Raw genomic sequence first — 143,397 nt, forward strand, 5'->3', positions numbered from 1 at the left:
AAGTTTCAGGGACTTTAACCAGATTCCCTGACACACTGGCTGGCAATTCCATCTGCCATCCTACTTGGATTGACCAGGCACCTCTGATTGCACTGGAGTACAGCAGCTGAGGATATCACTGCAGGAGAGCTGTACATACTGGGACTAGGCTGAGCAGCCTGCTCACACATCCACCGGTGGAGACTGAATGGCAATCTGTGAGGTTTGGGAGTACACTGGTTATTACACTGAAGCCTTGAGGCGATTATAAAAAAAAAAAAATTTTTGTGGTTGAGGTGGATGGACTTTTTGTCTTTTTTCAACCCGACTAACTATGTAGCATAACTACACTTGCGACAGGCTGAAATTACCTGCATGCTGTGGGAATCTTCCTATGGTGATACGCATTGTCACATTTGAGCACGTGGCAACCTCCTCTGCACGGTGCATAGAGATCTGACCTTACAGAAGCTATTTTCCGCTTATATTCACCGACCGACACAGCTCCTCTCTGTAACTAAATGGGTTTGTTAGCCTGCCACTAGGAGAAACTAGGCAAAATTGTAACAATACACAGAATTGTCAATACCGCCCAGGGGGTGGACCCTGTGCTAACAACCCTCCCTTCTGCCCCAGCAGCTTCAGTTTTATTTTGCCTAGTGAAGGAGAATGACCTAGGAACCCTCTGGGCCCTTTGGTCCATTTTTTTGACCCAGGACTTATGCTTTTGCACAAGATGAATGATCCTAAGATCATCCATCAACTGCCGGCTGGGTGACAGGCTGGTTAAGTTATCCTTATAGTCCCCCCCACCCCAGTCCGGCCATCGAGCATGTGCACGTCGCAGCTACGGCTCAGCAGGCCACGACATACCTCAGCTGCAGAGGTGGTCGGTGAGCTTCAATGCTCGGGGGTATACATATGACTGGGCTACTGCTGTCTGGATCACAGTATACCGAGGCCAGCAGCCACCCTGTAACTGCGCAGGAGTGGGTCTGTGATGGAATGTCTCCCAGAGCTTTAGGACTGGTAAGTACGGCTCTCCCTGCCTGGGGGGGGTGGGGGGTTGGGTGCAGGGGTGTATGAGCAGCTGGGCATTCCCTGGGAGGTCGATTCGGGGGCCACCTCACCTCCTTCTCTCCCACATCCCTATCTTCCCTCCTCCCCCCCCCCCCCCTCTGGGGAGGGGGGGGGGGGCAGCTGCATGTGTCTGCTGTGCGGTGTGTGTACAAGGATTTGCTGGGTATCTCACCTGTATGGGGTCTGTGCAGTTAGCGACGGTCCTGGTTCCAGTGTGGGGGGGTCCCAAAAAAGGTGCCTGTGGAGATTTTACTGGGTTTGAGGCAGCACTGTTCCTTTTACCACATGGTGCTGTCCAGCGGCCATTTTGGATAGGGGCAGAATGCCTCAGGGTGGCGAGTCTGGCACTAGGAGCACTTGTCACAGCTGTGCGTGATACCCTGATGATCCAGGAGCCAGCGGATCCCTCTGCTGAGGTATCGGTCCCCTTCGTGTCCCGCAAGACAGCACGTTCACCTAAGGTGTTCCCATATTTGACAAATTCATCTACAGGTAATGGGGTCGGCTGCAAAGGACCTTTTCGGTCCCCAAAAACATGGCAGTGCGTTACCCTTTTGAGCAAAGCCTTCTCAAAAGGTGGTTGGCTCCTCTGGTCGTGGACCCCCCCCCCCCCCAGTATCCAGGTTAAATAAAGTAATCATTCAAGGATCCCATGGACAGGAAGGCCGAGGCGGTGGCTCATTCCTTGTTTTACGGTTGTGGGATCAGCCGTGCAACCTATACTGGCATCCACACTGGTGTTGCAGACACTGACTGAATGGGCAAAACTTTTGCACCATGAATTGGGAGAGCAACAGGCCTCCCCTGTCTGCGTGGAACTAGCAGACCAACTAGTGCAAGGCCTTAAGTATGTCTGTGACGTGGCCCTGGATACTCTTCCTCTGTTATCCAGGGCTTCAGTGTCAGCTGTGGTGCTGAGGCGCCTGATTTGGCTAAAATGCTGGTCTGCTGACCAGGCATCTAAGAAAGCCCTGACAGATCATCCCTTCCTTGGTGATCGACTCTTTGGAACCTTATTGGATGACATAAAAAAAAAAAAAAAGCCACTGGTGGTAAGAGTACCCTACTCCAGCAAGCCAGAAAGTCAAAGAGCCATGCCGTAGGCAAGGGCCCTCTTTTTTTCACTCACAAAGCGGCTTTTTCGTCCGACTGGGGCTTCGGCAAAGCATCCCCAGCCCGACAGGATGGTCAAAAGCGTCCTTAGCATCACAAGCCTACGAAAAAAAGTGCTACCACATGAAGGTTTGCCTCCACCCATGTCTCAGGTGGGGGTGGAAATGGGTCGCCTTCGGGAGTTTGCACCCCGGTAGTCCTCCTGCTTATCCAACCAATGGGTCTGTGATCTGATTTCCAAAGGCTACAAGATAGAGTTTCTCTCATGGCCGCCAAACAGATTCTTCCCCTCCAGCATACCGGAGGCCCTGTTGGGGGCGGTAAGGGACATGCTGAGTCGAGGGGTGGTTGTACAAGTTCCGGAATCAGAAGGCTTCCAGGGATTCTACTCAAATCAGTTTGTGGTTCCCAAGAAGGAATTGGTATGTCCAATCTTGGAATTAAAAGTCCTCAATCACTTTGTAAAAGTGCAGAGGTTCAGGATGGAATCAGTTCGCTCAGTAGTCGCTGCACTCCATCAAGGGGACTCCCTGGCATCCTTGGACATCCAGGATGCATACCTGCACATACCCATGTCTGCGGCATCAAAAGTTTCTGCGCTTTGCAGTTGGGGAAGCCCACTATCAGTTTGTGGCTCTACCATTTAGCCTGGTATCAGCCAATCATACACACACCACACCCCCCCCCCCCCCCCCCCCCCCGAGTCTTTACCAAGGTATTGGCTACGTTTTTGGCGTTGCTGCGACAACACAGGATCGCGATTGTGGGATATCTAGACAATCTCATCCTGAGAGCATCTTCCACCTCAGAGTTGGAGGAGGATGTTGTGATCTCCATGCAGACTTTGCAAGAATTTGGGTGGCTGTTGAACCTAAAGAAGTCAGTGGTTGTACCGACCCAGCGTCTGGGCTTGTTGCTGGACTCCGTGGAAGCTAGAGTCTCTCCCTTCAGACAAGGTGCAGACCCTCAGAGCCACGATAAAACTACTGTGGAATCGCGAGTGGTCATCACTCCGATTTTGCATGCAAGTCCTGGGACTCATGGTGGCCGCCTTCAAGGGTGTGCCGTATGCCCAGTTCCACACCAGGGTCTTGCAGAAAGATTTTGTCGAAGTGGGACAAATCTCCGTTGTCCCTGGATCACTCGATCCAGGTGAGCTAGTCCGTCAGAGACTCCCTGCTATGGTGGCCGAGATCCCCGGTGATTCGGGCAGGAAAGTCATTCCTACCTCTCCAATGGACGGTGATCACAACGGCCTCTGGACGATTGAAGAATCCAAGTTCCCGATCAATCTGCTCGAATTGAAAGCGATCAGGCTGTGCCTCCACACATGGTCATTGAGTCTTCAAGGGCGTCCGATTAGGGTACAGTCGGACAACGCCACGGCTGTGGCATACATAAATCACCAAGGGGGAACAAGGAGCTCAGCCGCTGCTTGGGAGGTTGCTCACATACGTCGGTGGGCAGGCGGACAGATGCTGGACCCAGGAGAATGGGCATTGCATCCGGAGATATTCAGGCTGCTGTGCCTGAAGTGGGGCATGCCAGATGTGGATGTATTGGCCTCCCGTCTCAATCGTAAGGTGCCAAAATTTGTGTCCAGGACAAGAGATACGTGGGCAGACACGTCAGACACACTGGTGGCTCCGTGGGATCAGTACCAGCTGATCTACGCCTTTCCTCCTCTAAAAGTGTTGCCACGTCTGCTTCGCAGAGTGGAAGCCGAGGAGATTCCAGTAATTCTGGTTGCCCCAGATTGGCCTCAGTGGCTCTGGTGCATCTGGTGGCAGACACTCCCTGGCGACTGCCGCTGCAGGAGGACCTCCTATCTCAAGGTCCAATCTTTCACCCTGCTTTACCATCGCTGGCTTTAACGGCATGGCTATTGAGAGCCAGGTGCTGAGGAACCGGGGTCTGTCGGACTCTGTGATTCCAACTATGTTGAGGGCATGAAAATCTTCATGGATATACCATCGTACCTGGAAGGCCTACATCTCCATGTGTGATGAGAAGGAGGACGGATGCCCCCCTTTTCTAAATCCAGGATCCTGCTGTTTCTTCAGCAAGGAGTAGATCAGAAGTTGGCATTAAGCACCATTAAGGGGCAAATGTCAGCCTTGGCCGTCTTTTCAGCGACCCCTGGCGTCTCCCTCATTAGGGAGTACCTTTGTTCCGCAGGTACGACCTGTAGTCCCTCCGATGCGTCCGCCATTACCCCCATGGGATCTGAACCTGGTGTTGTCGGCGCTTCAAAAGCCACCACTTGAAAACATCAGGGAGATTCCCCTGTTGACGCAACAGAAAGTGGTCTTTCTAGTGGCCATCACATCAGCCAGGAGGGTTTCGGAATTGGCGGCCTTGTCATGCAAGTCGCCTTATCTGGTCATCCATAGGGATAAGGTGGTGTTGCGCCTGCAACCGTCCTTTCTACCGAAGGTGGTTTCGGCTTTTCATATGAATGAGGACATTGTATTACCATCGTTGTGTCCTAAGCCGAAGCACCTTAACCACTTCAGGACCGCCGTATTGCCATTGTACGTCAGCACAATGGCACAGGCAGGCACAATCACATACATCTACGTGATTGCCTTCCAGCGGGTGGGGGGTCCGATCGGACCCCCTCCCGCTGTTTACGGCGGTCCGATTCGGTCCAGGAGCGCTCCGTGATGAGGGGATGGCCGTTGGTTTTCGGCCACCCCCTCTGGATCGCTCCTGGCCAATGAGAAGCTTCCTCCCCTGTGTATTGTTTACACAGGAAGGAGGAAGTGATGTCATTCTCCTCGGGGCGGTCTTTTTGACCGGACTACGAGGAGAAGACTAAAAGTAAGTGTGCACCAACACTACACTGACATGTAGGTACACACAGGCACACAAACCCCCCCCCCCCCCCCCGATCCGCCCCCCTCCCCCCCCAGTCACAGTGTCACTGATTGCATTGATCATTTCTTTACTGATCAATGCATTCAGTGTCAGTTGTGACAGTAAAAACTGTCAGGACAGTTAGTGTTAGGTCCAGGGTAGCCCCCTATCACCCCCCAATAAAGATTTAACCCCCTGATTGCCCCTAGAGTTAACCCTTTCACCCCCTTTTGCCAGTGTCACTAAGCGATAATTTTTCTGATCGCTGCATGTGTCGCTAGGTAGCTAGTTATTTTTTTAGGTTCACCGCCAGGTTTTTATATCGCTAGGTACCCCGATATACTACCCAATAATGTTTTTAACCCCCTGATTGCCGCTAGTTAACCCTTTCACCCCCTTTTGCCAGTGTCACTAAGCGATCGTTTTTCTGATCGCTGCATTAGTGTCGCTACTGTCGCTAGGTAGCTAGTTATTTTTTTAGGTTCACCGCCAGGTTTTTATAGCGCTAGGTACCCCGATATACTACCCAATAATGGTTTTAACCCCCTGATTTCCGCTAGTTAACCCTTTCACCCCCTTTTGCCAGTGTCACTAAGCGATAATTTTTCTGAGCGCTGCATCAGTGTCGCTAGGTAGCTAGTTATTTTTTTAGGTTCACCGCCAGGTTTTTATAGCGCTAGGTACCCCGATATACTATCCAATAATGGTTTTAACCCCCTGATTGCTGCTAGTTAACCCTTTCACCCCCTTTCACCAGCGATCACAGTATAAGTGTCACTGGTGACGCTGGTTAGCCAGTTAGTTATTTAGGTTCCCCGTCAGGTTTTTATATAGCGCCAGGGACCCCCATATACTACCTAATAAAAATTTGAACCCCCTGATTGCCCCTAGTTAACCCTTTCACCACTGATCACCGTATAAGTGTTACGGGTGACTCTGGTTAGTTTGTTTTTTATAGCATTTTATATTCAAATCCGGAAGGCAGTGCTTGGTTTTCGGGGTCCCGTACGTGGCTAGGCTCCCAAAAAGTCCCCCACATGTGGTATCCCCGTACTCGGGAGAAGCAGCAGAATTTATTTTGGGGTGTAATTTGACTTCTGCCCATAGCATGTGTGAGCAATATATCATTTAGTGACAACTTTGTGCAAAAAAAAAAAAAAAAAAGTTTGTAATATTCCCGCAACTTTTGGCAAAATATAAAATATTCCATGGACTCAACATGCCTCTCAGTAAATAGCTTGGGGTGTCTACTTTCCAAAATGGGGTCATTTGGGGGGGTTTTGTGCTATTTTGGCATTTTATGGCCTTCGAAACTGTGATAGGTAGTGAGGAGTTAAATCAAAAATTTGCACCCTTAGAAATCCTGAAGGTGGTGATTGGTTTTCGGGGTGCCGTGCGCGACTAGACTCCCAAAAAGTCCCACACATGTGGTATCCCCATACTCGGGAGAAGTAGCGGAATATATTTTGGGGTGCAATTCCACATATAACCATGGCATGTGTGAGCAATATATCATTTAGTGACAACTTTTTGTAAAAAAAAATTTTTTTTTTTGTCATTATTCAATCCCTTAGGACAAAAAAAAAAAAATATTCAATGGGCTCAACATACCCATCAGCAATTTCCTTGGGGTGTCTACTTTCCAAAATGGGGTCATTTGGGGGGGGATTTGTACTGCCCTGCCATTTTAGCACCTCAAGAAATGAGATCGGCAGTCATAAATTAAAAGCTGTGTAAATTCCAGAAAATGTACTCTAGTTTGTAGACGCTATAACTTTTGCGCAAACCAAAAAATATACGCTTATTGACATTTTTTTTACTAAAGACATGTGGCTGAATAAATTTTGCCCTCAATGTATGACTAAAATTTAGTTTATTCGATTTTTCTTATAACAAAAAGAAGAAAATATCTTTTTTTTTCAAAATTTTCGCTCTTTTTCCATTTATATCGCAAAAAAAAAAAAAATCGCAGAGGCAATCAAATACCATCAAAAGAAAGCTCTATTTGTGGGAAGAAAAGGACGCAAATTTCGTTTGGGTGCAATATTGCATGACCGCGCAATTACCAGTTAAAGCAGCGCAGTGCGAAATTGCAAAAAGACCTCTGGTCCTTAAGGTGTTTATTGGTCCGGAGCTGAAGTGGTTAAGGAGGTGGCCCTTCACGCTCAACATGGTTAGGGCTCTGAAGGTGTACTCGTCTGCCACGGCTCCCTTTCGGAAGTCAGACTCACTGTTCGTTTCGGTGGCTGGTCCAAAGAAGGGTATGGCGGTCTCGTCAGCCACCATTTACAGGTGGATCAGAAAGATTGTAATCCAAGCCTACGCCTTGAAGGGGCAGGTTTCCAGTCACGGCCCACTCTACAAGAGCAATCGGAACATCTTGGGCCTTCCAACACCAAGCATCTGTCGCTCAGGTGTGTAAGGCGGCAGCCTGGTCATCTGTCCATACGTTCACCAAGTTCTACAAGGTAGACGTCAGTGCATCGGTTGATGCCTGTTTTGGCCAAAGTTTTGCAGGCGGCCATGTAGTTGCAATTCCATATATGCAATTGAGATTTTTTTCCCTGGTTTTTCAATAAAAACGCAGTACTGTTAATGCACGGTTGCATTACTTCCACAATGTTGCAGTCTTGAGGATCACTCCGGTTGAGGATACCCGGTTATAGGGTAGTGTTTTTTGTGGGTTTAGTTTTACTAGTTCCCACTTGCCATGGTGGATGAAGTTTTTATGCCGTTTTTCCCACCCCTCGTTTGGCACTGCTTGGGGAAGTCCCATTTATTTACAGAGAGGAGCTGTGTTGGTCAGTAAATATAAGAGAAAAATAGGATTTTTTGTACTCAGCGTAAAATCCTTCTCTCTGCGATTCACCGACCAACACAGCACCCACCCCTCCTTTTCTCTACGTTGTACTGCTTGTTGACGTACTGAAGCTGCTGGGGCAGCAGGGAGGGTTGTTAGCACAGGGTACACCCCCTGGGCAGTACTGACAATTCTGTGTATTGTGTTACAATTTTGCCTAGTTTCTCCTAGTGGCAGGCTAACAAACCCATTTAGTTACAGAGAGGAGCTGTGTCGGTCGGTGAATATAAGCGAAAAATAGCTTCTGTAAGGTCAGATCTCTATGCACCGTGCAGAGGAGGTTGCCACGTGCTCAAATGTGACAATGCGTATCACCATAGGAAGATTCCCACAGCATGCAGGTAATTTCAGCCTGTCGCAAGTGTAGTTATGCTACATAGTTAGTCGGGTTGAAAAAAGACAAAAAGTCCATCCACCTCAACCACGGTCGGTGAATCACAGAGAAAAGGATTTCACAGTGAGTACAAAAATTCTATTTTTGTTTCACACATTACCATTTCACAGCTTTCCCTTGTTCAGGTAACAGCAGTCGGGACTGATCATTTACATGACTGAACTCCCTACCTGTTACCAGGGCTAACTACCGGATAGCGATTGGATATCAGTTTTCTGTCCCAGTTTCTGATCACCTAGTCCAAGGATGCCCAACCAGTGGCCCGCGACCTCCTGCTCTGTGATGGAATAGAATACTGTTAACAGTAAGTTTATTACTAATAGTGTATATATGGGCATATCTGTTCTGCAGTGGTTACTGGGCTGCTTTCAAACTGAACTGCAGGCTGCAGAGCAGTGCACCTGGGGGGTTACCTGCACTGAGCCATAAGCTCCTTTCACACGGTCAGTCCGACCCAATTGGACCCTCCATTCACCTCTAAGGAGTAGAAGATGTAAATGGATTTGTGTCAGTTTACAAATTCCTACCTCCGATCCGCAAAAAGAAAATTAGAGTGGGCTGCCATGCACCCGCTGCGTGCATTGTGGCCCCTGCAACCGGTTACCAAGTCGCTTAGGTGGCCCTTGCTCTTCAAAAGGTTGGGCACCCCTGACTTAGTCCATGGATGAATGACTGACCTAGGACTGCAGGTATCCCTATGGGTTTAGTAGGTTGTGGTTTCCTATTGGCTAATGTATCCCAGTTCCATCATGAGGCAGTGTACTAAACGATCATTGTGGCTATAAAGGTGGATCACTGCACTCCTCAGGGAATTGGTTTTAGGGATCTCTAGTAGGTTGGCTTCGAGCCATTTCTTAGGGGGGGGGGGGGGGGGGTGTTTGTCTTGGAGAGGGTGAGCTCAGCTCCCTGCAGGGACTACATCCCCCACCCCTCGCTAGGTTATGAGGAGTGGTTCATTTCTGTCCCATACAGGGTGAGGTATTTTGGTCAATTAGAAACCCCCTCCCGTGGGAGGTTTTGGAGATTGTTGCATCAAATAACTATACAAATGTTGCTAGCACAAACCATAACACCCCCACAAATATGTAGTTAACTCGGTTTTGTGTTTTTGCTCATATTCGATTACACGCCCCTTAGACATGGGGCAAGTACCGCACATAGTAATTAGGTGAGATTCCCATTTTTCTTAGATTTTTGGCCAACAGAGCTTTACTTGCCCGTCACAGATTTCCCCTTTGTCCCTGGGTCCCATAAAGCAGCAGAAAAGGCACAATTTTTCATCATAACAAATAGCTAGGGCTGGTACAGTCTGTACTTTGTCTACATATACAGCCTGAAGTGTATGGTCTAAAAGCCACTCTTTCCATAGGGCACTGGCCACCACCAGCGCCTAATGACAGTTCACCTTATCTCCCCTCTGGAGCTCAATCTAGGCAGCACTGATGTCACAATACCTCCCTCACTAGCTCAAGCAACTCCCAAGAACCAAGACCACACCCTGCATGCAGAGAGTTCTTGGGAGTTGGGCCTATGCATTTCTCTGTACAAAAAAAAAAAAAAAAAAAAAGTTGTGCCATGCTAGACTACAGCACTGACTAGCTGCTGCCACCAAGAAGTGTAATGGGGCAAGCTGAATTACCTCCATATTAAACTATTCTTGTTTTTATTATACGAGAGGGCGGTTGAGAATTTTTCTTAATTACACCGGCTGCATATATTCACCTTTCCGCTGCTCCCCCAGCACACAGCATGTCAAAATGGAGCAAAAAGCAGCAGTTCTATGTATACACCAATGCACAACACAGGGCCAAGAACTTCTGACCCACATCCATGCGACATTGCTCGTTGGCTCAGCAGTCAGTCACAAGGCACCACATGGCATGTTACTGCACTTCCCTAGGCAAATGGGGGAGCAAAAGGAAAATTACTGTATAAGCATTTGCAGGGACTGGCATTAAATGCAGGACAAAGCAATGGGAATGCTTTAACAGCCTGTACATTTTCTGTTTTTTTGGGTTTCTCAACTCTGGGGCCACTAACCAGTCAGGTTTCTATTGTGATGTGTGCTAGATACGATCTCCCATATCAAATACCATGGTCTGTAACCGTAAAGACAAAAACACATTTACCATGTTTTATCTTGTATTTCAGATTTTCTAAAAATGTACATATCAAACGTTTTAAAACATTAAGATGCAAAAAAAGTGATCATAAAAACTGATAAACCTTAAACTGAAAAATAACACGTGTCAGGTGCAAAAACAAAAAAGTGATATAAAAAACATTGTTTTAACAAAAGTGAAAAAAGTGCAGACAGAAAAATGGCTTAAAAAATAAAATAAAATAAAAAGTATGCTTGGTAGGAGGTACTTGTCATTGAGAATACTAAAGTTATAAATCGAAACATTAGTTCAGTTTTTTTTTTGTTTTTTTTTAAAGTACGGTAGTTATGTGCCATTTGTGCTTCAAGTGCAACAGGTCCAATTTTACATACAAGTACATTTTCTGTGATTCAATAGATATTTACGCAACACTAAAAACCATAAAACGATAATATCCAGAACCTGAAAGGGTGACATCACTAGTCATCGACGTACCCTGAAATACAAAAAAACAAACCAAGTAGGAATTGTGCAATTAAAGAAAAGCCCAACTTTTATAAAACCATCATTACATGCATTACCTACAAATGCAATATGTCCCATTTCCATGGCATGGCAGTCAGCCTTTTAAATACAAGGCTCTGTTATATTGTAATGCATGTGTTTTAATCATAGGGTCAGGAAACTGGAAAAGGAGCAACTGTCAGACTTTAAGGCCCCGAGGGCTAGAGGTCAGAGGTCCTCTAGCCCTCAGGGCCTTAAAGTGGTTGTAAACCGGATTTGAACAAAGCACATCCCTCCATTGTGTGTATTTGTCTCAATCCAGAGTACTGTCATTTCTCTCTGCGGTCTCATTCTTCCGTTATCTGCATTAGTCACATCTGACAAGTTTTCCTAACACCAAGAAATAAAGGCAACAGAGGCGCTCCAGCACACAGCATGTGTTTGACAGTCTCAGCTCTGTTCCTTTGTGCAGTGGGGTGTCCCTTGCCTCTCTTCATTGAGCTCTACAAAGATAGTTCAGCTCCCCTCCCCCAGCTTTTTGGAGGCTGTGGAGAAGAGAATACTGCAGATAAACAGGTAAAACTTAAAAGTGGATGCAAACCCTCACATACCCAGGAAAGTGAACAGCCTAATACTCAGATGAAATAAGTCTCCCTACAAATGTTAAAGCGGAGGTCCACCCTAAAGTGGACCTTCCGCTCATTGGAATCCTCCCCCCCTCCGGCGCCACGATCGGCACCTTTCAGGGGGGAGGGGGGTGCAGTTACCTGGATAATCCAGGTAACTGCACCCACTTCCGGGATAGCTCTCTGCGGAAAGGGGCGTAGATCTACGCCCCTTTCCGAAAGTCCCCTGCTGCCTGCTGGGAAACACACAGATCCCAGAGGCAGCGGGTCCATCCTTATTGCGCAGCGCGATTCACGCATGCGCAGTAGGGAACCGGGAAATGAAGCCGAAAGGCTCCACTTCCTGATTCCCATACCCAAGATGACGGTGGCAGCACCCGAGTGACGATCGAGAGATCGGCTTCGGGTGCCAACATCGCGGGCGCGCTGGGCGGGTAAGTGTCCTTATTTTAAAAGTCAGCAGCTGCTGTATTTGTAGCTGCTGGCTTTAAAAATAAATAAAAAAACAGCGGACTCCCGTTTTAACTTGTATATGCAGTCTTCAACTTTCTAGACGCTTATAAAATTCTAGCACAATGGGCATTTTCTCTCTGTTCCACCACTGGGTGTGTGACAACTGATTGGAAAAAGGCACACACCTCCTCTCCACATAGGTAGAGGGGAGGAAGAAATGTGCTGTGACTAGATAAGCTCTCTGCCAATTTCTATGCACCTACCAACACAAATTTCCAGCTTTTAGCTCTGTTTATATCTGGGTTAGAGAACTTGTCAGACGTCATGCGGATAACAAAAAAGCTAAGCAGCAGAAACACAGATCTTAGGGCTTTGGAAAGGGATAAGTAAATACTGCAGACAGATGTGCCCTGGTTAAATTTCATGAATGGGGTTTACTATCCACTTTAACCACTTCTGGACTGGCTAACGGCAATATACAGCAGCACTTTGAAGAGGGATGTCGTTCTGGCAGCAGCTAGTTGCCATAACTTTGGTATCTTCAGTGAGCGGTCCGGTTTCAGATAAGTGGTCTCAATGGCAGATTCGCCGCAAGATCACTTTTATCGGCCCCTCCTGCCGTCACTTACTAGAGCCACTGGATCCCTTTCCTTGTTAGGTATGGAGACAAGTGCAGGGAAGATGGCCCCCACCCATCTCCATACCATTGCAGGGCGGAAGAACCGTCAAAAAACTTAAATTCCACCCATAGCTCAAAAAAAAAAAAAAAAAAAACTTGAATTTCTTCAATTTTTTTATTGCATTTTAGTGTAAGGTTTTTTAGTGAATCTTTACATTCCTTGTAATAGGAATAAAAGTGACACTTTTTTTAAACAGTATAAAAAAAAAATCGTATTTATTTAACATGCCCCGTCGAGCTCACGTGCAGACTCAAAAACGAACATCTTTCACAACATTTAAAAAAAAAAAAAAATTGGGCTAACTTGTCTTTTTATTCCCCAAAAAAGTGCGCTTGTAAGACCACTTCACAAATAGTGTGACAGAACGTTTTGCAACGACTGCCAATTTTATTCTCTAGGGTGTTAAATATATACCATTTTATTATGTTTGGGGGTTCCAATAAATTTTCTGGCAAAAGTGTTCAACTTGTAAACACCAAATCTCAGAAAGAGGTTTGGCCCTTAAAGCGGTTCTTCACCCTAAAGGGGAAGTTCCGCTAGTATTATCCCTCCCCCCTCCAGTGCCACAATCGGCACCTTTCAGGGGGGAGGGGGGTGCAGTTACCTGAATAATCCAGGTAACTGCACCCACTTCCGGCCAGACCGCCGCAGACCCCCGCATCGCTCCGCCCCCCCGTTGTGTTCTGGGAAACACACAGTTCCCAGAGACACAGCGGGGGACCATAAGAGAAGCGCAGTGCGACTCGCGCATCCGCAGTAGGGAACCGGGCAGTGAAGCCCTCATGCTTCACTTCCCGATTCCCTGACAGAGGATGGCGGCGGTGGCTGCAGCGAGACGAGCGATCGCTCGTCATCTGCCGCCGACATCGCTGGAACCTGGGACAGGTAAGTGTGATATTATTAAAAGTCAGCAGCTGCAATATTAGTAGCTGCTGGCTTTTAATATTTTTTTTTTTAGGTGCAGCTCCTCTTTAAGTAGTTAAAGTAGAAGGATTTATCATCTCAGTGTATCACATAAGGCCAGTCACTAGGTATAGGTAAGGGTTTACAACTGCTTTAAGAGTAAATTGTCTCCACTTTTACCCATGTCCATCATATGTATTGTACAAAAAAAAGTTCCACTAAAGAAGTTATACCAGATATAATTCACACTTGTGAGTTATTCTTACATTAGAGGTTTATATTTTGGGAATATCTTGGGTTGTGCCTATAGGTGTGCTCAGCCTATTACATAAAGATATGCACCCCAAAGCTCAGACACGTGTGGAACATGCACAAAAACAAACTTACCAGTGACGGTATTTCTACGAGCCTTTCAGGACAGCACCTTTGAGAGAGCAACCTCTTCACAGGAAACACTGCATGACAACATCCCTTTTAAAAGCAGCTGCTTCCACCATGCCATCAGTTGATACTGGGAAATCCTCCGACATGCTGGAAAACAAGCATTTACCAAGCCCTATAATTATACATAACCTAGGGAGGGAAGTAGGCTGCTGTCCTGAAAGGCTCGTAGAAATACCGTCACTGGCAAGTCTAAGATTTTCTCCCTTTGCCTTTCAGGACAGAACCTTGGAGGGGATAACCGAGAAATTTACTTCAGGGTGGGACTACTGCCTATAAAACCTTCCTACCAAAGGATTGGTCTGAGGCTGAAAGCAGATCTAAGCGGTAGTGCCTTATAAAGGTTGAAAAACTGGACCACGTGGCAGCCTTGAAAATTTGCTCAGGCGATGCCCCGACCCTTTCTGCCCATGATGCTGCTACTGCTCGAGTCGAATGAGGCAAAATCCCTTCTGGAGGTTCCAGACCCAAAGAGGTTTATGCCTCTTTAATGGTTTGTTTTAACCATTTTCCGAGGGTGCTTCTGGAAGCTTTACATCCCTTGTAAGTACCTTCCATTAAAACGCGTTAAATGAAAGCGTGAAGATGATTTTCTAAAGCCCTTTGTTATCTCCAGATATTTAAGATGATAACTCCTGACATCAAGAGTATGGAAGGCTTCTTTCCCTGGCCCCGAAGGTAAAGGGCAAAATGTAGGGAGAATTATCTCCTGTGTATAATGAAAGATTGAAGCCACTTTCGGCAGGAAGGCTGGATCTGTCCTTAAGACTATACTATCTGGTAGACATCTCATGAAGGGTTATTTAATTGATAGATCTTGTAACTCACTGATTCTACAGGCAGAAATTACTGCCACTAACAAAACAGTTTTTAATGTAAAACATTAACGATTATCCTTCTATAGGTTCAAATGTAGTCTTAACCAGTCCCTGAAGAACTAAAGATAAATCCCATTTGGGAAAACTAATAGGTCTAGGTTTTATTTTAGCCATAGCCCAAAAAATAAAAAAAAAGATAAAGACGCTACCTGCATCTTGAGCATACTTGCCGCTAACCCCTTCTCCAATCCTTAAAGAAATTCCAAAACCAAAAAATTGTACTAAGCAAATTAAAGTTTTTTCTGGAACACCAGGTATTATACACCTTCCAGACTTAGGAAAAAAGTGACCAGAGAAATTTCAACTTGCAAGAAGGGTAGTAATAAGTTCTCTGATAAGCCCTTCTGTCTTAAGATTTGTTCTACAGAAACCAGGCTGTTAGATTGAGATGAGCTGTATCTGGATGGAGGATCTGGCCCTGATTCAACAGATCTGCCCTGACTGGCAACTTCTGAGGTTTCAGAGGAGGTTCATCAACATTGAAAACCAGGGTCTTTTTGGCCAATAAGGAGCTACTAAGATTAGTTCTGTGGATTCCAGCCTGAATTTGGCCAACACCCTTGGAATCAGCTGAAAACGGGGGAAGACAGCTGGAAGTCCCACTTGTGGGCCAACGCATCCATTCTTGATCCTGCCTCTGAAGGGAGAAGTCTGGTAATTTTGCATTTTCTTGTTCTGCAAAGAGGTCCTCCTGAGGGAAACCCCAGGTCCTGGAGATGTTCTCAAATAATTCCTGATTTAGAGACCACTCGGCCTCCCTTCTTTCCCTCCTGCTGAGGACATCTGCCAAGGTGTTTGACGTCCCCTTCAAATTGACTGCGGATTGAGAGGCCAACTTGTTCTCTGCCCATCTCAAGATTTTATAAGCTAGCTCCATCAAGATTCTGCTTTTTGTGCCCCCTTGCTTTGTTAAATATAATACTGCCATTATATTGTCAAACAGTATTTGGACATACTGTTTCACTAGAACTTCCTGGAAGGAGAGGAGGCTTAAGTGAATAGCCTTCAACCCTCTCCAATTTGACAACCTTCTTGCCTCTGGTTTGGACCAAACCCCCTGAACAGTTTGTTCTTCTAGGTGGGCTCCCCACCCCCATGCGCTGGCATCTGTGGTCAGTCTTCTGGTCACCAGGGAGGACCAGAGAAGCCCTTTTGAGATGTTTCTTTGGCTTCTCCACCACCAGAGTGATCTTTTTGCTCTTCTCCCTATGAAGAACTTCTTCTCCAGAGGTTCCTGGTATGACCAATTCCTCAAGAAATCCACCGGTAGTGGACTAGCATGGGACCTGGCCCACTGTACAGAGGGAATTGCAGCTGTCAACAGGCCCAAAGCCGACATGGTTTGTCTTACGGAAATCTGAGTTGCATTGAAGTGCTCTCAGAACTGACTGCATCATCTCCTGGGGCAGAAATATTCTCTGTCCTAATGAATCTACTTCGTACCCCAGGAACCTTACCCTTCGTGATGGTATTTGGGTTGGCTTCTCAACCTTCAAAAGTCAAACCTAACTCTTTAGATGTGCTTGAGTTATTTGAAGATTGCCAACTTAAAGGGTCAAATAGAAGTCAAACAGTAGCAGATCGTCCAAATAGGGCACTATTGGAATCCCTTTCATCCTCAGGGGCTCCAAGGCTTCTGCCATCACCTTCGTGAATACTCTGGGAGAGGAGGAAAGGCTGACGGGCAGAGCTCAGAACTGCAGATGCCAAACCTCCCCTTGCCCCAGGATTGACTGAAAGACGCAGGAAAGTTTGTGATGGGGGCGCTATTGGAATATGGAGATAGGAGTCTCAAGTCAATGGAAACCATGCAACACTTGGGGGGTCAGCATGTTCCTCACTGAGAAAATTGTATCCATCCTGAATTTTTTGTATTTTATGGCTCGATTCAGAACCTTCAAATTGAGAATCAGGCAGAATTTACCTGATTTGTGACCAGAAAAATATGGGAGTAAAACCCTTTCCCCTCTTAACCTTTTGGAACCTGGGAGATGACTGTTGCATCAGCTCTTATAGAAGAGATTTCATAGCCAGGGCCTTCTCCTGATCCCTTGGCCGGTTTGTGATGTAAAACCAACTTGGGGGACTGAGAATTCTAGATAACCCCGTTTGATTAACCCCAGAACAAATGGGCTTCTTGTCTCTTCCCAAACTAGCAAGAAATCCTGAAGTCTCCCACCTACTGGGAGCGTCTTTAGGGGATTGCTCGGGGTTTCTAAAAAAAAAAAAAAAAAAAATAAATAAAAAGTACCCGCCTCTGCCTCTTCCTTCCTGAGGATTCCAGGGTCTTTTGCCTGGTCTTTTTCCTTATAGGTTTGTCGAAAAGGACAAAAATTTCTCCTCTGCTGCACCACTTTTTCTGAGGGAAAGCTTTTTTTGTCTGCAGGCCTATCAAGGACAGTCTGCAGTTCTGGCCCAAACATCAGGTCCCCTGAGAAAGGGAATTCCGCAGTTTTACTTTAGAAGCCAAATCTCCTGAACAAATCTTTAGCCAGAGGGCCCTTCTCACTGGGTTAACAAGCAGAGGATCTGGCAGACATCCTGATAAATATATGGCAGATGCCTCTGCAGAATCTGACAGCCTTAAGCAATGTAGGGAAGGACTCCAATATATCTTTTCTGGAGGTACCTGCTACCACATGATTCTTAAGTTGGTCTAGCCAACACTCCAAATTCCTAGCCACAACTGTAGCTGGTTTCAGATTGGCTAAACATTGCAGGTTTCAGATTGGCTAAAGGAGTCCCAGGATTTCTTCAGTAGCCCATCTACCCTCTTGTCCATCGTATCTTTGAGAATCCCCATATCCTCAAAGGCTAAATCAGTCTACCTAGACACTTGTGAAAAGGCGGCATCTATTTTTGTTTTTTTATTCCATACAAATTCCTAATTTTCCTCAAAAGGAAACCTCCTTTTAAGGGCTTTAGAGAACTGCCCTTTTTCTGGATCCTTCCACTCCTTTTTAATAGTGTGTTAAAACTTTATGCACAGGGAAGACTGTTTAATTTCCTTCAGCCCCTGGTACATCTTGTCATGTACTAACAGCTGGGTTTTTTCTTCCTGGATCTCCAGGGTAGTATAAATTGCCTTGAGTAATTCATCCACCTCCGCAAGTGAAAGCTTATATTTAGATGTTCTTACTTTTTTCCTCCTCAGAATCAATGGTTGAGGGAGGAATGCTTTCCCTTTCTTCCTCAGACTCACTTTCCACCTGTATGGAGGTGGACGGAGGGATACTGGACTGAGAGCTCTGTTCTTGGCTGGAATTCTGGCCATGCTTTTTCACAAGGGATCGCACTGTCCCTAGGGCCTTTTAATTCTTTAAGAGAAGAGCTCCTTGCACTCCTGTGAGGATTCTTTTTTTACTAAATCCGCAATGCAGGATCTGCACAGGAGTTTGGCCCAAGAGTCCCTTAAAGGATTTTTGCATGATGGGCATTTTCTCCCTGATGTTCCGACTTGGCAGTAGCTTTCTGAAACAGAAAAAAAAAAAAAAGAACCCCCAGGTCCTTCTTTAACTATAGCCCCTTAAAAGAACAGATAGCACCCACAGCCAACATTTTAAGTGCCCAGAGTCTCTCTATGCTGAACTTCTAATAGAACGTTTTACACCAAAGCAGGTTTTTTTTCTTCAATAAAAAAACCCAGTGATATACAAGGAAAGAGGCACGCTGTACCTTTCCTATCTGGGACTGGCCAGGAACCTGGGCACCTGCATCCGCCATTGCTGCTGACGATTCCTCCATAACAAATATTGCAGCAGCCGCCTGTGTACTTTTGAATGGTGTCCTCCATGTGCCAAACAAAAGGAAGTCCCGTTCAGAGGACCCGCCCCTTCCTCATGCGTTCCAGCAGCCGGAACCAATCGCTGCTATGCCCCGACGAAAGTCTCCGCCCACCGAAACTGGCGTCACTCGCCGTCCAGGTTTCAGTGCCGCCATGCTGAAGCCTGGCATGGAATGCTCATTCTGAGCATGCCTGCAGCCCCCCCCAAACACCATGGGCAGACTACCTCCAGCAGCCCATTACTCCTGTGAGCCGGCAAATTAAGGGACACTGGAATACCCCCCTCTAGTACGGGAAGGTGCTGGGCTGAGCACAAAATTTGAAGGTACTGCCAAAACACTCTCCTTGAAGAGTGCAGCCCCTCTGGTCCCCCAGCAGTGCTTCCATGGCAGAGGAAACACTAAAACTGACAGCATGGTGGAAGCAGCTGCTTTTACAAGGGGTGTTGTCATGCAGCATTTGCTGTGAAGAGGTGGTCTCTCCAAAGTGCTGTCCTGAAAGGCTAGGGGGGGCAGTTTCAGAGCAATTTGGAGCCCTCTTGGGGGCTCTGGTGAAAAACAGCAGGAGAAATCTGTGCAGCACAGGGTGATTAGGGTGTGCCCAGACGCATCCACTACATCCCCTTTGCACACCTATGGTTGTGCCAGTTGCATAAAGAGTGTTAGTTTAAGGATACCTTCTGTTCTAAAACTCCAGTAATTTTACCTAAGGGATTACAGACATCCCAAGTCTCCTGTGTGTGGTGCGGGAGCCTCACGCATTTCGGGGATGGCTCCTGGACACCAAGTGTGGATCGATATCCTGGCTGAAGGGCTGATCCTGGCTTGCCCCCTGGTTCAGTCAGTGAAGAGCGGTGCAGCAGGGAGAGCTGTGAACACCGATCTCCTTGTACAGCCAACATCCGCTTCTCTCCCTCCCGTGGCTGTTGGCTAAAAAGCTATACAGGGAAATTGCCGATCACAGCTGTCCCTCCTGCTGCACCGATCATCCCCGACTGTTCCCTGTATCCTACTCCTCCAGCCCTCCTCCCTGTCCTACTGCTCCCTTTCATGTCCCCCCCCCCCCCCCATTCTCCAGTTACATCCTCCTCCACAGCCAGCTTCCTTCCTCTCCCGCTGGATGTGGGGATCTGTCAGGATGGAGAGCGGTGGAAGGGACTGGTCATTTACCGGCCCCTTCCTTTTCTGAATTGGACACATTGAGCAAGATCGCTCCTCTGCCTGTGAAAACAGAGCAGAGTTACCCGTGTCTCCGTCTCCTGTCCATTCATCTTCAATGCTGAGAAAGGGACAGGGGAATCTGTCCTCAGTCTGTCTCAAAGGGGAGATGTCAGGGGTGGTTTAGACCCTGGGGGATTATACCTTTAGTGGGTAAAGTCATGCAAATCATTCCTTTCACCCATTGGCTAACTGTACATTTAGGAACCACTGGTGTATAGGCCAGACAATCTTAATCTGGATCCATTTTTTCCAACCGGCATCCGCAAATGGTGGCAGGTGACATGGCAATCTGCAAATGGTGGCAGGTGACAATTCACATCTAGTGGCAGGTCATGGTGACAAGTAACAAGCTGCATCTGGTGACAGGCGACGGTGGCAAGTGACATGCTGCATCTGGTGGCAGGAGATGTGGCAAGTGGCATGCCCAGAGCTCCCACTGATTCTGCATTATGAAGAGTTGAACCACTTCATTATACATTACAATAGAAACAATGCGCTTCAATCATCCTGACACCATATCAACCATGGTGCCATGATGATTAAAGCGCCAACACCAGCCATTGCATGCGAAAAATTTCTCACCACCAAAAATTACTCAGAACCCCCAAACATTTTTTTTTTTTTTTTTTTTTAAGTAGACACCCTAGGGCAGGGATATGCAATTAGCAGATCTTCAGCTGTTGTAAAACTACAACTCCCACCATGCCTTTGCGTGTCATGCCTCATGGGACTTGTAGTTCTGCAACAGCTGGAGGTCCGCTAATTGCACATGCCTGCCCTAGGGAATAAAATGGTGGTCATTGCAACTTTGTCACACAGTATTTGCACAGTCATTTTTCAAATGTGATTTTTTTTTGGCACACATGAATAAAAAATAAAGTTAGCCCAATTTTTTTTATAATGTGACAGATGATACCTCACGCCATGCTTTAAAATTGCACACACTTGTGGTATGTCACCAAACATCTCTACTTAAAAATCTCCATAGGCAACACTCGAAACTTTTTTTTTCAGGTTACACATTTTAGTTAGAGGTCTTGGGCTAGAATTATTTCTCTCGCTGTAATGTTAACAGTGACATTGCATGTGTCCTTTGAACATAGTTTACACATGCAGGCGCGACTTGCGTAAGCGTGTTCTACTTGTGAGCTTATGGGGACGCTTTCATTTTTGTTTTTTTATTTTTACATTTTCCCTTTAAAAAATTTTTGATCACTTTTATTCCTATTACAAGGGATCTAAACATCCCTTTTAATAGGAATAGTGTGTGACAGGTCTCTCTTTATGGAGAGATGTGGGGTTTATAAGACACCACATCTCATCCAGACTGGGAAAAACATACATAAACACTGGTTCTCTGCAGCTTTTCCACCATGGTGTAGGAAACGTAAAGAAACTGCAGTGTTTTCTGGGAAAATGGGTGGAGCTGGGCTCTCCAGGTGCTGTCCTGAAAGACTAGGTGAGAAAAACGCCAGCCCACACTTTATAGCTAGTTACAGCAAACAGTTCTTTTGGGATAAGGGTTTTACATATAAAAAACAAACAAATACACAAACTTAAAAAAAAAAAAATGTGTTTTGGGTTTTCACATCCATACACCTGCCACTCACCTAGTTTTGACAGTATCCTTAATGCCACAATTTCCTTTGCTTGCTCATACTTGTCAGTTGGAATGAGTTTGTCGCCAATCAACCAGGCATATCCAGTAAATGGCTCATAATAGTTTGGTATGACTACCTGATACCAAAACCGCAACCATCCACATGAGCCAAGACCGAGGAACTTGATTTGGTAAACTGGCTGACCTTGGCAGAGTTGGTCACAGATGAGGCGAAGGCACTCTACACCACTGGGTGCAGGCTCTACATTCAAGCTCATTTGAGAAACACTGGAATGAGGCTTTAAAAGGGTCCTGAAATACAGTCTTTTCTTTATGGAGTTCTTCATCCAGTTTACCTCTATACAGCAACCAAAGAGTAAATGGGAACCTGAGAAGAAGTTAAAATGAAAAACGGTGAACTGACAAAAAAAATAAAAATAATATGCTACCATTATCTACCAACAGATGAATCAAGATGAAATGGTGTCCAAATTAAAAGGGAATGTATAGTGGCTTTATGTATACGGTATTACTGTCAGAAATTGAAAAATTACTAAACGCAAATAAAAAAAAAGTCAGATTTTTTTTACTTGCATGTAGTCTTATAATAAGGTTTACCTGTAGGTAAAATTAAGATCTCAAAACGTGCACCGTTTAGGAGATATTCACTCTTGGCAGTTTGTGAATTTACCACCAAATGTGCCATTCCTTCCAAACACTGCTGTCACATGCACCGGAGCGACATCGCAGTTAGTGCTTCGTTTTAAGGTAAGCATTCCATAATGTGCTAGTATGTGATGATACTGTATTAGCACATTATGCCATTGCCTTGCAGGGGATAATACAGGATATCGTTCCCAACAGTTTGTGCAGTGCTTTACATGAGGGCAGGCAGTTTAATTGTTTTATGTATAAATTGTATAGTGTGTTGGCAGCTTTAGGAGCCTTGTGGTGTCATTAGTTAGGGGCGTATTTTGGAGTGTTGCAGCAGCGAGCTTTGGCGAGTGATTGGATGTGGGGCCAAAAGGAGTTAGTCCAGGACTACACCTAGCACCATGGCATGTGGGGGATGAGTTAATTGTTGTCCCATTGATCTTGTCAGAGAAGTCAGGGGAAGGCACGCGTGGGGGAGGAAGGACAAACTGACAGGTTGAGTTTGCGGCAGTGGTGCGACAACCAGAATCAGTAAATTAGTGATGCATGAAGTGTCTGATGTGAGCCGAGGGGTAGAGAGATGTGTGTCAGCGTAGAAATATTAAAAACCATAGGAGGCCATCAGAAGAGACTTTTTAAATGCCATGATTTACTACCTCTAAGTCAGGCATCTATCAAATGTTACCTATGTTTTGGTCACCACACAGCAGGTGACGTTCTAGGAAAAATATATATACACCCAAAAAAAAGTATAGTTCTCCTTTAAGTGACATAATGTGCAATTATGCACAGCAAACTTAAAGGTAAACTCACTTGATACTGTGCTATCCTCTAGGATCCTGCATTGTTACCCACAATGCTATATCCAAGCCACTTGACTCCCACCAATGATACAACTCCATGCCACCTATCTGCAGCAATAGATTGTTTAATGTGACGATTGATGGAAGCAAGGGTTAACTACCCTGTGCTAGCGGCATGCTAAACCGCATAATTACAAAAGCCGTAAACCTTTAAAAAAAAAAAATTAAATGAAAAATACTGAGTAGACCATCTCCCCAATTGAAAAAGGTATTTCCAAGAAAGCTAAAAATTCCCTGTTTAATTTGAACTGCCAACACTTGCAGGCGAGCGGTCTTTCCAACCCACTATTGTCATGCTTAGGTGGTTTAAATTCCAATTGTTGTTGCGTCCCATTTGAAGACATTGCCCCATGTTGGAATGAAGTAATTTCCCTAATGATTCCATTAAGTAGAAGGCAATTAAAAAGGATAGGAAGGACAAAATGCTCAAAGTAGAACCAGCAATAATCCCAGAACATCGCCACAAAAAATCAAGACTTAAACACCCACCCCCCCCCCCTTTATTAAAAAGATAAAGTATAAACCTTTACACAAGATTCTTCTTGCCATGGTGGCAGCTCGGTGGGACCTGTATTTCAAGATTGCAAGATTTTTCATCTCCATGTTAGGGCTAGCGAAGAGAGACACTTTTTCCAGGTCAACAGTCACTTCATTCAGGACACTGGCAAGGAAGACTTTGTCGAAGGCACACGGCAGGCCATCCAGCTCCAGATGACATTTTTCAATGCTTTTGCAGACTCCAATCTTGCAGCCAGGTAGAATTTCATAACCATGAAACATGGAGACCGCTAGCTCTGCATGGTACGCGGTGGTATATCGGGCAAATCCAAATCCTCGATTAAGTCCGCTAAATGTCATCATAAGACGGAACTCATACAATGTTCCAGTAGTCTGGAAAAGTGGAATTATTTTATCTTCATAGATTTCTTGAGGGAGATTGTTAATAAAAATTTCTGTCCCAAGTGGAGGAGCTTCTCCAACCCAGCCTGCAAATATAAAAATGTAGCGATATGAAAATTTACAAGACTAGGACCAGATGCATCTTGACCAAACTGATCACCATTTTTTTTCCGGTTGAATGTTGACTGGACCACAGGCAAACATTTTCTAGGGGCCTCCCTCCAACCCCCGCCCCCCACTTTTGCTCTCCACCACAACATCCCAAAAAATCTCCTATTCCCTGTTACTACCCGATTTACTACCACCAAAAGAAAAAACAGTTTGACCAAAATTTTTAAAAAGTGCGACAGCACTGAAAATTGGCCTGGGCAGGAAGGGGGTAAAAGTGTGCAGCACTGAAGTGAACAGAAGAGACCCTAGTGGTGTCTTATGAATGCCCTCCGCCTGTCAGCATGCGATTTGAGCCACACATGCGCAGCTCACATCACATCTAGAGCCCGCTCTGCAGTGACTCCCTTGCCTATGCGCAAGAGTGATGTCACTGCAGCCTGTCCATTCAAGTGCTCAAAAGGTTGAGAACTCAGCAATAAGACTGGAAGAAGAGATATGCTGAGGGCCAAGGGGACCCATTAAAAAAAAAAAAAAAAAAAAAAACTCAGTTTACAGGCAAGTCTGTCATAATGTGCCAATATGCAGTGCATACTAGCACATGACTTAAGCCTGCAGAGGGACCAGGGTTTTTAATATTTATAAAATTACTTTACTACCACTAGGCATGGTTCACATGTATGCGGGTTTGTGCAGGCACAGCAGCCCTATCATTTGAACCAGCTGCCATGCCTGCATTTTCTGCAAAAAAAGTGCATGCAACATTTTAAAAATGCATTGGCCATGAAATCGCATCATTCAACTTCCCTGCACCTGCAAACATGCTGCATTTTTATATGCAGGCAAGTTGCATTGTACATAAGCATTATGATTTAAAGGCCACTGCATTTTTAAAATGCTGCATGCACTTTTTTCTGCAGGAAATGCAGGCATGGCAGCCCATTCAAATGGATGATCTGTTGTGCCTGCACAAACCCACATACATGTGAATCAGGCCTAAATGAAGCCCACCAAGCAGTGCTGCGTTTCATTGTAGAAGATGTCAGCACATTGCCACTGATCTTGTGGGCCATGCTGCTCTCTAAACAGGCAGGTCAGTGTTTTGGAACTAGACTGGTACCTATGGGGAGCCAGGGGAGGAGAAGGACCTACCTGGTCTGCCGAGTTCCAGCTCACACAAGTGCTGCCAGCTTTCACTGGCACTCAGACATCAGCTCCTACCCAAGGCTCGGGTCCCAATGTACAGGCATGGCATGGGGCAGGGTCAGAGCGTCAATTGAGCTCACAGCCCCGGACGCTCTTTGATCAGCGTGCTAATGCTGGCTGTTGCCTGTGTGAAGTGGATCAGTTTTTTGTGGTGCCAATGAAGCTCCCAATTTGCAGGCAGCGCCGGCTTACTGGGCCCTAAAATAATTACATGGCCCTGTGCAGCTGCCCCACATCAAAGACAACCCTGGTTCCAGGTGCCCCAATGTCTTTACAGGGACCTGTAGTGATTTGAGCTGGATGGCTTTACAATGTGCAACCTATGATGCAGGGATCTGACAGCAAGTTCAGCATACTGCTTAGTCATACAAATTAAAAAGATCCCAGGGTAAAAACAGACACATTTTGCAGCAACATGTAGAGATCTACATCTCACAATACCATTAAAAAGTTGCTTGAATCACAGTTCATAAAAAAATAAAAATAAACTGTTCAGAGAAACACGGGAGGTTGATTTACTAAAGGAAAACATACTGTGCACTAGAAGTGCACAGTTGCTGTACATCTGAGGGGAAGCTCTGCTGACTATCATCCAGTCATGTGCAAGAAAAAAAAATGCAATTTTTCTTGCATGTTCCCCTCAGATCTAGAGTAAGTGTACTTGTAGGTGACATTTACCTTTAGTAAATCAACCCATATATTGCAACACCCTGCCACATAAGATTATCAGCGGCAACAGTATAACCTAGACATTGCACATATACTGGCTGGGGGGGATAAAATAAAAAATAAATAAACCCACAGCGGGTAAAATAAGTATTGAATGCGTCACTTTTTCTAGGTAAAACCAAAACAAATAAGTTCTGAAATTAAGTCATATGTAATAAATGGAATGGCAGGGAAAAAAAAAAAAAAAGGTTCTTAACACAATAAAAAAGGATGTTCAAAAACGCATGGAAAGAAAGCCAAGACCAGCTGAAATGTATTAGACCCCTTTCACACTGGGGCATTTTTGCAATAAAAAAGCGCCTGTAAAGCACTTGAAAGAAGCCTCATCTGCAATCCTAATGTAAAAGCCCGAGTGCTTTCACACTGAGGCGCTGTGCTGGCAGGGCGTCAAAAAAAGTCCTGCAAGCAGCTTCCTTGCAGCGCTTTTGGAGCGGTGAATCACCGCTCCTACTACGCCCCTTCCCCCTTCTCACTGAAAAACTTTATAGTTACCTGCTCTGTGCAGGGGTTTTGCACAAAGCAGCCCAGATCCTCTTCTTGGGTCCCTCTTTAGACCTCCTGGCTCCTCCCTCCCATTGAGTGCCCTCACAGCAAGCATCTTGCTATGGGGGCACCCAAGCCGAGCTGCAGCAGGTTGTAACCTGCCTTTACAACCACTTTAGCCCTGAAAAAATTGGCTGCTCAATGACCAGGCCATTTTTTTGCAATACTGCACCGCTTTAACTGCGTGGTCATGCGACACCGTACCCAGAACAGAGCACACACACACACAGACAGACAGAGCGCACACACACACACACAGACAGACAGAGCGCACACACACACACACACAGACAGACAGACAGAGCGCACACACACACACACACAGACAGACAGACAGAGCGCACACACACACACACAGACAGACAGACAGAGCGCACACACACACACACAGACAGACAGAGCGCACACACACACAGACAGAGCGCACACACACACAGACAGAGCGCACACACACACAGACAGAGCGCACACACACACAGACAGAGCGCACACACACACACACAGACAGAGCGCACACACACACACACAGACAGACAGAGCGCACACACACACACAGACAGACAGAGCGCGCACACACACACACACACACACACACACACACACACAGACAGAGCACACACACACACAGACAGAGCACACACACACACAGACAGAGCACGCACACACACACAGACAGAGCACGCACACACACACAGACAGAGCACGCACACACACACAGACAGAGCACGCACACACACACAGACAGAGCACGCACACACACACAGACAGAGCACGCACACACACACAGACAGAGCACGCACACACACACACAGACAGAGCACGCACACACACACACAGACAGAGCACGCACACACACACAGACAGAGCACGCACACACACACAGACAGAGCACGCACACACACACAGACAGAGCACGCACACACACACAGACAGAGCACGCACACACACACAGACAGAGCACGCACACACACAGACAGAGCACGCACACACACAGACAGAGCACGCACACACACAGACAGAGCACGCACACACACAGACAGAGCACGCACACACAGACAGAGCACGCACACACAGACAGAGCACGCACACACAGACAGAGCACGCACACACAGACAGAGCACGCACACACAGACAGAGCACGCACACACAGACAGACAGAGCGCGCACACAGACAGACAGAGCGCGCACACAGACAGACAGAGCGCGCACACAGACAGACAGAGCGCGCACACAGACAGACAGAGCGCGCGCACACACACACACACACACACACACACAGACAGAGCACGCACACACAGACAGAGCACGCACACACAGACAGAGCACGCACACACAGACAGAGCACGCACACACAGACAGAGCACGCACACACAGACAGAGCACGCACACACAGACAGAGCACACACACACAGACAGAGCACACACACACAGACAGAGCACACACAGACAGAGCACACACAGACAGAGCACACACAGACAGAGCACACACAGACAGAGCACACACAGACAGAGCACACACAGACAGAGCACACACAGACAGAGCACACACAGACAGAGCACACACAGACAGAGCACACACAGACAGAGCACACACAGACAGAGCACACACAGACAGAGCACACACAGACAGAGCACACACAGACACTGTTATACCTGAAGGGTTTCACATGTACTGCCACTTTAAGGCTGGCTCCACCCAGGAGTGATGCCAAGGGTCAAGGGGTATTGTAGCCATCTTGGACACATGTAAGAGCCTAATAAGATGTACTGTCCTGAGATGCATGTTGCAGTGTACAGTGAGTACTGAAATAAACTTCCATTGTTCCAGACCAGAGTCTTGTGTCTCTCACAACACAGAGAATATAACAGTGGCGACGAGGATGGGATTTACAAAGTGTCTATCAGTCTGAGAGAGAGACAAAGACATTGTGGATTGTTACCTGGATAAAAGCAATCACAGATCCCAGCAGGAAAATGTCATTGATCGGGACATTAAGTGAATTTGATGGAGAACAGACATCCTGGAGTTCCTGGGTGGAGAGACTGGAACAGTATTTCAGTGCAAATGCCATCCCAGGTGAAAGGCAAGTAGCAGTATTTGTGACAGTGGTCGGTGCTCAGACATATGACACTCTCAGGGATCTCCTTTCCCCTGTAAAACCAGCAACTAAGACATTGGCAGAGCTGCTGACACTGTTAGAGGGTCACTTCCAGCCTAAACCACTAGAGATTGCAGAAAGATTTCGTTTTTATCAGAGGCAGCAGCAGCCAGGTGAAGAAATTAAAGCTTATGTGCTCGCCCTTCGCAGACTATCCTCTACCTGTTCTTTTGGGGAGTACCTACCTACTGCACTGAGAGATAAGTTTGTCATGGGACTGAATTGTGACTCTAGCCAAAAGAGACTGTTAACAGAGAAAGACCTGACCCTTGCAAAGGCAATTGATATAGCTTCAATGATGGAAATGGCTGTGAAAGATACAGAAGAATTGAACTCTCAGGGCAGAAGAGAAGAGGTGAAACAGGAAGTTTTCAGAACAGCAGTCAAGCCCACAGTCACAAACTGGAAATACAGACCTCCACCAAGCCGGGGGTCAGCTTGCTACCGTTGTGGGAATACAGACCATGATCACAAAGTCTGCAGGTTTAAGGATCAGACCTGTCATAATTGTGGTAAAACAGGACATCTGAAACGAGTTTGCCGGAGCAAGAAGGTGCGAGATAAACAACCTCTGAACCCCAAGACAAAGACCTATATGGTGGGAAGATATACATCACCATCTGAGTCAGAGGATGAGGAAGTGCTCCACAGTTTAGACATACATCATATGCATTCAGCACCCTCTGCAATGACTGTAGAGGTAACCATTGAGGGAAAGAAACTAAAGATGGATGTAGACACAGGAGCAGCAGTTTCAGTTATCACTCAGAAACAATGGAGACAACTTCAGACCCGAACAACTGTCCGCCCAACGCCAATCAAACTGCAGACATACTCAAAGCAGATACTCCACCCACTGGGTTATGCAAAAGTGCAGGTATTGTACAAGGGTCAGACAAAGACTGCCATTATATATACTAGAGAATGGGGGACCCCCTCTCTTTGGGAGAGACTGGATTGCTCACTTTGGTATGCCAGACAGCGCCATAAATCCCTGTAACACTGTGACAATTCCATTAGGAGATAATGAGGGATGGGTGGTGTCCCTGAAGCAGCGGTTCCCAAAGATCTTTGATGACCAGTTGGGAAAAATAAAGCATGACTGTGTGAGACTCAAGCTGAAACCCAACGCCCAGCCTAAGTTCTTCAAAGCTCGCACAGTACCTTTCGCACTCCGAGCAGGAGTGGAAGCAGAACTAAGTCGGCTGGAGGAACAAGGGGTCATCTCAAAGGTAGAGCACAGCGAGTGGGCATCACCTGTTGTACCAGTGAAGAAAGCGAATGGGGACTTGCGCATTTGTGGCGATTTCCGCATGGCACTGAACTCCCAACTGGAAATAGACCAGTACCCTCTACCCAGAGTAGATTACATTTTTGCCTCTCTTGCAGGGGGTCAAAAGTTCACCAAGCTTGATCTCAAACAAGCATATTTACAGTTTGAGGTCCATCCTTCTTCCCGCAAGTTTCTGACCATCAACACCCACAAGGGACTGTATGAGTACAATCGGATGGTGTTTGGTGTAGCCTCTGCCCCAGCCATTTGGCAACGGAAGATGGATGAGATTTTGGGGGACATTCCTTTCACTCAGTGCCTGTTAGATGACATGCTCATCACGGGACGGACGGACCAGGAACACAAGCAAAATGTGGAGCTTGTGTTGGAAAGACTCCAAGAGCAGGGTCTGAAAGTGAACTTAGCAAAATGCCAATTCATGGTGCCGAAATTGGAGTTTTGTGGCCACCTTGTGGATGCAGACGGTATACACACCACAGAAGCCAAGGTTGATGCCTTAGTCAAAGCTCCTGCCCCAACCAATGTCCAGCAGCTGCGATCATACCTTGGCTTGCTGAACTATTACCACAAATTTCTGCCCGGATCTGGCACACACCTTGTTTCCGTTGAACAAGCTTTTGGAGAAACACTCCAGATGGGACTGGTCGGCCGCATGCCAACGCGCTTTTGAAGTCTCTAAGCGGAAGCTGTTGGCGTCACGCATGCTTGTTCACTATGACCTCCAGAAGCCTCTGACCTTGGCTTGTGATGCCTCACCCTATGGTCTGGGGGCTGTACTATCTCACATCTTACCTGATGGGTCAGAAAAACCAGTGGCATTTGCCTCCAGGTCTTTGACAAAAGTAGAAAGCAATTACTCACACTATGACAAAGAGGCTCTTGCGCTGATATGGGCAATTAAGAAGTTTCATCTTTACCTGTATGGTAGGGAATTCACCATACTGACAGACCATAAACCACTCCTTCAGATCTTTAGCCCTGACAAAGGCATCTCTCAGACTACTGCGGCCCGCCTCCAACGCTATGCCCTGTTCTTGGGAGCGTACAGTTATAAAATCCAGTATCGCGGTCATGATGCCAATGCTAATGCGGACGCAATGTCCCGACTGACAGGGAGGTCAATGGACTCCTCTCCACCGGTCAAGAGTTGTCGTTACACCAGCCTGTCCTTCTTGTCTTCTGGGGAGATAGCAGCCCATACAGCCAAGGATACCTTTCTGAAAACAATACTCTCCTGGGTACGGTCCGGTTGGCCTGCAACCGTCACACAGGATTATGAACCTTATTTCCGTAGGCGTATGGAATTAACTGTGGCTGGTAACTGTGTTTTATGGGGAGACAGTGATCATTCCACAGACCCTCCAGAGACACATTCTGGACTTGCTACATACTGGTCATCCCGGGGGCACACGTATGAAACAAAAGGCCCGAGGCTATGTGTGGTGGCCAAACAGACTCGGATATCACAACATATGTGAATGCTTGTGCTGGACGTGCACAAACTGCAAGAGACCCTCCTCGAGGGTGCGTCCAGCCCTGGACTTGGCCCACGGTTCCTTGGTTTCGACTACACTTGGACTTTGCAGGTCCGATCAGAGGACACACCACCTTGATCATAGTGGATGCCCATTCAAAGTGGCCTGAGGTCATTCCTGTTACTCAGCCAACAACTAAGGCAACCGTTTCCATACTGTTACATCTCGCTGCTACATTTGGATACCCCAGAGAAATCGTCACAGACAATGGTGCACAATTCACCAGTCAGGAGTTTCAGCGTTTCTTGACTGCCCACAACATCAAGCACAAGTTGACCGCACCTTACCACCCAGCTACAAATGGTCAAGCAGAGCGGTTTGTGCAGACTTTTAAACGCTATTTCAAAGCTACAGTGGCTACAAGTAAACAGCAGTCCCTGTCACCCCAGCAGCTGGACTCCTTCCTTTCTGCTTACAGAAACACACCACATGCAACCACCGGGAAAACTCCAGCAGAACTCCTTCTGGGTCGGCAGCCATGGACTGTTTTGGACATGCTCCGCCCACAAACAGTCCAGGAACATGTACTGCAGTCCCAAGACAAGATGGTCAGACACCATGAGATCCCCCGATTCACAGCCCAACAAAAAGGTATGGGCCCGATCTTATGGGGCTTCCAACACCCGTTGGCTTCCTGCTGTCATTGCAGAGACTTTGGGACCCAAGATGTATAGGGTCTGCCTGGAAGATGGTTCCATTTGCAGAAGGCATGCGGACCAACTGCGCCCTCGTTTTCAGCTGCATGAATCCCTGAGGCCGGCTGAACCACCAGTGTTGCAAGGAACTGCTCCCAGCGGATCAGGATGCATGGGAACTGATGATTGGGGGGACTCTGATCTTTTGAACTCAGCTCCAACAGAGCCCTCCAGCCCTGGTCCGGAGGTTGGTTCACCCACTGAGCTGGGGGATCCCTTCTTGGCACCGCCAGTGCCCATTCCAGTCGACCCCGTTTCCTCCGATCCCGAGTCGACGGGTGCCCGCCCTCAACGACACTGTCGCCCTCCTGACCGGTTTCAGCTTCAAGACCGGTTACGAGACTTTCGACGGGGCCGCCGAAAGTGATCTAATGACATTGTATCCCCGCAACTGTCCCTGGAATCTTCCTCTCACATCTGGATGCAGGAAAAGTCCTGTGCATCTCCTGTGTTTGGAGGACTGTTATTGGACAGTTATTAGTTAATGTTTTGTGCCTTTTCTCGTTTTGTTTTTTTTGTTTTTGTTTTTTTTTGTTTTTTAGGGATGGATGGAAGGTGTTATACCTGAAGGGTTTCACATGTACTGCCACTTTAAGGCTGGCTCCACCCAGGAGTGATGCCAAGGGTCAAGGGGTATAGTAGCCATCTTGGACACATGTAAGAGCCTAATAAGATGTACTGTCCTGAGATGCATGTTGCAGTGTACAGTGAGTACTGGAAATAAACTTCCATTGTTCCAGACCAGAGTCTTGTGTCTCTCACAACACAGAGGATATAACACACACACAGAGCGCACACACACACACACACACACACACACACACACACACAGAGCGCACACACACACACACAGAGCGCACACACACACACACAGAGCGCACACACACACACACAGAGCGCACACACACACACAGAGCGCACACACACACACAGAGCGCACACACACACACAGAGCGCACACACACACACAGAGCGCACACACACACACAGAGCGCACACACACACACAGAGCGCGCACACACACACACACACACACACACACACACACACACACACAGAGCGCACACACACACACAGAGCGCACACACACACACAGAGCGCACACACACACACAGAGCGCACACACACACACAGAGCGCACACACACACACAGAGCGCACACACACACACACACACCACACACACACACACACCACACACAGAGCACACACACAGACAGAGCGCACACACAGACACACAGAGCGCACACACACACACACAGAGCACACACAGAGCGCGCACACACACAGAGCGCGCACACACACAGAGCGCGCGCACACACAGAGCGCGCGCACACACACACACACAGAGCACACACACAGAGCACGCGCACACACACACACACACAGAGCGCGCGCGCACACACACACACAGAGCGCGCGCGCACACACACACAGAGCGCGCGCGCACACACACACAGAGCGCGCACTCACACACACACACACACACACAGAGCGCACACACACACACACACACACACACAGAGCACACACACACACACACACAGAACGCACACACACACACAGAGCGCACACACACACACAGAGCGCACACACACACACAGAGCGCACACACACACACAGAGCGCACACACACACACAGAGCGCACACACACACACAGAGCGCACACACACACACAGAGCGCGCACACACACACAGAGCGCACACACACACACAGAGCGCACACACACACACAGAGCGCGCACACACACACAGAGCGCGCACACACACACAGAGCGCGCACACACACACAGAGCACACACACACACAGAGCACACACACACACAGAACGCGCACACGCACACACACACACAGAGCGCGCGCGCACACACACACACAGAGCGCGCACACACACACAGAGCGCGCACTCACACACACACACACACAGAGCGCGCGCACACACACACACAGAGCGCGCGCACACACACACACAGAGCGCGCGCACACACACACACAGAGCGCGCGCACACACACACACAGAGCGCGCGCACACACACACACAGAGCGCGCGCACACACACACACAGAGCGCGCGCACACACACACACAGAGCGCGCGCACACACACACACACAGAGCGCGCGCACACACACACACACAGAGCGCGCGCACACACACACACACAGAGCGCGCGCACACACACACACACAGAGCGCGCGCACACACACACACACAGAGCGCGCGCACACACACACACACAGAGCGCGCGCACACACACACACACAGAGCGCGCGCACACACACACACACAGAGCGCGCGCACACACACACACACAGAGCGCGCGCACACACACACACACAGAGCGCGCGCACACACACAGAGCACACACGCAACACGCAGAGCACACACGCAACACGCAGCGCGCACACACGCAGCGCGCACACACGCAGCACACACACACGCAGCACACACACACACGCAGCGCACACACACACGCAGCGCACACACACACACGGCACACACACACACACAGCGCACACACACACACACACACACACACACACACACAGAGCACACACACACACAGAGCACACACACACACAGAGCACACACACACACAGAGCACACACACACACAGAGCACACACACACACAGAGCACACACACACACAGAGCACACACACACAGAGCACACACACACACAGAGCACACACACACACAGAGCACACACACACACAGAGCACACACACACACAGAGCACACACACACACAGAGCACACACACACACAGAGCACACACACACACAGAGCACACACACACACAGAGCACACACACACAGAGCACACACACACAGAGCACACACACACAGAGCACACACACCACTCTTTGTGGCATTTGATCATCTGATTATTTTTTGTGATTTAACAAACCCCCGTCGTCGTCCCGACAATATTTTGTACTTTTTACTGTAAAAAATGGCCCCAAAATGTTTTTTTTTTAAAAAAAAGCCAAATTCTTTCCACAGTTTAGGCAGATATGTATTCTACATATTTTTGGTAAAAAAAAGGCAAACAGCTTATACTGATTTGCACAAAAGATATAGCATCTACAAAATAGGGCAAAGATTTAAGGCATTGGTATTTTTTTACTAGTAATGGCGGCAATCTGCGATTTTTAGCGAGACTGCGACATTATGGCAGACACATTGGACACTTGACACATTTTTGGGTCAATTGACAATTACACAGCAATCATTGTTATAAAACTGCACTTATTACTGTATAAATGTCACTGGCAGGGAAGGGGTTAACACTAGGGGGCGATCAAGTTGTTCACTGTGTTCCCTATGTGTGTGTTCTAACTGTGGGAGATGGCAGTGACTATAGGAAATGAGAGATTGTGAGTTCCTACGAGCTGAGAACCACAATCAAAGTCCTCTCAGAACTGGGATGTGTGTTTACACATACACATCCCTATTCGGCCTCTGGTCCCCGTGATGGCTCATGGCCGGTGGTCATCGCGACCGCCGGTCACGAGCATCAGCACCAAAAAGGGACCAACTTATAGCTACGACTGTTCGCGGGATCGAGCCAACCTGCTGCAGTATCAAGGACGGCGACTGGTCAGCAAGTGGTTAAGGCCTCACACACTGGATGGTTTTTACAGCAGTTTTTGGCTTCAGACGTTTTTCTCTGCAGCCAGTAAACGTCAACATGTTAGTCAGTAAATGCCCCTGACAAAACAGCCTGAACCCCCCCAGAACTAGTGGGTTTTAAGGAATTTCTAAACTGACAAATGCTGCTATTCTGCACATCTGTTTTTGAACCATAAGCTTTTGTGGTGGTTTTGCTAAAAAAGCTACAGGTGAAAAACGCTGAAAAATTCTACAGCTAATGCTACTGGCATTTTTAGAACGTCCGGTGTACATGAGGCCTAAAAGGAACAGGTTACATTTTTAATTTTGGGTTACAACTGCTTTAACCACTTGCTTACTGGGCAGCTAAACCGCCTCCCCCCAGAGCAATTTTCAGCTTTTAGCGCTGTCACTCTTTGAACGACAATTGCGCAGTCATACCACACTGTACCCAAATTAAATATTGATAATTTTTTCCCCCCAAATAGAACTTTCTTTTGGTGGTACTTTATCACCTCTGCAGTTTTTATTTTTTGTTAAACAGAAAAAAAAAAAGTTTATTTTGTTAATACATTTTGCAAATAGGTAATTGTTCTTCATTGATATATGCTGATGGGGCTGCACCGACGGGCATTGCTAAGTGGCACCGATTGCTGGCACATATGCACTGATTCGTAGCACTGTGTGGGCACTGGCATGTGGCAATGGAAGGTGATATCGGCACAGATGAGGCGGTGGCTTAGCCTCTTCCTCTCCGGGACCGATGTCCCTTGCACTGAAGCCGGTGATTGGCTTCAGTGCAAAAAATAAAAAAATTACCGATATTCTGTTTACATCACGTGATCAGCTGTCACTGGCTGACAGCTGCTCATGTGGTGGTAAGGGGCCAGGATTGACCACTTACTCCAATCAATTAAGCCTCGGTGACTACAGTGCGTGCCCCTTGCAGGGGAGCGTGCAAAGGGGAGGAGGTCTATTGACAGCCTCCCGGCAAAGTAGATCCGCGCTGTAGCCATCATTCGGATATAGTGCGGATCTGAAGGAGTTGAGCTACCACAGCATAACTGGTCTGGCCTATTATCCATACCTGCAGGAGGGCCGCCATATTTCCTCTGACCATTAACCTGTACAAGATTAATATTACACTTTTCCATCCACTCCTGAAGGGAATCTTTATTTTCTTTATTCAGAGAATGAATCCAAGCCTGTTAAAAATGAAATAAAGAAAATTTTAGTTTCATGTACAGCAATTTAACAAGGAAAAGCATTCTTGCCACAAAATATCAGTGAAAAGATACACTGTACAGCCATTTACAATACACACATAAGAAAATGCAACAAACTGCAATAAATCTTAATGGAGTTGTAAAGTCGGAAGTTGATTTTAATGCATTCTATGTATTAAATGGGATGCAAACACTTGTGGTTTTTCACCTCAATACATTCTATGCATTGAGGTGAAAAACCTCTTTCAGTGCACACAACTATAGCTGGTCCCGACTGGCTAGATTGATAGTGGTGCAGCCATTGGCTACCGCTGCGGTCAATCAAATCCAATGACTCAGGCTGAGTCCTGTCAATAGATGCAGCAGCAGGACAGGGGAGCGTCCCGAGGGAGAGCGCTTTGACAGGGCACTCGAGGAGCTAGGAGTGCTGCTGAGGGATCCCCAGAAGAGGATGGGGGCCATGCTGCAAACCAACAGACGTGGTAAGTCTGATTTTTTTTGCTTTTAAAGCGGTAGTAAACCCGCACATTTTTATTTTTTTTAAACCTGCAAAGCAAAAGGCATAATGAGCTAGTATGCGGTGCATTATGAAATACTTACCTTAGAACGAGGCCCCGTCATCTGGCCCGATCCACGCCGAGGGAGCAGACATGCTCCCTCTACGTTTCTTCTGCCGGAGCCGCGATATCGTCACTCCCGCGCATGTGCGCGGGAGATTTCATTCCGCCCGGCCACTGACGGATTTTCAGGCCGAGAATCCCCTTGTGCGCATGCGCCGCTGCAGTCAGCGGCGCATACCGAGGGGAATATCTCCTAAACCGTACAGGTTTAGAAGATATTTTTTTTTACCTACAGGTAAGCCTTATTATAGGCTTTCCTGTAGGTAAAAGTTAAAAAATTAAGTATACAACCACTTTAAACATGAACCTTTACAATTACTTTAAGATAAAAATTTAAAAAAATTATACACCAACTTTGGGGGTTCCAAGTAAATTTTCTAGCAAAATATAATTAACGTGAAACCAACAAATGTCAGTAAAAAGGTTTAGTCTTTAACCACTTGCCAACCACCCCATGCCAATTTACATTGGCAGAATGGTATGGGTGTGAAAAAGGGAGTACCCGTATGTCCCTTTGCATTTGTAGCCTAGCAGGCATGCTACGGCGGCTTGCCCATGGAATCCATGTTCACTGGCAACCTACGATCGCAAGGAGGAGAGGCAGAACCAGGAGATGCACACTGAGGGAACACATTTAACCCCTTGATCTCACACTGCATTACAGCAGGAGAGGTCGTGTCAACATCAGAAGAAAAGAGGGAAGAAGTCAAAGACTGGGCCTCCGCTAGCAAAAGAGTGGAAGATAGCGGAGGAGCCAGAAAGCACGAAGAGGGAAAAGACACCCCAAAGTCGGAAGGGACCCCCAGAGCTGCCTAATAAATTACTTTAAAAACCTGTGGAGTGTGTTTTGACAAGGTGAATGGGTAGGGGTACAATGTACCCCCATATTAATAGGGTGGGTGGCCAGGATCTGGGACCCCCTCATTAAAGGGGCTCCCAGATTCTGATAAGCCCCCCGCCCACAGACCCAGACAACCAATGATCAGGGTTGTCGGGAAGAGGCCCTTGTCCTCAACATGGGACAAGGTGCTTGGGTGGGGGGGTGGTGCTCGCTTGTCTCCACCCCCTTTTTTGACTGGCCAGGCTGCATGCTCGGATAAGGGTCTGGTATGGATTTTTGGGGGGACCCCATACCGTTTTTTTCACGGAAGAGGGTTCCCCTTAAAATCCATAACAGACCGAAGGGTCTGGTATCATCCAAGGGGGAGGAACCCCACTTTTAAATTTTGGCGGTGGTTCCCCTTCATCCTCAGCACACAAGTTGGATCACGATGATCTGACTTCTGGCGAGACTTCAAATGAATGGGCTCCCATAGGGAACCATTGATTTTAAATAGAGGCAAATGCTGCTAAACGTGCATTAACGGCAATGCAAAACGCTGATAAAGTCACGTTTTTCAACCAGCGTTTTCTGCTAGCAATCTGCCGTCCAGAAAGCTTTTTTGAGCTCCAGTGTACATGGAGCCTTAATTTACTCCCTATTCTCCATTTATTTATTTTCCTGCTTTTTTGTTTACCTCTTTTTTCTAAAACTGTAAACAATTAATTTTTGTTTGCTTTGTTAGTGAATATTTTTATGCATATTTACACATTCCACATTGAAAAAGTGCAAAATTATAAAGCTATTTCATTTGTAAATAACTTTTCAATGCATTGTACCATTGCTGACAGCTGAAGTGAAAACAAAAAACAGTTGTGGTAGGCATTTGTAATTGGTATCAGCGATTACAAAAAACACACACACACAAACACAAACACACACAAACACACACACACAAACACACACAAACACACACACACAAACACACACAAACACACACAAACACACACACAAACACACACAAACACACACACACACACAAACACAAACACACACAAACACACAAACACACAAACACACACAAACACACACAAACACACACAAACACACAAACACACAAACACACAAACACACAAACACACACAAACACACAAACACACAAACACGTTCAGGGGGTGGGGGCTTGTATGTATTATGAGCAGAACATGACCCCATCCAAACTACTTATAGAACCACTATAATCAATGCAATGTACTGAATTGTTTGTATATACATTTTTGTATCTGACTCAAAGCCTACAAAAACCTATAGGGCCAGTTCACACCATAGAAATGGCCGGACGCGCTTCAGATCCTTTTTTGCATGCGCGTTTGAGGCGTTCCAGTGCATCCCCCTTAACCTTAAAGAACATGGGTGTTCGTGTGTTGCCGTGAGTTTTTGATGCTTTTAGCATTCCAGTACAGTCCAGGAAAAATGCAGCATGTTACTTTTCTGGAAAGCACTGGAACTGCAGGGACTGGTGTGAACTATGCCATTGAAAACCATATAACCTACTTTACATGCGTTTTTGATGCAGAAAAAACGCACTGGACTGCATGTAGTGTGAACTAGCCCTAAGAGCAGAAAGCAGTATGGGACATCCAGCAACAAACCTTTGGTGAAAGGGAAGATAAGGTCACAACCCCCAATCAGGCCATGTATCAGTGCGGTAAAGTCTCTAGAAGAGGAAGAACCATCATGGTCCCACATGCACATAGGTCCCATACACCAATGATCCAGAAATTAATAAGATTGCCTCAATGTTCATGGTAGAAAACTCCAAGCTGCACCCATCTCCAATAGGGGTGTGAGAAGAACGCCAACAAAGTATCTTATTAGCCTTTGCCGGGTTACCTCAAGGCTGTGTTCTGAGCAAAGTTATGTCTTGTGCAGTTTTCTGGATTCCAGAGCCGCAGTTTAGTCAAGAAGAAATACTAGAAAAATAGGATTTTTTTTTCATCAGAATTACTTACTAATTTTTTAGTACATCATGGGACAGAGTTAGGCTAATCGCCATTACCTACTGGGTTATACGCCATCTCTAGGTGAATGGACACTGGTAGACAGTAAGTGATCCCCTATATAACCCCCCCCATACAGGAAGTACATCAGTTTTGTAGCAAGATCTGAATCTTCAAAAAAAAAAAAACCCTAGTTAGACTTACCGGTAACTGTATTTCTACGAGTCTCAGGACAGCACCTGGAGCTCCACCCACTTTCCCAGGAAACACTGCAGATCACTTTAAAAGACCGGACACTTCCACCATGGCCTCAGTTGTTCATAGAGTACCTCCGCCATGCTGAAATTAAATAAGCAGAAAACATAGCAATAACACCACATTTATCAAGCACAATATAGGGTGGGTCATCGGTGCTGTCCTGAAAGACTCGTAGAAATACTGTTACCGGTAAGTCTAACTAGGGTTTTTCTCCCTTCGTCTTTCAGGACAGCACCTGGAGATAAGAGAGTACTTACTCTAGGGAGGGACCACCGCCTGCAGAACCTTTCTGCCAAACGCCTGGTCTGAATGCTGAGAGCAGGTCCAACCTGTAGTGGCGTGTGAAGGTGGTGAAGCTTGTCCACGTAGCCGCTTTACAGATTCGATTCGGAGAGGCTCCTGCTCTTTCCGCCCAGGAAGTTGCTACTGCCCGAGTAGAATGGGAGACAACCCCTGCGGGGGGGGTTCAACCCCGGATGCACTATAGGTCTCCCTAATAGCCATTCGTAGCCACCTAGCTATAGTATTTTTGGACGCACTATAGCCCTTCCGTGGTCCTGAGAACGCTATGAAAAGGGAGTTTGACTTCCTAAACTCACTTGTGATCTCTAGATAGTGTAATAGACACCTTCTAACATCTAGGGTATGGAAAGATTTCTCTGTAGCGTTTGCAGGTGAAGGACAAAAGGTGGGTAGAACTATTTCTTGCGTCCTATGGAAGGCTGTTGAGACCTTTGGAAGGAAGCCCAGGTCAGTTTTAAGAACAACCCGGTCCGGGAATATGCAACAGAAAGGCTCCACTATTGATAAGGCCTGTAGTTCGCTTACTCTTCTAGCAGATGTAATGGCCACTAAAAGGACCAACTTAAGCGACCACAACCTGAGAGTCGCTGGGGGTTCAAAAGGTTCCTTTGTCAATGCCCGTACAACCAAGGACAGGTCCCATTTAGGGAAGAACTTAAATGGCACGGGCCTAGCTCTGGCCAGAGCTTTAAAAAAATCTAATAATAAGCTGTTCCTGAGATAATCGTCTCTCAAGGAAAACCGATAAAGCAGCCACCTGTGTCTTTAGGGTACTGGCTGCCAACCCTAGTTCCATGCCCTCATGGAGAAATTCAAGAACTGAAAAAATCTCCTGGGGAGGAAATTCCTTTGATAGGCACCAGGAGTTAAACCGTTTCCATGTTTTAAAATAAATTGCCCTAGTAGTATCTTTTCTACTTCCTAGGAGGGTTGTGACTAACTTATCAGATAACCCTTTTCTCTTCAAAATTTGCTCCTCAGTAACCACCCGGTCAAATTGAGTTGCCCGATGTTCGGATGCTGAAGAGGTCCCTGGGTTAGGAGATCCTTTCGAAGCGGAAGAACCCAGTGGGGTCCCACCGCCATCCTCTGTATGGTAGCAAACCATGACCTTTTGGGCCAGAAGGGGACCACTAGGATTAGACTCGTGGATTCCCCCTGCAATTTCTTTAGAACCAGAGGGATCAATTGAAAGGGGGGAAAAGCGTAGCACAGGTGGAAATCCCACGGGTGTGCTAGGGCATCGAGTCCGCTTGCCTGATCTTGTCTGTTTAAAAAGAAGAAGGCCCTCACCTTGTTGTTGCTTCGTGACGCAAATAGGTCTGAGGTAGGCCCCATCTCACCGTCAGCTCTTGAAAAACTTCGTGGTTCAGACTCCATTCTGACTCCCGAACTTTTTCCCTGCTCAGAAAATCTGCTACCACATTCAGGTCCCCTTTGAGGTGCACTGCTGATATGGACCTCAGGTTGCCCTCTGCCCATGACAGAATAGCAGTACCTTGCTCCTTGTGCCCCCCTGCCTTGTTATATATGATACAGCTGTGGTGTTGTCGGAAAGGATCTGGACATGGAGTCCCTGAACCACTCTTGAAGGCCCATAGCCCGAGCAGAATGGCCCTGAGTTCCCTCCAGTTGGAGGACCTCCTGGACTCCCTGACTGTCCAGTTCCCCTGGGCCATCTGCCCTTCTAGGTGGGCACCCCACCCCCAGGAGCTTGCATCTGTAGTCAGCCTCAGGTCTACGGGAAAACACCAAAGTAGACCTTTGTCCAGATTTGAGTGATCCCTCCACCACCAGAGCTTTCTCTGGACCTGAGGGGGCATCTTGAATTGTTTCTCCAGGGAGTCCCCGTAGGACTTTGTCAGAATTGCCTGTTGGAGCTCCCTTGCATGCAAGCGTGCCCACTGTACCGCGGGAATGGATGATGTGAGGAGGCCCAACACAGACATGGCTGCCCTGACAGAGATAGGCAGGTTTGTCTGGGTCCTCTTCACAGCACTCGACCTTTTCTATCTTCTCTACTGGTAGAAAAATCCTTTCCTGCCTGGAGTAGATGGTGTACCCCAGGAATTTTATCGACTGGGATGCAATCATGCTTGATTTTTCCCTGTTTATTAGCCATCCGAGGCCCTCTAAGTGTCTTACTGTTCTCCCCAGGTCCCTCTCCAATAGCTGTTTTGTATTGGCAAAGATTAGAAGGTCGTCCAAGTATGGAACGATTGATATACCTTCTACCCTGAGGGGGGCTAGGGCCTCTGCTACGATCTTGGTAAATATCCTTGGAGATGAGGATTGACCAAACGGGAGAGCTCTGAACTGGAGATGCATCACCGAGCCTCCCATCCTGAGTGCAAACCTCAGATACTTCTGTGAAGCTATGGCCATGGGCACATGGAGATATGCATCTCTTAAGTCTATGGACGCCATAAAACAGTTTGGCATCAAAAGACTCTTTACCAAGAAGATTGTGTCCATCCTGAATCTTTTGTATTTGATTGATTTGTTTAAAACCTTCAGATTCAGGATCAGCCTGAATTTGCCCGATGGTTTTTTTTTTACAAGAAAAATGTGTGAGTAACAGCCCAATCCCCTCTCCTCGGGGGGAACATCCATGATCACTTTTTGCTGCATCAGTTCCCCCAGAATAGAGATCATGGCTACGGACTTCTGAGTCCTGAGGAGCCTGGGTTACGTAAAACCGTGCGGGAGGGGAGTGATCGAATTCCAGTCTGTAACCCCTTTCTATTATACTGAGGATAAACAGACTGTCCGTCACTGACTTCCACTGCGGAAGGAAGGCCTGTAACCTCCCTCCCACAGCTGGAAGACTGTCACTGGTTTTTTGGGTTCGGGGTAGGGGGGACGGAACACTCCCGACTTGCCCCTTCCCCTCTGAGGCTTCCAGGGCCTCCTATATCCTGTCTCTTTGGTCTCAGAGGTTTTTCGAAAAGCACGAAAATTCTTTGTGCTCTGGGGAATCACCTTTTTAGGAGGAAAACCCTTCTTTTTGTCAGCCGTTCTATCCAGAATGGCTTCGAGGTCAGGGCCGAATACCAAGTCTCCCTCGAACGGAAGACCACATAACTTGGCTTTTGAGGCAGTATCTCCTGCCCATGTCTTAACCCATAAGGCCCTACGGGCTGAGATTATAAGGGCTGAGGACCTGGCTGACATTTTAATTGGCTCTGCCGAGGCATCCGCCATATACCCTACTGCCTTTAAGAGAACAGGCAAAGTATCGAGCAGATCCTTTCTAGGTGTTCCTGCCTCAATATGATCTTTTAGCTGTTCTAGCCAGTGCTCTAAATTTCTGGCTACTACAGTTGAAGCCATTGCTGGCTTGAGGTTTGCTAATGTTGAGTCCCAGGCCTTCCTTAGCAGGGAATCAGCACTTTTGTCCATAGGATCCTTGAGGATACCCATGTCCTCGAACGCAAGATCCGTATTCCTTGAGACCTGGGAAAAGGCTGCGTCGAGCTTAGGTTTCTTGTTCCACACCTGTGAGCTATCCTCCTCAAAGGGGAACCTGCGTTTGAGAGACCTAGAAAAGAAAGGAGGCCTCTCAGGGTCTCTCCATTCCTTCTTGACAGTTTCAGATAGAAACTTATGCACAGGGAAAACTCTGCGTTTCACCTCGCCCAAACCCTGAAACATCTTGTCATGTAGTGACAGTTGGGCCTTATCCTCTGTGATATTTAGAGTCATGTGGATATTTTTCAGTAAGTCATCCACCTCCTCCAAGGATAACTTATACCGGGATGAAGAAGCGGAAGCCTCCTTTGCTTCCTCTGCCTCCTCCTCTGAAACAGAGGACATAGCTTGTTCCTCCTCCTCCGAGTCACTGCCCCCCCCTAAGTGCAGGTGCTGATGAGTGAGAACGGGGCGCTGAGCTACCGCCCGCAGCTGGGCGTCTGTCTAAATAAGACCGGAAAGATTCAAAAGTGTCTGATAATTCTTTCCTGAAAGAACTTAGTAGCTCTCCCTGCTGAGACGCAGGGGTACTGGAGGCTGCTTCTTTGTTGACTAAGTCGCTTATGCAGGACCTGCATAGCACCTTAGTCCAAGAATCTTTTAGAACATTTCTACATGATGGGCACCTCCTCTTGCTAGGAGGGGACACATGCTTGGTCTTTTCTTTTGCTTTCTGAAATATACCAAGAAAAAAGATGCCAAACCTGAGTTACAAAACACAAAGTAGACACAGGAAGATATGCTGCCAAATAGAACAGATTTTAACTGATTTCACATTCTATTTGCTCTTCAGCCAGTGAATCCCCCCACAGACTCACTAAACAAACATTGAAAGCATTATTCCTACATAACATTTCTAGGAAAAACAATGCTGCAGGCTTCCCCAAGTCAGGAGGGGAGAAAAAACAAACAAGCTCTAACAGTAATGACAGAGACCGCTGTCTCTGCTTACCTGAGCCTGGCTGACAATTGTGGCTCCTGCTCCTGCCACCGCCGATTGATCCTCCTCCATCGTCAGTGAGGATCGAATGGCGTCTGGGCGCTTTATCTGTTTGAATTCCGCGCCTCCCGGAAGTGATGTCAGCCGAGGAGACCGGCCCCCTCTCCCTGCGTTCCAGCGGCCGGAACCGGAAGCCGCGTCGCGCCGACGAAAGTTCCGCCCCCGGCCGGAAATGACGCACTCGCCATCCGGACCCGAAAGGCATGAGCCTGACGAACGGCGCGAGATATGAATCTCGGCCGCGTACCAAACCCAGCCGCCGGTCTAAGGAAGGAGGAACCTCCACAGCCTGACCCCCCTGGGTATGAAGGAGAGCGGGCACCGAAGCGACCCCCGCGCGTGAAGGGAGGAAGCTTGGCCAGGTCTGTACCAACCGCGCAACAGTGGCATGCCTCAAACCCTCCCCACCTGGAGAGAGCGCAGCATCCCTTGGTTCCCTGCAGCGCTTCCACCATGGCCGGAGGAAACACTACAACTGAGGCCATGGTGGAAGTGTCCGGTCTTTTAAAGTGATCTGCAGTGTTTCCTGGGAAAGTGGGTGGAGCTGAGCTCTCTCCAGGTGCTGTCCTGAAAGACGAAGGGAGAAAAAAAAGGGATCTGTGTCCCGTGATGTACTCAAATAAGGATTTTACAGGTAAGTACGATGAAAAAAATCCTATTTTCTTTATCATACATCATGGGACACAGAGGTAGGCTAATATTCATTACTTACTGGGATGTCTCAGAGCAATAGCCTTGAGGGGAGGGAGACACCCTGCCAAACAAAAGTCAGATGACTGAATGTGGAAGGAGAGGGATCAAGGAGCAAACTTGACCCCACAATAGGGATAAAACTTTTTGCAGAAGGGAGTTTAACCCCCCTGACGGTATTCCCGAGTGTAGTAACCCCGAGCCACACTCAGGGTTGCATCGCAGGATCCAGGTACAGCTTACTTATCTTGTCCCCAGGATTCCTGCGATATCTCCCCACTCTGTGTGAGCCGTCCTCTGCTCGATCACGGAGCAAAGCTCCGTTCCCTGCAAGCGTTGCAACGCACGGAGAATGGCGCAAAATTTAAAGAGTAAAACACAATACATATACAGTACACTAATCTTACAGATTACATTGTACCAATTTTACATCCCTTTTGTCCCTAGTGGTCTGCCCAGTGCCCTGCATGCAGTTTTACATTATAAATTCTGTTCTGCCTGGAAACTGGAGATTGTCCATAGCGACCAAAACCGTCCCTTTACATCAAAAGTGGTTTTAGACCAGCTAGAAAAGAGCAATTAGAATCACTTGCAGAATTGAGCGATAGTGATTTGTGGGGAAATATGTCAGACAGACAGTGAAAATTCTGCAACTGAGCACATTTCAGTGTTTTTGATTTGATTACATTGAATGTTTTTAATTATATTAGTTATTTAGTTATATTAAAATTTAGGATTTTGTTTTTCAAACTTTATCATAAACCGGGAAGTCTAGACTAGATAGATTTAAATGATTTATGCCTAAGAATTACAGGCCTACAATATAAGACGCCAAATTTCCATGCAAAATTGTACTGCTTTCAGCATCAGAAATAATCATACCACCAGGGAGGTTAAGACTCGTGGCCACGCATTAAAATTAGAAGAGTTTTCACCTTAAAACTACGTAGAGCAGTGCTCGACAAAACCCGGTCGCATTGGCGACTAGAATCAGCGACCTTGCGCCTGGGGCAGCATAGCTGGGGGTATCCCGTCTCCGTGGACCCCCCCCCGCGCGATCGCGTCGGGCCGCGCCGCAGGCGGCCGGTAATTGAGCCCCCGGCTTTGAGGCCTTCTGTGATCCTATGGTTCCTTCTGGAATCTGGCGCCCTCTTGTGGTGGACGTTGGAATTACAACCAACAATGCTAATGGGCCAGTCTTTCTCCATCCCTTTACTTAGAACCCCTAAACAAAACAAAAAAATTATATATATATATATATATATATATATATATATATATATATATATATATATATATATATATATATATATATATATATATATATATATATATATATATATATATATATATATATATATATATATATATATATATATATATATATATTTTTTTTTATTATTAATTCTAACACCCTAGAGAGTAAAATGGTGGTCGTTGCAATACTGTCTGTCACACCATATTTGCACAGCGGACTTACAAGCGCACTTTTTTTGGGGAAAATTTTTTTATTTAATAAAAAAAAAAAAAAAACACAACAGTAAAGTTAGCCCAATTTTTTTTTTTTATATTGTGAAAGATAATGTTACGCCGAGTAAATCGATACCCAACATGTCACGCTTCAAAATTGCGGCCGCTCATGGAATGGCGACAAACTTTTACCCTTTAAAATCTCCATAGGCGACGTTTAAAAAAATCTTCAGGTTGCACGTTTTGAGTTACAGAGGAGGTCTGGGGCTAGAATTATTGCTCTTACTCTACAGATCGCAGCGATACCTCACATGTGTGGTTTGAACACCGCTTTCATATATGCGTTCGCTTCTGCACGCAAGCTTGGCAAGACAGGGCGCATTTAAAACAATTTTTTCTTATTTTAACTTTTTTTATTTTTTTCACTGTTCTTTTAAAAAAAAAAAAAAAAATGTGTGTCACTTTTATTCCTATTACAAGGAATGTAAAAATCCCTTGTAATAGAAAAAAGCATGACAGGTCCTCTTTTATATATGAGATCTGGGGTCAGAGAGACCTCACATCTCATATTTACACTAAAATGCAATTTAAAAATGTCCCTCTAAGAGCTATGGGCAATGACTTGGAGATAGGTGGGGGGCTGGGGGCTATCTTCCCCTCACTCGTCTCCATGTCAGGCCAGGGACAGGTCCAGATCGCCGTCACGGACCTGGCTCCTAACTTTTAGCTGGCTCCTAGATTCCAAGAAAATTTGTCAACCCCTGACGTAGAGGGTTCTTTACTGTAAGAGCAGCAAGGATGTGGAACTCCCTTCCACAGGTGGTGGTCTCAGTGGGGGGCGCTGATAGTTTCAACTATTCGATAAGCACATGAACGACCACAACATACAGGGATATACAACGCAATACTGACATAATCACACACATAGGTTGGACTTGAGTCTTTTTTCAACCTCACCTACTAGAACTGAATAAAACCCCACACCCCTTTCGGATACAGGAACCTGTACAATCACTCCTTGATGCACTAAACGATGTAGTGCCTGAAACTGTACATTGACGATCCAAGGGAACACTGGATCTTCGAAACCTGATGGAGAATCCCCCTGTAAATCCAACTTGTAACCATGGTATTTAGTTGAGGTGACCCCACTTGTCCCGAACCACTTTATGCCTTTAATAATGACTTCAGTTTCTTGTCAACAGGTTATTTCAAGCCCTGTGCGTTATCCACTGGACAAGTTCTTGTTTGAGAGCATGCTCCACTTCTTAATGAACGTTTCATCCATGGAATATAAGGGAAAGCTTCTTAGGAACAAAAATTCTGTCAGGATGTTCCCAGTCAGCATACACTGCCTGTTCCAACGCTGCGTGTAAGAGGAAAGCTTGTGCGGCCTGAAGAGGCCTCAGTGTACCCAAAGAGGACTAGGGGGGCTCAATAACCTTTGCAAGAGGCAGAACGAACCATCTCGGTAAGAGACTGGATCAAAAGCCTGTGACAGAGGCAGACACCAACTGGATCTCGTCCAGATTGCTCAACAGCAGACATCTGCCAGGCCCTCCACAGAATCCTAAGCTTGCAGCTCTTCCCCCATCAACCCATTCATGCTCCAAACTAGGAGGCTCAGGGGAAGGGGGGGGGGATCTGTCACACTTCTTGCCACTCTGCAGGATGGAGGCAATCATGCGCTCCATCCCCGCAAAGGCCAAGGACAGTTAATCCTTGTTAATGAGGGGTGAAGAAGCAGCGTTGACTGTAGGCACCATACCAGATAGATGCAGCGGCTCAGATTGCCAGGAAGCCTCTAGTCTTTCAGGGGGATACAACTAGGTTCATCAGGAGCTACTGAAGACCTAGGTGTGCCCTTCCCTGTAGTGTTGGTCCCACTCTTTTTGAAGACATTTACAAGCCACAAATAGGGGGTAGCTGGGTGCAGCATTAACACACCTCTGAAGGGAGACCCTTTAATAGGGCTTACCAAGCCCCTATGCAATCCTGCTACGCACTTTAGCCTGCCAAGCAACACCTGGTAACTCACGTGACCCGGGTAAGGAGAAACAAGCAGCTGAAAATGCCTGGTTTGGACCCTGCTCTGTCTCCCACAGCTGCCTTATGGAAGCACCACATGCTTGGCATACACAGCCGACTGTGCACTGGACATTCTGCGCATGCGTGTGTGGTCACAGTAAACTGGCGCTTCTGTATTTGCATACAACGCAAATATTCATAGGCCCAGAATAGACTACAGCGTATGCGCGGCTCTGAGTGAAGCAGTGTGCCCCATGTCCACCAAACTGCTATGCATTGGCGCCACCTCGTGCACAACCATCCATTCAAGGAAAAAAAAAAAAGGGGTATACTTTACAAACATCCACAGCTAGCCCAAAACTTGGTCACCGCACACAGGTATCCAGCCTCTAGCTAGCTTGACTGATTGTTACAACCACTGGGACAGCCCACAATAACTAAATAAGGGTGTTTCCCTTACCCCGTCCAGGCGCAGGGCAGCTTAGAAATGAAAAGCCCAATCTTCACCCATCATGGTCTAATCCTGTCACCTGAGGGCCTTCAAGGACTGGGTACCCTTTTCATGTTTAGGGTCCACTCCCTTGGACCCGTACAGCACCCTGAAGAAATGCCTTAGCATTGTGGTGTCCAGTATTCCACTTCGCAGGGTCCAGCACACAGAGGTCACATTACAGGCAAAACCTCACAGGATCTTGTCTTCTTTGCGAGGCTCGGGTACCATTTATCTAAGCATCTAGAGTGTCAAATGGACCTGATCCTCAATCCCTTGATTCATTTAAGAACCTTTTGTGGGACTAAAAATCTGGAGCTCAGAGCTCAAATAGACATGCCTATCCACTTTGCAGAAACTGATAAAAAAACAAAACCTGATGTACTTCCTTTATGAAAGGGGTTATATAGGGGGATCACTTTCGGTCCAAGACTGTCTTCTAGTGTCCATTCACCTAGAGATGGCATATAAACCAGTAGGTACTGACTATTAGCCCGTGTCCCATAATGTATGAAAAAGGAAATGCCAATTGTGCCCTAGTACAAAAAAAAAACTTTTTGCACTGAAATCGTACCAGAAATGGCAGCACATATTCTATGCCTAGGCAACTTGCAGTCTTAGCTCTATATCTGCAGAAAAGATCCAAGCCACTGCTGCTACTAAATGCTGCACTACTTTTCCTTGCCGGATGAAGATACTGGGCCTGGGGACTTGCAGTGCATGCATATTCCTGCATCATTTTGCAATTTCTAAACCTCTGCTGCTAGTTGATTTTTCTTCAATCCCAGTTCTCAGGACAGCTCAGGTAAGAAAGCCCTGATCCTCTACCAAGTTGGCCACCTTCACACAGTGAAGCAGCTCCTGCCATAATATACAGCATGCTTTAACAGCCCACTTACCTCCCAAAGTACCTACATGTACCCGCTGCTAAGGCTGGCTATACATCACACAATTTTTTGTACAAATATTTCTTTTGGAGTTACCAAAAGACATGTGAGGTCAAACCTAAACACTTTCAATCTGTATCAAATCAGGGAGGCTTTACACAACTGACAGTAAATCTAAAGCAGGGGTCTCAAACTAGTGGCCCTCCAGCTGTTGCCAAACTAAAAGTCCCATGAGGCATTGCAAGGCTGACAGTAACAAGCATGACTCCCACAGGTAGAGGCATGATGGGGCTTGTAGTTTCATAACTAGAGGGCGGCAGTTTGAGAGCCCTGATCTAAAAAGGAAATTGTACAAGAATAGTGTAGGATGTACAGTATGGTCAGCTTACCACTTTCTCCCAAGTTCTGTGTCCTCAGCCTACACTATTAGATGGTCAGTGACAATGTATGCAAGTTTTACATATTGTACATCTGTCCTTACCAGGAAAGTTTTGCCATTCAAGGTCTTTATCTCACATATATAAAACATACTAGGGCCAAATTAGACCAAAGCCAACTAACCTACCAGCAAGTCTTTGGAGTGTTGGAGAAAACCAAAGTGCTCAAAGAAATATTTCAAGAAAACCAGGAGCACAGGGAACAGTACATTAATGGTAAATAGTGTACAGATTTGTGTTTGCATTTTGAGGACAGTATACACAAATGAGAAAATCTGACAAAAAAAAAAATAGATTTGTTTTACTCCCTGTAAAATCCTTTTCTCTGTGACACAGCTCCTTTCTTAGACCACCTTCAGGAGAGAACTAGGCATAACATGTGATAATAAAAACTAGATCTTTCTAGTTCCGCCCAAGGGGCAGTGCCTTAGGTAACAACCCCCTCAGCCTGCTACTGCAGCCTCAGTACGTAAACAAGCAGTACAACTTAGACAAAAATAAGAGGGAAGGGTGCTATGTCAGTCGGTGAACTACAGAAAAAAGGATTTTACGATGAGTACCAAAAAAAAAAAAAAAAAATAAAATCCTATTTTCTTACATTCACCGCCTGACCGCTTCTTTTAGACCATTGGGACATCCCCAAGCAGTGCCAAAACGAGGGGTGGGAAACACCAGGCGATAACACTAGGTTCAGATCTAGTGGGGGTAACGGTTGACGCACCGGAAGAGCTATATGTCGGACCCCTTGAACAAAAGTGTTCACTAGAAAGATGACAGGGGTCACAGGAAAAAAAAAAAAAAAAAAAAAAGACAGCCAAAGCGGATATTTGTCCTTTAATGGTGCTTAAAACCAATTTCTGGTCTACTCCTTGCTGTAGAAACAGGATCCTGGATCTAGAAGGAGCGTGGACTAGAGGTCGACCAATATGCGTTTTTTCTGGCCGATGCCAATATTTAGAAATCCCGGCGGCCAATGGCCAATATATGATGCCGATTTTTTTTGGGCCGATATATTAGGCCGATTTTATTCCCCCCCATCTCAAAATTTAACAGACACCTTTCCCACTGGGGCATTTTTCAGGCAAAACGGCTCCCCTGCAGTCAGTGTGAAAGCCTGAGTGCTTTCACACTGAGGCGATGCGCTGGCAGGATGTTAAAAAAAAAAAAAAAAAAAAAAAAAGTCCTGCAAGCAGCACCTTTGGAGTAGTGTATACCGCTGCTCCACCACTCATGCAATGTGATTTGGCAGCGGCGCATTTAACCTCTTCCTCAGTTGCTAGCTGGGTTATATGCGTCCCACTAGCAGCCGAATAGCACCGCTAAAGTTACGGTAAGGGCCGGTTCACACTGCGACGCGAGGCGACACGGCTCGCCTCGCCTCGCTCCCGCAAGTCGCCCCCATTCAGTACTATGGAACCGTTCTGAGAGGAGCGACTCGAGTCGCTCCGACTCAGAAAAAAGGTTCCTGTACTACTTCGGGGCGACTTCGGGGGCGACTTGCATTGACTTCTATGCAGAAGTCCTCTGCAAGTCGCCGCTGAGCTCCCCGCAAGTCGCGGCGAGGTAAGTCGGAGACGCCTCGCCGCGGCTCGCTGTGTGAACCGGCCCTAAAGCGCCGCTAAAACTAGCAGCGTTTTACCATCAATGCCTGCCTGCTCCAGTGTGGAAGCAGCCTTAATAAGCAATACAGAAAATTTCTTACATTTAAACATTAAACAAAACAAACCTCCAGTTTACTTGTATGTATAATTTAGATAAAAAATTTTTTATATAACTAACACACACACAAACTTTTTTTTTTTTTTTTTTTCAAAAAAGGGCTAACTTTACGGTTTTAAATCAGTGCATTTCGCCCCCCCCCAAAAAAAGCGTTTGAAAGAGCTCTGCGTAAATGCAGTGTGACATAAGATATTCCAACAACTGCTCATTTATTCCCTATGATCTCTGCTTAAAAAAAAAAAAAAAAAATTGTATATAATTTTTGGGGGTTCCAAGTGATTTTCTGGCAGAAAATACAGGATTTTTACTTGTAAGCAACAAGTGTCAGAAAAGATTGTCTTTAAGTGGTTAAACGGAGAACTCCTACACACTGAGTTGAGTTAATTCATAAGTGTAAACATTGTATCCCTTGTTTCCTCTCTGGGCAGTGTGCCAAGAGCAAAGTCTTCTCTGAAGACTCCAGCAACTTGCATTGACTTCTGTTAGAGAAGTCATTTGCAAGTCACGCTGTAGTTCTAATCGGCCTTTTTAACAGCACAATCGGCCCATGCCGATTAATCAAAAAAAACAGCAAATATCGGCCGATATATTGGTCGACCATCCTTTCTCCTCACACATGGAGATGTAGGCCTTCCAGGTACAATGACATCTTCTAAGAAGATTTCCGTGCTCTTAGCATAGTAGCACAGCATATAGCATGGGATCACTAAGTCCAAAAGACCCGGTTCAACACCTGGCTCTCAATAGCCATGCCGTTAAAACCAACGATGGTAAAGCAGGATGGAGAATCGGACCTTGAGACAGCAAGCACAACCACCAAGCACACTAGGTCTGCGTACCAGGGACGCTGGTGCCAATCTGGGGCAATCAGTATTACTGGAATCCCCTCGGCCTCCACTCTGTGGAGCAGACATGGTAACAGTTTCAGCGGAGGAAAGGCATAGATCAGCTGGTACCGATCTCACTGAGCCACCAGTGTGTCTGGTGCGTCTGCCCAAGGATCTCGTCCTGGACACAAATCTCAGCACTTTCCAATTGAGACAGGAGGCCAGAAGATCCACATCTGGTGTGCCCCATCGCAGCCACAGTAGCCTGAACACCTCTGGATGCAACGCCCATTCTCCTAGGTCCAGCATCTGGCTACTTAGGTAGTCCGCCTGCCAGTTCTCCACTCCCAGGATGTAAAGGGCCGGTACATGTCACTCTGCATGTGAGCGACCTCCCGTGCGGGCGACCGAGCTTCTTGTTCCTCCTTGTTGATTGACTTATGCCACTGCCGTGGCGTTGTCTGACTGGACGCCCTTGAAGTCTTATTGACCATGTGGAGAGGCATAGCCTGATCGCTCTCAGCTCGAGCAGATTGGTCGGTGGAGGAATCCAAGCTGCCGATCAGAGGCCCTGGGTCAACTGAACATCCATTACTCCACCCCAGCCGGTTAGGCTGTCTGTTGTGATCACCGTCCATTTCAGAGGTAGGAATGACTTCCCGGACCGAAGTGCCGGGGACCTCAGCCACCAGAGCAGGGAATCCCTGACTAACCTGAATTTGTCGATCCAGGGATAACGGAGATTTGTCCCATTTTGTCAAAATCTCCTTCTGCAAGACTCTGGTATGAAACTGGGCATACGGTACTGCCTTGAAGGAGGCCACTATGACTCCCAGGACTCACATGCAGAAGCGTAGTGACGACCATCTGCGGGTCATCAGCAGTTTTACTGTAGCTCTGAGAGTCTGCAGCTTGTCTGAAGGGAGAAACTCTCGCTTCTGTGGAGTCCAGCAGTAAGCCAAGGAACTCCAAAACGCTGAGTCGGTACAATCACTGACTTTAGGTTCAACAGCCACCCAAATTCTTTCAGGGTCTGCATGGTGATTGCCATATCCTCCTCTAACTCTGAGGTGGAAGATGTTCTCAGGAGGAGGTTGTGTAGGCAACTCACGGTCGCGATCCCACAGTGTCACAGCAACGCCAAAACAGGAGCCAATACCTCGGTAAAGACTCAGGGGGCTAATGCCAAACCAAAGAGGAGAGCCACAGACTGTTAGTGGGCTAACCCAACTGCGAAACCTGATGCCGAAAGCATATGGGCAGGTGCAGGTACGCATCCTGGATGTCCAAAGATGCCAGGGAGTCCCCTTGATGGAGTGCAGCGACTACTGAGCAAACTGATTCCATTCTGAACCTCTGTACTTTTACAACGTAATTGAGGGCTTTCAGGTCCAAAATTGGATGGACCCCTTCCTTGTTGGGGACTACCTCAGCACAGAGTGTGAAAAGGTCCCATTCTGGATTGTGTACTCGTTGGGCTCAGTATTAAGATAGATCTGGAACGCAGATAAGGAAGGAAAAAAACAAATCACACTTGACAATGGCACTCAGATCTGGGTCCCAACGTTTTCAATCCTGCAAAGGCAAATAGCAATCCATTGATAGCATTTTTTGGGATCGCTGAACGAGATACATATTTATGTGAACGCTGCCTTTCACTGTAGTTAGCTGATCTATGAACACAAGTTGAGGATTTGCATACAAGGCTTTGATTAAGCTTCCATCTGGTAAGCGCACTCACTTCTTGGTGACAGGCACTTGTGTGCATTTTTTTGAGTGGAATCACCGTGGTGTTCTGATAAGGATCGCAACTGAGGATTTCTTATGGACTTTTGATGAACTTTGTTCTTTCCTTCCTCTCCAGCTGGGAAATCACAATATTCGTTATTCTTTCTTCATTTAATGTATAGTGAAAGTGATAATTTATAACTTTCATAATTTTTATATTCCATTAGGGTAGCTAATATAAACTGTTTTCTTTGTTGGCGCAGCTTTTAAAAAAATTTCTATTTTCTTTTTTCTATTTTAAAAGAAATCCAATAAAATCTAATTTTGTCATAAATTTAAGCCAAAATGTATTCTGCTACATGTTTTTGGTAAAAAAAATTGCGTTAAGTGTATAATGATTGGTTTGTGTGATCACGGACATATGTACGCAAATGATCATGTACATGTGTGCAGATAATCATTGGAACATGTGATTTTAGTGGGACATGTGTTTTTTATTTGGAGACATGTCTATTTGGGGACATGTGTGTTTTGGGGACATGTGTGGTGACTTGTATTGTGGATACATGTGTGTTTACACTGTGCGTTGACACTAGACTAGTGATCAGTGAGTAAAAAGCTGTAAAAACAGCTCATACACACTGATCACCAGCCGGCTGCAGCGATCTACTCTCCTCAGCGACAACTTCCGTGTGAGGAGAGGAGAGCCGATTGCCTAGCAACCAGCTGTTTTACATTACAAGACGGCCATGATTGGACACGGCCGTCATGTGATTAGGAGGGCCAATCACAGAGCCCTCCTGTCGATCCGAGATGCGCCATGTCCTGGTGACATGAGCGCATCGGGATCGCGCCGCTGCGCGGGCATGCGCGATCCCCCTCCTTCTGAAGGACGTTCCTGAACAGGCAGAAGGAGGCGGCTCCCACCCGGCCATATATGTACATTGGCCGGGTGGGAAGTGGTTAAATAAAATGGCCGCCGAGCATCCAGTATAAAGGACATAATCACAGGGAAAATGGCCGCCGGACTACAGGAAACTGGCCACGAGCACCGTTTACCATGAGGGACAGTGAAAACATGCAGAGAAATGGTGATGAAACAGAGCTACAGCGATCGACACAGCCTCCAGACACCTCAGGGGAGAGACCTACACATCCAGGGCACAGCTATCCAGCACAGTCCCCCCAGAGAGCCCCCGTCTATGGCACACACACAGCTCAGCAGCCCATGCAGCATCCCCCACAGGGAAGGGTGGGGAAGATAGGGACAGGGAGAGAAGAGAGGGAGGTGAGGCACCCCCAAATCACCCTCCCAGGGAATGCCCACCAAGGCAGGAAGAGCTGTACTTACCAGTCCTGAAGAGCTGGGAGACATACCATCACTCGATCAGTACAGGGTGGCTGCTGGCCCGGCACACTGATGCAGACATCCGTAGCCCGGTCATATGTGTGCCCCGGAACATTATGCTCACGAGCCGCCCCTGGAGCTGGGGGCATGTCGTGCAGAGCTCTGGTCTGCATACGCTCGCTGGCCAGACTGGGGAGGCTACAAGGATAAGAATATCCAGCCTGTCACCCAGCTGGCTGTTGACAGATCACAGGATCTTTAGTCTTGCACAAAAAGCAAAACTTCTGCTGAAAAATCCACGGACTGATGGGCCCGCAGGGTTCCCAGGTCCTTCTTCACTAGGCAGGAAAAAAAAATAAACTGAGGCTGCAGTAGCAGGCTGAGGGTTTGCTACCTAAGGGACTGCCCTTTTACGTTAAAATGTTATGCCAGTCCTCACCTGAAGGTGGCGTAACAACCCAATGGTCTAAGAAAGGAGCTGTGTCAGTCGGTGAACGCAAGAAATACGGTTTTTGGAGAGATCGTCTGATAATCTGTTCGTTAGTACACAGCTTTCAAGAGCCAATCAAACTAATGCCAAATTATCTGAAGCGACAGGCATCAAAATTTCTCATACCATAACAGTCCGAAACAATTTTCATTTAATCAGTACAGTATTCGACCAAAAAATAAATAAATAAAAAAAAGTAAGTGACCGCGCATGCTCAGAAATGCATGAATACATTACATAATTTCAGAAGTCATTCTGCATTGCAATAATTTTCACAACACTAGTAACCTGGCACAGGTAAGTGCCCTAAAAGTCAGCAGATACAGTATTTGTAGCTACGGTCTTAATTTTCTCTGAAAGAGCCAGGAGCTCCTCTAACCTAACCACTACATTGCCTGGACAGCTTAGTCTGTTTAAAGGGAGCTGGGGGAGAAAAAAAACCACTAGGAGAAAATAAAGGAAAAATAGTAGCCACCACACCCAAGAATTGGAAAGCAGCACTTTTTTTTGACAGGTTTGTTTTGTCACTTTTGTCCTATTGAGGGGGAATTCATCCTGCTTTGACTGGTGACAACTAGGGAGAGACTGACTGGTGACAATCCCTGGTTGTCACCAGAATGGAACAGAATGTCCCCATTGGAAGATTTCCCCTCAAATCCTGTTCTGGGGAAACCCCAATACTTAAGGAGTTTCTCATTGATAAAACAGGGAGATTCATGACGCCTGTTTTTACTAACAGGGACACAAAAAAAAAAAAAAAAAAACACACCACACACACCTCCAAAAATAGGGTGGGTTACTTCCTCTTTTTCAGGAGTTAAATGTCAGGGTGGGCTCCCAATCTTCCCCCGATATCCAAGAGAAAAAAAAAAAAAAAAAAAAAAATAGGGAGACACATGTTCTCCAATGTAAAAATGTGTTTTTTTTTGTTTTAATCTAATTGCTCTTCAAGACATTACACTGTTAGGCCTCTTTCACACAGGGCGGATCAGTAATGATCCGCCCCGTGATGATCCGCTCGCTCAGTGCGGATTGCTCCGTTGTCCCCGCTGAGCCGGCTGTGGACAGGGCGGTCTACGCACACTGTGCGGGGACCGCCCTGTCAGCTCTCTGCTCTCTATGGGGATCGGATGAGCACGGACCGCGTGCCCGTGTTCATCCGATCTGCAGACGGATAGAAAAATAGGATTTTCCTCCGTCTGCAGAATCGGACAGTAGCGGAGGAAATCGGGAGTCTGCGGATGTTCATCCGCAGACACCCGCTATCCCATAGGGATGAACGTATGCCCGTATTTCATCCGCATGTGTGAAAGGGGCCTTAGGTCTTGAAGAGCAATTACATAAACATTTTTTGCATTAGAGAATATATACATATATATATATATATACATATATATATATATATATATATACACACACACACACACACACACACACACACACACACACACATATACATATATACACATATACACACACACACACACACACACAATAAATATTTACATACTTAAATATTCCTTAATATACACACACACACACACACACACACACACACACACTAAATGTACACATACTTATGTATTCCTTAGGAAACACACTTTTTAATCACCCCAAACCATGGAACATCTGAAGACACCAGAGAAAGTAGTCCCAGTCCATGGAGCTCCTTGTATCCTATGAGCAGCACTGGTAGAAGTTGTATTTACAATGATGTGTAGATAAGCTGCACTTGTAACAAATTGTCCAGGAAAAGCCCACCAGGTGTGACTTCCTGAGAGCCCACCCTGACCATACCAATCTATACCAAGCTGCAGCCATGTATGGGGTGCAATCATTACATGGTGGGGGGGTACACAATCTGCTGCAGTCATTGCCCACCATGACCTGCAAAGCTTTACTACAACTTCCCCAGCATGGGAAAGATTGTAAAAACAAAACCTCATCTAATCTCATTTGATTGCTCAGATAAGACTAGGAGGAGTCCTGATTAATCCTGATGTGATCTCCTCTAATGAGAAGGTGATCAGTGGAATGATGATGATAATAATAAAAATAATAATAATAGGTGTAGGCGTCCATACCTCGCTGCTAGTGTTCATCACGTCGTTGTCCATGATAGACTGATCCGCTCTTTCCAAGTGAGTGAGCTCTGCTAGACTTCACGTGTGCGGGCTGTCACTCATATGTGTTCCTCAACCAATCACAGCGCTGCTCTGCCCCAGACGTTCTCCTGTCTCCTCCCACTCAGTAAGCCCTCCCAGCCTCCTCCCAGGAGCCAGCTTTCTTTATCTCCTGTCCTGGCTGTCCTCACACTTCATATCAGTGTCTTTGCTTCATTATAGTATGATTGTACCCAGTACTGGTGTATGAACAGCACGTGTGGCAGAAAATCCCCGCATATATGCATGTGCATATTCACACTATTTTATAACCACTTCAGCCCTGGAAGAATTTACCCCCTTCCTGACCAGAGCACTTTTTGCAATTCGATTTGCGTCATTTTAACTGAGAATTGCGCAGTCGTGCGATGTGGCTCCCAAACAAAATTGACATCCTTTTTTCCCACAAATAGAGCTTTCTTTTGGTGGTATTTAATCACCCTGCGGTTTTTATTTTTTGTGCTATTAACAAAAAAAAAAAAAAACGACAATTTTGAAAAAAAAAACAATTTTTTTTTTATTTTACTCTTTGCTATAATAAATATCCTCCAAAAAAAAAATATATATATATATATACTTTCCTCAGTTTAGTATGATATGTATTCTTCTACATATTTTTGGTAAAAAAAAAAAATGCAATAAGTGTATATTGATTGGTTTGCGCAAAAGTTATAGCGTTAACAAAATAGGGGATAGTTTTATGGCATTTTTATTATTATTTTTTTTATTAGTAATAGCGGCAATCTGCGATTTTTATCATGACTGCAACATTATGGCTTACACATCGGACGCTTTTGACACATTTTTGGAACCGTTGTCATTTATACATAATAAAAAAAAAACACTCATACCTTTATATATATATAGGCTATTCAACTCTTTTTTTTTTTTTTTTATCACTTACTACTTACCAGTTACTTCATTTCATAATATATACACCCACTTATTTGCAATATGTTTTTTATCACCTAGTCACTTTTTGATAGGTGTTTAAGCCTAGGTGGTTAGTGTTACTTTTTGCAACCCCCCTCACTTAACACACATTTTATAACACAATTTTTTTTTTTTTTTTGTTATACACTTAAAACGTCATCATTCATCATGATCAGCTTTTATCATCCAACTTTTATTTTATTTTACTTTACTATATTCATTTCATTTTTTTACTCTTTTAGATTCTGATCTGCGGCAAGGGGCGGACTGACCAGTCGGTCACTCGGACGCTGCCCGAGGGCCTGAGGACATTAGGGGCCCAGACTCGACCATATGAGAGGCCACTTGCAGCGGCTGAATTACATGCCCGCCGGCCCCTCCTTCCTCCCGTCCATCCCAGGTGCTTGTACTGTATGCGTTGTGACATCACCTGGGACGGACGAGAAGAGTGGAGGGGCCAGCAGGGAGCAGCGCACCATTAGAAGTGTCTCAGCATCCGGTGACTCGGTGAGTGAAGCCAAGACACCAGGACCGCCACACGTGATGTGTGGGAGGGGGGAGACAGATGCATGGGCTCTGGGTCACCCCATCCAACAAAGTTCTCCTGGCTGTGTGCATGTCCCCCTGAGCTGTGTGCATGTCCCCCTGTGCTGTGTAAGTGTCCTGTGTGCATGTCCCCCTGTGTGCATGTCCCCCTGTGTGCATGTCCCCCTGTGTGCATGTCCCCCTGTGTGCATGTCCCCCTGTGCTGTGTGCATGTCCTCCTGTGTGCATGTCCCCCTGTGCTGTGTAAGTGTCCTGTGTAAGTGTCCCCCTGTGTGCATGTCCCCCTGTGCTGTGTGCATGTCCTCCTGTGTGCATGTCCCCCTGTGCTGTGTAAGTGTCCTGTGTGCATGTCCCCCTGTGTGCACGTCCTCCTGTGCTGTGTGCGTGTCCCTTCTGTGTGCATGTCCCCCTGTGCTGTGTGAGTGTCCCCCTGTGCTGTGTGCATGTCCCCCTGTGCTGTGTGCATGTCCCCCTGTGTGCATGTCTCCCTGTGATGTGTAAGTGTCCTGTGTGCATGTCCTCCTGTGCTGTGTGCACGTTCCCCTGTGTGCATGTCCCCCTGTGCTGTGTTTACGTCCCCCTGTGCTGTGTGCATGTCCCCCTGTGTGCATGTCCCCCTGTGTGCATGTCCCCCTGTGCTGTGTGCATGTCCCCCTGTGTGCACGTCCTCCTGTGCTGTGTGCATGTCCTCCTGTGCACACGTGTCACCCTGTGTGCACGTCCTCCTGTGCTGTGTGCATGTCCTCCTGTGTATAAGAGTTCTGTGTGCATGTCCTCCTGTGTGCATGTCCCCCTGTGCTGTGTGCATGTCCTCCTGTGCTGTGTGCATGTCCCCCTGTGTGAGTGTCCCCCTGTGTGAGTGTCCCCCTGTGCTGTGTGCATGTCCTCCTGTGTGAGTGTCCCCCTGTGTGAGTGTCCCCCTGTGCTGTGTGCATGTCCTCCTGTGTGCATGTCCCCCTGTGCTGTGTGCATGTCCTCTTGTGCTGTGTGCATGTCCCCCTGTGTGAGTGTCCCCCTGTGTGAGTGTCCCCCTGTGCTGTGTGCATGTCCCCCTGTGTGAGTGTCCCCCTGTGTGAGTGTCCCCCTGTGCTGTGTGCACGTCCTCCTGTGTGCGTGTCCCCCTGTGTGTGTGTCCCCCTGTGTGCACGTCCTCCTGTGTTGTGTGCGTGTCCCTTCTGTGTGCATGTCCCCCTGTGCTGTGTGAGTGTCCCCCTGTGTGCATGTCCCCCTGTGCTGTGTGCATGTCCTCCTGTGTGCATGTCCCCCTGTGCTGTGTGCATGTCCTCCTGTGTGCATGTCCCCCTGTGTGCATGTCCCCCTGTGATGTGTAAGGTGTCCTGTGTGCATGTCCTCCTGTGCTGTGTGCATGTCCCCCTGTGCTGTCTGCATGACCTCCTGTGTGCATGTCCCCCTGTGCTGTGTGCATGTCCCCCTGTGCTGTGTGCATGTCCCCCTGTGTGCATGTCCCCCTGTGCTGTGTGCATGTCCCCCTGTGCTGTGTGCATGTCCCCTGTGCTGTGTGCATGTCCTCCTGTGCTGTATAAGTGTCCTGTGTGCATGTCCCCCTGTGTTCATGTCCCCCTGTGCTGTGTGCATGTCCCCCTGTGCTGTGTGCATATCCTCCTGTGTGCATGTCCCCCTGTGTGCATGTCTCCCTGTGCTGTGTGCATGTCCTCCTGTGTGCATGTCCCCCTATGTGCATGTCTCCCTGTGCTGTGTGCATGTCCTCCTGTGTGCATGTCCCCCTATGTGCATGTCCCCCTGTGCTGTGTGCATGTCCTCCTGTGTGCATGTCTCCTTGTGTGCATGTCCCTCTGTGCTGTGTGCATATCCTCCTGTGTGCATGTCCTCCTGTGTGCATGTCCTCCTGTGCACATGTCCCCCTTTGTGCATGTCCCCCTGTGCTGTGTGCATGTCCCCTTGTGCTGTGTGCATGTCCTCCTGTGTGCATGTCCCCCTGTGCTGTGTGCATGTCCTCCTGTGTGGATGCCCCCCTGTGCTGTGCAAGTGTCCTGTGTGCATGTACTCCTGTGAGCATGTCCCCCTGTGCTGTGAAAATGTCCCCCTGTGCTGTATGCATGTCCCCCTGTGCTGTGTGAGTGTCCCCCTGTGCTGTGTGCATGTCCTCCTGTGTGCTTGTCCCCCTGTGCTGTGTGCATGTCCCCCTGTGCTGTATGCATGTCCCCCTGTGCTGTATAAGTGTTCTGTGTGCATGTCCCCCCGTGTGCATGTCCCCCTGTGTGCATGTCCCCCTGTGCTGTGTGCATGTCCCCCTGTGCTGTGTGCATGTCCCCTTGTGCTGTGTGCATGTCCTCCTGTGTGCATGTCCCCCTGTGTGCATGTCCCCCTGTGTACATGTCCCCCTGTGCTGTGTGCATGTCCCCCTGTGCTGTGTGCATGTCCCCCCGTGTGCATGTCCCCCCGTGTGCATGTCCCCCTGTGTGCATGTCCTCCTGTGCTGTGTGCATGTCCCCCTGTGCTGTGTGTGTGCATGTCCTCCTGTGTGCATGTCCCCCTGTGTGCATGTCCCCCTGTGCTGTGTGCACGTCCTCCTGTGCTGTGTGCGTGTCCCCCTGTGCTGTATGCATGTCCCCCTGTGCTGTGTGAGTGTCCCCCTGTGTGCATGTCCCCCTGTGCTGTGTGTATGTCCTCCTGTGTGCGTGTCCCCCTGTGCTGTGTGCATGTCCCCCTGTGCTGTGTGCATGTCCCCCTGTGCTGTATGCATGTCCCCCTGTGCTGTATAAGTGTTCTGTGTGCATGTCCCCCCGTGTGCATGTCCCCCTGTGCTGTGTGCATGTCCCCTTGTGCTGTGTGCATGTCCTCCTGTGTGCATGTCCCCCTGTGTGCATGTCCCCCTGTGTACATGTCCCCCTGTGCTGTGTGCATGTCCCCCTGTGCTGTGTGCATGTCCTCCTGTGTGCATGTCCCCCTGTGTGCATGTCCCCCTGTGCTGTGTGCATGTCCTCCTGTGTGCATGTCCTCCTGTGTGCATGTCCCCCTGTGCTGTGTGGATGTCCTTCTGTGTGCATGTCCCCCTGTGCTGTGTAAGTGTCCTGTGTGCATGTCCTCCTGTGTGCATGTCCCCCTGTGCTGTGTGCATGTCCCCCTGTGTGCACGTCCTCCTGTGCTGTGTGCGTGTCCCTTCTGTGTGCATGTCCCCCTGTGCTGTGTGCGTGTCCCCCTGTGTGCATGTCCCCCTGTGCTGTGTGCATGTCCTCCTGTGTGCGTGTCCCCCTGTGTGCTTGTCCTCCTGTGTGCACGTCCTCCTGTGTTGTGTGCGTGTCCCTTCTGTGTGCATGTCCCCCTGTGCTGTGTGAGTGTCCCCCTGTGTGCATGTCCCCCTGTGCTGTGTGCATGTCCTCCTGTGTGCATGTCCTCCTGTGTGCATGTCCCCCTGTGCTGTGTGCATGTCCTCCTGTGTGCATGTCCCCCTGTGTGCATGTCCCCCTGTGATGTGTAAGTGTCCTGTGTGCATGTCCCCCTGTGTGCATGTCCCCCTGTGCTGTGTGCATGTCCTCCTGTGTGCATGTCCCCCTGTTCTGTGTGCATGTACCCCTGTGCTGTGTGCATGTCCTCCTGTGCTGTGTGCATTTCCCCCTGTGCTGTGTGCATGTCCTCCTGTGTGCATGTCCCCCTGTGCTGTATAAGTGTCCTGTGTGCATGTCCTCCTGTGTGCATGTCCCCCTATGTGCATGTCCCCCTGTGCTGTGTGCATGTCCCCCTGTGTGCATGTCCCTCTGTGCTGTGTGCATGTCCTCCTGTGTGCATGTCCTCCTGTGTGCATGTCCCCCTGTGCTGTGTGCATGTCCTCCTGTGCGCATGTCCCCCTTTGTGCAGGTCCCCCTGTGCTGTGTGCATGTCCCCTTGTGCTGTGTGCATGTCGTCCTGTGTGCATGTCCCCCTGTGCTGTGTGCATGTCCTCCTGTGTGCATGTCCCCCTGTGCTGTGTAAGTGTCCTGTGTGCATGTACTCCTGTGTGCATGTCTCCCTGTGCTGTGTGCAGGTCCCCCTGTGTGCGTGTCCCCCTGTGTGCATGTCCTCCTGTTCTGTGTGTGTGTCCCTTCTGTGTGCATGTCCCCCTGTGCTGTGTGTGTCCCCCTGTGTGCATGTCCCCCTGTGCTGTGTGCATGTCCTCCTGTGTGCGTGTCCCCCTGTGTGCACGTCCTCCTGTGCTGTGTGCGGGTCCCTTCTGTGTGCATGTCCCCCTGTGCTGTGTGAGTGTCCCCCTGTGTGCATGTCCCCCTGTGCTGTGTGCATGTCCCCCTGTGCTGTGTGCATGTCCCCCTGTGTGCATGTCCTCCTGTGTGCATGTCCCCCTGTGCTGTGTGCATGTCCTTCTGTGTGCATGTCCCCCTGTGCTGTGTAAGTGTCCTGTGTGCATGTCCCCCTGTGTGCATGTCCTCCTGTGCTGTGTGCGTGTCCCTTCTGTGTGCATGTCCCCCTGTGCTGTGTGCGTGTCCCCCTGTGTGCATGTCCCCCTGTACTGTGTGCATGTCCTCCTGTGTGTGTGTCCCCCTGTGTGCGTGTCCCCCTGTGTGCACGTCCTCCTGTGTTGTGTGTGTGTCCCTTCTGTGTGCATGTCCCCCTGTGCTGTGTGAGTGTCCCCCTGTGTGCATGTCCCCCTGTGCTGTGTGCATGTCCTCCTGTGTGCATGTCCCCCTGTGCTGTGTGCATGTCCTCCTGTGTGCATGTCCCCCTGTGATGTGTAAGTGTCCTGTGTGCATGTCCTCCTGTGCTGTGTGCATGTCCCCCTGTGTGCATGTCCCCCTGTGCTGTGTGCATGTCCTCCTGTGTGCATGTCCCCCTGTTCTGTGTGCATGTCCCCCTGTGCTGTGTGCATGTCCCCCTGTGTTGTGTGCATGTCCTCCTGTGTGCATGTCCCCCTGTGCTGTATAAGTGTCCTGTGTGCATGTCCTCCTGTGTGCATGTCCCCCTATGTGCATGTCCCCCTGTGCTGTGTGCATGTCCCCCTGTGTGCATGTCCCTCTGCTGTGTGCATGTCCTCCTGTGTGCATATCCCCCTGTGCTGTGTGCATGTCCTCCTGTGCGCATGTCCCCCTTTGTGCATGTCCCCCTGTGCTGTGTGCATGTCCCCTTGTGCTGTGTGCATGTCCTCCTGTGTGCATATCCCCCTGTGCTGTGTGCATGTCCTCCTGTGCGCATGTCCCCCTTTGTGCATGTCCCCCTGTGCTGTGTGCATGTCCCCTTGTGCTGTGTGCATGTCCCCCTGTGCTGTGTGCATGTCCCCCTGTGCTGTGTGCATGTCCCCCTGTGCTGTATAAGTGTTCTGTGTGCATGTCCCCCCGTGTGCATGTCCCCCTGTGTGCATGTCCCCCTGTGCTGTGTGCATGTCCCCCTGTGCTGTGTACATGTCCTCCTGTGTGCATGTCCCCCTGTGCTGTGTGCATGTCCTCCTGTGTGCATGTCCCCCTGTGTGCATGTCCGACTGTGCTGTGTGCATGTCCTCCTGTGTGCATGTCCCCCTGTGTGCATGTCCCCCTGTGCTGTGTAAGAGTCCTGTGTGCATGTCCTCCTGTGTGCATGTCCCCCTGTGCTGTGTGCATGTCCCCCTGTGTGCACGTCCTCCTGTGCTGTGTGCGTGTCCCTTCTGTGTGCATGTCCCCCTGTGCTGTGTTAGTGTCCCCCTGTGTGCATGTCCCCCTGTGCTGTGTGCATGTGCTCCTGTGTGCGTGTCCCCCTGTGTGCGTGTCCCCCTGTGTGCACGTCCTCCTGTGTTGTGTGCGTGTCCCTTCTGTGTGCATGTCCCCCTGTGCTGTGTGAGTGTCCCCCTGTGTGCATGTCCCCCTGTACTGTGTGCATGTCCTCCTGTGTGCATGTCCTCCTGTGCTGTGTGCATGTCCCCCTGTGTGCATGTCCTCCTGTGTGCATGTCCCCCTGTGCTGTGTGCATGTCCCCATGTGTGCATGTCCCCCTGTGCTGTGTGCATGTCCTCATGTGTGCATGTCTCCCTGTGCTGTATAAGTGTCCTGTGTGCATGTCCCCCTGTGTGCATGTCCCCCTGTGTGCATGTCCCCCTGTGCTGTGTGCATGTCCTCCTGTGTGCATGTCCTCCTGTGTGCACGTCCCCCTGTGTGCATGTCTCCCTGTGTGCATGTTCCCCTGTGCTGTGTGCATGTCCTCCTGTGTGCATGTCCCCCTGTGCTGTGTAAGTGTCCTGTGTGCATGTCCTCCGTTGCTGTGTGCATGTCCCCCTGTGTGCATGTCATCCTGTGTGTGTGTCTCCCTGTGCTGTGTGCATTTCCTCCTGTGTGCATGTCCCCCTGTGCTGTGTAAGTGTCCTGTGTGCATGTCCCCCTGTGCTGTGTGCATGTCCCCCTGTGTGCATGTCCTCCTTTGTGCATGTCCCCCTGTGTGCATGTCCCCCTGTGCTGTGTGCATGTCCCCCTGTGTGCATGTCCCCCTGTGCTGTGTGCATGTCCTCCTGTGTGCATGTCCCCCTGTGCTGTGTGCATGTCCCCCTGTGTGCATGTCTCCCTGTGCTGTGTGCATGTCCTCCTGTGTGCATGTCCCCCTGTGTGCATGTCCCCTTGTGCTGTGTGCATGTCCTCCTGTGTGCATGTCCCCCTGTGTGCATGTCCCCCTGTGCTGTATAAGTGTTCTGTGTGCATGTCCCCCCGTGTGCATGTCCCCCTGTGTGCATGTCCCCCTGTGCTGTGTGCATGTCCCCCTGTGCTGTGTACATGTCCTCCTGTGTGCATGTCCCCCTGTGCTGTGTGCATGTCCTCCTGTGTGCATGTCCCCCTGTGTGCATGTCCGACTGTGCTGTGTGCATGTCCTCCTGTGTGCATGTCCCCCTGTGTGCATGTCCCCCTGTGCTGTGTAAGAGTCCTGTGTGCATGTCCTCCTGTGTGCATGTCCCCCTGTGCTGTGTGCATGTCCCCCTGTGTGCACGTCCTCCTGTGCTGTGTGCGTGTCCCTTCTGTGTGCATGTCCCCCTGTGCTGTGTTAGTGTCCCCCTGTGTGCATGTCCCCCTGTGCTGTGTGCATGTGCTCCTGTGTGCGTGTCCCCCTGTGTGCGTGTCCCCCTGTGTGCACGTCCTCCTGTGTTGTGTGCGTGTCCCTTCTGTGTGCATGTCCCCCTGTGCTGTGTGAGTGTCCCCCTGTGTGCATGTCCCCCTGTACTGTGTGCATGTCCTCCTGTGTGCATGTCCTCCTGTGCTGTGTGCATGTCCCCCTGTGTGCATGTCCTCCTGTGTGCATGTCCCCCTGTGCTGTGTGCATGTCCCCATGTGTGCATGTCCCCCTGTGCTGTGTGCATGTCCTCATGTGTGCATGTCTCCCTGTGCTGTATAAGTGTCCTGTGTGCATGTCCCCCTGTGTGCATGTCCCCCTGTGTGCATGTCCCCCTGTGCTGTGTGCATGTCCTCCTGTGTGCATGTCCTCCTGTGTGCACGTCCCCCTGTGTGCATGTCTCCCTGTGTGCATGTTCCCCTGTGCTGTGTGCATGTCCTCCTGTGTGCATGTCCCCCTGTGCTGTGTAAGTGTCCTGTGTGCATGTCCTCCGTTGCTGTGTGCATGTCCCCCTGTGTGCATGTCATCCTGTGTGTGTGTCTCCCTGTGCTGTGTGCATTTCCTCCTGTGTGCATGTCCCCCTGTGCTGTGTAAGTGTCCTGTGTGCATGTCCCCCTGTGCTGTGTGCATGTCCCCCTGTGTGCATGTCCTCCTTTGTGCATGTCCCCCTGTGTGCATGTCCCCCTGTGCTGTGTGCATGTCCCCCTGTGTGCATGTCCCCCTGTGCTGTGTGCATGTCCTCCTGTGTGCATGTCCCCCTGTGCTGTGTGCATGTCCCCCTGTGTGCATGTCTCCCTGTGCTGTGTGCATGTCCTCCTGTGTGCATGTCCCCCTGTGTGCATGTCCCCTTGTGCTGTGTGCATGTCCTCCTGTGTGCATGTCCCCCTGTGTGCATGTCCCCCTGTGCTGTGTAAGTGTCCTGTGTGCATGTCCTCCTGTGCTGTGTGCATGTCCCCCGTGTGCATGTCCTCCTGTGTGTGTGTCCCCCTGTGCTGTGTGCATGTCCTCCTGTGTGCATGTCCCCCTGTGCTGTGTAAGTGGCCTGTGTGCATGTCCCCCTGTGTGCATGTCCCCCTGTGTGCATGTGTCCCTGTGCTGTGTGCATGTCCTCCTGTGTGCATGTCCCCCTGTGTGCATGTCCCCTTGTGCTGTGTGCATGTCCTCCTGTGTGCATGTCCCCCTGTGTGCATGTCCCCCTGTGCTGTGTAAGTGTCCTGTGTGCATGTCCTCCTGTGCTGTGTGCATGTCCCCCGTGTGCATGTCCTCCTGTGTGTGTGTCCCCCTGTGCTGTGTAAGGCCGCGTACACACGCGGGGACTGTTCGCCCAACTTTGTCCGTCAAACAGTTTCGGCAAACAGTCCGCTCAAAATTAGCATGGACGGACATGGCCACACACGACGTACGAACAGTTTGCTGAAACCGTGCGCGATGACGTGAACGGCACGTACGACGGGACGAAAAATACGACGTCCTATACACTGCATTATAACTTTTGGCGTGTAAAGCCTTTCTGAGCATGCGCGGAACTTAGTTTGTCGAACAAGCCTACACACGAGGGAACTGTTCGCTGAAACAAGGCTTCAGCGGACAGTTTTTCGGAAATTCCGAAAAACCTTGTTCAGCGGACTGTTCGCTGAAACTGTCCGCTGAAAGCCCACACACGAGCGGACTGTTTGCCGAAACACTGTTCAGCGGACAAAGTTGGGCGAACAGTCCCCGCGTGTGTACGCGGCCTAAGTGTCCTGTGTGCAGGTCCTCCTGTGTGCATGTCCCCCTGTGCTGTGTGCATGTCCTCCTGTGTGCATGTCCCCCTGTGCTGTGTAAGTGGCCTGTGTGCATGTCCCCCTGTGTGCATGTCCCCCTGTGTGCATGTCCTCCTGTGCTGTGTGCATGTCCCCCTGTGCTGTGTGCATGTCCTCCTGTGTGCATGTCCCCCTGTGTGCATGTCCCCCTGTGATGTGTAAGTGTCCTGTGTGCATGTCCTCCTGTGCTGTGTGCATGTCCCCCTGTGTGCATGTCCCCCTGTGCTGTCTGCATGTCCTCCTGTGTGCATGTCCTCCTGTGTGCATGTCCCCCTGTGCTGTGTGCATGTCCCCCTGTGTGCATGTCCCCCTGTGTGCATGTCCCCCTGTGCTGTGTGCATGTCCTCCTGTGTGCATGTCCCCCTGTGCTGTATAAGGCCACGTACACACGCGCGGACTGTTCGCCCAACTTTGTCCGCTGAACAGTGTTTGGGCGGACAGTCCGCTCGTGTGTGGGCTTTCAGCGGACAGTTTCAGCGGACAGTTTGACGAACAAGGTTTTTCGGAAATTCCGTAAAACTGTCCGCTGAAACCTTGTTTGAGCGAAGAGTCCCCTCGTGTGTAGGCTTGTTCGTCAAACTAAGTTCCGCGCATGCTCAGAAAGGATTTACACGCCGAAAGTTATAATGCAGTGTATAGGACGTCGTATTCTTCGTCCCGTCGTACGTGCCGTTCACGTCATCGCGCACGGTTTCAGCAAACTGTTCGTTCGTCGTGTGTGGCCATGTCCGTCCATGCTAATTTTGAGCGGACTGTTTGCCGAAACTGTTTGACGGACAAAGTTGGGCGAACAGTCCCCGCGTGTGTACGCGGCCTAAGTGTCCTGTGTGCATGTCCCCCTGTGCTGTGTGCATGTCTCCCTGTGCTGTGTGCATGTCCTCCTGTGTGCATGTCCCCCTATGTGCATGTCCCCCTGTGCTGTGTGCATGTCCTCCTGTGTGCATGTCCCCTTGTGTACATGTCCCCCTGTGTGCATGTCCCTCTGTGCTGTGTGCATATCCTCCTGTGTGCATGTCCTCCTGTGTGCATGTCCCCCTGTGCTGTGTGCATGTCCTCCTGTGCACATGTCCCCCTTTGTGCATGTCCCCCTGTGCTGTGTGCATGTCCCCTTGTGCTGTGTGCATGTCCTCCTGTGTGCATGTCCCCCTGTGCTGTGTGCATGTCCCCCTGTGCTGTGCAAGTGTTCTGTGTGCATGTACTCCTGTGCTGTGTGCATGTCCTGTGCTGTATGCATGTCCCCCTGTGCTGTATAAGTGTTCTGTGTGCATGTCCCCCCGTGTGCATGTCCCCCCGTGTGCATGTCCCCCTGTGCTGTGTGCATGTCCCCCTGTGCTGTGTGCATGTCCTCCTGTGTGCATGTCCCCCTGTGCTGTGTGCATGTCCTCCTGTGTGCATGTCCTCCTGTGTGCATGTCCCGCTGTGCTGTGTGCATGTCCTTCTGTGTGCATGTCCCCCTGTGTGCATGTCCCCCTGTGCTGTGTAAGTGTCCTGTGCGCATGTCCTCCTGTGTGCATGTCCCCCTGTGCTGTGTGCATGTCCCCCTGTGTGCACGTCCTCCTGTGATGTGTGCGTGTCCCTTCTGTGTGCATGTCCCCCAGTGCTGTGTACGTGTCCCCCTGTGTGCATGTCCCCCTGTGCTGTGTGCATGTCCCCCTGTGTGCGTGTCCTCCTGTGTGCACGTCCTCCTGTGTTGGGTGCATGCCCCTTCTGTGTGCATGTCCCCCTGTCCTGTGTGAGTGTCCCCCTGTGTGCATGTCCCCCTGTGCTGTGTGCATGTCCCCCTGTGTTCATGTCCCCCTGTGCTGTGTGCATGTCCTCCTGTGTTCATGTCCTCCTGTGTGCAAGTCCCCCTGTGCTGTGTGCATGTCCTTCTGTGTGCATGTCCCCCTGTGTGCATGTCCCCCTGTGCTGTGTAAGTGTCCTGTGTGCATGTCCTCCTGTGTGCATGTCCCCCTGTGCTGTGTGCATGTCCCCCTGTGTGCACGTCCTCCTGTGCTGTGTGCGTGTCCCTTCTGTGTGCATGTCCCCCTTTGCTGTGTGCGTGTCCCCCTGTGTGCATGTCCCCCTGTGCTGTGTGCATGTCCTCCTGTGTGCGTGTCCCCTGTGTGCGTGTCCCTTCTGTGTGCATGTCCTCCTGTGCTGTGTGCATGTCCCCCTGTGTGCATGTCCCCCTGTGATGTGTAAGTGTCCTGTGTGCATGTCCTCCTGTGCTGTGTGCATGTCCCCATGTGCTGTGTGCATGTCCTCCTGTGTGCATGTCCCCCTGTTCTGTGTGCATGTCCCCCTGTGCTGTGTGCATGTCCCCCTGTGCTGTGTGCATGTCCTCCTGTGTGCATGTCCCCCTGTGCTGTAAAAGTGTCCTGTGTGCATGTCCCCCTATGTGCATGTCCCCCTGTGTGCATGTCCCTCTGTGCTGTTTGCATGTCCTCCTGTGTGCATGTCCTCCTGTGTGCATGTCCCCCTGTGCTGTGTGCATGTCCTCCTGTGCGCATGTCCCCCTTTGTGCATGTCCCCCTGTGCTGTGTGCATGTCCCCTTGTGCTGTGTGCATGTCCTCCTGTGTGCATGTCCCCCTGTGCTGTGTGCATGTCCCCCTGTGCTTTGCAAGTGTCCTGTGTGCATGTACTCCTGTGTGCATGTCCCCCTGTGCTGTGTGCATGTCCCCCTGTGTGCGTGTCCCCCTGTGTGCACGTCCTCCTGTGCTGTGTGCGTGTCCCTTCTGAGTGCATGTCCCCCTGTGCTGTGTGCATGTCCCCCTGTGCTGTGTGCATGCATGTCCCCCTGTGTGCATGTCCCCCTGTGCTTTGTGCATGTCCTCCTGTGTGCATGTCCTCCTGTGTGCAAGTCCCCCTGTGCTGTGTGCATGTCCTTCTGTTTGCATGTCCCCCTATGTGCATGTCCCCCTGTGCTGTGTAAGTGTCCTGTGTGCATGTCCTCCTGTGTGCATGTCCCCCTGTGCTGTGTGCATGTCCCCCTGTGTGCACGTCCTCCTGTGCTGTGTGCGTGTCCCTTCTGTGTGCAGGTCCCCCTGTGCTGTGTGCGTGTCCCCCTGTGTGCATGTCCCCCTGTGCTGTGTGCATGTCCTCCTGTGTGCGTGTCCCCCTGTGTGCGTGTCCCCCTGTGTGCATGTCCTCCTGTGTTGTGTGCGTGTCCCTTCTGTGTGCATGTCCCCCTGTGCTGTGTGCATGTCCTCCTGTGTGCATGTCCCCCTGTGCTGTGTGCATGTCCTCCTGTGTGCATGTCCCCCTGTGTGCATGTCCCCCTGTGATGTGTAAGTGTCCTGTGTGCATGTCCTCCTGTGCTGTGTGCATGTCCCCCTGTGTGCATGTCCCCCTGTGCTGTGTGCATGTCCCCCTGTTCTGTGTGCATGTCCCCCTGTGCTGTGTGCATGTCCCCCTGTGCTGTGTGCATGTCCTCCTGTGTGCATGTCCCCCTGTGCTGTATAAGTGTCCTGAGTGCATGTCCTCCTGTGTGCATGTCCCCCTGTGCTGTGTGCATGTCCTCCTGTGTGCATGTCCCCCTGTGTGCATGTCCCTCTGTGCTGTGTGCATGTCCTCCTGTGTGCATGTCCCCCTGTGCTGTGTGCATGTCCTCCTGTGCGCATGTCCCCTTTGTGCATGTCCCCCTGTGCTGTGTGCATGTCCCCTTGTGCTGTGTGCATGTCCTCCTGTGTGCATGTCCCCCTGTGCTGTGTGCATGTCCTCCTGTGTGCATATCCCCTTGTGCTGTGTGCATGTCCCCCTGTGTGCGTGTCCTCCTGTGCTGTGTGCGTGTCCCTTCTGTGTGCATGTCCCCCTGTGCTGTGTGTGTCCCCCTGTGTGCATGTCCTCCTGTGTGCGTGTCCCCCTGTGTGCACGTCCTCCTGTGCTGTGTGCGGGTCCCTTCTGTGTGCATGTCCCCCTGTGCTGTGTGAGTGTCCCCCTGTGCTGTGTGCATGTCCTCCTGTGTGCATGTCCCCCTGTGTGCATGTCCCCCTGTGCTTTGTGCATGTCCCCCTGTGTGCATGTCCCCCTGTGATGTGTAAGTGTCCTGTGTGCATGTCCTCCTGTGCTGTGTGCATGTCCCCCTGTGTGCATGTCCCCCTGTGCTGTGTGCATGTCCTCCTGTGTGCATGTCCCCCTGTTCTGTGTGCATGTCCCCCTGTGCTGTGTGCATGTCCCCCTGTGCTGTGTGCATGTCCCCCTGTGCTGTGTGCATGTCCTCCTGTGTGCATGTCCCCCTGTGCTGTAAAAGTGTCCTGTGTGCATGTCCTCCTGTGTGCATGTCCCCCTATGTGCATGTCCCCCTGTGTGCATGTCCCTCTGTGCTGTGTGCATGTCCTCCTGTGTGCATGTCCTTCTGTGTGCATGTCCCCCTGTGCTGTGTGCATGTCCTCCTGTGCACATGTCCCCCTTTGTGCATGTCCCCCTGTGCTGTGTGCATGTCCCCTTGTGCTGTGTGCATGTCCTCCTGTGTGCATGTCCCCCTGTGCTGTGTGCATGTCCCCCTGTGTGCGTGTCCCCCTGTGTGCACGTCCTCCTGTGCTGTGTGCGTGTCCCTTCTGAGTGCATGTCCCCCTGTGCTGTGTGTGTCCCCCTGTGTGCATGTCCCCCTGTGCTGTGTGCGTGTCCCCCTGTGTGCACGTCCTCCTGTGCTGTGTGCGGGTCCCTTCTGTGTGCATGTCCCCCTGTCCTGTGTGAGTGTCCCCCTGTGTGCATGTCCCCCTGTGCTGTGTGCATGTCCCCCTGTGCTGTGTGCATGCATGTCCCCCTGTGTTCATGTCCCCCTGTGTTCATGTCCCCCTGTGCTGTGTGCATGTCCTCCTGTGTGCATGTCCTCCTGTGTGCAAGTCCCCCTGTGCTGTGTGCATGTCCTTCTGTGTGCATGTCCCCCTGTGTGCATGTCCCCCTGTGCTGTGTAAGTGTCCTGTGTGCATGTCCTCCTGTGTGCATGTCCCCCTGTGCTGTGTGCATGTCCCCCTGTGTGCACGTCCTCCTGTGCTGTGTGCATGTCCCCCTGTGCTGTGTGCGTGTCCCCCTGTGTGCATGTCCCCCTGTGCTGTGTGCATGTCCTCCTGTGTGCGTGTCCCCCTGTGTGCGTGTCCCTTCTGTGTGCATGTCCTCCTGTGCTGTGTGCATGTCCTCCTGTGTGCATGTCCCCCTGTGCTGTGTGCATGTCCCCCTGTGCTGTGTAAGTGTCCTGTGTGCATGTCCCCCTGTGTGCATGTCCCCCTGTGTGCTTGTCCCCCTGTGCTGTGTGCATGTCCCCCTGTGTGCATGTCCCCCTGTGCTGTGTGCATGTCCCCCTGTGTGCATGTCCCCCTGTGCTGTGTGCATGTCCTCCTGTGTGCATGTCCCCCTGTGCTGTGTAAGTGTCCTGTGTAAGTGTCCCCCTGTGTGCATGTCCCCCTGTGCTGTGTAAGTGTCCTCCTGTGTGCATGTCCCCCTGTGCTGTGTAAGTGTCCTGTGTGCATGTCTCCCTGTGTGCACGTCCTCCTGTGCTGTGTGCGTGTCCCTTCTGTGTGCATGTCCCCCTGTGCTGTGTGAGTGTCCCCCTGTGCTGTGTGCATGTCCTCCTGTGTGCATGTCCCCCTGTGCTGTGTGCATGTCCCCCTGTGTGCATGTCTCCCTGTGATGTGTAAGTGTCCTGTGTGCATGTCCTCCTGTGCTGTGTGCATGTCCTCCTGTGTATAAGAGTTCTGTGTGCATGTCCTCCTGTGTGCATGTCCCCCTGTGCTGTGTGCATGTCCTCCTGTGCTGTGTGCATGTCCCCCTGTGTGAGTGTCCCCCTGTGTGAGTGTCCCCCTGTGCTGTGTGCATGTCCTCCTGTGTGCGTGTCCCCCTGTGTGTGTGTCCCCCTGTGTGCACGTCCTCCTGTGTTGTGTGTGTGTCCCTTCTGTGTGCATGTCCCCCTGTGCTGTGTGAGTGTCCCCCTGTGTGCATGTCCCCCTGTGCTGTGTGCATGTCCTCCTGTGTGCATGTCCCCCTGTGCTGTGTGCATGTCCTCCTGTGTGCATGTCCCCCTGTGTGCATGTCCCCCTGTGATGTGTAAGGTGTCCTGTGTGCATGTCCTCCAGTGCTGTGTGCATGTCCCCCTGTGCTGTCTGCATGACCTCCTGTGTGCATGTCCCCCTGTGCTGTGTGCATGTCCCCCTGTGCTGTGTGCATTTCCCCCTGTGTGCATGTCCCCCTGTGCTGTGTGCATGTCCCCTGTGCTGTGTGCATGTCCTCCTGTGCTGTATAAGTGTCCTGTGTGCATGTCCCCCTGTGTTCATGTCCCCCTGTGCTGTGTGCATGTCCCCCTGTGCTGTGTGCATATCCTCCTGTGTGCATGTCCCCCTGTGTGCATGTCTCCCTGTGCTGTGTGCATGTCCTCCTGTGTGCATGTCCCCCTATGTGCATGTCTCCCTGTGCTGTGTGCATGTCCTCCTGTGTGCATGTCCCCCTATGTGCATGTCCCCCTGTGCTGTGTGCATGTCCTCCTGTGTGCATGTCTCCTTGTGTGCATGTCCCTCTGTGCTGTGTGCATGTCCTCCTGTGTGCATGTCCTCCTGTGCGCATGTCCCCCTTTGTGCATGTCCCCCTGTGCTGTGTGCATGTCCTCCTGTGTGCATGTCCCCCTGTGCTGTGTGCATGTCCTCCTGTGTGGATGTCCCCCTGTTCTGTGCAAGTGTCCTGTGTGCATGTACTCCTGTGAGCATGTCCCCCTGTGCTGTGAAAATGTCCCCCTGTGTGCGTGTCCCCCTGTGTGCACATCCTCCTGTGCTGTGTGCGTGTCCCCCTGTGCTGTATGCATGTCCCCCTGTGCTGTGTGAGTGTCCCCCTGTGCTGTGTGCATGTCCTCCTGTGTGCGTGTCCCCCTGTGCTGTGTGCATGTCCTCCTGTGTGCATGTCCCCCTGTGCTGTGTGCATGTCCCCCTGTGCTGTATGCATGTCCCCCTGTGCTGTATAAGTGTTCTGTGTGCATGTCCCCCCGTGTGCATGTCCCCCCGTGTGCATGTCCCCCCGTGTGCATGTCCCCCTGTGTGCATGTCCCCCTGTGCTGTGTGCATGTCCCCCTGTGCTGTGTGTGTGCATGTCCTCCTGTGTGCATGTCCCCCTGTGTGCATGTCCCCCTGTGCTGTGTGCACGTCCTCCTGTGCTGTGTGCGTGTCCCCCTGTGCTGTATGCATGTCCCCCTGTGCTGTGTGAGTGTCCCCCTGTGTGCATGTCCCCCTGTGCTGTGTGCATGTCCTCCTGTGTGTGTGTCCCCCTGTGCTGTGTGCATGTCCTCCTGTGTTCCTGTCCCCCTGTGCTGTGTGCATGTCCCCCTGTGCTGTATGCATGTCCCCCTGTGCTGTATAAGTGTTCTGTGTGCATGTCCCCCGTGTGCATGTCCCCCTGTGTGCATGTCCCCCTGTGTGCATGTCCCCCTGTGCTGTGTGCATGTCCCCTTGTGCTGTGTGCATGTCCTCCTGTGTGCATGTCCCCCTGTGTGCATGTCCCCCTGTGTACATGTCCCCCTGTGCTGTGTGCATGTCCCCCTGTGCTGTGTGCATGTCCTCCTGTGTGCATGTCCCCCTGTGAGCATGTCCCCCTGTGCTGTGTGCATGTCCTCCTGTGTGCATGTCCCCCTGTGCTGTGTGGATGTCCTTCTGTGTGCATGTCCCCCTGTGCTGTGTAAGTGTCCTGTGTGCATGTCCTCCTGTGTGCATGTCCCCCTGTGCTGTGTGCATGTCCCCCTGTGTGCACGTCCTCCTGTGCTGTGTGCGTGTCCCTTCTGTGTGCATGTCCCCCTGTGCTGTGTGCGTGTCCCCCTGTGTGCATGTCCCCCTGTGCTGTGTGCATGTCCTCCTGTGTGCGTGTCCCCCTGTGTGCTTGTCCTCCTGTGTGCACGTCCTCCTGTGTTGTGTGCGTGTCCCTTCTGTGTGCATGTCCCCCTGTGCTGTGTGAGTGTCCCCCTGTGTGCATGTCCCCCTGTGCTGTGTGCATGTCCTCCTGTGTGCGTGTCCCCCTATGTGCTTGTCCTCCTGTGTGCACGTCCTCCTGTGTTGTGTGCGTGTCCCTTCTGTGTGCATGTCCCCCTGTGCTGTGTGAGTGTCCCCCTGTGTGCATGTCCCCCTGTGCTGTGTGCATGTCCTCCTGTGTGCATGTCCCCCTGTGCTGTGTGCATGTCCTCCTGTGTGCATGTCCCCCTGTGCTGTGTGCATGTCCTCCTGTGTGCATGTCCCCCTGTGCTGTGTGCATGTCCTCCTGTGTGCATGTCCCCCTGTGTGCATGTCCCCCTGTGGCCGCGTACACACGCGCGGACTGTTCGCCCAACCTTGTCCGCTGAACAGTGTTTGGGCGGACAGTCCGCTCGTGTGTGGGGCTTCAGCGGACAGTTGGCCGAACAAGGTCTTACGGAAATTCCGAAAAACTGTCCGCTGAAACAAGGTTTCAGCGGACTGTTCGCTCGTGTGTAGGCTTGTTCGGCCAACTAAGTCTCGCGCATGCTCAGAAAGGATTTCCACGTCGGAAGGTTGCATTGCAGTGTATAGGACGTCGTATTTTTCGTCCCGTCGTACGTGCCGTTCACGTCATCGCGCACGGTTTCAGCAAACTGTTAGTCCGTCGTGTGTGGCCATGTCCGTCCATGCTAAGTTTGAGCGGACTGTTCGCTCAAACTGTTGGACGGACAAAGTTGGGCCAACAGTCCGCGCGTGTGTACGCGGCCTAAGATGTGTAAGTGTCCTGTGTGCATGTCTCCCTGTGTGCATGTCCCCCTGTGCTGTGTGCATGTCCTCCTGTGTGCATGTCCCCCTGTTCTGTGTGCATGTCCCCCTGTGCTGTGTGCATGTCCCCCTGTGCTGTGTGCATTTCCCCCTGTGCTGTGTGCATGTCCTCCTGTGTGCATGTCCCCCTGTGCTGTATAAGTGTCCTGTGTGCATGTCCTCCTGTGTGCATGTCCCCCTATGTGCATGTCCCCCTGTGCTGTGTGCATGTCCTCCTGTGTGCATGTCCCCCTGTGTGCATGTCCCTCTGTGCTGTGTGCATGTCCTCCTGTGTGCATGTCCTCCTGTGTGCATGTCCCCCTGTGCTGTGTGCATGTCCTCCTGTGCGCATGTCCCCCTTTGTGCATGTCCCCCTGTGCTGTGTGCATGTCCCCTTGTGCTGTGTGCATGTCGTCCTGTGTGCATGTCCCCCTGTGCTGTGTGCATGTCCTCCTGTGTGCATGTCCCCCTGTGCTGTGTAAGTGTCCTGTGTGCATGTACTCCTGTGTGCATGTCTCCCTGTGCTGTGTGCAGGTCCCCCTGTGTGCGTGTCCCCCTGTGTGCATGTCCTCCTGTTCTGTGTGTGTGTCCCTTCTGTGTGCATGTCCCCCTGTGCTGTGTGTGTCCCCCTGTGTGAATGTCCCCCTGTGCTGTGTGCATGTCCTCCTGTGTGCGTGTCCCCCTGTGTGCACGTCCTCCTGTGCTGTGTGCGGGTCCCTTCTGTGTGCATGTCCCCCTGTGCTGTGTGAGTGTCCCCCTGTGTGCATGTCCCCCTGTGCTGTGTGCATGTCCCCCTGTGCTGTGTGCATGTCCCCCTGTGCTGTGTGCATGTCCCCCTGTGTGCATGTCCTCCTGTGTGCATGTCCTCCTGTGTGCATGTCCCCCTGTGCTGTGTGCATGTCCTTCTGTGTGCATGTCCCCCTGTGCTGTGTAAGTGTCCTGTGTGCATGTCCCCCTGTGTGCATGTCCCCCTGTGATGTGTAAGGTGTCCTGTGTGCATGTCCTCCAGTGCTGTGTGCATGTCCCCCTGTGCTGTCTGCATGACCTCCTGTGTGCATGTCCCCCTGTGCTGTGTGCATGTCCCCCTGTGCTGTGTGCATTTCCCCCTGTGTGCATGTCCCCCTGTGCTGTGTGCATGTCCCCTGTGCTGTGTGCATGTCCTCCTGTGCTGTATAAGTGTCCTGTGTGCATGTCCCCCTGTGTTCATGTCCCCCTGTGCTGTGTGCATGTCCCCCTGTGCTGTGTGCATATCCTCCTGTGTGCATGTCCCCCTGTGTGCATGTCTCCCTGTGCTGTGTGCATGTCCTCCTGTGTGCATGTCCCCCTATGTGCATGTCTCCCTGTGCTGTGTGCATGTCCTCCTGTGTGCATGTCCCCCTATGTGCATGTCCCCCTGTGCTGTGTGCATGTCCTCCTGTGTGCATGTCTCCTTGTGTGCATGTCCCTCTGTGCTGTGTGCATGTCCTCCTGTGTGCATGTCCTCCTGTGCGCATGTCCCCCTTTGTGCATGTCCCCCTGTGCTGTGTGCATGTCCTCCTGTGTGCATGTCCCCCTGTGCTGTGTGCATGTCCTCCTGTGTGGATGTCCCCCTGTGCTGTGCAAGTGTCCTGTGTGCATGTACTCCTGTGAGCATGTCCCCCTGTGCTGTGAAAATGTCCCCCTGTGTGCGTGTCCCCCTGTGTGCACATCCTCCTGTGCTGTGTGCGTGTCCCCCTGTGCTGTATGCATGTCCCCCTGTGCTGTGTGAGTGTCCCCCTGTGCTGTGTGCATGTCCTCCTGTGTGCGTGTCCCCCTGTGCTGTGTGCATGTCCTCCTGTGTGCATGTCCCCCTGTGCTGTGTGCATGTCCCCCTGTGCTGTATGCATGTCCCCCTGTGCTGTATAAGTGTTCTGTGTGCATGTCCCCCCGTGTGCATGTCCCCCCGTGTGCATGTCCCCCCGTGTGCATGTCCCCCTGTGTGCATGTCCCCCTGTGCTGTGTGCATGTCCCCCTGTGCTGTGTGTGTGCATGTCCTCCTGTGTGCATGTCCCCCTGTGTGCATGTCCCCCTGTGCTGTGTGCACGTCCTCCTGTGCTGTGTGCGTGTCCCCCTGTGCTGTATGCATGTCCCCCTGTGCTGTGTGAGTGTCCCCCTGTGTGCATGTCCCCCTGTGCTGTGTGCATGTCCTCCTGTGTGTGTGTCCCCCTGTGCTGTGTGCATGTCCTCCTGTGTTCCTGTCCCCCTGTGCTGTGTGCATGTCCCCCTGTGCTGTATGCATGTCCCCCTGTGCTGTATAAGTGTTCTGTGTGCATGTCCCCCGTGTGCATGTCCCCCTGTGTGCATGTCCCCCTGTGTGCATGTCCCCCTGTGCTGTGTGCATGTCCCCTTGTGCTGTGTGCATGTCCTCCTGTGTGCATGTCCCCCTGTGTGCATGTCCCCCTGTGTACATGTCCCCCTGTGCTGTGTGCATGTCCCCCTGTGCTGTGTGCATGTCCTCCTGTGTGCATGTCCCCCTGTGAGCATGTCCCCCTGTGCTGTGTGCATGTCCTCCTGTGTGCATGTCCCCCTGTGCTGTGTGGATGTCCTTCTGTGTGCATGTCCCCCTGTGCTGTGTAAGTGTCCTGTGTGCATGTCCTCCTGTGTGCATGTCCCCCTGTGCTGTGTGCATGTCCCCCTGTGTGCACGTCCTCCTGTGCTGTGTGCGTGTCCCTTCTGTGTGCATGTCCCCCTGTGCTGTGTGCGTGTCCCCCTGTGTGCATGTCCCCCTGTGCTGTGTGCATGTCCTCCTGTGTGCGTGTCCCCCTGTGTGCTTGTCCTCCTGTGTGCACGTCCTCCTGTGTTGTGTGCGTGTCCCTTCTGTGTGCATGTCCCCCTGTGCTGTGTGAGTGTCCCCCTGTGTGCATGTCCCCCTGTGCTGTGTGCATGTCCTCCTGTGTGCGTGTCCCCCTATGTGCTTGTCCTCCTGTGTGCACGTCCTCCTGTGTTGTGTGCGTGTCCCTTCTGTGTGCATGTCCCCCTGTGCTGTGTGAGTGTCCCCCTGTGTGCATGTCCCCCTGTGCTGTGTGCATGTCCTCCTGTGTGCATGTCCCCCTGTGCTGTGTGCATGTCCTCCTGTGTGCATGTCCCCCTGTGCTGTGTGCATGTCCTCCTGTGTGCATGTCCCCCTGTGCTGTGTGCATGTCCTCCTGTGTGCATGTCCCCCTGTGTGCATGTCCCCCTGTGGCCGCGTACACACGCGCGGACTGTTCGCCCAACCTTGTCCGCTGAACAGTGTTTGGGCGGACAGTCCGCTCGTGTGTGGGGCTTCAGCGGACAGTTGGCCGAACAAGGTCTTACGGAAATTCCGAAAAACTGTCCGCTGAAACAAGGTTTCAGCGGACTGTTCGCTCGTGTGTAGGCTTGTTCGGCCAACTAAGTCTCGCGCATGCTCAGAAAGGATTTCCACGTCGGAAGGTTGCATTGCAGTGTATAGGACGTCGTATTTTTCGTCCCGTCGTACGTGCCGTTCACGTCATCGCGCACGGTTTCAGCAAACTGTTAGTCCGTCGTGTGTGGCCATGTCCGTCCATGCTAAGTTTGAGCGGACTGTTCGCTCAAACTGTTGGACGGACAAAGTTGGGCCAACAGTCCGCGCGTGTGTACGCGGCCTAAGATGTGTAAGTGTCCTGTGTGCATGTCTCCCTGTGTGCATGTCCCCCTGTGCTGTGTGCATGTCCTCCTGTGTGCATGTCCCCCTGTTCTGTGTGCATGTCCCCCTGTGCTGTGTGCATGTCCCCCTGTGCTGTGTGCATTTCCCCCTGTGCTGTGTGCATGTCCTCCTGTGTGCATGTCCCCCTGTGCTGTATAAGTGTCCTGTGTGCATGTCCTCCTGTGTGCATGTCCCCCTATGTGCATGTCCCCCTGTGCTGTGTGCATGTCCTCCTGTGTGCATGTCCCCCTGTGTGCATGTCCCTCTGTGCTGTGTGCATGTCCTCCTGTGTGCATGTCCTCCTGTGTGCATGTCCCCCTGTGCTGTGTGCATGTCCTCCTGTGCGCATGTCCCCCTTTGTGCATGTCCCCCTGTGCTGTGTGCATGTCCCCTTGTGCTGTGTGCATGTCGTCCTGTGTGCATGTCCCCCTGTGCTGTGTGCATGTCCTCCTGTGTGCATGTCCCCCTGTGCTGTGTAAGTGTCCTGTGTGCATGTACTCCTGTGTGCATGTCTCCCTGTGCTGTGTGCAGGTCCCCCTGTGTGCGTGTCCCCCTGTGTGCATGTCCTCCTGTTCTGTGTGTGTGTCCCTTCTGTGTGCATGTCCCCCTGTGCTGTGTGTGTCCCCCTGTGTGAATGTCCCCCTGTGCTGTGTGCATGTCCTCCTGTGTGCGTGTCCCCCTGTGTGCACGTCCTCCTGTGCTGTGTGCGGGTCCCTTCTGTGTGCATGTCCCCCTGTGCTGTGTGAGTGTCCCCCTGTGTGCATGTCCCCCTGTGCTGTGTGCATGTCCCCCTGTGCTGTGTGCATGTCCCCCTGTGCTGTGTGCATGTCCCCCTGTGTGCATGTCCTCCTGTGTGCATGTCCTCCTGTGTGCATGTCCCCCTGTGCTGTGTGCATGTCCTTCTGTGTGCATGTCCCCCTGTGCTGTGTAAGTGTCCTGTGTGCATGTCCCCCTGTGTGCATGTCCTCCTGTGCTGTGTGCGTGTCCCTTCTGTGTGCATGTCCCCCTGTGCTGTGTGCGTGTCCCTCTGTGTGCATGTCCCCCTGTGCTGTGTGCATGTCCTCCTGTGTGTGTGTCCCCCTGTGTGCGTGTCCCCCTGTGTGCACGTCCTCCTGTGTTGTGTGTGTGTCCCTTCTGTGTGCATGTCCCCCTGTGCTGTGTGAGTGTCCCCCTGTGTGCATGTCCCCCTGTGCTGTGTGCATGTCCTCCTGTGTGCATGTCCCCCTGTGCTGTGTGCATGTCCTCCTGTGTGCATGTCCCCCTGTTCTGTGTGCATGTCCCCCTGTGCTGTGTGCATGTCCCCCTGTGCTGTGTGCATGTCCTCCTGTGTGCATGTCCCCCTGTGCTGTATAAGTGTCCTGTGTGCATGTCCTCCTGTGTGCATGTCCCCCTATGTGCATGTCCCCCTGTGCTGTGTGCATGTCCCCCTGTGTGCATGTCCCTCTGTGCTGTGTGCATGTCCTCCTGTGTGCATATCCCCCTGTGCTGTGTGCATGTCCTCCTGTGCGCATGTCCCCCTTTGTGCATGTCCCCCTGTGCTGTGTGCATGTCCCCTTGTGCTGTGTGCATGTCCTCCTGTGTGCATATCCCCCTGTGCTGTGTGCATGTCCTCCTGTGCGCATGTCCCCCTTTGTGCATGTCCCCCTGTGCTGTGTGCATGTCCCCTTGTGCTGTGTGCATGTCCTCCTGTGTGCATATCCCCCTGTGCTGTGTGCATGTCCTCCTGTGCGCATGTCCCCCTTTGTGCATGTCCCCCTGTGCTGTGTGCATGTCCCCTTGTGCTGTGTGCATGTCCTCCTGTGTGCATGTCCCCCTGTGCTGTGCAAGTGTTCTGTGTGCATGTACTCCTGTGCTGTGTGCATGTCCTGTGCTGTATGCATGTCCCCCTGTGCTGTATAAGTGTTCTGTGTGCATGTCCCCCCGTGTGCATGTCCCCCTGTGCTGTGTGCATGTCCTCCTGTGTGCATGTCCCCCTGTGTGCATGTCCCCCTGTGCTGTGTAAGTGTCCTGTGTGCATGTCCTCCTATGTGCATGTCCCCCTGTGCTGTGTGCATGTCCCCCTGTGTGCACGTCCTCCTGTGCTGTGTGCGTGTCCCTTCTGTGTGCATGTCCCCCTGTGCTGTGTTAGTGTCCCCCTGTGTGCATGTCCCCCTGTGCTGTGTGCATGTGCTCCTGTGTGCGTGTCCCCCTGTGTGCACGTCCTCCTGTGTTGTGTGCGTGTCCCTTCTGTGTGCATGTCCCCCTGTGCTGTGTGAGTGTCCCCCTGTGTGCATGTCCCCCTGTACTGTGTGCATGTCCTCCTGTGTGCATGTCCCCCTGTGCTGTGTGCATGTCCTCCTGTGTGCATGTCCCCCTGTGTGCATGTCTCCCTGTGTGCATGTTCCCCTGTGCTGTGTGCATGTCCTCCTGTGTGCATGTCCCCCTGTGTGCATGTCCCCCTGTGCTGTGTAAGTGTCCTGTGTGCATGTCCTCCTGTGCTGTGTGCATGTCCCCCTGTGTGCATGTCATCCTGTGTGTGTGTCTCCCTGTGCTGTGTGCATTTCCTCCTGTGTGCATGTCCCCCTGTGCTGTGTAAGTGTCCTGTGTGCATGTCCCCCTGTGCTGTGTGCATGTCCCCCTGTGTGCATGTCCTCCTTTGTGCATGTCCTCCTGTGTGCATGTCCCCCTGTGCTGTGTGCATGTCCTCCTGTGTGCATGTCCCCCTGTGCTGTGTGCATGTCCCCCTGTGTGCATGTCTCCCTGTGCTGTGTGCATGTCCTCCTGTGTGCATGTCCCCCTGTGTGCATGTCCCCTTGTGCTGTGTGCATGTCCTCCTGTGTGCATGTCCCCCTGTGTGCATGTCCCCCTGTGCTGTGTAAGTGTCCTGTGTGCATGTCCTCCTGTGCTGTGTGCATGTCCCCCGTGTGCATGTCCTCCTGTGTGTGTGTCCCCCTGTGCTGTGTAAGTGGCCTGTGTGCATGTCCCCCTGTGTGCATGTCCCCCTGTGTGCATGTCCTCCTGTGCTGTGTGCATGTCCCCCTGTGCTGTGTGCATGTCCTCCTGTGTGCATGTCCCCCTGTGTGCATGTCCCCCTGTGATGTGTAAGTGTCCTGTGTGCATGTCCTCCTGTGCTGTGTGCATGTCCCCCTGTGTGCATGTCCCCCTGTGCTGTCTGCATATCCTCCTGTGTGCATGTCCTCCTGTGTGCATGTCCCCCTGTGCTGTGTGCATGTCCCCCTGTGTGCATGTCCCCCTGTGCTGTGTGCATGTCCTCCTGTGTGCATGTCCCCCTGTGCTGTATAAGTGTCCTGTGTGCATGTCCCCCTGTGCTGTGTGCATGTCTCCCTGTGCTGTGTGCATGTCCTCCTGTGTGCATGTCCCTTTGTGTACATGTCCCCCTGTGTGCATGTCCCTCTGTGCTGTGTGCATATCCTCCTGTGTGCATGTCCTCCTGTGTGCATGTCCCCCTGTGCTGTGTGCATGTCCTCCTTTGTGCATGTCCCCCTGTGCTGTGTGCATGTCCCCTTGTGCTGTGTGCATGTCCTCCTGTGTGCATGTCCCCCTGTGCTGTGCAAGTGTTCTGTGTGCATGTACTCCTGTGCTGTGTGCATGTCCTGTGCTGTATGCATGTCCCCCTGTGCTGTATAAGTGTTCTGTGTGCATGTCCCCCCGTGTGCATGTCCCCCTGTGCTGTGTGCATGTCCCCCTGTGCTGTGTGCATGTCCTCCTGTGTGCATGTCCCCCTGTGCTGTGTGCATGTCATCCTGTGTGCATGTCCTCCTGTGTGCATGTCCCACTGTGCTGTGTGCATGTCCTTCTGTGTGCATGTCCCCCTGTGTGCATGTCCCCCTGTGCTGTGTAAGTGTCCTGTGTGCATGTCCTCCTGTGTGCACGTCCTCCTGTGATGTGTGCGTGTCCCTTCTGTGTGCAAGTCCCCCAGTGCTGTGTGCGTGTCCCCCTGTGTGCATGTCCCCCTGTGCTGTGTGCATGTCCCCCTGTGTGCGTGTCCTCCTGTGTGCACGTCCTCCTGTGTTGGGTGCGTGCCCCTTCTGTGTGCATGTCCCCCTGTCCTGTGTGAGTGTCCCCCTGTGTGCATGTCCCCCTGTGCTGTGTGCATGTCCCCCTGTGTTCATGTCCCCCTGTGCTGTGTGCATGTCCCCCTGTGTTCATGTCCTCCTGTGTGCAAGTCCCCCTGTGCTGTGTGCATGTCCCCCTGTGTGCATGTCCCCCTGTGCTGTGTAAGTGTCCTGTGTGCATGTCCCCCTGTGCTGTGTGCATGTCCCCCTGTGTGCATGTCCTCCTTTGTGCATGTCCCCCTGTGTGCATGTCCCCCTGTGCTGTGTGCATGTCCCCCTGTGTGCATGTCCCCCTGTGCTGTGTGCATGTCCTCCTGTGTGCATGTCCCCCTGTGCTGTGTGCATGTCCCCCTGTGTGCATGTCTCCCTGTGCTGTGTGCATGTCCTCCTGTGTGCATGTCCCCCTGTGTGCATGTCCCCTTGTGCTGTGTGCATGTCCTCCTGTGTGCATGTCCCCCTGTGTGCATGTCCCCCTGTGCTGTGTAAGTGTCCTGTGCGCATGTCCTCCTGTGCTGTGTGCATGTCCCCCGTGTGCATGTCCTCCTGTGTGTGTGTCCCCCTGTGCTGTGTAAGTGTCCTGTGTGCAGGTCCTCCTGTGTGCATGTCCCCCTGTGCTGTGTGCATGTCCTCCTGTGTGCATGTCCCCCTGTGCTGTGTAAGTGGCCTGTGTGCATGTCCCCCTGTGTGCATGTCCCCCTGTGTGCATGTCCTCCTGTGCTGTGTGCATGTCCCCCTGTGCTGTGTGCATGTCCTCCTGTGTGCATGTCCCCCTGTGTGCATGTCCCCCTGTGATGTGTAAGTGTCCTGTGTGCATGTCCTCCTGTGCTGTGTGCATGTCCCCCTGTGTGCATGTCCCCCTGTGCTGTCTGCATATCCTCCTGTGTGCATGTCCTCCTGTGTGCATGTCCCCCTGTGCTGTGTGCATGTCCCCCTGTGCTGTGTGCATGTCCCCCTGTGTGCATGTCCCCCTGTGCTGTGTGCATGTCCTCCTGTGTGCATGTCCCCCTGTGCTGTATAAGTGTCCTGTGTGCATGTCCCCCTGTGCTGTGTGCATGTCTCCCTGTGCTGTGTGCATGTCCTCCTGTGTGCATGTCCCCCTATGTGCATGTCCCCCTGTGCTGTGTGCATGTCCTCCTGTGTGCATGTCCCCTTGTGTACATGTCCCCCTGTGTGCATGTCCCTCTGTGCTGTGTGCATATCCTCCTGTGTGCATGTCCTCCTGTGTGCATGTCCCCCTGTGCTGTGTGCATGTCCTCCTGTGCACATGTCCCCCTTTGTGCATGTCCCCCTGTGCTGTGTGCATGTCCCCTTGTTCTGTGTGCATGTCCTCCTGTGTGCATGTCCCCCTGTGCTGTGTGCATGTCCCCCTGTGCTGTGCAAGTGTTCTGTGTGCATGTACTCCTGTGCTGTGTGCATGTCCTGTGCTGTATGCATGTCCCCCTGTGCTGTATAAGTGTTCTGTGTGCATGTCCCCCCGTGTGCATGTCCCCCTGTGCTGTGTGCATATCCCGCTGTGCTGTGTGCATGTCCTTCTGTGTGCATGTCCCCCTGTGTGCATGTCCCCCTGTGCTGTGTAAGTGTCCTCCTGTGTGCACGTCCTCCTGTGATGTGTGCGTGTCCCTTCTGTGTGCATGTCCCCCAGTGCTGTGTGCGTGTCCCCCTGTGTGCATGTCCCCCTGTGCTGTGTGCATGTCCCCCTGTGTGCGTGTCCTCCTGTGTGCACGTCCTCCTGTGTTGGGTGCGTGCCCCTTCTGTGTGCATGTCCCCCTGTCCTGTGTGAGTGTCCCCCTGTGTGCATGTTCCCCTGTCCTGTGTGCATGTCCCCCTGTGTTCATGTCCCCCTGTGCTGTGTGCATGTCCCCCTGTGTTCATGTCCTCCTGTGTGCAAGTCCCCCTGTGCTGTGTGCATGTCCTTCTGTGTGCATGTCCCCCTGTGTGCATGTCCCCCTGTGCTGTGTAAGTGTCCTGTGTGCATGTCCTCCTGTGTGCATGTCCCCCTGTGCTGTGTGCATGTCCCCCTGTGTGCACGTCCTCCTGTGCTGTGTGCGTGTCCCTTCTGTGTGCATGTCCCCCTGTGCTGTGTGCATGTCCCCCTGTGTTCATGTCCCCCTGTGCTGTGTGCATGTCCTCCTGTGTTCATGTCCTCCTGTGTGCAAGTCCCCCTGTGCTGTGTGCATGTCCTTCTGTGTGCATGTCCCCCTGTGTGCATGTCCCCCTGTGCTGTGTAAGTGTCCTGTGTGCATGTCCTCCTGTGTGCATGTCCCCCTGTGCTGTGTGCATGTCCCCCTGTGTGCACGTCCTCCTGTGCTGTGTGCGTGTCCCTTCTGTGTGCATGTCCCCCTGTGCTGTGTGCATGTCCCCCTGTGTTCATGTCCCCCTGTGCTGTGTGCATGTCCTCCTGTGTTCATGTCCTCCTGTGTGCAAGTCCCCCTGTGCTGTGTGCATGTCCTTCTGTGTGCATGTCCCCCTGTGTGCATGTCCCCCTGTGCTGTGTAAGTGTCCTGTGTGCATGTCCTCCTGTGTGCATGTCCCCCTGTGCTGTGTGCATGTCCCCCTGTGTGCACGTCCTCCTGTGCTGTGTGCGTGTCCCCCTGTGTGCATGTCCCCCTGTGCTGTGTGCATGTCCTCCTGTGTGCGTGTCCCCCTGTGTGTGTGTCCCTTCTGTGTGCATGTCCTCCTGTGCTGTGTGCATGTCCCCCTGTGTGCATGTCCCCCTGTGATGTGTAAGTGTCCTGTGTGCATGTCCTCCTGTGCTGTGTGCATGTCCCCCTGTGTGCATGTCCCCATGTGCTGTGTGCATGTCCTCCTGTGTGCATGTCCCCCTGTTCTGTGTGCATGTCCCCCTGTGCTGTGTGCATGTCCCCCTGTGCTGTGTGCATGTCCTCCTGTGTGCATGTCCCCCTGTGCTGTAAAAGTGTCCTGTGTGCATGTCCTCCTGTGTGCATGTCCCCCTATGTGCATGTCCCCCTGTGTGCATGTCCCTCTGTGCTGTGTGCATGTCCTCCTGTGTGCATGTCCTCCTGTGTGCATGTCCCCCTGTGCTGTGTGCATGTCCCCCTTTGTGCATGTCCCCCTGTGCTGTGTGCATGTCCCCTTGTGCTGTGTGCATGTCCTCCTGTGTGCATGTCCCCCTGTGCTGTGTGCATGTCCCCCTGTGTGCGTGTCCCCCTGTGTGCACGTCCTCCTGTGCTGTGTGCGTGTCCCTTCTGAGTGCATGTCCCCCTGTGCTGTGTGCATGTCCCCCTGTGCTGTGTGCATGCATGTCCCCCTGTGTGCATGTCCCCCTGTGCTGTGTGCATGTCCTCCTGTGTGCATGTCCTCCTGTGTGCAAGTCCCCCTGTGCTGTGTGCATGTCCTTCTGTTTGCATGTCCCCCTGTGTGCATGTCCCCCTGTGCTGTGTAAGTGTCCTGTGTGCATGTCCTCCTGTGTGCATGTCCCCCTGTGCTGTGTGCATGTCCCCCTGTGTGCACGTCCTCCTGTGCTGTGTGCGTGTCCCTTCTGTGTGCATGTCCCCCTGTGCTGTGTGCGTGTCCCCCTGTGTGCATGTCCCCCTGTGCTGTGTGCATGTCCTCCTGTGTGCGTGTCCCCCTGTGTGCGTGTCCCCCTGTGTGCGTGTCCCCCTGTGTGCATGTCCTCCTGTGTTGTGTGCGTGTCCCTTCTGTGTGCATGTCCCCCTGTGCTGTGTGCATGTCCTCCTGTGTGCATGTCCCCCTGTGCTGTGTGCATGTCCTCCTGTGTGCATGTCCCCCTGTGTGCATGTCCCCCTGTGATGTGTAAGTGTCCTGTGTGCATGTCCTCCTGTGCTGTGTGCATGTCCCCTTGTGTGCATGTCCCCCTGTGCTGTGTGCATGTCCTCCTGTGTGCATGTCCCCCTGTTATGTGTGCATGTCCCCCTGTGCTGTGTGCATGTCCCCCTGTGCTGTGTGCATGTCCTCCTGTGTGCATGTCCCCCTGTGCTGTATAAGTGTCCTGAGTGCATGTCCTCCTGTGTGCATGTCCCCCTGTGCTGTGTGCATGTCCTCCTGTGTGCATGTCCCCCTGTGTGCATGTCCCTCTGTGCTGTGTGCATGTCCTCCTGTGTGCATGTCCTCCTGTGTGCATGTCCCCCTGTGCTGTGTGCATGTCCTCCTGTGCGCATGTCCCCTTTGTGCATGTCCCCCTGTGCTGTGTGCATGTCCCCTTGTGCTGTGTGCATGTCCTCCTGTGTGCATGTCCCCCTGTGCTGTGTGCATGTCCTCCTGTGTGCATATCCCCTTGTGCTGTGTGCATGTCCCCCTGTGTGCGTGTCCCCCTGTGTGCACGTCCTCCTGTGCTGTGTGCGTGTCCCTTCTGTGTGCATGTCCCCCTGTGCTGTGTGTGTCCCCCTGTGTGCATGTCCTCCTGTGTGCGTGTCCCCCTGTGTGCACGTCCTCCTGTGCTGTGTGCGGGTCCCTTCTGTGTGCATGTCCCCCTGTGCTGTGTGAGTGTCCCCCTGTGCTGTGTGCATGTCCTCCTGTGTGCATGTCCCCCTGTGTGCATGTCCCCCTGTGCTTTGTGCATGTCCCCCTGTGTGCATGTCCCCCTGTGATGTGTAAGTGTCCTGTGTGCATGTCCTCCTGTGCTGTGTGCATGTCCCCCTGTGTGCATGTCCCCCTGTGCTGTGTGCATGTCCTCCTGTGTGCATGTCCCCCTGTTCTGTGTGCATGTCCCCCTGTGCTGTGTGCATGTCCCCCTGTGCTGTGTGCATGTCCCCCTGTGCTGTGTGCATGTCCTCCTGTGTGCATGTCCCCCTGTGCTGTAAAAGTGTCCTGTGTGCATGTCCCCCTGTGTGCATGTCCCTCTGTGCTGTGTGCATGTCCTCCTGTGTGCATGTCCCCCTGTGCTGTGTGCATGTCCTCCTGTGCGCATGTCCCCCTTTGTGCATGTCCCCCTGTGCTGTGTGCATGTCCCCTTGTGCATGTCCCCCTGTGCTGTGTGCATGTCCCCCTGTGTGCGTGTCCCCCTGTGTGCACGTCCTCCTGTGCTGTGTGCGTGTCCCTTCTGAGTGCATGTCCCCCTGTGCTGTGTGTGTCCCCCTGTGTGCATGTCCCCCTCTGCTGTGTGCGTGTCCCCCTGTGTGCACGTCCTCCTGTGCTGTGTGCATGTCCCCCTGTGCTGTGTGCATGCATGTCCCCCTGTGTTCATGTCCCCCTGTGTTCATGTCCCCCTGTGCTGTGTGCATGTCCTCCTGTGTGCATGTCCTCCTGTGCTGTGTGCATGTCCCCCTGTGCTGTGTGCATGCATGTCCCCCTGTGTTCATGTCCCCCTGTGTTCATGTCCCCCTGTGCTGTGTGCATGTCCTCCTGTGTGCATGTCCTCCTGTGTGCAAGTCCCCCTGTGCTGTGTGCATGTCCTTCTGTGTGCATGTCCCCCTGTGTGCATGTCCCCCTGTGCTGTGTAAGTGTCCTGTGTGCATGTCCTCCTGTGTGCATGTCCCCCTGTGCTGTGTGCATGTCCCCCTGTGTGCACGTCCTCCTGTGCTGTGTGCGTGTCCCTTCTGTGTGCATGTCCCCCTGTGCTGTGTGCGTGTCCCCCTGTGTGCATGTCCCCCTGTGCTGTGTGCATGTCCTCCTGTGTGCGTGTCCCCCTGTGTGCGTGTCCCTTCTGTGTGCATGTCCTCCTGTGCTGTGTGCATGTCCTCCTGTGTGCATGTCCCCCTGTGCTGTGTGCATGTCCTCCTGTGTGCATGTCCCCCTGTGTGCATGTCCCCCTGTGTGCATGTCCCCCTGTGCTGTGTAAGTGGCCTGTGTGCATGTCCCCCTGTGTGCATGTCCCCCTGTGTGCATGTCCTCCTGTGCTGTGTGCATGTCCCCCTGTGCTGTGTGCATGTCCTCCTGTGTGCATGTCCCCCTGTGTGCATGTCCCCCTGTGATGTGTAAGTGTCCTGTGTGCATGTCCTCCTGTGCTGTGTGCATGTCCCCCTGTGTGCATGTCCCCCTGTGCTGTCTGCATATCCTCCTGTGTGCATGTCCTCCTGTGTGCATGTCCCCCTGTGCTGTGTGCATGTCCCCCTGTGTGCATGTCCCCCTGTGCTGTGTGCATGTCCTCCTGTGTGCATGTCCCCCTGTGCTGTATAAGTGTCCTGTGTGCATGTCCCCCTGTGCTGTGTGCATGTCTCCCTGTGCTGTGTGCATGTCCTCCTGTGTGCATGTCCCTTTGTGTACATGTCCCCCTGTGTGCATGTCCCTCTGTGCTGTGTGCATATCCTCCTGTGTGCATGTCCTCCTGTGTGCATGTCCCCCTGTGCTGTGTGCATGTCCTCCTTTGTGCATGTCCCCCTGTGCTGTGTGCATGTCCCCTTGTGCTGTGTGCATGTCCTCCTGTGTGCATGTCCCCCTGTGCTGTGCAAGTGTTCTGTGTGCATGTACTCCTGTGCTGTGTGCATGTCCTGTGCTGTATGCATGTCCCCCTGTGCTGTATAAGTGTTCTGTGTGCATGTCCCCCCGTGTGCATGTCCCCCTGTGCTGTGTGCATGTCCCCCTGTGCTGTGTGCATGTCCTCCTGTGTGCATGTCCCCCTGTGCTGTGTGCATGTCATCCTGTGTGCATGTCCTCCTGTGTGCATGTCCCACTGTGCTGTGTGCATGTCCTTCTGTGTGCATGTCCCCCTGTGTGCATGTCCCCCTGTGCTGTGTAAGTGTCCTGTGTGCATGTCCTCCTGTGTGCACGTCCTCCTGTGATGTGTGCGTGTCCCTTCTGTGTGCAAGTCCCCCAGTGCTGTGTGCGTGTCCCCCTGTGTGCATGTCCCCCTGTGCTGTGTGCATGTCCCCCTGTGTGCGTGTCCTCCTGTGTGCACGTCCTCCTGTGTTGGGTGCGTGCCCCTTCTGTGTGCATGTCCCCCTGTCCTGTGTGAGTGTCCCCCTGTGTGCATGTCCCCCTGTGCTGTGTGCATGTCCCCCTGTGTTCATGTCCCCCTGTGCTGTGTGCATGTCCCCCTGTGTTCATGTCCTCCTGTGTGCAAGTCCCCCTGTGCTGTGTGCATGTCCCCCTGTGTGCATGTCCCCCTGTGCTGTGTAAGTGTCCTGTGTGCATGTCCCCCTGTGCTGTGTGCATGTCCCCCTGTGTGCATGTCCTCCTTTGTGCATGTCCCCCTGTGTGCATGTCCCCCTGTGCTGTGTGCATGTCCCCCTGTGTGCATGTCCCCCTGTGCTGTGTGCATGTCCTCCTGTGTGCATGTCCCCCTGTGCTGTGTGCATGTCCCCCTGTGTGCATGTCTCCCTGTGCTGTGTGCATGTCCTCCTGTGTGCATGTCCCCCTGTGTGCATGTCCCCTTGTGCTGTGTGCATGTCCTCCTGTGTGCATGTCCCCCTGTGTGCATGTCCCCCTGTGCTGTGTAAGTGTCCTGTGCGCATGTCCTCCTGTGCTGTGTGCATGTCCCCCGTGTGCATGTCCTCCTGTGTGTGTGTCCCCCTGTGCTGTGTAAGTGTCCTGTGTGCAGGTCCTCCTGTGTGCATGTCCCCCTGTGCTGTGTGCATGTCCTCCTGTGTGCATGTCCCCCTGTGCTGTGTAAGTGGCCTGTGTGCATGTCCCCCTGTGTGCATGTCCCCCTGTGTGCATGTCCTCCTGTGCTGTGTGCATGTCCCCCTGTGCTGTGTGCATGTCCTCCTGTGTGCATGTCCCCCTGTGTGCATGTCCCCCTGTGATGTGTAAGTGTCCTGTGTGCATGTCCTCCTGTGCTGTGTGCATGTCCCCCTGTGTGCATGTCCCCCTGTGCTGTCTGCATATCCTCCTGTGTGCATGTCCTCCTGTGTGCATGTCCCCCTGTGCTGTGTGCATGTCCCCCTGTGCTGTGTGCATGTCCCCCTGTGTGCATGTCCCCCTGTGCTGTGTGCATGTCCTCCTGTGTGCATGTCCCCCTGTGCTGTATAAGTGTCCTGTGTGCATGTCCCCCTGTGCTGTGTGCATGTCTCCCTGTGCTGTGTGCATGTCCTCCTGTGTGCATGTCCCCCTATGTGCATGTCCCCCTGTGCTGTGTGCATGTCCTCCTGTGTGCATGTCCCCTTGTGTACATGTCCCCCTGTGTGCATGTCCCTCTGTGCTGTGTGCATATCCTCCTGTGTGCATGTCCTCCTGTGTGCATGTCCCCCTGTGCTGTGTGCATGTCCTCCTGTGCACATGTCCCCCTTTGTGCATGTCCCCCTGTGCTGTGTGCATGTCCCCTTGTTCTGTGTGCATGTCCTCCTGTGTGCATGTCCCCCTGTGCTGTGTGCATGTCCCCCTGTGCTGTGCAAGTGTTCTGTGTGCATGTACTCCTGTGCTGTGTGCATGTCCTGTGCTGTATGCATGTCCCCCTGTGCTGTATAAGTGTTCTGTGTGCATGTCCCCCCGTGTGCATGTCCCCCTGTGCTGTGTGCATATCCCGCTGTGCTGTGTGCATGTCCTTCTGTGTGCATGTCCCCCTGTGTGCATGTCCCCCTGTGCTGTGTAAGTGTCCTCCTGTGTGCACGTCCTCCTGTGATGTGTGCGTGTCCCTTCTGTGTGCATGTCCCCCAGTGCTGTGTGCGTGTCCCCCTGTGTGCATGTCCCCCTGTGCTGTGTGCATGTCCCCCTGTGTGCGTGTCCTCCTGTGTGCACGTCCTCCTGTGTTGGGTGCGTGCCCCTTCTGTGTGCATGTCCCCCTGTCCTGTGTGAGTGTCCCCCTGTGTGCATGTTCCCCTGTCCTGTGTGCATGTCCCCCTGTGTTCATGTCCCCCTGTGCTGTGTGCATGTCCCCCTGTGTTCATGTCCTCCTGTGTGCAAGTCCCCCTGTGCTGTGTGCATGTCCTTCTGTGTGCATGTCCCCCTGTGTGCATGTCCCCCTGTGCTGTGTAAGTGTCCTGTGTGCATGTCCTCCTGTGTGCATGTCCCCCTGTGCTGTGTGCATGTCCCCCTGTGTGCACGTCCTCCTGTGCTGTGTGCGTGTCCCTTCTGTGTGCATGTCCCCCTGTGCTGTGTGCATGTCCCCCTGTGTTCATGTCCCCCTGTGCTGTGTGCATGTCCTCCTGTGTTCATGTCCTCCTGTGTGCAAGTCCCCCTGTGCTGTGTGCATGTCCTTCTGTGTGCATGTCCCCCTGTGTGCATGTCCCCCTGTGCTGTGTAAGTGTCCTGTGTGCATGTCCTCCTGTGTGCATGTCCCCCTGTGCTGTGTGCATGTCCCCCTGTGTGCACGTCCTCCTGTGCTGTGTGCGTGTCCCTTCTGTGTGCATGTCCCCCTGTGCTGTGTGCATGTCCCCCTGTGTTCATGTCCCCCTGTGCTGTGTGCATGTCCTCCTGTGTTCATGTCCTCCTGTGTGCAAGTCCCCCTGTGCTGTGTGCATGTCCTTCTGTGTGCATGTCCCCCTGTGTGCATGTCCCCCTGTGCTGTGTAAGTGTCCTGTGTGCATGTCCTCCTGTGTGCATGTCCCCCTGTGCTGTGTGCATGTCCCCCTGTGTGCACGTCCTCCTGTGCTGTGTGCGTGTCCCCCTGTGTGCATGTCCCCCTGTGCTGTGTGCATGTCCTCCTGTGTGCGTGTCCCCCTGTGTGTGTGTCCCTTCTGTGTGCATGTCCTCCTGTGCTGTGTGCATGTCCCCCTGTGTGCATGTCCCCCTGTGATGTGTAAGTGTCCTGTGTGCATGTCCTCCTGTGCTGTGTGCATGTCCCCCTGTGTGCATGTCCCCATGTGCTGTGTGCATGTCCTCCTGTGTGCATGTCCCCCTGTTCTGTGTGCATGTCCCCCTGTGCTGTGTGCATGTCCCCCTGTGCTGTGTGCATGTCCTCCTGTGTGCATGTCCCCCTGTGCTGTAAAAGTGTCCTGTGTGCATGTCCTCCTGTGTGCATGTCCCCCTATGTGCATGTCCCCCTGTGTGCATGTCCCTCTGTGCTGTGTGCATGTCCTCCTGTGTGCATGTCCTCCTGTGTGCATGTCCCCCTGTGCTGTGTGCATGTCCCCCTTTGTGCATGTCCCCCTGTGCTGTGTGCATGTCCCCTTGTGCTGTGTGCATGTCCTCCTGTGTGCATGTCCCCCTGTGCTGTGTGCATGTCCCCCTGTGTGCGTGTCCCCCTGTGTGCACGTCCTCCTGTGCTGTGTGCGTGTCCCTTCTGAGTGCATGTCCCCCTGTGCTGTGTGCATGTCCCCCTGTGCTGTGTGCATGCATGTCCCCCTGTGTGCATGTCCCCCTGTGCTGTGTGCATGTCCTCCTGTGTGCATGTCCTCCTGTGTGCAAGTCCCCCTGTGCTGTGTGCATGTCCTTCTGTTTGCATGTCCCCCTGTGTGCATGTCCCCCTGTGCTGTGTAAGTGTCCTGTGTGCATGTCCTCCTGTGTGCATGTCCCCCTGTGCTGTGTGCATGTCCCCCTGTGTGCACGTCCTCCTGTGCTGTGTGCGTGTCCCTTCTGTGTGCATGTCCCCCTGTGCTGTGTGCGTGTCCCCCTGTGTGCATGTCCCCCTGTGCTGTGTGCATGTCCTCCTGTGTGCGTGTCCCCCTGTGTGCGTGTCCCCCTGTGTGCGTGTCCCCCTGTGTGCATGTCCTCCTGTGTTGTGTGCGTGTCCCTTCTGTGTGCATGTCCCCCTGTGCTGTGTGCATGTCCTCCTGTGTGCATGTCCCCCTGTGCTGTGTGCATGTCCTCCTGTGTGCATGTCCCCCTGTGTGCATGTCCCCCTGTGATGTGTAAGTGTCCTGTGTGCATGTCCTCCTGTGCTGTGTGCATGTCCCCTTGTGTGCATGTCCCCCTGTGCTGTGTGCATGTCCTCCTGTGTGCATGTCCCCCTGTTATGTGTGCATGTCCCCCTGTGCTGTGTGCATGTCCCCCTGTGCTGTGTGCATGTCCTCCTGTGTGCATGTCCCCCTGTGCTGTATAAGTGTCCTGAGTGCATGTCCTCCTGTGTGCATGTCCCCCTGTGCTGTGTGCATGTCCTCCTGTGTGCATGTCCCCCTGTGTGCATGTCCCTCTGTGCTGTGTGCATGTCCTCCTGTGTGCATGTCCTCCTGTGTGCATGTCCCCCTGTGCTGTGTGCATGTCCTCCTGTGCGCATGTCCCCTTTGTGCATGTCCCCCTGTGCTGTGTGCATGTCCCCTTGTGCTGTGTGCATGTCCTCCTGTGTGCATGTCCCCCTGTGCTGTGTGCATGTCCTCCTGTGTGCATATCCCCTTGTGCTGTGTGCATGTCCCCCTGTGTGCGTGTCCCCCTGTGTGCACGTCCTCCTGTGCTGTGTGCGTGTCCCTTCTGTGTGCATGTCCCCCTGTGCTGTGTGTGTCCCCCTGTGTGCATGTCCTCCTGTGTGCGTGTCCCCCTGTGTGCACGTCCTCCTGTGCTGTGTGCGGGTCCCTTCTGTGTGCATGTCCCCCTGTGCTGTGTGAGTGTCCCCCTGTGCTGTGTGCATGTCCTCCTGTGTGCATGTCCCCCTGTGTGCATGTCCCCCTGTGCTTTGTGCATGTCCCCCTGTGTGCATGTCCCCCTGTGATGTGTAAGTGTCCTGTGTGCATGTCCTCCTGTGCTGTGTGCATGTCCCCCTGTGTGCATGTCCCCCTGTGCTGTGTGCATGTCCTCCTGTGTGCATGTCCCCCTGTTCTGTGTGCATGTCCCCCTGTGCTGTGTGCATGTCCCCCTGTGCTGTGTGCATGTCCCCCTGTGCTGTGTGCATGTCCTCCTGTGTGCATGTCCCCCTGTGCTGTAAAAGTGTCCTGTGTGCATGTCCCCCTGTGTGCATGTCCCTCTGTGCTGTGTGCATGTCCTCCTGTGTGCATGTCCCCCTGTGCTGTGTGCATGTCCTCCTGTGCGCATGTCCCCCTTTGTGCATGTCCCCCTGTGCTGTGTGCATGTCCCCTTGTGCATGTCCCCCTGTGCTGTGTGCATGTCCCCCTGTGTGCGTGTCCCCCTGTGTGCACGTCCTCCTGTGCTGTGTGCGTGTCCCTTCTGAGTGCATGTCCCCCTGTGCTGTGTGTGTCCCCCTGTGTGCATGTCCCCCTCTGCTGTGTGCGTGTCCCCCTGTGTGCACGTCCTCCTGTGCTGTGTGCATGTCCCCCTGTGCTGTGTGCATGCATGTCCCCCTGTGTTCATGTCCCCCTGTGTTCATGTCCCCCTGTGCTGTGTGCATGTCCTCCTGTGTGCATGTCCTCCTGTGCTGTGTGCATGTCCCCCTGTGCTGTGTGCATGCATGTCCCCCTGTGTTCATGTCCCCCTGTGTTCATGTCCCCCTGTGCTGTGTGCATGTCCTCCTGTGTGCATGTCCTCCTGTGTGCAAGTCCCCCTGTGCTGTGTGCATGTCCTTCTGTGTGCATGTCCCCCTGTGTGCATGTCCCCCTGTGCTGTGTAAGTGTCCTGTGTGCATGTCCTCCTGTGTGCATGTCCCCCTGTGCTGTGTGCATGTCCCCCTGTGTGCACGTCCTCCTGTGCTGTGTGCGTGTCCCTTCTGTGTGCATGTCCCCCTGTGCTGTGTGCGTGTCCCCCTGTGTGCATGTCCCCCTGTGCTGTGTGCATGTCCTCCTGTGTGCGTGTCCCCCTGTGTGCGTGTCCCTTCTGTGTGCATGTCCTCCTGTGCTGTGTGCATGTCCTCCTGTGTGCATGTCCCCCTGTGCTGTGTGCATGTCCTCCTGTGTGCATGTCCCCCTGTGTGCATGTCCCCCTGTGTGCATGTCCCCCTGTGATGTGTAAGTGTCCTGTGTGCATGTCCTCCTGTGCTGTGTGCATGTCCCCCTGTGTGCATGTCCTCCTGTGTGCATGTCCCCCTGTGTGCATGTCCCCCTGTGCTTTGTGCATGTCCCCCTGTGTGCATGTCCCCCTGTGATGTGTAAGTGTCCTGTGTGCATGTCCTCCTGTACTGTGTGCATGTCCCCCTGTGTGCATGTCCCCCTGTGCTGTGCTGTGAGCGGGTCCCTTCTGTGTGCATGTCCCCCTGTGCTGTGTGAGTGTCCCCCTGTGCTGTGTGCATGTCCTCCTGTGTGCATGTCCCCCTGTGTGCATGTCCCCCTGTGCTTTGTGCATGTCCCCCTGTGTGCATGTCCCCCTGTGCTTTGTGCATGTCCCCCTGTGTGCATGTCCCCCTGTGATGTGTAAGTCTCCTGTGTGCATGTCCCCCTGTGTGCATGTCCCCCTGTGCTGTGTGCATGTCCTCCTGTGTGCATGTCCCCCTGTTCTGTGTGCATGTCCCCCTGTGCTGTGTGCATGTCCCCCTGTGCTGTGTGCATGTCCCCCTGTGCTGTGTGCATGTCCTCCTGTGTGCATGTCCCCCTGTGCTGTAAAAGTGTCCTGTGTGCATGTCCTCCTGTGTGCATGTCCCCCTATGTGCATGTCCCCCTGTGTGCATGTCCCTCTGTGCTGTGTGCATGTCCTCCTGTGTGCATGTCCTTCTGTTTGCATGTCCCCCTGTGCTGTGTGCATGTCCTCCTGTGCGCATGTCCCCCTTTGTGCATGTCCCCCTGTGCTGTGTGCATGTCCCCTTGTGCTGTGTGCATGTCCTCCTGTGTGCATGTCCCCCTGTGCTGTGTGCATGTCCCCCTGTGTGCGTGTCCCCCTGTGTGCACGTCCTCCTGTGCTGTGTGCGTGTCCCTTCTGAGTGCATGTCCCCCTGTGCTGTGTGTGTCCCCCTGTGTGCATGTCTCCCTGTGCTGTGTGCGTGTCCCCCTGTGTGCACGTCCTCCTGTGCTGTGTGCGGGTCCCTTCTGTGTGCATGTCCCCCTGTCCTGTGTGAGTGTCCCCCTGTGTGCATGTCCCCCTGTGCTGTGTGCATGTCCCCCTGTGCTGTGTGCATGCATGTCCCCCTGTGTTCATGTCCCCCTGTGTTCATGTCCCCCTGTGCTGTGTGCATGTCCTCCTGTGTGCATGTCCTCCTGTGTGCAAGTCCCCCTGTGCTGTGTGCATGTCCTTCTGTGTGCATGTCCCCCTGTGTGCATGTCCCCCTGTGCTGTGTAAGTGTCCTGTGTGCATGTCCTCCTGTGTGCATGTCCCCCTGTGCTGTGTGCATGTCCCCCTGTGTTCATGTCCCCCTGTGCTGTGTGCATGTCCTCCTGTGTTCATGTCCTCCTGTGTGCAAGTCCCCCTGTGCTGTGTGCATGTCCTTCTGTGTGCATGTCCCCCTGTGTGCATGTCCCCCTGTGCTGTGTAAGTGTCCTGTGTGCATGTCCTCCTGTGTGCATGTCCCCCTGTGCTGTGTGCATGTCCCCCTGTGTGCACGTCCTCCTGTGCTGTGTGCGTGTCCCTTCTGTGTGCATGTCCCCCTGTGCTGTGTGCGTGTCCCCCTGTGTGCATGTCCCCCTGTGCTGTGTGCATGTCCTCCTGTGTGCGTGTCCCCCTGTGTGCGTGTCCCTTCTGTGTGCATGTCCTCCTGTGCTGTGTGCATGTCCTCCTGTGTGCATGTCCCCCTGTGCTGTGTGCATGTCCTCCTGTGTGCATGTCCTCCTGTGTGCAAGTCCCCCTGTGCTGTGTGCATGTCCTTCTGTGTGCATGTCCCCCTGTGTGCATGTCCCCCTGTGCTGTGTAAGTGTCCTGTGTGCATGTCCTCCTGTGTGCATGTCCCCCTGTGCTGTGTGCATGTCCCCCTGTGTTCATGTCCCCCTGTGCTGTGTGCATGTCCTCCTGTGTTCATGTCCTCCTGTGTGCAAGTCCCCCTGTGCTGTGTGCATGTCCTTCTGTGTGCATGTCCCCCTGTGTGCATGTCCCCCTGTGCTGTGTAAGTGTCCTGTGTGCATGTCCTCCTGTGTGCATGTCCCCCTGTGCTGTGTGCATGTCCCCCTGTGTGCACGTCCTCCTGTGCTGTGTGCGTGTCCCTTCTGTGTGCATGTCCCCCTGTGCTGTGTGCGTGTCCCCCTGTGTGCATGTCCCCCTGTGCTGTGTGCATGTCCTCCTGTGTGCGTGTCCCCCTGTGTGCGTGTCCCTTCTGTGTGCATGTCCTCCTGTGCTGTGTGCATGTCCTCCTGTGTGCATGTCCCCCTGTGCTGTGTGCATGTCCTCCTGTGTGCATGTCCCCCTGTGTGCATGTCCCCCTGTGATGTGTAAGTGTCCTGTGTGCATGTCCTCCTGTGCTGTGTGCATGTCCCCCTGTGTGCATGTCCCCCTGTGCTGTGTGCATGTCCTCCTGTGTGCATGTCCCCCTGTGCTGTGTGCATGTCCCCCTGTGTGCATGTCCCCCTGTGTGCATGTCCCCCTGTGCTTTGTGCATGTCCCCCTGTGTGCATGTCCCCCTGTGATGTGTAAGTGTCCTGTGTGCATGTCCTCCTGTACTGTGTGCATGTCCCCCTGTGTGCATGTCCCCCTGTGCTGTGTGCATGTCCTCCTGTGTGCATGTCCCACTGTGTGCATGTCTCCTTGTGCTGTATAAGTGTTCTGTGTGCATGTCCCCCCGTGTGCATGTCCCCCTGTGTGCACGTCCCCCTGTGCTGTGTGCATGTCCCCCTGTGCGCATGTCCCCCTGTGCTGTGTGCATGTCCCCCTGTTTGCATGTCCCCCTGTGCTATGTGCATGTCCTCCTGTGTGCATGTCCCCCTGTGCTGTGTAAGTGTCCTGTGTGCATGTCCTCCTGTGTTCTTTGCAAGTCCCCCTGTGTGCATGTCCTCCTGTGTGCGTGTCCCCCTGTGTGCATGTCCCCCTGTGCTGTGTAAGTGTCCTGTGGGCATGTCCTTCTGTGTGCATGTCCTCCTGTGCTGTGTGCGTGTCCCCCTGTGTGCACTTCCTCCTGTGCTGTGTGCGTGTCCCTTCTGTGTGCATGTCCCCCTGTGCTGTGTGAGTGTCCCCCTGTGTGCATGTCCCCCTGTGCTGTGTGCATGTCCTCCTGTGTGCGTGTCCCCCTGTGTGCACGTCCTCCTGTGCTGTGTGCATGTCCCTTCTGTGTGCATGTCCCCCTGTGCTGTGTGAGTGTCCCCCTGTGTGCATGTCCCCCTGTGCTGTGTGCATGTCCTCCTGTGTGCATGTCCCCCTGTGTGCCTGTCCCCCTGTGCAGTGTACATGTCCCCCTGTGATGTGTAAGTGTCCTGTGTACATGTCCTCCTGTGCTGTGTGCATGTCCCCCTGTGCTGTGTGCATGTCCTCCTGTGTGCATGTCCCCCTGTGCTGTGCAAGTGTCCTGTGTGCATGTCCCCCTGTGTGCATGTCCCCCTGTGTGCATGTCCCCCTGTGCTGTGTGCATGTACCCCTGTTCTGTGTGCATATCCTCCTGTGTGCATGTCCCCCTGTGCTGTGTGCATGTGCTCCTGTGTGCATGTCCCCCTTTGTGCATGTCCTCCTGTGCTGTGTGCATGTCCTCCTGTGTGCATGTCCCCCTGTGTGCATGTCCCCCTGTGCTGTGTGCATGTCCTGTGTGCATGTCCCCCTGTGTGCATGTCCGCCTGTGTGCATGTCCCCCTTTGCTGTGTAAGTGTCCTGTGTGCATGTCCTCCTGTGCTGTGTGCATGTCCCCCTGTGTGCATGTCCTCCTGTGTGCGTGTCCCGCTGTGTGCATGTCCCCCTGTGCTGTGTAAGTGTCCTTTGTGCATGTCCTCCTGTGTGCATGTCCCTCTGTGCTGTGTGCATGTCCTCCTGTGTGCATGTCCCCCTGTGCTGTGTGCATGTGCTGCTGTGTGCATGTCCTCCTTTGTGCATGTCCTCCTGTGTGCATGTCCCCCTGTGCTGTGTGCATGTCCCCCTGAGCATGTCCCCCTGTTCTGTGTGCATGTCCTCCTGTGTGCATGTCCCCCTGTGCTGTGTAAGTGTCCGGTGTGCATGCCCCCCTATGCTGTGTGCATGTCCCCCTGTGCTGTGTGCATGTCCTCCTGTGTGCATGTCCTCCTTTGTGCATGTCCCCCTGTGTGCATGTCCCTCTGTGCTGTGTGCACGTCCCCCTGTGTGCATGTCCACCTGTGCTGTGTGCATGTCCCCCTGTGCGCATGTCCCCCTGTGCTGTGTGCATGTCCCCCTGTGCTATGTGCATGTCCTCCTGTGTGCATGTCCCCCTGTGCTGTGTAAGTGTCCTGTGTGCATGTCCTCCTGTGTGCATGTCCCCTTGTGTGCATGTCCCCCTGTGTGCATGTCCCCCTGTGCTGCGTAAGTGTCCTGTGTGCATGTCCTCCTGTGCTCTGTGCATGTCCCCCTGTGTGCATGTCCTCCTGTGTGCGTGTCCCCCTGTGTGCATGTCCCCCTGTGCTGTGTAAGTGTCCTGTGTGCATGTCCTTCTGTGTGCATGTCCTCCTCTGCTGTGTGCATGTCCCCCTGTGTGCACGTCCTCCTGTGCTGTGTGCGTGTCCCTCCTGTGTGCGTGTCCCCCTGTGTGCATGTCCCCTTGTGCTGTGTGCATGTCCCCCTGTGCTGTGTGTGTGTCCCCCGCGTGCATGTCCCCCTATGCTGTGCATGTGTCCCCCTGTGTGCATGCCCCCCTGTGCTGTGTGTATGTCCTCCTGTGTGCATGTCCCCTGTGCTGTGTAAGTGTGATGTGTGCATGTCCTCCTGTGCTGTGTGCATGTCCTCCTGTGTGCGTGTCCCCCTGTGTGCGTGTCCCCCTGTGTGCATGTCCCCCTGTGCTTTGTAAGTGTCCTGTGTGCATGTCCTCCTGTGCTGGAGCATGTCCCCCTGTGCTGTGTGCGTGTCCCCCTGTGTGCACGTCCTCCTGTGCTGTGTGTGTGTCCCTTCTGTGTGCGTGTCCCTCCTGTGTGCATGTCCCCCTGTGTGCATGTGTCCCCCTGTATGCATGTGACCCCCTGTTTGCATGTCCCCCTGTGTGCATGTGTCCCCCTGTTTGCATGTCCCCCTGTGCTGTGTGCATGTCCTCCTGTGTGCATGTCCCCCTGTGCTGTGTAAGTGTCCTGTGTGCATGTCCTCCTGTGTGCATGTCCTCCTGTGCTGTGTGCATGTCCTCCTGTGTGCGTGTCCCCCTGTGTTCATGTCCCCCTGTGCTGTGTGCGTGTCCCCCTGTGTGCATGTCCTCCTGTGTGCGCATTCTCCCTCCAGTGTCCCACTGTGTGTGTGCATTCTCCATCCAGTGTCCAACTGTGTGTGTGTGTGTGTGTATTCTCCCTCCAGTGTCCCCCCATGTGTGTGTTTTCTCCCTCCAGTGTCCCCATGTGTGTGTGTGTGTGTGTGTGCTCTCCCTTCAGTGTCCCTGTGTGTGCTCTCCCTCCAGTGTTCCCCTGTGTGTGCTCTCCCTCCAGTGTACCCCTGTGTGCATGTCTCCCTGTGTGCATGTCCCCCTGTGCTGTGTGCGTTTCCCCCATGTACATGTGTCCTCCTGTGTCTTCTCCCTCCAGTGTCCCACTGTGTGTGCGCATTCTCCCTCCAGTGTGTGTGTGTGTGTGTGTGTGTGTGTGTGTGTGTGTGTGTGTGTGTGTGTGTGTGTGTGTGTGTGTGTGTGTGTGCGTGTGTGTGTGCATTCTCCCTCCAGTGTCCCCCATGTGTGCGTTCTCCCTCCAGTGTCCCCCTGTGTGTGTGTGCTCTCCCTCCAGTGTCCCCCTGTGTGTGTTCTCCCTCCAGTGTCCCCCTGTGTCAGGGGCGGACTGACCAGTCGATCACTCGGACGCCGCCCGAGGGCCCGAGGACATTAGGGGCCCAGACTCGGCCATATGAGAGGCCACTTGCAGCAGCTGAATTACATGCCGCCGGCCCCTCCTTCCCCCTGTCCATCCCAGGTGCTTGTACTGTATGCGTTGTGACATCACCTGGGACGGACGAGAAGAGTGGAGGGGCCAGCAGGGAGCAGCGCACTTAGAAGTGTCTCAGGCTCAGCATCCGGTGACTCGGTGAGTGAAGCCAAAACACCAGGGCCGCCACACCTGATGTGGGGGGGTACAGACAGATGCATGGGCCCCGGGTCCCCCCATCCCACAGTGTCCTCCTGGCTGTGTGCATGTCCCCCTGTGCTGTGTAAGTGTCCTGTGTGCATGTCCTCCTGTGTGCATGTCCACCTGTGCTGTGTGCATGTCCTCCTGTGTGCATGTCCTCCTGTGTGCATGTCCCCCTGTGCTGTGCAAGTGTCCTGTGTGCATGTCCCCCTGTGTGCATGTCCCCCTGTGCTGTGTGCATGTCCTCCTGTGTGCATGTCCTCCTGTGTGCATGTCCCCCTGTGCTCTGTGCATGTCCCCCTGTGTGCTGTGTAAGTGTCCTCCTGTGTGCATGTCCCCCCGTGCTGTGTAAGTGTCCTGTGTGCATGTCTTCCTGTGTGCATGTCCCCCTGTGCTGTGTGCATGTCCTCCTGTGTGCATGTCCCCCTGTGATGTGTAAGTGTCCTCCTGTGTGCATGTCCCCCTGTGTGCATGTGCCCCTGTGCTGTGTAAGTGTCCTGTGTGCATGTCCTCCTGTGTGCATGTCCTCCTGTGTGCATGTCCTCCTGTGCTGTGTGCATGTCCCCCTGTTTGCATGTCCTCCTGTGTGCATGTCCCCCTGTGTGCATGTCCCCCTGTGCTGTGTAAGTGTCCTGTGTGCATGTCCTCTTGTGTGCATGTCTCCCTGTGTGCATGTCCTCCTGTGCTGTGTGCATGTCCCCCTGTGCTGTGTGCGTGTCCCCCTGTGTGCGTGTCCCCCTGTGTGCACGTCCTCCTGTGCTGTGTGCGTGTCCCTCCTGTGTGCGTGTCCCCCTGTGTGCATGTCCCCCTGTGCTGTGTGCATGTGTCCCCATGTGTGCATGTCCCCCTGTGCTGTGTGCATGTCCTCCTGTGTGCATGTCCCCTTGTGTGCACGTCCCCCTGTGCTGTGTAAGTGTCCTGTGTGCATGTCCCCCTGTGTGCATGTCCTCCTGTGCTGTGTGCATGTCCCCCTGTGCTGTGTGCATGTCTCCCTGTGTGCAGGCCCCCCTGTGTGCACGTCCTCCTGTGCTGTGTGCGTGTCCCTCCTGTGTGCGTGTCCCTTCTGTGTGCGTGTCCCTCCTGTGTGCGTGTCCCCCTGTGTGCATGTGTCCCCCTGTGTGCATGTGTCCCCCTGTGTGCATGTTCCCCTGTGCTGTGTGCATGTCCTCCTGTGTGCATGTCCCCCTGTGCTGTGTAAGTGTCCTGTGTGCATGTCCTCTTGTGTGCATGTCCCCCTGTGTGCATGTCCTCCTGTGTGCGTGTCCCCCTGTGTGCATGTCCCCTTGTGCTATGTAAGTGTCCTATGTGCATGTCCTCCTGTGTGCGTGTCCCCCTGTGCTGTGTGCGTGTCCCCCTGTGTGCACGTCCTACTGTGCTGTGTGCGTGTACCTCCTGTGTGCATGTCCCTCCTGTGTGCATGTCCCCCTGTGCTGTGTGAGTGTCCCCCTGTGTGCATGTCCCCCTGTGTGCATGTGTCCCCCTGTGTGCGTGTCCCCCTGTGTGCATGTCCTCCTGTGTGCACATTCTCCCTCCAGTGTCCCACTGTGTGTGTGCATTCTCCCTCCAGTGTCCAAGTGTGTGTGTGTGTGTGTGTGTGTGTGTGTGTGTGTGTGTGTGTGTGTGTGTGTGTGTGTGTGTGTGTGCATTCTCCCTCCAGTGTCCCCCCATGTGTGCGTTCTCCCTCCAGTGTCCCCGTGTGTGTGTGTGTGCTCTCCCTTCAGTGTCCCCGTGTGTGCTCTCCCTCCAGTGTACCCCTGTGTGTGCTCTCCCTCCAGTGTACCCCTGTGTGCGTGTGTCTCCCTGTGTGTATGTGTCCTCCTGTGTGCATGTATCCTCCTGTGTGCGCGTGTCCCCCTGTGTGCATGTCTCCCTGTGTGCATGTCCTCCTGTGCTGTGTGCATGTCCCCCTGTGCTGTGTGCGTGTCCCCCTGTGTGCGTGTCCTCCTGTGTGCTTGTCCTCCTGTGTGTGCTCTCCCTCCAGTGTCCCCCTGTGTGTGTGCTCTCGCTCCAGTGTCCCCCTGTGTGTGCATTTTCCCTCCAGTGTCTCCCTGTGTGTGCTCTCCCTCCAGTGTCCCCCTGTGTGTGTGCGCGTTCTCTCTCCAGTGCCCCCCCCCCCGTGTGTGCGTTCTCCCTCCAGTGTCCCCCTGTGTATGTGTGTGCTTTCCCTCCAGTGTCCTCCCTTGTGTGCATTTTCCCTCCAGTGTCCCCGTGTGTGTGTGCGTTCTCCCTCTAGTGTCCCCCTGTGTGTATTTTCTCTCTCCAGTGTCTCCCTGTGCAGGTTTGGCTTGAGTGTGGAGACCAAGGGGGCCCCATGATCTTCTATAGTCCGGGGGCCCCATGAGTTGTCAGTCCGCCCCTGTCTGCGGCCCATATGTGCATACCTCATACTCTGGCATTGTGATGTGGCTGTTCGCTTCTCCCGTTGGCCGCTGTTTCCCACTGCCCCTTCTCCATTCCTCCATGTTCCTTGGAGAGCTATGGCTTAGGGTGAAGGGGATGTGTCCCCGCCTCAACCCCGGGGGAGACGGTTCATTCAATGCCACCATCCTATTCCCTTTTTGGGTCTGTTCGGTTATTCATCTGAACGTGGCCAAAGGTAATGCATTCACATTTAGCACCTGCTCTCTTTTTGAAAGCAATGATTTTTCATTTCAGACTCTGACCGACCAATTTACTTATTTATTTCATCTCTTTATTTAGCGATTTTTGATGCATCCCACTCCTGATGATTGGCTGAAATCGCCATGAAATGCGTAGAGTCTATACTCAGGGATGCCAAGTCAAGTTTGCTACAATCATGAATTTCTTATATTCATTTATAGTTATATTTATTAGGATAACCATGTTCACCTGCTCTGTATATCCATTCCATTTTTTAATTGTGATTGCTTGTACCAATTATGTCTATCCATTATATACATTAAATATGTCAATATGATTATTACTACAATTAATTATGCTTCTTGTTGCATGACCCATGTATTATAGATTATGATACATTATATATACCTACTATTTAGTATTTGTATTTAATTTATTGGATTGATTAGCAACTTTCTATGGGTATACAGATTTTCCCCGCAGGGACAGTTACAATTAATTAAATATTAGGTATCCTAGACCATTTCAAACACATATCCATGCCTCATTTAAAGTCCCATAATCCACTTTTTTCATTTCCTTTTGTTGTCATTTATACAATAATCAGTGCTATGAAAATGCATCGCATGAGTGCGTACAGACCCATGAAAAACAATGGGCTGCATTCAGATCAGTAAAAAAATGGATGTCTATAAATGTGGCATATTTAGGTGTCAGCGTACAAAAGGCCTCAGAACAGTGGTCACCAAACTGTGGCCTGGGGGCCAGATGCGCCCCTTTGCTTTCTTTTATCAGGCCCTGGGGCATTATTCCACCCACTGACACCAATGATAGGGCACTATACCCCCTGACCCCCCACGGATACCAGTGATGGGGCCCTATTCCTCCCACTGACATCAATTATGGGGCACTATTCCCCCCCACTGATACCAATGATGGGGCACTATTCCTCCCACTGATACCAATGATGGGGCACTATTCCTCCCACTGATACTAATGATAGGACACTATTCCTCCCAATGATGGGGCACTATTCTTCCCACTGATACCAATGATGGGGCACTATTCCTCCAACTGACACCAATGATGGGGCACTATTCCTCCCAATGATACCAATGATGGGGCACTATTCTTCCAACTGACACCAATGATGGGGCACTATTCCTCCCAATGATACCAATGATGGGGCACTATTCCTCCCAATGATACCAATGATGGGGCACTATTCCTCCCACTGATACCATTGATGGGGCACTATTCCTCCCAATGATACCAATGATGGGGCACTATTCCTCCCACTGATACCATTGATGGGGCACTATTCCTCCCAATGATACCAATAATGGGGCACTATTCCTCCCACTGATACCATTGATGGGGCACTATTCCTTGCACTGATACCAATGATAGGAAACTTTACCTCCCACTGAAACCAATGATGGGGCACTATTCCTCCCACTGATACCAAAGATGGTGCACTGTTCCTCCCACTGGCACTAATGATGGGGCACTATTCTTCCCACTGATATCAATGATGGGGCTGTATTCCTCTCACTGACAATAATGATGAGGCATTTTTTCTCCCCCTAATACCTAAGATGGAGTACTATTCCTCCAACTGACAACAAAGATGGGGCACTTTTCTACCCCTTATAACAAAGATGGGCATTGCTTTCTCCCACTGACACAAGGACATTTTCTGTTCCACTGGCCACAGTTCGGCCCCACCAAATTTTGAAGGACAGTAAACTGGCCCTTTGTTTAGAAAGTATAGAACCCCTGCCTCAGAGATTGTATAGAGATTTTTGCATGAGCATTTTTGTAATTATTTTTAATCAATGGAAAGCTAGTTAGTATGGGTGGGGAAAAAAATAGGATTTTTGTACTCACCGTAAAATCCTTTTCTCTGTAATTCACCAACCGACACAGCTCCTCTCTGTAACTAAATGGGTTGTTTAGCCTGCCATTAGGAGAACTAGGCAAAATTGTTACACAATACACAGAACTTTTAGGCCCGCCCCAGGGGGTGGACCCTGTGCTAACAACCCTCCTCCTGCTCCCAGCAGATTCAGTACGTCAACAAGCAGTATAACATAGAGAAAAGGAGGGGTGGGTGTTGTGTCGGTCGGTGAATTACAGAGAAAAGGATTTTACGGTGAGTACAAAAATCCTATTTTCTCTTATATTCACCGACCGACACAGCTCCTCTCTGTAACTAAATGGGACATCCCCAAGCAGTGCCAAACGAGGGGTGGGAAAAAACAGCATAAAACGTCATCCACCATGGCAAGTGGGAACTAGTGAAACTAAACCCACAAAAAAACAGCAGTGTGTGGAAAAACACCACCAAATAACCAGGTATCCTCAACAGGATGAAGGCCCAAGATGTTCCGATTGCTGTTGTAGAGTGGGCCGTGACTGGAAAGGGGGGCACCTGCTCCTTCAAGGCGTAGGCTTGGACTACAATCTGTCTGATCCACCTGGAAATGGTGGCCGACAAGACCGCCATGCCTTTCTTAGGACCAGCCACTGAAACAAACAGTGAGTCTGACTTCCGAAAGGGAGCCGTGGCAGACAAGTACACCTTCAGAGCCCTAACCACATCGAGAGCGTGAAGGGCTACCTCCTTGGGGTGCTTCGGCTTAGGACACAACGATGGTAAAACAATGTCCTCATTGATATGAAAAGCCGTAACCACCTTTGGTAGAAAGGACGGTTGCAGACGCAACACCACTTTATCCCTGTGGATGACCAGATAAGGAGACTTGCATGACAATAGCCGCCAATTCCAAAACCCTCCTGGCCGATGTGATGGCCACTAGAAAAACCACCTCCTGTGAAAGGGTCAACAGAAGAATATCCCTGATATTCTCAAACGGCAGCTTCTGAAGCGCCGACAATACCAGGTTCAAACCCCATGGGGGTAATGGCAGACGCATGTCGTACCCCCTGAACAAAGGTACTCACTAAATGAGTGAGACGCTAGGGGTCACTGAAAAGAGACAGCCAGGGCTGAAATTTCCCCTTAATGGTGTTCAACGCCAATTTCTGCCCCAGCCGGTGGTTGGCTCACCTGGAGGGGAAGAATCTGTTTGGCGGCCAAGAGAGAAACTCTATCTTGTAGACGTTGGAAATCAGATCGCAGACCCATTAGTCGGATAACCGGGAGGTCTACCGGGCTGCCAACTCCCGAAGACGACCCCCCACCCGATATGCAGGTGGGGGCAAACCTTCATGCGGTAGCACTTTTGTTCCCAGGCTTGTTAGGCTTGTGGTTCCAGGGACACTTCTGGCCGTCCGTGGATGTCCTGTCGGGCTGGGGACATTTTGCCGAAGCACCGTGCGGACGAAAAAGCCGTTTGTGAGCGCAAAAGGAGGGCCCTTGCCTATGGCATGGCTCCTTAGCCTTCCTGGCCTGTGGGAGTAGAGTACTCTTACCACCCGTGGCATTTTTAATAATGTCATCCAATGAAGCTCCAAAGAGCCGGTCGCCAAGGAAGGAAGATCCGTCAGGGCTTTCTTGGATGCCTGGTCAGCAGACCAGCATTTTAGCCAAATCAGACGCCTCAGCACCACAGCTGACACTGAAGCCCTGGATAACAGAGGAAGAGTATCCAGGGCCGCATCACAAATGTACTTAAGGCCTTGCACTAGTTGGTCTGCTAGTTCCACGCAGACAGGGGAGGCCTGTTGCTCTCCCAATTCGCGGTGCAAAAGTTTTGCCCACTCCGTCAGTGTCTGTGATACCAGTGCGGATGCCAGTACTGGTCGCACGGCTGACCCCACCACCGTAAACAAGGAACGAGCAACTGCCTCGGCCTTCCTGTCCGTGGGATCCTTGAATGCAGGAATCCCCTCAACCGGGATCGTGGTTACTTTATTTAATCTGGACACTGGGGGGGGGGTCCACGACCGGAGGAGCCGACCATTTTTTGAGAAGGCTCTCCTCAAAGGGGTAAGTTTTTGGGGACCAAAAAGGTCCCTTGCGGGCGATCCCATTCCCTGTAGATGAATGGATCTTCAGGGTATCACGCACAGCTGTGATAAGTGCTCCAACAAGTGATTTGTCACGCCCGGACCCGGACGGGGAATCATCCTCACTGTCCGAACGGTCCTGGTCAGCCTCATCTGATAGGTCAGAGCAGGGGTCACCAGCTGCAGCAGGGCCTGAGTCTGCATCAGAGCTCTCCCGAGAGGACGGAGGGGGGGGGGGGGGGCAGGGGCCTCTTACGTGCACCTTTCCTTCCACGCGCTGCCTCTATCTTAGCAACAAAGAGTTAAGGACCGATGTCAGGGTGTCCATGCGCACAGCACTATCCGCAGGTGACCCGGTTGCTATAGCCTGGATTTCAGGGGAAGAAACCAGTTTCTTAAGCCATGCTGACCCTAGCCTGTCTGCCACCTGCAAGGGGACTTAGGACAGTGAAGGTCCCACCCTCCTGCTGCCACCGCATGGGGGGGAGGGGTACTTAGCTCCAGACTCACCACCCTGGGGCGTTCTGTGAATGCCACTAGCCGTGCCTGTAATCCCTAGGAGGTTACCCAGATGCAGAGTGGAGAAAACTGTGTCGGCAGCAGCTGTCTATATAGCGGTGAAACATTCCGCAGAGTTTGCTCCAGCGTTCAGCAAAGAGCTATCCAGCGTCCTGTACACACAGTGGACACAGGAAACAGCTTGTGAGAGCACATGTAAAGCTGTCACAAGAGAACTGCGGTGAAAAGAGAGCTCGGGCTTCAGTAAAATGGCCGCCAATGCAACTAATAGGAGAACACCATAGAAGATGGCTGCTGAGGCTCACAAGGGAAACCTACCTTTCCCACAGTCAAGATGGCCGCCAGACAGCGCAAACCCAGAACAATGCTGCCTGCCTACAACCAGAACACCTCCACAGACACTTTTTGGGACCCCCCAGACAGGGACCAGGACCAACGCTAGCCGCACCCAGCCCACAGGTGAGAGACCCAGCGAACCCCCCACACACACACCGCCCACAGCCACCCCCCTCAGAGGGGGGAAGGAGGGGAGATAGGGACTAGGGAGAGAAGATAAGGAGGTGATGGGGCCCCCGAATCGTCCACCCAGGGAATGCCCAGCTGCTCACCCCACCGAAGTAGGGAGAGACGTACTTACCAGTCCTTTAGAGCTGGGAGACATTCCATCACAGACCTACTCCTGCGCAGTTACAGGGTAGCTGTTGGCCCGGTATACTGTGATCAGGACATCAGTAGCCCGGTCATATGTATACCCCGGAGCATTGAAGCTCACCGACCACCTCTGGAGCTGAGGCATGTCGTGGCCTGCTGAGTCATAGCTACGGCCTGCACACGCTCGATGGCCGGACTGGGGAGACTACAAGGATAATCATTAACCAGCCTGTCACCCGTTGGGTTCCTAGGTCATTCTCCTTACTAGGCAAAATAAAAACTGAATCTGCTGGGAGCAGTGGGGAGGATTGTTAGCACAGGGTCCGCCCCCCTGGGGCGGGACTAAAAGTTCTGTGTATTGTGTAACAATTTTGCCTAGTTCTCCTAATGGCAGGCTAAACAACCCATTTAGTTACAGAGAGGAGCTGTGTCGGTCGGTGAATATAAGAGAAAGTGAATTTTTGCACGTTTTTCAAGATCTTCCCATTGATGTCTCCTAGGGCCAAAAGAACTTGAAGCTTGGAGTTGAAGCTCATGCACTTTTTTGAGCTACAAACCGCACTGCGCTCACTACTGAAAACCATGGGATTTTGGATGTTGAATGCTTTAGGCTACAAACCGCTCAGGTGTGAATGGTACCTTATTGATTTTTGTTTAAAAATATATGATTATTTGAAGCACACAAAAGAAGCCTGAACTGAAATGGTACTACAGAGCCCCTTATCAGCCCAATCAAATCTTCAGTTTAAAGGAGAAGTGAGGGATTCTAAAAACCAAACACCTAAACTCACCTCCCTGCTGCAGCATTGGTGTGATGTTGCAGCTATCCCCCACCGACTCTAAGTCATGGATCTGAGCAATTATTTGACTGTTGAACATTCATTTCTCGGTCCACTCTGAGCAGACAGCCATGGCTGTCAATCACTGCTCTCTGCTCTGCTTCTCAGCACTGGAGTGTAAGTGCCCGTTCACACTACCGCGACTTGTCAGGCGACTTAGCCGCCTGACAAGTCGCGCTCCGTTCTGTACTATGGAACCGTTCTAATAGGAGCGACTCAAGTCGCTCCGACTTAGAAAAAGGTTCCTGTAGTATTTTCGGGGCGACTTCAGGCGACTTGCATTGACTTCTATACAGAAGTCATTTTGCAAGTCGCCGCTGAAGTCGTGTGCAGGTCGCGTCTGTGAGTCGCGCTGCAAGTCGCGTCGCCCCTGTGTGAACGGGCACTTAGGCTGAGGAGGGGCAGGGTGCTCTGAGACTGAGCCAGTTGCCGGTCAGACAACATTATTGTTGGAATCCTTCCAGAGTCTGGACCGGCACTGTGACGTCAGCTGACTGCGGGCTTTAGCCTGTGCTTGACTGAATCTGGGTCACATGAATGTAAAAGTAAGTGCACTCCTGTGACCTAGAAGAGAAGAATGGGCAAATAAGCTTTGACAATGCTTCTCTTTTAGGGTCCCATGCACACTGTTGTGAAAAACACAGTATTTTTTTTTTTTTATGGATTAGAACACACGGATAAAGTTTCTCTGTGCCCCTGCACACAGCTACATAATGATCAGTAAACTGCCATCAGATCCATTAAAAATAAATAAATAAAAAAAAACTCTGCACCTGAGGTCCTGCGTATGGACTGTATTTTACAATGCTTATTTGTTAATGTGTCCCATGGGGAATAATACTAGGAAGGGGGATGTAGGGGAGAGGATTTGTGCTTAGGGAGGTTTAATTTGGGGGATTTGTGTTAGAAAGGAGAATGGGGGGGGGGGTGGGATTTGTGCTGTGAAGTGGGATTTTAGGAAGAGGGGGATATAGAAGGAGTGTGTTCTGGGACGTGGGATTTGTGGGGAGAGGATCAGTGATGGGAGGGGGAGGAAAGGATTTGTGCTGGGGGGAAAGTAAGGTAATTTTGTGTGTGGGGGGGATTTGTGTTAAGTGGGAATTTGGGGGGGTAATCGGATTTGTGCTGAGAGGGAGGAGGGTTTAGCACTGGTGAGGGGGACAATTTGTGCTGGGGAAGGGGATTTGGAGGGTGGGATTGGGAGGGAGAGAATAAGGCTAGGTTGACACTAGCCTCCACTGTGCGTTCCGGTTGCAGGTGCAGGAATCGATGCTGAATGGCACCCCCACACATCTCAGCCTGCAGGACGATCATGGGTGTGGGAAACGCAGGGAAACCACATGTCATGCTGGTAGGGGGATGAGAAGATTTGTGCTGGAGGGGGGAAGAAAGGAATTGCACTGTGGAGAAAGGAAGTTTGCTTTGAGAGGGAATTTGGGGAGGAGGATTTGTGCTTAGTGGGAATTGGGGATCGGGGGGGTTGTTGTTGGAGGTGGGATTTGGAATTAGTGCTGGTATTGGGAGAGGACTTGTGTTAGGCGGTAGAATTTGGGGGAAGAGGATTTGCATTAAGAGGGAGATTTTGTTAGTGGAATTTTGGATGGCAGGTCAAATGTGTGCTAGGAGGGGGGTATTTGGGAGAGGATCTTTCCTGGGGATGGGGGAGGCGTGGCATATTAGTATTTATGCTAAGAGGAGGAAATTGTGGATCAGGGATTAGTGCTAGGGGGATTTGGGGAGGAGAGGATTTGTGGAAAGGGGGAGGATGGGGGGGGGGGCAATTTGTGTGTTAAGAATGGGAATTTTGAGGGGAGGGAATGATTTTTGGAGAAGGATTTGGGGAAAGAGGATTTACAGTGGTGTGAAAAAGTGTTTGCCCCCTTCCTCATTTCCTGTTCCTTTGCATGTTTGTCACACTTAAGTGTTTCGGAACATCAAACCAATTTAAACAATAGTCAAGGACAACACAAGTAAACACAAAATGCAATTTGTAAATGAAGGTGTTTATTATTAAAGGTGAAAAAAAATCCAAACCATCATGACCCTGTGTGAAAAAGTGATTGCCCCCTAAACCTAATAACTGGTTGGGCCACCCTTAGCAGCAACAACTGCAACCAAGCGTTTGCGATAACGTGCAATGAGGCTTTTACAGCGTCCTGGAGGAATTTTGGCCCACTCATCTTTGCAGAATTGTCCTAATTCAGTTACATTAGAGGGTTTTCGAGCATGAACAGCCTTTTTAAGGTCATACCACAACATCTCAATAGGATTCAGGTCAGGACTTTGGCTAGGCCACTCCAAAGTCTTCATTTTGTTTTTCTTCAGCCATTCGGTGGTGGACTTGCTGGTGTGTTTAGGATCATTGTCCTGCTGCAGAACCCAAGTTGGTTTCAGCTTGAGTACACGAACAGATGGTCGGACATTCTCCTTCAGGATCTCTTGGTAGACAGCAGAATTCATAGTTCCTTTTATCACGGCAAGTCTTCCAGGTCCTGAAGCAGCAAAACAGCCCCAGACCATCACACTAGCACCACCATATTTTACTGTTGGTATAATGTTCTTTTTCTGAAATGCAGTGTTCCTTCTACGCCAGATATACTTGGACACACACCTTCCAAAGAGTTCCACTTTTGTCTCATCGGTCCACAGAATGTTGTCCCAAAAGTCTTGGGGATCATCAAGATGTGTTGTGGAGAAATTGAGACGAGCTTTGATGTTCTTTTTGCTCAGCAGTGGTTTTCTCCTTGGAACTCTGCCATGCAGGCCATTTTTGCCCAGTCTTTTCCTGATGGTGGAGGCATGAACGCTGACCTTAACTGAGGCAAGTGAGGCCTGCAGTTCCTTGGACGTTGTTGTGGGGTCTTTTGTGACCTCTTGGATGAGTCGTCGCTGCGCTCATGGGGTAATTTTGGGCGGCCGGCCACTCCTGGGAAGGTTCACCACTGTTCCATGTCTTCGCCATTTGTGGATAATGGCTCTCACTGTGGTTCGCTGGATTCCCAAAGCTTTGGAAATGGCTTTATAACCCTTTCCAGACTGATAGATCTCAATTACTTTCTTTCTCAATTGTTCCTGAATTTCTTTGGGTCTCGGCATGATGTGTAGCTTTTAAGGATCTTCTGGTGGACCTTACTGTGTCAAGCAGCTCCTATTTAAGTGATGCCTTGATTGTGAACAGGTGTGGCAATAATCAGGCCTGGGTGTGGCTAGAGAAATTGAACTCAGGTGTGGACAACCACAGTTATAGTATGTTTTAACAAGGGGGGCAATCACTTTTTCACACAGGGCCATGATGGTTTGGATTTTTTTTCACCTTTAATAATAAACACCTTCATTTACAAATTGCATTTTGTGTTTACTTGTGTTGTCCTTGACTATTGTTTAAATTGGTTTGATGTTCCGAAACACTTAAGTGTGACAAACATGCAAAGGAACAGGAAATGAGGAAGGGGGCAAACACTTTTTCACACCACTGTATGTTGAGAGGAGGGTTTGTGTTGCGGGGGCGAAGTTTAGAGCTAGCAGGGGATTAAAGAATTTGTGCTGGGGGGAAGGATTTGTGTTTGGATGTAAAATGTGGGGGGGGGGGGGGGGGGGGAATTTGTGTTAAGAGTGAGATTTGTGCTGGGAGGAGTGGGATATTTATTTATTAGTGGAATTTTGGGAGGGGGGGATGTGTGTTAGGATTTGGGAATATTTGGGGGGAGTGAGATTTGTGCTCTGCTAAGGAAGTAGGAGGTGGAAGTTGGGGGGAAATGATTTGTGCTAAGAGAGGGCACCTGATGACATCAGACTTTGCTGGCGAAACACGTTGGGTGAGACTTCCGGGACACGTCACTTCCGGTCATTGAAGCGCAGGTGGAGCACAAACCAGTGCTTTCAGTTTCCATTTCTATGCTGATACATCCCTGAATATTTTTTACATAGATGTGAGTGCATTTTTATATATTTTTTATAAAATAGTTTAATCTACTCTATGAGAGGTTCCTTGCAAACACTCTGTTTGCAAGTGAGTTCTCTACAGAGTCTCTTAAAGGAGCAGAAGTACCATCAAGTATAAGGTGAGATCCAGCCATCCATGTGTACAGGTTACCATTATCTGACTAAGAACCTAACGGCTATGTATGGGAGTACCCGTTGGGGAAACTTTAAGAGAGTTTTGACTTGTGGTTTGATCTGTCTATTAACGACCCAAAGGAGTCCCTCACCGTACCCTTGGTATTAAGTGTTTCTTCAATGTTCTTTAAGAAAAGAGGTCATATATCTCTGGTGAGTATGGTGTGCTTCTACTGGGAAAAAGAGGAAGAGAACTACATTCCTGGGTGTCATGTTATCATGTTGGATGCCTTTATTTGCACTGAGCACTTTAATTGAACTGCATATTATGGACTTTTTGCATAATTGTTTATTGTTAATTTGATATTATTTATGTTTACAAGAAACCCTTTTTGGCCTCTGTAGTATTGTGGAGAAATTAATCTTTAAAGTTCACCACAGAAATCACAGCTCTCCTCTCATTTTTTTATGGCAGCAAAAACTTGTCAGCATGCCAGCTTTGTAATGAAAACAACAACATGTGTCTCTAAGCTATTAGAGACCAACTGAAACTGGACTTCAGACTCTCTTTGGAGATGAAATGCCTCACGGTACACGCAGCTACAGAGGGTCAGTGAGAGCGTGTTACTGCTAAGAAGTTGTAAACACTTTAATATCCATATTCTGGGTACAATTGCACTTAAAAGCTTCTCCCTGACAGCATCCACCATTCAACCTCACTGCCCTAACCTCTGGAAGGAAGGAAGACACTGGGGGATGAGAAATTTTTTTAAGGCTCCATGCACACTGGCGTAAAAAATGTTGCTTCTACAGGAGTTTTGTGTTCAGCCTGTAGAAGCAGCTCAATGTTATCCTAGGTGTCCATGCACATTAGGACGTTTAGATTCATATTTTGAGATCAACGTTTAGAGGCAGGAAAAAAAAAACCTTCTGATTCACTGTAATGGAAATTTGTAGGTTCTGTATGTAATTGTATTCTATTTTATATGTATTGCACAATGCCCTCACTGTGCACATGGCACTAACAATGTTTTCAGTACATGTTTTGCATTCTTTCAAGTCCAGATTAGAATTAGCCTGCCTATGTAACGCCCCTTGTTACCATAAACGTACAATTGTAATATTAATGTGATACCTACGTAATCATGTGTATAAAAGCCTTCAAATGCGTCATAATAAAGGAGAACGGTTATTTGGAAAGATGCTGAGCGTATCTTTTGTGTCTGTTTCCTACTGCAGTAGTTATTAATTTGGAACCACTAATCAATATGAGGATAGGAGTTGCCTATCATCAAAATATCCATTTCAGGTGGCGAGCCAGCCAGGAGGGGTTATCAGGTGACCCTGAGTATCCGAAACGAGGAGCTTGAGACGATCCGGGAATTTCTGATAATCAGCCGGCTGAGGTAAGCCTTTTGCTTACATTTTGAGTTATCAGACTTCCTTGATCGGTAAGGCATTTTCGGGACAAAGGGTACCTATTTTACTCCCCTTAATCAAACTGTATTGATTAGTGGTTATATGTTATGTTGTCACTGTCTACTGTCCATCAGAGTGTTATAGAGAAAGGGAAGAATAGTGCTGTTCACAGGTATATGTAGTACATCTGCTAGATAAAGTAGTTTAGAGGCAAAAGGGTATAGGCACACATAGAGAAGACTGGCCAGTCATTATGGGCATTAAATTAAGTAAGGGAATGACGGGTAAGAGACCCTCAAAAATGCCCAGCGCAAGAGAAGCGCTATATATGAACCAAAGGTGCGGTTCCACCTATACTGAGCCCCTAGATTAATGGTTAAAGTGGACAGGGATCCACAAAGGGTAACTGGGTTCCCACCAAAGTCCACGGGGACAAAGAATCATGCAGAGTAAACTGCTAGAGAAACAGCTATTTATGTGAGCTGGATGGATCAAGAGTGACATTAACACTAGAGAGAAAGAGACTTTTTGATGTTAAGTTGTGGGATGAATTTGGGGTCAGGCACTACAACTAGTAAAGTCAAGAAACAGTAAAGAGAGTTAAAACAGAATGCTTTATATGTTGTCAGAGAGGGAAGATGGGATGAGCACTATGGTTGCCCGTCTTATCATAGAAGGTAGAGTAAGTGAAGTATGGTATTACAATACATTGGATGCAAAGGATATCAGAACAAAATAAAGAAACAGAAATTTAAGCAAGAAAGTATTAAAAAGTGTTAAAAGAAAGTGAGAGAATGATAGGCATGTGTTGTGTACAAATGGGGATAATGTAAGCGATTTTAGAGATATATTTGAGTATGTTTGTGAATGCTGGAACCTTTAGTTCTATCGCTTGTGTCATGTACGCAGATGTGACCCCCTCCTTTGTGCTCTCCTGAAAGAATGTGGCTGGCAGGAGAGGTTGGTGATAAGCTGGAAGGACACCATGCCAATTTCAGTTTTTTAGACAAAACATTTATAACAAAATGTGCCGGTTTAACGAATCTAATGATAAACAATGTGATCACAATTATTTTTGAATCTGTTTTCCAAACATGGTAAAATGAAGGTTACAAATTAACTGTGTCTTACACAAATTTAATATCCTGTGATAGTGGAAAAAAAAGAGAGAAATTAAGTAAAATTAAGTAATATGTCCCCCTTTAAGGACATTTATCTGTGCATATATATTAGTGTGTGATATTGAAATTATCATATGGGTATTAATTTCTAATATGAGTTTAACAATTTTATTAATAAATATAGATATATTGAAACTGGTTTAGACAACCTTTGGTTGGAAATGAAATCCAGGTTAATGGGGAAATTGGTAAAAATGGAATTAGTTTAGATTAAGATAACAATTTTGTAATTTTACATTTATTGAGTGGAAAGGAAAAAAAGATTAAGATGAGGTTGTTAATTTGAATACAGCTGCAATAATGTTTAACAAAGCCAAGATGGATGGGATACATAAGGAAGTTTTTCTACAGAAATGAAATCTTAAAGTCTGATAATAACTTGATGTGCGGTCCATGATGTGAGAGTAATAATAACATTTAAATATAACAGACCCATCACATCAAGTCCACACACCCTGTTAGGATAGCTGCTGCCTGCAGCCAGTTGGTTTATAGTTTTTGATGGCCAAGTGCTTTCTGGTCCGTCATACATATTGTTGGTCCTTTTGTTTTTATGTATTTTTATTTTTGAAATCCAAAGCAGAATGTGTGGATTGTGAAATGATGTGTCCCTTTTCCTTGTAAGTGCAGTGGGTATAAGTAGAAGAATATTTTGGATTAATGGACATCTCTGCATGACTGTAGGGTATTCTTATCATTTATGATATTGCCAGGAAAAAGTTGTCTTTTTGAAACATGAAACTGGTGTTCTTACACAAACAGCATGATAGAAAACAAGCCATTGTTTATGCAAGCTGGACGCAGTAATGAAGGGTTCACTCCGATATATCAGAGCTGTAACTTTATGGAAAGTTGCTATTAGACAAAATTACAGACATTATTTTGGTCAAATATTTAATTTTTAATGGTCCGATATTCTGTACAGCAAATATATAGCTAAATGTTTGTCTAATGAAAGGTTCAAAATATGAATTTGTTTTGTGTGTTTATGTACAAATCTAGCAATGAAAAATGTGTACATTTGAATCCAGCCACCTTATTGCCTCTATTGGAGGAGGCTGGAGACAAAGAAAAAACACATGTGTTAAATTGATGACGTAGGAATCAGCTGCTGTGAGCCCAGTGCAGGACACACTCCCTGAAGACCCGAGTATTTACTTTTTTGTAGTGTTATTCCTGGTGTTATCCCGAGGATGAAGTTTATCACCCAGAAGGATTCCCTGTATTCAGAGTCATTGGATCTTTTTTCCCCAGCTCCAGAAGCAGAGCTCCATGTTTTAGAAAAGCCTGTGAGCTATAAAAAGAGTATATATTTATATAGATAGTCAAGATATAGAGAGCTTTTGGTTCCATTTGAAGGGCCAGAAGTTTGTTTTTACTTCGGCGGGTAAACCAATCAAGCATGCTAAGTTAATTTGATCGGCTGTTTTCAGCCTTCCAGGTTCTTGCTGAGGTAGCCACACTTAGACCCCTTTCACACCAGGGCGTTTTGCAGGCGCTGTAGCGTTAGAAATAGCGCCTGCAAAACGCCCTAAAGAAGCTGCACCATTGTGTGTAGTGTGAAAGCCCCGAGGGCTTTCACACTACAGCGGTGCGCTGGCAGGACGTCAGAAAAAAGTCCTGCCAGCAGCTTCTTTGGAGCGGTGAAGGAGCGGTGTGTTTACCGCTCCTCCACCGCTGCTGCCCATTGAAATCAATGGGGCAGCACTGTAATGCCGCCGGCAAAACGCCGCTATTGCGGCATATTGCCGGCGGTTTTAACCCTTTCGCGGCCGCTAGCGGGGGGTAAAAGCGCCCCGCTAGCGGCCGAAATGCGCTGCAAATCCGGCGGTAAAATGCCGCTAAAAATAGCGGCGTTTTACCGCCGACGCAAGGTGCGGTGTGGTGTGAAAGGGGTCTAACAGTAAAACTCACATATGGAAGCAGACCAGGCGACTCTAAGGATGCTGCATTTACAGCCCCGGACACTTGCTGGGTCTGTGCAACTCACAGATTCCACCCGAGTTCTGGCCCAGTATAGCTGGGATTAATAATTCAACTTTAAGGACCCCAGAACGAGAAGCACAAGTGGTCCACAGAGGGCAACTTCTTACGAAACAAGACTTTGGAAAAGGTGATCATTTATGTCTGCCAGACACTCTTTTCCCTTCAGCTTGACACATGGACCGTGTCATCAGTCACAAGTAGTTATGGCTGCCTTAGTAAATGAGCATGGGATAGAGCCAGGGTTCTCCACAGTTGTTTTTATAACATACCACTTCTTGTTTTACCTGTTACCAAAGGTGTTACCAAAAGCTGAACATCCCTTCCAGAGATAACAAAAAGATATATCCAGATGCCCAAGTCAGGATCTTACGAGTATGTATTTTGTTTGTATGGACATGTTTTCTTTGAAAAATATGTTTATTAAAAGTTTCATAACAAACAACACTTATAACAACAGTGCTCACCGTATACAAGAGCCGTTCAATGACACAGAATATTCAATGCAACATAATATTTCAGCAGTTCACAGTAAAAATCAAACAAGGGTGCACCGCTGGCGGCCCCAATGCCCTCTGCCAGTACAAACGATCCCCCATCAGGTTCCATAAAAGCAAGGGACAGCTCTTAAGGGCACGAAGGGGGGAGGGGAGCAGAAATATAGCTTAACAAAGCGAGCATACCAATTCTCCCCCGCAACCACAGTCACCATCCCCATCTAAGCTGTTTCGGGGTCAGCTACCCAAGCATGCCAGACCTTATTATACTTCTTTGGACATCCCCGATGGAGGTAAGTATCTTTGTAAAGGGGAAGACTGTTATTCACCAGGCGCTTCCATTGCACCACGGATGGGGGTTCTGCCTTTTTCCAGTGCATAGCAATATTCTTACGAGCATAAAAGAGCAGCAGGCCGTTCATCGTGCGTTTGGCGGTGGACTGCACCACGGGCTCAATGAGTCCCAATATGCAGACCTCCATGGCCAAAGGCACCACAGTCATAGTGACCTTTCTGATCATGTAACACTGACTCCCAGTACTGCTGGACCCTAGGGCACTGCCAGAAAATGTGTGAGAAGTCTCCAGGGCAGGCCCCACATCGCCAACAGCTCGGAGGGTGCGCAGGGTTCATCCTATGGAGTCTGTACGGGGTGTAATAGGCCCGGTGTACAATTTTAAATTGCACAAGGCGGTCCCTAATAGAGACCAGGGAGTTAAAAGGAAGGTCCCAAACATCATCCCAGTCATCTGTGTCTAGTGAGGGGATGTCAGTCCGCCACCTGGCCCAAAGTTTGTCAAGAGCCGGCAGCGACACATTTATGAGATGAGAGTATAAAACTGAAGTAGGTTTCCTGTGCATGTTCCAGTTTCGATTGTGCCAAATTGCAGGAGGAATTCGGGAATTGCGCTGTGAACGCATGGACCAGTTGAAGGTATCGGAATAGATAGTGACCAGGCACATTGTACTTGGAGATTAGGCTGGTAAAGGGGAGTAAAGAGCCCTGCTCCACGACATGCGACATAAGCTTAATCCCGTGCCTAGTCAATGCGCATGGGTCAGGGATCTGGTATAGGTGAGACAGACCAGGATTCAACCACAGTGGGGCATTTGGGGACACATCAGTGCGTCCACATCCCTCCAGGGCCAGCCCCGCTCGCCATGCTCGCAGGGTAGCGACCATGGAGGGAGTCAAAGAGTAAGGAGCCCGAGGGCCTCGGTAGATGAGAAGACGGAGGGCCTCCAACGAACCCAGAACCGAAGCCTCCAGGACAGTGGAGGAGTTTGTTTGGTCCGGCTGTAGCCACCAGGCTACCGTAACCAGCTGTGCGGACAAATAGTATTTGTAACAGTCTGGGAAAGCCATATGGACATGTTTTCTGGATGTCCAGTGGCAAATGCTACTGCAAAGGCCACAGTAAAAAAAAGTGTTATCAGAAGTAGTTTGTAAGTACAGAGTGCAGAATCTACAGAGAGTAACAGAGGAAATCATTTTTATAGGAGAGTCCTTACTAGAAGTTTTGAGGTTTTATTTTTACACCCCCTACTGTCTATAATGTAGCGGACAAAGTAGAGTAAGAAACTAGAAAACTTTTGCCTGAATGTTTTATTATATTTTATCAAGCCGTAGGGGGATGTTGGACTCTCCCTATGGGATTTGGGTTGGGTGTGTGTTACTCACTTGCTTATATTTTGTCTCAGCAGCTGAAATGCCCCATTCGGATCTCACAGAGAATGTTGCTGATTTTTTAAGGTTTTTGACAAACTTATTTATGTGTTTTCTCCCCAATTCCAGATCCTAAAAGTTTGGAAGGATCTAAACCTAAAGCCAGGTGACATGTGGATTGTTAAGAGACATTTATATATAAGGAAATGTTTGGAGACTCAATACAGCATCTATTTCATGTACAGTTTTGCAAAACTTGAAGGAAAAGTCGCCTGGATCCATACCAGACACTGCAAAAATTACTAAATTAAAGAAATCTCTGTGTTTGATTTGTTTTCCTCTTGCGATCACAGTTTAGGGTACTTTTTGATTCAATTACTTTAATTGTAAGGGATATATATATATATATATATATATATATATATATATATATATATATATATATATATATATATATATATATATATATATATATATATATATATTTCAAAAGTAGTTTAGCCATGTTGAAGTCATATTTGTCTTTTGTACCTCTTCCATTTTATGTACAATTGTCTGTGTTTACATGTGCTGATAAGTCAGCATACCAGCAATTAGGCTAGAAGGCCATTCTGGCCACAGGAGTGTACAGCCAGTACTCTGTAAATATGTATTTGTTTTTCACAGTGAAAAGTCATTTTGTAATGAAAAAAGCTGCTCAGCTATTATTTTCTCCACAATGGAGTTTTTGCCTCTTTGGCCAGGATTACCTCCACCTAAGCGTGTGGAGGTTCCAGGTTAAAGGTGATAGCAGGTATGGTTAGTGATCAAAATATTGATCAAAAGAGAGGAGACTGTAATGGAAATTTGTAGGTTCTGTATATAATTGTATTCTATTTTATATGTATTGCACAATGCCCTCACTGTGCACACGGCACTAACAATGTTTTCAGTACATGTTTTGCATTCTTTCAAGTCCAGATTAGAATTAGCCTGCCTATGTAACGCCCCTTGTTACCATAAACGTACAATTGTAATATTAATGTGATACCTACGTAATCATGTGTATAAAAGCCTTCAAATGCGTCATAATAAAGGAGAACGGTTATTTGGAAAGATGCTAAGCGTATCTTTTGTGTCTGTTCCCTACTGCAGTAGTTATTAATTTGGAACCACTAATCAATATGAGGATAGGAGTTGCCTATCATCAAAATATCCATTTCACACATTTCTGATTGTGGCTTACTGGCAGAAAAAACTTAAAACTCGTCAAAATTTTTATATAAAAAAAAGCTTTATATAAGCGTTTTTTACTCCCAAGAGAACACGTTTTTTTTAAGCCCAGTGTGCATGGAGCCTAATGCCACGTACACACGATCAAACTATCCGGCGGAAAATTCCAACGGACCAGAGTCCGCCGGACAATTCTCCCGTGTGTGGGCTCCGGCAGACTTTTTTCCCCAAAAGTCCGGCGGACTTAGGAAGTAGTTTTGACTCAAAAACTGCGAGTCCGGCGGACAATACAGGCGTGTGTGTGCTAGTCCGCCGTACTTTTGAAATGAACGGACTTTCACGCACGGAGAAAAGTCCATTCATTTTGAACGCGGCTCCAGGTAGCCGGGACTAGCAAAGGAAGTCAATGTCGCCACCTTCGGCAGCAAGATTGACACGTCGCTGGCCCCGTCACCTGGTATGGACTTAAAGGGGAAGCCCTACGCTGAAAAAACGGCGTGGGGTCCCCCAAGGTCCATATCAGACCCTTATCCGAGCACGCTACCCAGTCGGTAAGGAAAGGGGGTGGGGATGAGCGCCCCCCCTCCTGAGCCGTACCAGGCTGCGTGCCCTCAACATGGGGGGGGTGCTTTGGGGAAGGGGGGCCGCGTGGCACCCCCACCCCAAAGCACCTTGTCCCCATGTTGATGAGGACAAGGGCCTCTTCCCGACAACCCTGGCCGTTGGTTGTCGTGGTCTGCGGGAGGGGGGCTTATCGGAATCCGGGAGCCCCCTTTAATAAGGGGCCGCCAGATCTCAGCCCCCACCCTATGTGAATGAGTATGGGGTACAATGTACCCCTACCCATTCACCTGTGAAAAAATGTAAATAAAACACAACACACAAGGGTTTAAAATAATTTATTGCACAGCTCCGGCGGTCTTCTTCCGTCTTGGGGGGGGTCTTCTCGCCGGACTCCTCCGCTATCTTCTGCTCTTTTACTAGCGGAGGAGGCCGGCTTTCTTCTTCATCGCCGCCGCCCGGGGGTCTTCTTCCGACTTCGGGGTCTTGTCCCCCTCTTTGGGGGGTCTTGTCACCCTCTTCGGTTCTTCTTGCCGGGCCTCCGCGTCTTCTTCCAGCTCTTTTACAAGCAGTGGCCCGGACTTCTATCGCTGCCGCCTTCTCTTCTTCTTGCTCTTCTTCCTTGAGATGTTGACTTGACCCACTCTCTGGCCACAATGGCAGGGACACGGCGTGCAGTGACTTATATAGGGACATCGCCAGGTGATGTCCCTGCCCATTATGATGTCACAGTCCCAGAGGATGCTGACGCAACACGTCCCTGTCATTACGGCCAGAGACAGCGACGAGTCAACATCTCAAGGAATAAGAAGAGAAGAACAGAAGGCGGTGAAGACAGCGGAGACAGAAGACCGTCCCACCGCCAGTAAAAGAGCTGGAAGAAGGAGCGGAGGCCCGGCAAGAAGAACCGAAGAGGGGGACTAGACCCCCGAAGTCGGAAGAAGAGCCCCGGGCAATGGCGAAGAAGAAAGCCGGGCTCCTCCGCTAGTAAAAGAGCTAGCAGAAGATAGGGGAGGAGTCCGGCGAGAAGACCCCCGGAGCTGTGCAATAAATTATTTTTAACCCTTGTGTGTTGTGTTTTATTTACATTTTTTTCACAGGTGAATGGGTAGGGGTACATTGTACCCCATACTCATTCACATAGGGTGGGGGCTGAGATCTGGCGGCCCCTTATTAAAGGGGGCTCCCGGATTCCGATAAGCCCCCCGCCCGCAGACCCCTGACAACCAACGGCCAGGGTTGTCGGGAAGAGGCCCTTGTCCTCATCAACATGGGGACAAGGTCCTTTGGGGCGAGGGGGCCGCAGGGCCCCCCTTCCCCAAAGCACCCCCCCATGTCGAGGGCACGTGGCCTGGTATGGCTCAGGAGGGGGGGCGCTCCCTTTTCCCCATCCCCTTTCCTGACCGGCTGGGCTGCGTGCTCGGATAAGGGTCTTATATGGAACTTGGGGGGGGGACCCCCACGCTGTTTTTTCGGCGTAGGGCTTCCCCTTTAAGTCCATACCAGGTGACGGGGCCAGCGGCGTGTCAATCTCACCGCCAAAGGCGGCGACATTGACTTCCTTTGCTAGTCCCAGCTACCTGGAGCAGCGTTCAAAATGAATGGACTTTCCTCAGTGTGTGGGCAAGTCCGTTCATTTCAAAAGTACGGCAGATAAACCGGTGGACTACGTCTGCCGGAAAAGTCCGGTGTGTGGGCAGGTCCGCTCGTTCGGAAATTTGGCGGACTTTCCAGCGGTTTGTCCGCCAGACTAAGTCCGCCGGATAGTCTGATCGTGTGTACGCGGCATAAGGGTTGCATAACATTTTTTATTATTATTATTACATATGCTTCCCAAACATTTAATTGTTGTTGCTATGTGGGAAGCGCTTTGAAAAAAAAAAAATAGGATTTTTGTACTCATCGTAAAATACTTTTTGTTGTATTCCATTGACAGTCATAGGAAGTCTTTAACTTTTGAGTTTTACTGCTGCCTACAGGAAGATTGGACACGGGCAAACATAAAAATACCATAGGCTAGTCCAGGATAATTGTTCACTCTACCAGCATTACTTAGTTTTGTAACAAAGCATTACCGAGAGCATGATTATAAAATACAGAGGGGTGGCATCTGTATCTTCCAAGAAAGGATTTTACGGTGAGTACAAAAGGAAAAAAATACTTTTTCTTTCTTGTCCATGAGGGACAAGGGAAGTCTTCAAACTTTGTCAGGTCCAAAAGCAGTCCATCTGAGGGGTAGACTAGACAACACAGCAAACACTTAACAATCCCAAAGACCCACTTGAAGTACCTGAAGCTGGCATCAGATGAGGCCAAAGCAGTCATCTGGTTGAATGTCATGAATGTGTGATGAGAAGACCAGGTGGCAGCCTTGCAAATCTGGGAAACAGTTGCCGCTTGGACTTTTTGGCATCACAGACCAAGTGGTGTGTGCCTTGATAGGTAGGGGTAACCAGATTCTTGAGATCATATGCTTGAATGGTAGTCTGCCTAAGTCACCTAGAAATGGTGGACCAAGAAGCTAGCGCACCTTTTCAGGGTCCATCTGGAATGACAAAAATGTAAACATTCTATCAGAAAGAAGTAATGGCCATGTGATCGAATCACATCCAGACATTGGAAGTAAAAACCCAGATGGGATAAGTAGCAAGAGCCACCAGTGACAACAGAGCAGAAAGGGCTTTTCAGTTGGGTCTTTAAAAAGAGTAGAGTACTCCATCCTCAGCTGAAATAGTAAGCGCCTAGTTAAGATGGGACTCTGCCACAATGGGTGTTGATCACTTCAAAATAAAATCCTCACCAAATTGATACAAAGCTAATAAGAACACAGGCGGAGTACACAGCTTATCTGGATGAGGCCTTGTGGCTTCAGAAGTTTTAGATGATCTAAAACTGGAAATGCATGATTATTGAGTTCCCCCTTCACTTGGGAGTAATAGAAGTAAAGTGCCTCACCTCAGAGGTAAGTTCAGCAATCAAGTCTGGAACAACAAAAAATCAGAGTCTCTGGGGCCAAATGCTAGAAAGCCACTAGGACTGTGGACAAATCAGATATAGAATCCGCAGGACTGGGCACAGGAGCATACTTGTGACCTCTGTGATCAAACTCAGCAAATAACTTGGTGATTTGGGTCATAAAGTCTTGCATCACTGCAGTAAAAAAGTGAAATGGTATATGATCCAGCAACACCCAATGGAGCTAAAGAGGACTCCAGAATTTGGAACTGTCAGCAAGTGTGCAGTTGAGCTGATGACACCCAGTACAGTGAAATCAGAAATGAACACCATTCCTACAGTATGGAGGTGAAAATATACTGTTATGGGGGTGTTTCTCTGCAGCAGGGACTGTAGCACTTGCCAGGATAGAAGAAAAATGGATATGAGGAAAATCTGCTGCCCTCTGCCAGAAAGTTGTGAATGGGAAGAAGGTTTATCTTCCAACATGACAATGATCCAAAGCACACAGCAAAATTGACCACACAGTGGTTGAATGAGAGAAAGGGGAATGTCCTTGCATGGCCTAGTCAGAGCCCAGACTTAAACCCCATTGAATCTGTGGAGTGACTTGCAAAATCTGATGATACCTTCAATTCATCCAGCGTCCAAACAATATCTGCTCTAGGCACCTCTTCTTTTACCGCTGCCTCAATGTTTTGGGTTCAGGTGAGGTGAGGGCTATGGCTGGGCAACAGGCTGCACCGGCCGCCTGACAGGCCCTATTGGGATCCTGATCTATTTTTCTATCCATCATATCCTTAAATGAGGCTTATTAGTCCTCCATAGGAAGGGTAATATTTTTTGCTAGTTGGACCACTGCTGCGTCTTCTTGAATCAAAAAGGGCTGTAACTCGGAAGTCCTTTATTGGTTACATGGGTACACAGGTACAGGCTATATGCTGACACGTTTCGGCTAAGAAGCCTTCATCATGCTTTAAAGAAGGCTTCTTAGCTGAAACGCAGCGTACCCATGTAACCAATAAGGGACTTTTATTTAAGAGCAACCAAGTTGCCAGCCCTTTTTGATTCACGTATTGTATTTGGGGCTTGAACGTCCTGGCTAGAGCACCGGATCACAGCTTGTGGACTTTCATATTGGCAGTGGAGCTGGGGTATCATTTTGTTTCTCACTGCTGTGTCTAGTCGGAGGGGAGTCGAGTGAAGCCACATTTGCCTGGTGCAGGGGGTACAATTTGTGCAGTCTATTGAATGAGAATCTTTTCTCTTATTTCTGCCATTCTTGTTTTATGACATCCTTAATCTCAGTCATAAAGGGAAAAAAGGTTTGGCATTTTAGAGGAAGGGAAAGCAGGACTTTGCCTAGTTTGGTCTATCCTCCTCTCCCATGTAATGGCCTGCTTGACTGCTTGGATGTATGGATTCACCAGGGAAAAACTAAGCCCAAGAAGGGTGGCGACTAACTACTCCCTTTTAATGCTATTCACCGGTCCTGAGGGAGTGGACAAGAGGTGGAGCTCTATCACTAGTATGCTGCTGTCATGGTCGTTCCCGAGATCCAGCGGCCCATGGAAGACCTATTCACAGAATTGGTCCGTTGAGCGCTAATAGGTCTTCCTGGGCGCGCGTTAGCGCGAACAGACGCACGCAGGTGCTAGCAGGTACAAACGAGCGCACGCGGGTGCGCGAGGTTGCGAACGTGCGCACGCGGGTGCGCGGGGTCACGAACGGTTGCACGGTTTCACGTGGGCGTGCGCGGGCACGCCGTGCGACCGTTCTTGGCGCCCAGAGGGCTTTTTAAGGAATCCGTTCTAGTGGCCCGGTGCTGTTCTGTCTACAGCGTTCCTGTGAGTTACCTCTGCTAACCTGATTGTTCCTGCCTCTGATCTACCCGGCCTGTTCCTGATTACTCCTGCTTGCTGCCAGCCTTGACCCTCGGACTTCCTGACCACGCTTCTGCCTTCTCCTTCGGTACTTCTGCTGCCTGCCCGTTGACGACCCGGCCTGTGTTTGACCCTGCTGTTTGCCAGCTGATCCAGTCTGCCATCTGTGACCACTGTCGTCAGTTGCCGCCTGCCAGCCGCTCCAGTCTGCCTTCTGTGACCGCTGCTGCCTGTTGCCCGCCTGCCAGCCGTTCCTGTACTATCTCCTGCACCTGCTGCCAGCCGCTGACTGCTCACCAGCTGTTCCAGAACCACCTGCCTGCACCCGCCGCTGTCTGACGCCAGCTCCAGGGCCATACCCACCATCACTGACTTGGCACTTGTGCCCTCTGACCTCTAGAGTCCCTGTTCCCACTCTCAGGGGATCTCGAGCCAGAGGCTTACGAGAGGCCGCTCCCTGCACTCCAGGCTCCTTCCACCAGGTACGTGACAGTACAGAACAGCCATGTCCGAGCCCACGCAGGGAGCCTCTCCTATGGACGAACTTTGCCGCCACCTCGCAGGACTCACTCAAGCGGTGAAGAGTTTACAGGAGGGCTATAGTCAGCTGGAGGAACGGGTCCAGGCCCTGTCTACTGCCTCTCCAGCTGCTTCCGGGACTTCTGCTACTCCTGCTGTAGTGATGCTGCCCCCCGAACCCAGGGTGCCCACACCCGAGAGATTCTCTGGAGATCGTGGAAATTTCCGGACTTTTCGCAATTCGTGTGAACTTTTCTTCGCTCTCCAGCCCAGGACCTTTTCCCTTGAGGCCACCAAGGTGGGTTATGTCATCTCTCTACTAACTGGCGAACCTCAGTCCTGGGCCCACCGCTTACTAGAGAAGAAGGATCCTTCCCTTGAAACCCTGGACATCTTCTTTCGGACCATGTCGCGGTTATATGAAGACCCACAATTAACCGCCACCGCTGAAGCAGCCCTGCACTCACTACAGCAAGGCCGCCGACCTGTAGAGGACTATGTGTCGGAATTCCGACGCTGGAGTTCCGACACAGATTGGAACAATGCAGCATTACGCTATCAGTTCCGTATGGGCCTATCGGAACCCTTAAAGGACGAGCTCGCCCGAGTGGGCATTCCAGAGACTTTAGAAGCATTGGTGGAGCTAGCTATCCAAATAGATAGGCGGCTGAGGGAACGCCGTCTGGAGCGGTCCTCAACAATTCCCCGTCCGGTGTGGATGCTTCCTCGGGTCCCCAGCTCTCCTCATCCTGCCTCTCCCGCTGTCACCACGACGAACCAGGATCTCCCCGAGCCCATGCAGCTGGGCCTACTTAGGCCTTCCTTAACGCCAGAAGAACGCCAACGCCGTCGGGAGGGAAATCTCTGCTTATACTGTGGAGGGTCTGGACACTTTGTGCGTAGTTGCCCTGCCAAGCTCCGTAAGTGCCTCTCCGTGTCTCCTGCCCTTACGTTAGACTGTCCTAGTACTACCTCCCATTTGACTGTGTCCATTTCCTTGCAGCTACCAGGAGGGAACGTCCAGACCAACGCCATTATTGATTCGGGAGCTTGCAGTGGTTTTATGGACTTATCTTTCGCCACAAGACATAACATCCCTCTCCGGCCCAGGGCAAGGGGACTTTCTATACATCTGGCCGATGGTTCTACTCTCAAGTCCGGTCCTGTAACCCAGGAGACTCAGCCCTTATTGACCTCTATTGCCGGGATCCACCAAGAGTTGCTCTGTCTGGATGTTATTACTTCTCCCCTCTTCCCTATCATTCTCGGCATGCCCTGGCTAAAGGCACATAACCCCCTTATTGACTGGTCCACCGGGGAATTAAGATTCCTCTCACCTTACTGTCTCCAGCACTGCTTGTCGGGAACCGACCAGGCCTCCTCTTCGTTGCTCTGCCTGGAAGTTGACGCAGAAACCCGCCAAGCTGTACCACCTGCCTACCATGATTACCTGGATGTGTTTAGTAAAAAGGGTGCGGAGACCTTACCCCCTCACAGGCCATATGACTGTCCTATTGAATTACTTCCAGGGGCAGAAATCCCCTTTGGGAGAATTTTCCCACTATCAGAGACTGAGTTGGTGGCTTTGAAGACTTACCTGGATGATAATCTAAGGAAGGGATTTATACGTCCCTCTACTTCACCGGCGGGAGCGGGAATCTTCTTCGTGGAAAAGAAGGACCAGACCCTGCGCCCCTGCGTTGACTACCGGGCCCTTAACAAGATAACTATTAAGAATCGTTATCCTCTACCACTTGTGCCGGAACTCTTCCAAAGACTGGGGTCAGCAGCAGTATTTTCGAAGCTGGATCTCCGGGGGGCCTACAATCTGGTCCGCATCCGTGATGGCGACGAGTGGAAGACTGCCTTCAGTACTCGCTTCGGGCATTTTGAGTACCTGGTCATGCCCTTCGGTTTATGTAACGCTCCCGCCACATTCCAGCACTTCATCAACGACATCTTCAGAGACTACCTAGACCTGTTCGTCATTACCTATCTGGACGACATCCTGATCTTCTCCTCCTCCCTGGCAGAACACCGGGAACATGTCAGGAAAGTACTATTCCGACTCCGACTTCACGGGCTATATGCCAAACCGGAGAAATGTACTTTCGAACAACAAAGCATTCAATTTCTGGGGCTGGTAATTTCTGTAGATGGCATCGAGATGGACCCTCAGAAGATCTCCGCTATCCGTGATTGGCCCGCTCCCACTGACAGAAAAGGGGTCCAGCGATTCGTTGGATTTGCGAATTTTTATAGGAAATTTATTAGAGGATTTTCCACTATTATAGCCCCCATCACAAGACTGACCAGGCAGGGTCTGAAGTTTCAATGGTCCCCAGAGGCTCAGGAAGCCTTCTCTACTCTGAAGAACTTGTTTGTGTCGGCCTCTATTCTCAAGCATCCTGACCCGACCCGGCCTTATATTCTAGAGGTCAATGCCTCTGAGATTGCGGTTGGGGCGATTCTATCCCAGAGACATGGGCTTAGGTCCCGTTTGCACCCAGTCGCATTCTTTTCCCGCAAGCTATCCGAAGCAGAGGCGAATTACGACGTCGGAGATCGGGAGCTATTAGCCATTAAAGTGGCCCTCGAAGAATGGCGCTACCTACTGGAGGGGGCCACACATCCAATCCTTATTTACACAGATCATAAAAATCTGGAGTATTTGAAGTCCGCCAAGAGGTTGAGGCCACGTCAGGCCAGATGGGCTCTTTTCTTTTCCCGGTTTTCATTTCATATAACTTATCGCCCGGGGTCCAAGAATACCAAACCGGACGCCCTGTCTCGAATGTTCAACGAGCCAGAGACTTCTCCACATCCAGATACCATCCTGACCTCAGGGAACTTTCTTCTCCTTCAAACAGATCTGCTGTCTCTGATCAAGCAAGCTTCCGCTGGTGCCACTCCTCCACCTAACGTCACACTTCTGGCCAAAGACGAACTTCTCTGGTATGAAGGCAAAATTTTTGTTCCCCAGGAGACTCGGGTGCCAGTCCTCAGTGCATGCCATGATCAACCGCTGGCCGGCCATTTCGGAGCCCTTAAGACCACCGAATTGGTTCAGCGCACCTTTTGGTGGCCCCAGTTGAAGTCTGACTGTAAGAAGTACGTGGAGGCATGTGTCATCTGCATCCGGAACAAAAACAACAAGTCCAGGGCCTGGGGTCTGATGAAACCATTACCTGTCCCAGAGAGGCCTTGGCGGATGATATCAATGGACTTTATCGTAGAGCTTCCACCATCAGAAGGCTATTCCACAATCTTTGTGGTAGTGGACAGGCTAACCAAGATGGCCCACTTCTTGCCGATGAAGGGCACCCCCTCCGCTGCGGAAACAGCCGAGGTATTTATTAAAGAAATTGTGAAGCTACATGGCGTTCCCGCAAACATTACTTCTGATCGGGGAGTGCAATTCACGTCTAAATTCTGGAGAGTACTTTGCAGGGCCTTGAAGATTGATCTTTGTCTCTCATCTGCTTACCACCCACAGACCAATGGGCAAACAGAACGGACGAACCAGACGCTGGAGCAGTACCTGCGCTGTTTCTTGTCTTTTTCTCAGGACGACTGGGCTCCTTTGCTCCCGTTAGCAGAATTTGCTTACAATAACTCCATCCACTCTGCCACAAGTCAGTCCCCGTTCTTCGCTAACTATGGCTTCCATCCCTCATTTCTGTCCAAAGACCTGCCTGAAAGCCCGGTACCAGCGGTCCAGGAGAGTATTGACTTTTTCAGCTCCAATAACAGACTGCTGCAGGAGACCATGGCTAAGACCCAAAGATATAATAAAGAAGTCTTTGACAGGAGAAGAAGGGGGGAACTTGAACTCAAAGTTGGGGACCAGGTTTGGCTCTCCACATTGAACCTAAAGATGGCCTGTCCTACTAAAAAGTTGGGGCCAAGGTTTGTGGGTCCCTTCCCAATTGTGAAGAAGATAAATGACGTAGCATTTGAGCTAAAACTGCCAGAATCGTTCCGGATTCACCCCGTATTTCATGTAGCTTTACTCAAACCAGCCGTCCCGGATCCCTTTGACAGCCGGAGGGTTGTTCCACCTGAACCTGTGATCATCGACGGTGAAGTCGAGTACGAGGTGGAATCTATCTTGGACTGTAGGCGTAGACGGAATCAAGTTCAATTCCTGGTGAAGTGGAAAGGGTACGGACCCGAAGAAAATTCTTGGGAACCTGAATCTAACATTCATGCCAGAAGACTGATTCTCGCCTTTGAGAGGGCCCATCCGAGTAAAATGGCTCAATTGGGCATCCGGAGGCTGCCCCTTGGGGGGGGGGGGGGCAATGTCATGGTCGTTCCCGAGATCCAGCGGCCCATGGAAGACCTATTCACAGAATTGGTCCGTTGAGCGCTAATAGGTCTTCCTGGGCGTGCGTTAGCGCGAACGGACGCACGCGGGTGCGAGCAGGTACAAGCGAGCGCACGCGGGTGCGCGAGGTTGCGAACGTGCGCACGCGGGTGCGCGGGGTCACGAACGGTTGCACGGTTTCACGTGGGCGCGCGCGGGCACGCCGTGCGACCGTTCTTGGCGCCCAGAGGGCTTTTTAAGGAATCCGTTCTAGTGGCCCGGTGCTGTTCTGTCTACAGCGTTCCTGTGAGTTACTTCTGCTAACCTGATTGTTCCTGCCTCTGATCTACCCGGCCTGTTCCTGATTACTCCTGCTTGCTGCCAGCCTTGACCCTCGGCCTTCCTGACCACGCTTCTGCCTTCTCCTTCGGTACTTCTGCTGCCTGCCCGTTGACGACCCGGCCTGTGTTTGACCCTGCTGTTTGCCAGCTGATCCAGTCTGCCATCTGTGACCACTGTCGTCAGTTGCCGCCTGCCAGCCGCTCCAGTCTGCCTTCTGTGACCGCTGCTGCCTGTTGCCCGCCTGCCAGCCGTTCCTGTACTATCTCCTGCACCTGCTGCCAGCCGCTGACTGCTCACCAGCTGTTCCAAAACCACTTGCCTGCACCCGCTGCTGTCTGACGCCAGCTCCAGGGCCATACCCACCATCACTGACTTGGCACTTGTGCCCTCTGACCTCTAGAGTCCCTGTTCCCACTCTCAGGGGATCTCGAGCCAGAGGCTTACGAGAGGCCGCTCCCTGCACTCCGGGCTCCTTCCACCAGGTACGTGACAGCTGCCATGTTGGCGTCAGAAAATTTAATTGAAAAACAACCCCCTAGCATGTCTAGCTGCAGCCATCTTGAGTAAGGACAGATGATTCATGTGGCATTTAGGCCCCTCTGACACTTGTTCGACTTGTCCTGCAAAGTCGCATGACAAGTCGTACCCCATGATTTCCAATGAGTACCATTTAGATCTGTGCGACTTCAAAGTAGTCCCTGTACTACTTTGGCCTGACTTTGATAGGTATTACACAGGCATTCCCTGAAACTGCGGCAAAATCGCACGACTTTGAAGTTGTGGTAGTGTGAAAGGGGCCTTACTGTACTTCCTGGACTACATTTGCTTTTAACTCAGACATGTGGGCAGGAGGGTGTTCTTAGCTAAGAAAGCCTCTCCTCCAGGTTAAAAAAAAAAAAATGCACATGAAGACTAATAAGATTAATGACATCATTTTGACCAAGCCCAGAAAGCAAGAAGTAACTACAGAAATGTAAAGAAAGGTTAAAAAAAAAATACAATATACCTTTCAGTTTACTAATGCTAGCAGCATAAGGATTTAAAATAGTTAATCATGATTGAGAGTTTAGATCTCCTTTAACCACTCCAGCTCCAGAAGGTTTTACCCCTTCCTGACCAGGCCATTTTTTGCGATACTGCACTGCGTTGCTTTAACTGACAGTTGCACAGTCGTGCGACGTTGTACCCAAACAAAATTTATGTCCTTTTTTTTCCCCACAAATAAAGCTTTTTTTTGGGGTGGTTTTTTTTTTTTGCCAACAATTTTTTGACCAACAATTTAAAAAAACAAAACATTATTTTTTACTTTCTGCTATAAAACAAATCCAATATAAATATGTAAAAAATGAGTTTCTTCATAAATTTAGGCCAACGTGTATTCTGCTACGTACATATTTTGGTCAAAAAAAATCCCAATAAGCATATATTGATTGGTTTGCCCAAAAGTTATATTGTCTACAAACTATGGGATATTTTTACAGACTTATTTTTTGTTGTTTTTACTAGTAATGGCAGTGATCAGCGATTTTTAGCAGGACTGCGACTATGCTGCAGACAAATCTGACACTAAGTGACACTTTTTGGGGACCAGTAACACAGTGATCAGTGCTAAAAAATATTGCACTGTCACTGTATAAATTACACTGGCAGGGGCCATCAAAGTCTTAAAGGGCTTGTAAAGGTAAATGTTTTTTTTTTTACCTTAATGCATTCTATGCATTAAGGTGAAAAAACATCTCACACTGCCGGCGCCCCCAGCCCCCCCGTTTTACTTACCTGACCCCTCGAAAGTCCCACGCTTGCCCCGACGTTCTCTTCGCCGCTCAGCCTGGCCGCTGATTGGCTGCAGTGGATGGATTGAAAGCAGCGCAGCCATTGGCTCACGCTGCTGTCAATCACATCCAATGACGTGGCGCGCCGGGGGCGGGGGCCGTGTGATACAGCAAGCGGCTATAGCCGACGGTTGTATCACGGGAGCGCGCCCGCAAGTGCTTCTCACCATGCAAGGGAGCTCGCATGAACGTGAGAAGTACCTGCGGGAGGAAGCAGAGACAGCCGCCGAGGGACCCCAGAAGAGCAGGTTCGGGGCCACTCTGCAAAACGAGCTGCACAGTGGAGGTAAGTATAACATGTTTGTTATTTAAAAAAAAAATACAAAATTTACTTTACAATCCCTTTAAGTGTGCTCCTAGGGAGTGCTTTCTAACTATGTGTGGGGGAGGGACACTGACAATGGAGGAAAACAAAGATCCGTGTTTCTAATTAGCAGAAACAAAAGATCTAAATTTTCCTCCCTCACAGAACGGTGGTCTGCCTTGTGTAGAGTGATGGGTTTGGGCGTGTTAGAAATTTCATGCGCCTGATCATGCCAGGAAACAGACAATGCATAGCCCTAATCACAGACAATGAGACATTTCCCAGTTTGCAGCTGCAGAGAGGTTTTGAGCACGCAGAGCCCATCACTACCTGTTTACATAGGCAGACCACTGTTCTGTCTCTCCTCTGAATGATCTTGGGCGGCCACCGGACCCGCTGATTGGCTCCTGCTGGTCCAAGCACAGCAGGAGCACAGCTCCGATGGCACGTGCACCCCAAAGCCGACAACAGCGATGACGTACAAGTACGTGATCATGCTCTTAAGGGCTGCCCTGCTGCAGTACATGTACGTGAAGCTCTCCCCTTAAGTGGTTAAAGACTTCCAGTGTCCCTCAATGCAGTGGTCATCAACCCTATCCTCAGGGCCCACTAACAGGCCAGGTTTGCAAGATAACTGAAATACATCACAGGTGATATCATTTGCTGCTCAGTGATTGCAGTATTCTAGTCTGCATCTCCCCCAAGGTAATACATAAAATCTGGCCTGTTAGTGGGCCCTGAGGAAAGGGTTGATGACCACTGCCCCAATGGACAAGAAAAAAAACGTCTTTATAATTATAAGTGGTGTTCTATGAATTCAAGTTAGACGTTATGCCTTTGTTTTAATTTGTCCAAAGATAGCACCCTGCTGTACTGTTTTTGCAGACACTGACCTGCTCTCCACTACCATACCATAAGTATATCGGACGAATGGTTATCATTTTTTTTTTGCAAGTCTCAAGTCTTACTAAAGTTACAAAAATTCTCATACGACAGAATAAAATTGCGGAAGTGACGTAATGTGTTGTATTCTTTCTTTTCTGAGCATGTGTTGTCCGGATCTTTCAATTTTTTTCAGACGAATGCTGTACTGGTTAAACAAAACATTTTAGTTCTGGTATCGTGCAAGAAAATTTTTCGGGTTTGTCTGTTCCGATAATTTCACTGTCATGATCGGTTCTTGAAAGCTGCACATGAACAATCAGATTATCGTACGATCACTTTAAAAGCGGTATTTTGTGTTCAATTTTCTGATTGTGTGTACAAGGCTTTATTCTTTATTACAATTCTCATTCCATGACACAACAGTCTGCAGTGGAGAGGATGCAGACTGACACTAAAGTAATTAATATGTTTACTTTTCCCTTGTGAAACACTTGATATGGTTCGCTGCACAGCCAAGAAATCTTGATTGACTGCAAGCAGGCAGAGAACCAGATTTCAATGTTATCAGCCATCAAGGCTTATATAGCCATAAAGCTGTTTTTCTCATTACACCCCTGCCACATAAATACATAGGCAGGTGTTTTGTATTTTAAAATAAAGAACCTATTTTAAACTAGGGTGAATAGATGTGTGGTGCCGTACATTACAAAAAAAAAAAAAAAAATACAATGTTTGTCACTCTCAATGAGAAAGGGGTTTGTGAAGATGGGGGGGGGGGGAGTCAAAAAAAAAAAAAGGTAACACTGACACCAGAAAACAAAAACAAAAACCTATGAACACAAAAAGGTATTCGCACGTGTTTCTTTCCAAAAATTTTCCAACCGATAATGAGAGAATGCTAATTGCTAATATTTGTTGCGAGGTGTGGGTCACCCTCATCATTTCCAACATTTTCCTTGCTATATTTATTTCAGGTACTTGTATAACGCTGTCAATTTATGCACGCTTTACATATACATTCACATCAGTCCCTACCCTGAAGGAGCTTACACTCTAAGGTCTGCAACTCACATTCATACATACTAGGACCAATTTAGACAGGCTACAGTTAACCTACCCGCATGTCTTTGGATTGTGGGAGGAAACCCACGCAGGCACAGGGAGAACATGCAAACTCCAGGCAGGTAGTATCATGGTTGGGATTCGAACCAGCGACCCTTCTTACTACTAGGTAAAAGTGCTATCCATTACACCACTGTGCTGCCCATATATACAGTGGATATAAAAGTCTACACAAACCTGTTAAAGTGTCAGGTTTCTGCAATGTAAAAAAATGAGACAAAGAAATAATTTCAGAACTTTTTCCACCTTTAATCATGTGACCTATAAACTGTACAACGCTACAATTTTAATACAGCACTCAGTCTTTTTGGGTATGAGTTTATCAGCATGGCACATATTGGCAATATTTGGCCACTTTTCTTTGCAAAAACACTCCAAATCTGTCAGATTGTGAGGGCATCTCCTGTGCACAGCTCTCTTCAGGTCACCCCACAGATTTTCAATGGGAAAACAGGTCTGGGCCATTCCAAAAGCTGAATCTTCTTCTGGTGGAGCCATTTGTTGATTTGGATGTATGCATTGGGTTGTCGTCATCCCAAAAGATGATGTTCCTCTTCATGTTCAGCTTTCTAGCAAAAGCCTGAAGGTTTTGTGCCAATATTGAGTGGTATTTGGAACTGTTCATAATTCCATCTACCTTGACTAAGGCCCCTGTTCAAGCTGAAGAAAACCAGCCTCAAAAGCATGATGCTGCCACCACCATGCTTCACAGTGGGTATGGTGTTTTCTTGGTGACGTGCAGTGTTGTTTTTGTGCCAAACATATCTTTAGGAATTATGGCAAAACAGTTCATCCTTGGTTTACTCAGACCATAACACATTTTCCCACATGCTTTTAGGAAATTTAAGATGTGTTTTTGCAAAATTTAGCTGGGCTTAGATGTTTTCCTTCGTAAGAAAAAGCTTCCATCTTGCCACTCTACCCCATAGTCCAGACATACAGGAGATTGTTGTCACATGTACCACACAGCCAGTACTTGCCATATATTCCTGAAGCTCCTTCAATTTTGCTGTAGGTCTCTTGGCAGCCTCCCTGACCAGTTTTCTTCTTGTCTTTTCATCAATTTTGGAGGGAAGTCCAGTTCTTGGTAATGTCACTGTTGTGCCATTGTTTCTCCACTTGATAACAACTGTCTTCTTTGTGTTCCGTGGTATAGCTAATGCCTTGGAAATACTTTTGTACCCTTCTCCTGACTGATACTTTTTAACAATGATAGCCCTCTGATGCTTTGGAAGCTCTCTGCGGACCATGGCTTTTGCTGTAGGATGCGACTAAGAAAATGTCAGGAAAGACCTACTAGAATAGCTAAACTTTATTTGGGGTTAACCAGAGGCAATTTAAATGATGGCAGGTGTGTATCGACTCCTATTTAACATGAGTTTGAATGTGATTGCTTAATTCTAAACACAGCTACATTCCCAGTTATAAGAGGGTGTGCATAATTATGCAATCACATAACTTTACTTTTTTATTTTGAAGTCTCCCCGCCTAAAAGATGTGTTTGTTTTTAGATTTGTACAGTTCATAGGTCACATTAAACATGGAAAAAGTTCTGAAATGATTTATATTCCTCTAATTTTTTTACATTACAAAAAACTGACATTTTAACAGGGGTGTGTAGACTTTTTATATCAACTGCAGACTACAGGGACAGACAAACCTCGTAAGGGATGTAATAGGAAAGCAAAGTAAAAACCTTTAGACCCCTTTCACATCTGTCCACGAAGATGCTTTGCATAAAAAAAAAGTATGTTTTTTTTCAGAATCGTACATACCTGGGTGGATGAAGCATCTGCCCCCCGGCAGCTCTAAGACCTGAGTGATCCAACACTGCCAATTGCTTGATTTTCAGAGCTTCTTGAGGGGAGCTCAACCCCCCCCCCCCCACTAGAGTGCTGGGCTGTGGAGGGGGCAGGATCAGCTGGGTGCCAGTCCAGCCATGTGGGTGGCCTGGGCTGGCTCTGTGATGTCAGCCAACAGGGGGCTTCAGTCTGCTGAAAACAGGTTACAGGAGTTCAGGAAGAACTGCACTCCTGTAAATCACAGGAGAAGTACAGCCAAACAAGCTTTGACTGTACTTCTCCTTTAAGAAACGGTCATTAGAATGGGCTGCCAATACACTAGAATGGAAAAACAAAGTTTTATGGCTATAAGCCTCAATGGCTGCCAATGGCTTATTTGGTTCTCAGGTGCATTGTCTAACTTTGGAGCTCTATTGAAAATGAGTGATACTGCAACAAGCTAACACATGTAATAATGTGCAGTCAGCCCTAAGCCTAAAACACACTGCTATATTTATTTTTTTATTACAACCCAGCGTGTTAAACCAAGAAAAAAAAAAAAAAAAGACAGTTCAGGACGGGGCCCAATCCAATGTTAGTACAGCGATCTCCACCACTCTTGTGTTCTGACAGGGGGACCTCCCGGCGCAAAAATACTCCGGTCAGTGTTGAGCGGGAGCTGGTAGGCAGACCAGGCCGAACGGCCAGCTTCTGTTGGACTGGCTGCAGTACACACATACCGAATGTCAGTCAGTTTCTATTGAACTGGCCAATGCCGTCCAACATTCAAACCGTGTGTACGGGGCTTTAAGCTGGCCATACATAGATAGAAATTCGGCTGGTTCAGCAGGGACAGGGCGAATTATCACCCATGTATACAATAGCTGGTTGTACACAAGTTGATCTATCCTGATCTTTTCCGGAATGATGAATGATGCCACCAGCTATAGCACAGGAGGTGTGATTCCCCCATCCACCTCGAATGTGTGGATGGGGGAAAATCGGTAAATTTTTTTTGTTCAACCTGCTGGTTAAAACAAAAAAAAAAAAAATGAATCATGTATGGCCAACCCAAGATTACATTTACATTTCTACCTTGAAT

The 143,397-nt window shown here is 50.5% G+C and overlaps 1 protein-coding gene across 2 annotated transcripts; it reads right to left on the bottom strand.

Moving 5' to 3' along the window:
- Window positions 1-10,509: 10,509 nt before the first annotated feature.
- Window positions 10,510-59,737, bottom strand: DND1 (DND microRNA-mediated repression inhibitor 1). 2 transcript variants are annotated; one of them, XM_077474144.1, is made up of 5 exons: window positions 59,669-59,737; window positions 36,860-36,977; window positions 23,524-23,979; window positions 21,487-21,864; window positions 10,510-10,883 (listed from the first exon to the last, which is right to left on the bottom strand). In XM_077474144.1, exons 1-5 carry the CDS (start codon window positions 59,699-59,701, stop codon window positions 10,867-10,869), a joined length of 1,002 nt encoding a protein of 333 aa, XP_077330270.1. In that variant the 5' UTR covers window positions 59,702-59,737; the 3' UTR covers window positions 10,510-10,866. The 2 variants fall into 2 exon arrangements, with proteins under 2 accessions (XP_077330270.1, XP_077330269.1); XM_077474143.1 differs by having other exon boundaries at window positions 23,518-23,979.
- Between the last annotated feature and the right edge of the window lie 83,660 nt (window positions 59,738-143,397).

The sequence above is a fragment of the Lithobates pipiens genome, unplaced genomic scaffold (assembly GCF_037356315.1).
Source record: "Lithobates pipiens isolate NorthernLeopardFrog02 unplaced genomic scaffold, aLitPip1_a1.2 Scaffold_8, whole genome shotgun sequence".
Classification (NCBI taxonomy): Eukaryota; Metazoa; Chordata; class Amphibia; order Anura; family Ranidae; genus Lithobates; species Lithobates pipiens.

Coding starts and splice junctions, on each gene's coding strand:
- DND1 (XM_077474143.1), bottom strand. CDS start 59,701: ATGGACAACGACGTGATGAACACTAGCAGCGAG. Junction 23,980..36,859: donor ATATGGCGGCCCTCCTGCAG/GTATGGATAATA, acceptor TTATATTTGCAG/GCTGGGTTGGAGAAGCTCCT. Junction 21,865..23,517: donor AAGAAGAATCTTGTGTAAAG/GTTTATACTTTA, acceptor ACTTCTTCTCAG/GTTCCCATTTACTCTTTGGT.